The sequence below is a fragment of the Telmatherina bonti genome (genome assembly GCF_933228915.1).
Source record: "Telmatherina bonti genome assembly, chromosome: 5".
NCBI classification, from domain to species: Eukaryota; Metazoa; Chordata; class Actinopteri; order Atheriniformes; family Telmatherinidae; genus Telmatherina; species Telmatherina bonti.
Genome location: NC_136623.1, coordinates 10,934,235 through 11,053,819, shown reverse-complemented (window position 1 = coordinate 11,053,819; position 119,585 = coordinate 10,934,235). Strand labels below are relative to the sequence as shown.

General features: G+C 39.6%; 2 protein-coding genes and 2 long non-coding RNA genes across 4 annotated transcripts; 2 read left to right on the top strand and 2 right to left on the bottom strand.

Annotated features, from left to right (window-relative positions):
- Positions 1-18,876: 18,876 nt before the first annotated feature.
- LOC306756244 lies at positions 18,877-28,818 on the bottom strand. Its single transcript, XR_013771320.1, has 3 exons — positions 28,781-28,818; positions 20,469-20,622; positions 18,877-19,663 (listed from the first exon to the last, which is right to left on the bottom strand). It is a non-coding gene; the product is annotated as an uncharacterized lncRNA (long non-coding RNA).
- A 2,936-nt stretch (positions 28,819-31,754) lies between these two features.
- On the top strand, positions 31,755-40,556 carry meox2a (mesenchyme homeobox 2a). Its single transcript, XM_079240503.1, has 3 exons — positions 31,755-32,653; positions 36,356-36,528; positions 39,631-40,556. The coding sequence occupies exons 1-3, from the start codon at positions 32,107-32,109 to the stop codon at positions 39,847-39,849; spliced, it is 939 nt and encodes a 312-aa protein (XP_079096629.1). The 5' UTR covers positions 31,755-32,106; the 3' UTR covers positions 39,850-40,556.
- A 4,129-nt stretch (positions 40,557-44,685) lies between these two features.
- agmo (alkylglycerol monooxygenase) lies at positions 44,686-116,265 on the top strand. Its single transcript, XM_079240054.1, has 13 exons — positions 44,686-45,086; positions 54,862-54,992; positions 57,073-57,224; positions 73,965-74,068; positions 75,822-75,917; positions 79,847-79,913; positions 80,099-80,164; positions 83,504-83,583; positions 83,983-84,117; positions 88,086-88,202; positions 92,265-92,347; positions 92,886-92,991; positions 115,053-116,265. The coding sequence occupies exons 1-13, from the start codon at positions 44,967-44,969 to the stop codon at positions 115,131-115,133; spliced, it is 1,338 nt and encodes a 445-aa protein (XP_079096180.1). The 5' UTR covers positions 44,686-44,966; the 3' UTR covers positions 115,134-116,265.
- Positions 59,971-61,373, bottom strand: LOC306755613. The gene is made up of 3 exons (XR_013771298.1): positions 61,196-61,373; positions 60,630-60,781; positions 59,971-60,311 (listed from the first exon to the last, which is right to left on the bottom strand). It is a non-coding gene; the product is annotated as an uncharacterized lncRNA (long non-coding RNA).
- Positions 116,266-119,585: the final 3,320 nt, after the last annotated feature.

Below are 119,585 nucleotides of genomic sequence, written 5' to 3'. Positions count from 1 at the left end.
AGGCTGATCTGAGAGGATCAATACAAAATGAATGAAGGGGTTTGTGGAAAATGCTTGATTATTTCTTGCCCTTCTGGACTTGCATATTAAAATAAATTAGACTGAAATGTGCACGATAGAGACACTTTAAAAAAGAAAAAAAGAAAACTGTAAACATGAATGATTAAAAGACTCGTTAAAGCTGCCATCTCTAATGAACCATTCTAACAAGGAAAAATAAAGCAAAATTTGTTTCCAATAACACCAAGCTGCTTAAATGTGAAGTCACAAACACACACTGCAGATATAATTTATATTCACATTCCACCTGTGGAACATTTCTCAGTATCGCAGCTTACATTACAGCACAAGGTATATGCTGAATTCTCACATGAGCTGGAAGGAAAGTCTATCCTGGTGTGTACAGAACTATAAATTGATCTGGCTCATATTAATATCGCCAAAATGATTTGATATACAGTATATGTGGTATGTAATATAATATAATGCAACGTGCAAGCCAACTGGAGCAGAGCCCTGAGATGACTCCTAAACAGCAGCTGACTGTTGGCAACAAAATTCCCTGTGTGGGCTAATTTTATCTTTGACGGCTGTGTTTTCTGGTGATGTTGCTGTCAGTTCTTGTCCACTGTGTGTAGGTTATAACCTCATTTTTAGCTGACTTCATTAGAGACAACTGCAGTTATATGAGGATATTTAAGTGTATGTAGGTTTCAGCCACTGTTTAAGCTGACCGGTGGCTGAATGTGTGTCAACTCTGACGTTCTATGATAAACATGTAGTTCTGAAGAAAACTGTAAGTCAACGTATTGCTCTTTTTAAAACAGCTTTTTATGTAAAAGAGGCTTGTGTTGCTTTACATCGGGGGTGTCCAGGTCCAGTCCTCCAGAGTTGGGTTATCTCTGCTCCAACACACCAGACTCAGATGAATCAGTCACTGTGCAAAACTTCATTAGGTATTGGATCCAACTAATGTGAGCCAGGTGTGTCTGAAAAGGGATACATCGAAAACCTGCAGGACGTCGACCTTCAAGGACAGACTTTGGACTTCCCTGCTTTAGATGGTGAAAATCCAATTTTATGCTGTCTTCATTTTGAGCAGGTAGCTTGTTTCTGCTATTACGTCTTCTCACCTCAGAGTGGGGGGGTCTGTTGAGATGTAAATGATCCCAAACAGTGCTCTTGCATCTATCCCACAAAGTCTGACCTAAGAACAACTGGAGAAAAGTAAAAAAAAAAAAAAAAAAAAGTAACTGAAATCTTCATTTGGTCCTTTAACAAAATCTAAAAGGTAATTTTATGTAATAACTCAAATTTATTGAAGTCTAGACTTCTGGTTTTTGGTATCCATAAGGTTCCAGGAGACCAGTATAATATGGTGTTCAGCATGGTTTTGAGTGAAGTTTCTACCATAAAGTGATGCAAAGTGTCTCAGAAACTGTATTTATTAAATATGTTTATATGGCTTTATAGGGTTAAAGTTAAGACGGTATTCACCTCACACAAAGTTGTTTGTCCTTTCAGAGATACCGTAGCACAAACAAGTGCGCCATGTATGTGGAAAGAGATACGAATATCTCATTCTAAGAGAACTTTTAGTAGAGTATAAGATACCAATAGATCTTTTAAAAGATATTTAAAAAAAAAAAAAAAAAAAAAGTATATTTAAATACACTTTCCTTGTTCTTGGTTTTGTTACATTCTGCACCTTTAACAACTGACATATTTTAGGATGCAGGTATTGCTGTTTAGGATTCCCAAGCAGAAAAAAAACGAAGACGCTTAAACAGAGGAGCATCTTTGAAAGGCATTAGGGCTAAAAATGGAAAATGGATGTTCGGTATGAATGGATATCACTACAAGAATGATGTTTAAACCTTATCTGGATTACAGTGAAAACACTCCAACTCAGCTGCACTGCTTGTCTCACACAAACACGTTTACAGACTAAGTACACCATAGAGACAAATTCCCTGTTGATCTTTCCCATGAACATGTCTCTCTGACTCAGGACCCCCGCCCCTTACCCAGCCCTGAGTTTTGAGCCTTAGCTCCCTCTGGACCCCACGGTAAAGGATTGTAACTATTTTCTCCACAAAACCTCAAACACAACAACAGCAAATTAGTCATCGAGACCTGCCATAACATCTTGATTTGTGTCATAGCGTGGGAGCTTGGGATGCTCACGCTGCTCGCAGCAGCGCCCTTCCAGGGATCAACTCATCAGCAGCGAATGAAAAAGCCTGCGGGTTTTGGAAGCTCCCTGCATCGCTTCCCCGAAAAATGATTTACGAGGCCAAATCATTCACAGCACTCACTTCCTGTCAGTGAAATCTCCAGACGTTCTCCTCTGTTTTATACTGTCACGTCCCATCTAGATGGCTGGCTGTGGAATTTAGTGCACGGCTGCATTAGTCTTGTCTACACATGTGTTTCGTTGCAGGAAGCTCTGTAGCGTTTGACTGTCCTCATTCAGTTTCATCTGCTTATTTACATTAATATGCACAGACCTACTTTGTGTTTTCTTTGTGTATCTTAATCATCCTTTTGGCAACGACTTTAACATTCATACTGACAGATATATCGGCCCATTTTTGACTCTCAAATTGCTCATATGCTTGGCTTTGAATTTGGCGTCATCACTTGGCTTGATGACTTCCTTTCCAACGCTGCTGTGGTGTTTTACTGCCCTCCGCTCAGACAATTGAAGATGCGGAAACACTTGCACAAGAGCAGACATAAAAAAAAAAAAAGAGAGACAAAAGAAAGCATCTGGTATATTTCACCGAGCATTCATCCTGACTGAAAGATCCACTTTGCTTTTCATTGCAAATGAACTGTAAGCCTCCAAGTAGCGACATGCTCCGATGATATTTATTGATACGCAACAGCCCCTGAGCGCCTAATTGGCTGTTTTGGAACTGACCCGATCCGTGATGGTTCCCTCAGCTGCCAGCTCTCCTCCCAAAATGGCTGTCCTGACCACAGGCCTTTAGTTGGCCCAGCACTTTTCATAGAACTCGGCAGTAAATCCTTTTTCTTTTCCCTTCTCTCTCTTCACTCTCTAACGTCTTCATTACCCAAGCTGTTTTGTCAGCACACCATTGGGTGTAACAGAATACCATACTGACCGACATTTAGGTCATTTCCTCCTCTTAAGACCAGATATTGCTCTGCCGCAAAGGTAGCCATATTGCCAGATTGGAGCCCTTGGTTGCCAGATTGGGGACCCGGCTAATCTAATTAGAGAGTGAGGGAAAGAGGCCCGAGGGGCCCGCAGGACTGGGACTGTGGTGGAGCCAGGACTGGTTCCCCCTTTTGAAAAACTGTGCACCGCAAAATACAATGTGGTAATGTCTGCGGGTCTAATTCTTCCGGAGGAGAGAGAGCTGGACTCTGCGCTGCAGACAGCCACATCCCTCGCTTCAGAGAGAAAGAAAAGAAAGAGGGGGGCAGAGAAGAAAGAAGGAGCAGAAGAAAGAGTCCGAGGATGATTTATGTCCCGCTGTGCAGACGCAGAAATAAATCCAGCAACCTAGAGCTGAGAGGGAAGAAGGCCATAAAGCAAAGGATCAACTCAGAGCTGGTTCCCTTTTTTTTTCAAAAACCCCAAATGAGCTAAAATGTCTCCCACGTCAAAGCCAATTGCTTTGTTTTATGTCATCAAGGCCTTTTACGATGGTATTCTCTATTCTTAAGAAGAGGCGTGGCCGCCTGTGCGTTGATGACATATGAGGTTCAGTCTCTGGAGTGAACTTCAAGCTGATAATTGGAGTCTTCGGGGTGAACGTGGTCATAAGCTGCCTGGGCGGGCTCTTTAAAAATGCACCCCTAATTTGAGCCGGTGAAACGACTTGGGGTTATTGCTCCTCGCTTCACCTCCAAGTGGTGTGTGGAGCCCGAATGGTGTCATGTTTTCATGCACAAACACACACGCACGCATGCACCTCCAGGTGGCCGAGAGCTGTGCATATATTTCACACCCACTCTGCTACGATCAATTTCACTTCTTTGCATGCGTCTAGTTAAGTGTGCAACTTTTACAAGGTAGAGGGGGATTGGTTTCAGACTCCCCCAGACATCCCAGCTTCTTTCCATCTCCATTAAATGGCCCTGATGCTGACCAGTAAAATGATCGCTATGCTCATGTGTGACCCTTACATTCTGCTGGAGAGGAAATACAGCAGCGAAGCACAGCCTGAAGAAACAAGGGGACAATGCAAACAAATGATTTAAAGAAGGGATAGAGATGAGAAATTAAGCTAAACTAGTTTATTATGGTGGAAACTACGTGTAAAAAGCAATTAAATAATCATTTTGCATGTCTAAAAATGCACAAACAGAAACAAATGTGCAAAAGTAAAATTTTGGTGATCTTTTCCTTTTATCAGCTTGTGACTTTGCATGTTCAAGATTCAGCAGAACACTGGTTTTCTGATCATCTGTCAGTCAGTGCTGTGGGTGTTTTATGAGCCTGTGGTTGCTGTGGCTGTTCGGCAGACTCAGGGTCGTGGATGTTAAAAGATTCAACAATCTGAGTCAAGACTAGCAGCATTGTGCAGTTGGATTTGGGTGAGACAATAGGGTCAGAGAGAAGGAAGTTGTCCAAGTTAGGGTCCAAACTGGACAGCTATTTACATCGCTCTGCGACATGCTGGTCAGACATGCTGTACTTTGCAGCACAATGCACAACGCATCACCACAACCAAGTCAATCCGACTTGTAGACATCAATCTGGCAGCCTACGTCATCTGATGTCCATTCACTCTGGGCTGAAAAAAGCAACCGCACATGCAAACGCTGTGCAGTTGTACACACAGAGAAATACAGAGTTGTTAAGTACTCCACCTCCCCCCAAAAGCCATATATCACATGTTTAATTTACAACTATTCTTTCCATTTCCATTACTGCATGTATTTCCTACTATCTTTTTGTTTACATTTCCATTTTAAAGATTTCCATATTTAAAACCTGAGAACAAATATTGAGAACATGCCTGCCTGCAGTGTGCACAAAAGTCATATATATACACACACACACACACTTTGATTCTTTCCTTGGTCATTAAGTGAGTGTGCATATGCAAAGTTATTGTCACAACGCTCATGAACTATAACTTCTTCTTAATAAAACAAAAGATTAACAAAAACATTTCCATGTTCTCAAAAGAATGACATTACTATGAGAAGTAATGAAAAATAGATTATTTTTAAGCTTGCACAAAATTAGTCACAATAAACAAATAAATAGCTTCTTTGTCTTCTCAGTTTAGTAGCACAACTGATCCCATAAATATTCAGCTGCTTACGTTTCCAAGGAATAAACATAATTAATAACCAAGAACTTAAACTATCACTTATTATTCCGTTGAAGATAAATCCTCTATGTTTTCTCACATGTGGTCCAGGCAACTGGTTTGTGTTTTCTATGATAGTATTTCATTTTGTTTCCTCCATTTGCAGCCCAACAACACCACCTGTTGACAGTCCTTCCTGCTGTACTTATTCGCTCCAACTCAGGTAGCTGAAGCCGTTTATTACAGTATTTTAAAGGTTTTATTTCAGATTCACTTTGCAGTTGGAATAAAATGCATCTCGAGTGTTATCCATTGATCAGAAGATCCATAAAGAAACAATCAGCAAGGTTGAGAAAGTAAATCATGAGCGCTAACCTTCCTTTGATGCTACGGTTAGCTCATGGTAAAAGGATAGTCTGTTGTTCCAGAAAATCAGCTTAATGTACAGATAAAACCTTTAAAACCTTCAGAAATGTTGTTTGTGCCCACAAATAGGCAGCTGGCTGTTCCCAAGCTTTGCAAGATGACCAAACTTCTTAGTTCAACTAGTTAAGCTAGTTTAGCTAAGCTAGCTAAGTAGCTGAAAATTACTGATTACTTCCAGCTTCTAAGCATGGTTGACTAAAAAATGACTAAAAAATGAGAAACAATAACGACTAAAAACCTCTGTATTTTTCTCTAATATGTCTACTGGTTTCCTACTTCTTTATCAAAGTTTTGTGTGTTGTTAGCGGCTGCTCAGCTGCAGCCATGTGTGTCGTCTTCGCTGCCGTTGATGCTACTTTACCACGAACATTTGCTCAAACAAATGTTTAAAGTAGTGTTTTGTTTCTGGCAACATGTCAGTTGCACAGTGATGTGGAAACACACTACTGAATTACGCAGATACGACTAAAAACAAAAAAAAATAAACTAAGATTGTTATGTGTTTGTCATGGACACTAAATCGTTTACAATAGTTTTGTTGTTTTGTCTTTTATCACCCAGTTTAAGCTCCTTTATTAGAAGTACTGTCAGGCAGTTGAACATTTTGTTTTCTGCTTCTTTTTGTTTTTAAAAAAGGTTTAAAAAGTAATTTTTTCTCTAATACCCGTATTGTCTTGAAAACTGAAATTATTAATTCTACATTGTCAGCAGTTTTGCCCCTTCTTTTTTTTTATTTCTTTGGAGCTTTTCCACCATGGAAAAAGCAACATACTCCTTTTCAAACTATAACAAATATTTTTTGAAGCATTTCACAAACTGTGATTAAACTGATGAATGGATTCTTGACAATAAGTGACAAACATGTTTCTTTCGGGTCTGACGATTATAAACCACACATGTCCATTATTACTATAAGTAAACCTTCAGTCTACAGTGCAGTGGATAGTATTTGTTATTAACAGAGCTATTTTTCCACAGAGACATAAAAAGAAAACCACGGAGAAAGTCATTGTAGTGTGACACACTTTCTGCTACAACACCCACTCTTCCTTTCACCGTCTTTGTCACACGTTGTAAATCCTACACAAATTCCCGTCTCGCCTCCTCTCCATCTTCCTGACGTTGACTAATTGAGTTTTGTTGAGATTAAAGACACCAGATGCCCTCGAAAAAACTGGCCAAACCCCCGTAAACTCACAGCGTTTTTTCTATCGCCGCTCTTTCTTGTGGAGAGCAGCAGGAATGTCTGCCATCTTCCCATCAGCACGGGACGCCGCAACATGCTCGCTCTTAAGAGGGTGTTTACAGTGAAACGTTCCGCTGATGTGGGATAGATTTATTACTTATTTACCCTCCGGCTTGGCCCGGCTTTTTGTTGGTCCCGTTTCTGATCACTTTCGATGCCTCACGCCAGACCACGAAGTGATGGCGGCATGTAAACACATCCAATGAGAGCTGCAATCCTGAAATGTGTGTGTTAGTGTTTGTGTGGACGTGAGAGTGGGTCAGGAAATCTGTGCAAATATACCCACCTGGAAATGTGTTTGTGTATTTGTTCATGTACATTTAAATGTGTCTTTCCGTGTGCTTGTGTTTTGCTCAGTTATAATGTTCATCAGTGTGTTTCCATGCAGTTCATTTTAGTTCATTCATAACTTTGTGTGTGTTCTTAAAAGTTTCTTTGTGTGTGTTTTGCCTCCCACTCAGCAATGTGTAATGAGTTGCTTGTAATCAGCGCCTTATAAAGGCTCAATCAGGTGGAAGATAAACACGGCCTGCTTGTGTGACACACTTCATTAAGAGGGAAAATGGTGCTGTGTGATCACAGAACAATGTTACAGTATTTACACAATATGCTGCCCTCGGTTATTCTTCTTCTGCACTCTAGTGTGTGTATGTTGGGGTAGTTATAAGCAGTTTTCTTAATAGGCATTTTAGAGGATAAGTTCTGTTTATTATAAATTCTGTTCTGTTGGAAAAGACGCGATGAGTTGCTGGACAGTCAGGTCCGTTGAAGACGATGGTCTCGCCAGGATATCTGAACATTTGGACAAAACACAAAGGTGACAACACCAAACAACACCATCGTCCCTTTTTCTGTAAAAGTTCTGGAGGACAAAACGACCATTTTAATGTGGCTGGTGCATATTTCCATTAAAACGGCCAGTTTTTAGTCAGAAAGGTTTCCCATGATTTTCGTAATGTATTACTGACACTGGACATGTTTGAAATATGTCCTTTTCACATGTTTGATGTGTTCAAGTCTGTTTTTAGTTACAACTTTTAGTATGTTAGACACTGATGGTGCATAGCTTTGCATGTGTTTGGGGATTGGCTGAAACTTCACACTACAGGAGCTACAATGCTGAAAAACAGCTTGTAAACACCTGAGCTGGGACAATTATGTAATGAAAACAAAAGATATTCGATCATTTTTAAATGATTAAGTCAGAGGCTTTATTGTATTTAAAAAGCCTCAAATTTTTATGTTATTTGCCGTTAGTACTAGAGATGTTCGATATTGGCTTTTTTTTTCTTTTAACAATATCCAATTTACCAATTTAGTTCAACTTTTAATTTCCAATTATCCAATATCAATTGATAGTGATATTTTTGGAGCGTGTTGTGTCAAACAAGCAAAGATATGTGGAGAACTATACATGACATATCTTACGTTATGTCGTTTTGAGTTAGAGGAGACTCAGCTGAAGAGTTTGATTTATATGTGCACGTTGTGTAAAAGTTATGTCATTAAAAAAGTAAAATCTGATAATAATAATTTCTGATATTGCATTTTAATGTTAATGTCGGCCGATAATATTCGCTTGTCGATAATGTCGGACATCTGCAGTTAGTACATGAATGCTGCAAACTTAAGCTAAATTGGGTTTGTCTTCCACTTGTTAAAATCTTTTAACAGAGCTGCAAGATTTTTCTTTAACATGTCAAAAATCTTCTGTTTAATACCAAGATTGTCAAAGAAAAACCGCAATTTTACATTTCTAGAGGCAAGATTTCACATTTCCTGAACTTTTCTTCTCACGTTGCATAAATTTCTGTTTCTTAGAAGTACTTGAACCACCACAAAGGTGTATTTTTTTTAATAATAATAAATGGAGTTTAACTCTATTATGAAATTCTTGCCATGTCACTTCAGCCATGCTTATGGAAAAGTCAGTTTACATATCAGTGCAGATATTAAACTTACTAATAACATCCATTTATCTGACATACCAATGTATCCACTAAAGATTTATATATGGTTTAAAGTACAGGATTTTACAACTTTGGAATGTATGATACTGTCTTAATGTTTAAATTAGATTAAATTTGTGTAATTCTGTAAATGGTTCTGAAAAATGCACCAGCTAAGTGTTTCTGTATATATGTGGTAAGTGTATAATTTTGTTGGATCACATTGCATTACCAGCTAGCAGAAGTTGAGCCACATTTTTTTTTTCTTTTCTTTTTGCCGGAGCCTTTAATTTTGGCACTCCTGCTACACTGTATCTGTCTCCATTCAGATGTTTGAGGCCTTTTTATCCATTTCTTTCTTTTTTTCCTCCCCTTCTCTGTTAAAGTCTGGACTCACAGGTACCAGTTGATGTAATAGAAAGTTTCTGTTTTTCTTTATTAGTTACGCAGTTTGAAGAACAGTTGATGTAAATATATTTTTATATCAGAAATAGAAATTTATTATAAAAATTCTAAATGGTAAAGCCACCATGTGGAGCATCGCTGATCAAAATCAGATTTCTGTGAGAGTTAGAACTCCTCCCCCCCATATTCAGACTGATGAAGTGGATTTATGCTTATGTCAAACACTGTAGGTGTTTGTTCAGTTCTATAAATATTTTCTTAGAAGAAATCTCCATTTGTCAGCATATATCTTACGAAACATACTAGAATTAGCCCTTCTGCTCTTAACCCATCACTAGTTAAGAAGTGGTTGTGTTGCGTTTAAATGTGTAAAGCACTTTGCACTATGTTTTTAATATGTGGAAAGTGCTCATCAATAAAGATGAAATTGAACTAGCATGTCTGGGGATCAGTTGGCGGTTAAGGGCCTTTCTCAGTGGCCCACAGTGGTTCATCTACCAGTGGTTAGTTGCAAATTAATATAATATCAATTGTAAGAAATTGGAAAAAGTAGCACAAAAGAATCACAATAGATAATATAAAAAATATAATAAAATGTATGCTTATCCTCCACTGACTTAAGCTCTTCCCTGTTGTTCATGTTGCTTACTGGACACGCCAACATCAAGCGAAGAACATCCTGGACCAATTTCCAGCCAATCACAGAGCTGGTGCGCTGACCCTGCACACTCAGCTTGTGGCAAAGTGTAGCTGTGCAAAATTTAAAAGACAAATAAATGAAGGTGAAGATGGTTTAATGTAGAGATCTGGTGCTACAGCATGCTGAAGTTCATCACTGGTGCTCCTTCAAATGAAAATTTAGTTTAAACCTTCAGGGATAAATTGTACAATAAATGCTGCAAATAAACAGATGCAACCAGTGTAGAAACAAAAAAGAACATTTATCAAACAGCTACCATGTGCAGAATATACTAGATTACTAATCATTCTGAGTCTTAAGAGCTTTTATTACTAGTAGTTCACATGAATCCAACTAGTTGATTTTAGTTAAGAATGCATGTAAATGTGTTTAGGTGCCCGAATTCATTGTTTTAGAGGATTTTTTATGGCATTAAATTATTTAAAGTGAAATTATTAAAACAAGTTCAAAGGGATCTTCATCATTTAGTACTAAAAAAAACCCCACATTTTAAATAATCATCATAGAAACTGTAAAGAGATCCAGTCGTTATTTAGTCAGTTAGAAATAAACAGGATTAATTTTACTAATCTGATCTGTTTAACCACATTAAATAGGCCAAGATTAAACGTAACTTATCTGTTCTGTTAAAAATATTGTCAACACACACACACTCTTCGCATGTAGTATGACGCAATCCTTCATTTAAATGGAAAACCAAACAAAGTGGAAAGAAACCCACCCTCCTTGATAGCCCATCAGGTCCCTCCACTGCCGTATAAAATGGGAGAAAATGCATATTATGGTTTCTTTCCCTATAGGCGTTCTTTGTCTCAGTCCTGTCTTGTTTCCTGCTTTATTTTGTACTTTTTCTCTCATGTATTCTCTTTTGTTTTCTGCTTCTGGTTCATTGGCACAGTGCGATATGCTCATTTGCTTCACCTGTTCTGTGTTCACACACCCCTCGGTTTTCACTGAGCCACTTCATCATCATCATCATCATCGAGCTGAAAACCTTCTTTTTCCATGATTCTTATAGTTAGGATATGAGCATCTCCTGAGTTGGAGTCCGCATGTACGGGACCCAACTGCCCTGTTATAGGTAGTCTAGCCAACCATTACTTATGTAGCAATGGGGATGTTACCTGATGCACTGAGAAGTACCTCACTCTATTTCTCTAATATATTAATGTATAAATATATGCCAATATTGCCGTCTCTAACTTATTTCTCCTTTTTTCCGGAGATCTTCACGGAAAAGTGCAATTGTACATGTTGATCTGTCTTTCCTGTCCTCTCCACCCCAACCAGTCGAGGCAGATGGCTGCCCTCCCTGAGCCGGGTTCTGTCGGAGGTTTTCTTACTGTTAAAGGGGAGTTTTTTCCTTCCCACTGTCGCCGTGTGCTGCTCAGGATGGGGGATTGGATCGAAGTCATGACTCGATGCCATCAGTTGGTTTCTGTTATAGGCTATGTATGAATTGGCTCGAAATGATGTGTATGTTGATTCGTGTATGTAAAGTGCCCTGTGACAACATTGCTGTGAAGTGGCGCTATACTAATAAAGTTGAATTGAATTGAATCATCTTACTGTCTTGTTTCTGTCCTGTTTCCTCTGGGTTGTTTGTGTTAGTTGTTATTAAAGCCATGATTCCTTCATCGGTCTGCTGCGTGTCTCATCAGCCTGCATGCAGGTCCACAAACTCCACAGACTGTCGCGTTACCATGGAAATATGTTTATTTTTCATGTGGTTGTTAATTCCGATTGTTTTTAGCACAAACAAAGTAGCTGTTAGTTCTTCATTTTAATGATAATAAAATGATCTAGGAGGTCATGTTCTACATTACACTTCCCAAGATATATTGGAATAGCAATTGGAGCTTCATTGGTTGTTGGATCCATTTCCTTCGGGTCAGGTGTGTTGAAGCAGGGATACATTGAAAACCTGTAGTCAAAAAGCCCTGAACAACAGGAAAGACCGGCACTGCTAAAGCTTTGACACTTCAGAACTGGACATTAAAGCTCAGTGCAAAACAAAATGTTTGTTGGAACATTTGAGGTTGAAAATGATTATTTTTATGATTTAATGCAGCTTTTGTATTATATTCTCTGCATCTACATGTATCAGCGAATAGCTACATATAGAACCTCCTCTGGTCAGAAGTTTTACTGTAACTCCACCATTTGTCACACACCCACATGTATTCTGTAACTCATCTTTGTTTAATGTCGTGGAGTTTCGGACAAACTGCTCAGAGATTTTTTTTCTCATTTGATGGGCAATAAAAATAAACATGCGTCAAAGGGAATTGATCATATCCAGATGTTGTTTGTACACTTGGCAGATCTCTGTAAAACATGTGGCAAAAACACAAAAATGAAATTTAACTGAGCACATTCACTTAGTTTATTTATTAATATCACAAAAAGTCACAGAGTTGTGAAATGTTTCATCCGACTCGTTGCATTTTCTCAAAGCAGGACAGACTTAAAGCTCCAAAAATGGACGTATAATAAATCGGTGACCCAGGCGGCGGTCTTCCCACAGTGCTTCCCAAGTGGGTCTGTTGCTTCACACTGACAACCTCCCTATTGTTTCCTGTTGGATGATAAATTGCAGTAATGTAACTGTCAAACTCCAGGTGTTGCTCCCTTCCTTCATCTTTCTCTCTACCCCCCCTTCCATTATTTCCATCTAAAGATAAACCAGTTTATCTCCGGTTCTCCTACATTCGGCTCTGCTTTCGTGTGAGCACATTTTGCACAGCCGACAACATTTTCCGTCAAAAGATTACTACAGACAATTTGCAGGGAGCCGTTGTGTTAATCATCAGCAGTGACTCATGGATTACTTTTCCGTGTTGATGTTTCTGGCTTTCACTCGCTCGCTCGCTCTCTTCATCAGAGCAAAGCAGAACCAAGATGCTTTCCAGTCCTTCAATTTTCTTTTTATCCAGGAGCGGGACTTAGTGGTGAAAGACATGAAAACATGGACACCCTTCAAATGCATCTGGCTTCTCAAAGTGGATTTAAAATGTTTAAGCAACAACAGCAGCTGAAATTTTAATTTCTATTAAAAGTGTGGATACAAAAACTGTCCCAAATCTTTCCTTTATCTTTTTTCTTTTTTTTTTTTTTTTTTTATTAGCAAAGGGTTTATGTGCATTTATGTGGGGATGACTTCAAGCCTGCAGACATGCAGCTTGACTGCGGGTTGTGCAAACCTACCTGTAAAGTAAAGTAGTGAGTTTGGGCTCAAAGCAGAAGGAAGCAAATGCAACAGATGCAGATACAGATGCTGAAGCATGAAGTCGAGATCCTTGTGCTCAGCCCCGAAAGCTCATTCGTCTTATTTCTGTAAAACCACATGCTGCACCACCAGTTACATGAAATTATTCAGGCGTGGCGGGAAGAACTTGGTGGCAGTGTTGAAGCAGACTTCCAGTTCTGCCAGAACAGTAAAATAAAAATGATGATCTGTGCCATTTTCCTCGCACTTCTCCCTGATCTTGATGGAAAGAGTCAGAGGGTCAAGGGAAAAATTTATGGAGAAAAAACAACAGAGGTACTACGATGATACTGTTTATGTTGGTTTGGACTCCTGAAACCACACATTAGATCAGATTATACAAACACGGACAGCTCAGTGAAAAATATGACCTCATAACTGAAGCTAGAATCCAAATGAAGGCGAGTATAAGATGCCACTTGTTGCAAAAGTGAGAATGAAAGATTCTATCAACTCGTATTTATCATCATGACTGAGTTAGTAAGACTGGATGAAATAAGACAGATGTAGAGAAGGCCGGCACATTAAACGGTTATTTTCCTTTAGTTTTTTTTCTTGAAAAGAAGCATAAAATGGGACTATGTCTTAACTTGGAGAATTTTACCAACTCTTATGTCAAGCACTAGCATAATAACTGTTCATTTGAGTTGGTAAAAAAATGCCTCAGTTAAAGAAAAACAATCAATTTCAATCCAAAAACAACTGCAACTTTGGCTGCGGTGCAACCTAATCAGACATTTAATGTCTCCTTGTTGGATGTATTTGCAAAAGCAATGTCTCACATGAACAGTAATGAATGTTTTCTTAAGATGGTCGCTGTCATAAAAGGCAGTTCGTATCAGCTGCATTTCATGGAAATACAGCTGCTCTGGAAAGTTTGTGTGCTTCTGCAAGGGACTGCAAGAATGTCTGACCGAAAAGATAAAATGCCGTTCCAAAATAAAAGTTTTTGTAGTTCAGCAGATAAAAGATAAATGTTTTTGTAGTTCAGCAGACTGGAGATCCTTTGGATTTGTAACACCAGATCGTCCCAGTTTGTGAACAATCAAGTACTGTTTTCAAGCTGCAGCTATCGCCAGAGATGTCAAGGATTCTTACCTTAATTAAAGCATGAAATGACATTTACTTTAAATATCCTAGAAGCAAACTGGGTAGCCTGGAATAGAAAGCGAAGTACAGATTAAACTTGTAGGTCCACCTCCCTCTCTGCTGTGCTTCAGCTCTCACGTGAAAACCCTTTCCTGCAGAACAACACGAAATTGCAAATAATTTGGAGGTGAATTATCAACGTTTCTGTTACTGCAAACCAAGTAAAATGCGAAAGTGTGAATAAATTATAAAAGTTCTCAACTTGCAAGGTGGATTCCACATCAAGCTACGACAACAGTGCTGATGCTGCAAAATAAAAGACACAAAGATGCACTTTGTTCATCCTGTTCAAGAAAAGAGAGGAGAAATTTGAGTTTCGTTGTTAAATCCAGGAGCTGAAGCTGGACCACAACCGCTTCAGGACGGACTTCAGGACGTCAATGGGACAGTTGGAGGATCTGCTTTAGCAGCTAGCTGCTTGCATCTGAGAAGCAGAGAAGAAATAATAAAAATACTCGGCCATGATGATGCAAAGTTTGAATGAACTAGCAGCGACAAAGTGAGACATGCATCGCTTGCAACCGCTGATCTATAAGGTAACACGCTGATTGGTTCGTATCTTTCGGATGCAAAAATAAAAATAAAAGAATCCACCCCAGTTTGAAAAAATAAAACTTGCAAAATGCGCTGGACAGAAATTTGTTCCCATCCAGAATTCCAACTGACTTTACTGATCCGATACAAAATATTGCTGTGCGAATCATTCGGACGAAATATGCGGAGTAGGTGTGTAAAGGCCTTTAGACTGGTAGTCATGACAACCGTAAAAGAAGCTATGACAGCTTATCCTGGCTCTTGATTGGTTCATGTGAAGATGATGTAGGATTCTTGTGAGATCTAACAAGGGATTGCAAACAATTCAAATTTGGAAAAAGATGACCTGTTGAGTCCTCCCGATGTGGTGGGAGAGTTTGTCTCTCCTGTCCGCATCTGTCAAAGATATGTTGCAAATCTGTAGATAAAAGAGTTGTAATATAAATGTAAATGTAGTTAATTACTGTTGTAGTTCCTAGATTTCATTGATAATGATCAAAGTCTGCTGTAATAACTGAGCAGAACTATGTAATGTGGTGCATGTGTGTGTGTGTGTGTGGACCTTCTGTCCACATTAAAAAGCTTCAGTTCTTATGTGATCATGGTATGTCGGCCTCGCTGCTGCAGGAAGTCCCTCCTCCTCCGCCTCCTCCTCCTTTTGTTTTAATGAAGCCCCTGGGAGGCTCTGGAAAGCCCTGGAACTGAATGCAGTCCATCCCGTCCAAACCGCCGCCTCCTCTTCAGTCCCAGCGAGCTTGGACCAAACCCTGCTCTGCCTCCTGCACACTGCCCGTCGCTACGGCAACTGGAAACAGGACAGGACAGGGTCCCGCTGAAAAACAGGGCTATGACTTCAACAGATGTCACGACTCTCAAGCAGCAGAAAGACTCGACTTTGGTCAGTTTGTAGCGTGCCTCTCCATGGAAATGATCCACAGGCAGCATATTTTATAGATTATCAGGGCTTCTTTTTTTTTGCAGCGGGGGTCATCGTATTTAATAAAAGAAAATACTTAGATGACATCAGAGGTGCCACAATATAAAACACAGGAAATTGACACTTCACTGTATAACCACCTATCCAACCCTGGCTGCTTTTGCACCCTTACAGCATGCCTCTGTATCCTCCTATTGTCCCGGCCATGCGTCATGTCCACACGGCAGAGTCCTGTTGCTCCATCCTTCTGATTGGACGCCGACATGGGATTGTTCCAGACCACAGTCAGGGGAAATGCTTGGGAACTCCACTCCCCAGCGTGAGAGGAGACGGAGAGCAGAACAGCTCCCTGGAGGCTCAGCCCCATGACCCCTCTGAGTGCAAAATATGCAGAGGTCACCAAGTTTTTGTTGGGCAGGAGCTAAATCTGACTGACACTGAGCAGCAATAACCCTTGACTTCATAACTGCTGGTGAGACACAATATTTATTTACAGACAGATAAATGTCAAGCACATAGTTCTGAGTTTTCAAACATGCCTTCTGTAAAAATGATCTGTGATGTAAACATATGGAAGTGAAGAATTTGTGCTCCTTTAAAGCATAAAAAGAAGTTTTCCCCAGAGAAAGCCCCCCCCCCCCCCCCCCCCCCCCCCCCCCCACACACACACACACACACACACACACACACACCCACCCACCTTCCCACAACCACACACCTTACAAAGTAACATGAATTAAGTAACAACTCTTTTTCTCATCTCTTGATTGGTCTGGTATATATATAACTAGTTTAAGATTAATTAGTGCTATAAATACTGCAGTAGTATTAATGAACTGCTTGCAAGCAGAGGTATTTTAAATGCAGTATTTATACTTTGTGTTTAAGTGTAAAATCAGCACACTTTCTTTTTCTTTTTACCATAATGGGGTAGAAATACGAGGACATACAAAGTTCACATGATTAGAAACTATTTTCTATTGACGTTGCATTTAATGTTGCAGATGATACATGTTGCAGTTCATTTTCACATTTTAATTATTTTATTTGCAGGTTTGAGTTTATTCATGCAGAACAGCCATTGACAACGCCACAGTGGTTGTTCAGAGGCAATATTTCATGAATCTTTGTAAGATCTCTGAAGTATTTGTTTTTCCGTGTAAGTTTAAGTTTCATTAATAGTGTGTAAAGCAAATAGTTTAATAAACAGCTTCTGTTTCATGTAATTGCTATCAAATCATTCATGTTTCTTTTCTCTTGGTTATTTTTGCATAATGTAGAGGAACCAGGTGATAGAGAAGGTTTTTATTGGGTTGAACCAGTCAGCAAAATCCATATTACTTAGAGAACACTGGTCAAAGATGAAGTGAGAGATGCTCAAACTAAAACTGTCTAAACTTCCACCACAAATAGATTACTGGAGATGTGGTAATACAATGATCAGAAGAAGCAAAGGGTGCACAGATGTAGATGTGAAGACTTTGGTTAGTTTTTGGTACCATGTGAGGTTAAAGGAGATGAATAAAGTGTTTCCACTCAAACCCACAGATCAGCACTCTCTTTATGTACCAGAAACTTCGGATTTTCCAGTCAAATACAGAGTAAGAAAGTCAGTGATAACATGAGTGCTATATTTGATGCAGCATAAAGCAGGACAGCACAAAAGAGACCAAACTGATCACATTTGGTAATTTAAAAAAAAAACTTACAATCCATGAAGCATGGAAATACACAGGAAGATTGTATTAATATTTGAGTAGGCCACTGGAAATTGATCACTTATTTAAATATATAAGTTCTCTTTCATCAGAATATGTAACTGATTTGCAGGTCAAGCCATAAAGTATTACCATAAATCTGTGTATGACAAACAGTGTCTGTAGAAGAGGATGCTGGAAAGATGATTACAGTGGTGATGATTGGATAAGTTATTCCACAGTCCTCCATTAAACCATAAATCTTACGTCATTTTTACAAGATTAAGACCACTAAGCAGTGGCTCAATGAAACCTAATCGTTGAAAAGACATATCTTAAACAATAAATTATTAAACAATACATTAATATTTAACTTACTGAACTTTTGACTGTGATTTGTTAAACCCTCACTCTCTGTATTTCTTTTGCTTTATTTTTTAAACTTTGTATTTTATTTTTCTTTATTATTTCTTTATTCATTAATTAATTTAACTTTTATTACATGTCTTTTCAAAATCCAACAGTTATTTGCTAATTCTGAGCAAATAGCTGAATATTAGGGCACTATTTAACCTTGATGGTCTAACTCAGATGCTCGTTAGATGTAGGTTTCTTATGTTTTAAAGAATTTTCGTATCAGTACACGAATCTCCCATACTCCATGAAGGCAGCACAGCTAGCATTACTAAGATATTATCCCTGAACTGCGAAAACGAAAAGCAAAGCGACAAAAATATAAAAAGACAAACAGGGTAACACAAATGGGAATTTATATTTTGTCTTAGAAAGAAATGGGAGATATTTTGTTTACTTTGCCACATTTCCCTGGTTCACTTCAGAGCCTCGAACATCATCTCACTTCAGTCCATCCTTACAAGGAGATTCCCAAAGGCCCAGCTGTTCTTTAAAACAAGGTAAAATGCTCGAAAATGAAACTTTTCTGACTATTTACAAAGTGCTTTGTTGCTACGCTTAAGTGTGATGATGTTGACGACCAGCATGTGTCTTGGTTGGACATTAGCATTGGACACAGCTTCCATGTTAGCCTTCCCATGCTAATGCCTGGGATTGGAGCACGTGTCCGTCATTAGCACAGAAACGCACGTGCTCTGCTGATTAAACAAGTATCTGCAGCCTCTAATCACAATTTTTTTTTATTTATCTATTTTATTTTATTTAACTGTGCCTTAAAGCCAGGACTTGCATCTAGCAGTTTTTTCCTTCACCGTCACTTTTACAGGCATGAAAATAGCATGTTTTGGGTTGGACGTACACTTTATGGTTCCACTTTTTATTTTATTTTATTTTATTTTATTTATCTCAAACATGCATACAATACAAAACAAGGATGCACATTTGTGTAACATTATATCTTGTTTGAGAGGGAGCAGAAGGAAGCCCAAGGCTTATTTCAATACTACTCCTTATTTACAGTCTTTAATTTACAGTTATATGGCTAAATACACAGTTTACATACTGAAAGTCATCAGTCAGAGGGCAAAATACAAAGCAGCAAAATAAATAATGTATTTTCTTCTTTTTTATATTTATCCATGAAAAAATTCTTGTGCATTTTTTCTAAAAACGGAATAATGTTATTACATCATTTTAAATCATCACTTAGTCCATTCCATAAAGTTACTCCATAAATGGAAACACCACTGCTTTTTAGGGCGGTGCATGCGTATGGTTTACCTCTCAGATTGTACACACACACATTTACATGTACATTTTAATGTGAAGAGGCAAGCTTATTGTTTAAACAGAAAGGGAATAAAATTTATATACACTACCAGTCAAAAGTTTGAACAAGCTTTTTCCATTAAAGCCAATGGAAAAGCGTGTCCAAACTTTTGACTGGCGCACCTGATAAACATGTAATTTTTTGTTCTCCATGGTAACAGATGCAGAAGAGCAGGGATCTTTCCACGTTTCCTTGGTTGCAACACACCTGATCAAATGAGCTTCTTAGAGATCCACTTCAGGTGTGTTGCTCCAGGGAAAACATCCAACACCTGCAGGATAGTGGACCTTGAGGACCGGGGTTGGGGCTTACTGCAGCAGTGAAAATGGTTAATATGCATTGATATTTGCCTGTTTTTTAAGACGTCAAACAACCTGCCAGCCACATTTGTAACCTATTTGTGTTTTTTAAACTAATCTAAAACACATTCTTTGATATTAATTAAGGTCATCTTATTTTTTATTTTTTTATAAGTACTCAGTTTATATTCAGTGCAAAAATCAAAAGTTAACTTGATAAAAAAAAAAAACCAAAAAACTATTCCAGAGGTTTTATGATTAAATATTCAGATTGACATCATAACTTAAAATATACACTGTAAATAAAGTGCCACAACACATTTAGCTGATGATTACAATAATTTAAAACAACTAAAAAGTACATTAAGCCATTATAATAAGACACAATCCTATGTCAAGGAACTTAAGTTCTGCATTTTTTAGCTTTAGTTTGAAGGAAAATTAAAACTTTTGCTTTCAGTGTAGTGAAATGTTGAGTACATGGTGCTAATGAAAACACTCCTGTTGAAAATCATCTGAATGTATTTTGCATAATTCAAACATGTTTAATCAAATTTTCTCTTTTTTTTATTTAAGGATCACAACAAAACTAAAATAGTAAACTGACTAAGGCTTAGTGTAGATTATTCAGTATTAGAGTATTTTTCCATGGATTTTGTCTTGAACATGTAGGTCTGTTTTGGAAAGAACTGTACTTGTTAATGCCATATTGATAGATAAACACGCTTATACATTTATACACATTTAATAACGTGAACCACAGAGTATACACTAACAGGTTGGTATGTATGTTATACACACACACACAAACACAGACCTCTTTCATGGACTGCCAGTGGGGGTCACTGTTCTCCTGCATCACTCAGCCTGACCTCAGAGTGGCAAAGGTGGCAGCACCTTCAGGTCCTCGGGTCACATTGTGGAGACATTTAGCAGGAACCGGGATGGATCTTTGACATTAAAACCTGCAACTATTACAGAATCACACAACACAAGGTGGACAGCTGATTATTCTGTTTAAAAAAAAATGCACAAATCACAGGTGACTGAAAGACGGGAACAGAGAGATTCATTTTTATTTAAAGATCAGTGCTAGTATTTCTACTTATATATTCTCCAGTCTTAATAAAAACATGATCTTTGTCCCATTGGGAATGTTAATATTTCTGAACAGAGACCATTGAACTGGGTTGTTTTTACATTTGGCATTTTACTGTTGGCGTCCAGGGAGCTGGATAAACTATCAAGTTTTTTTAAAAAAATTTTTTTTATCCTGTTTCAAAGACATTTAGCACTGCATTCAGAACAAATAAATGGCTGTAACAACATTTAATCCCACAGACAAATCACACAAAACATTCATGGCTTTCAACTCACGGAAATCTAATTAACTGTCTATAAATAAGTGCAAAGTAATGTTTGAGAGAAAGCAATAATATAAAATGCAGACATGACAGGAAAATAAATTCAAGCAACAACTTTTAATCTGCTAATGCGTGTCAACTAAATCTTCACTGCGATCATGATCAAAGTCCCATCAATAATCTACCGTCTCACGATCCTGCAGTGGACTTGTTCTTTCCTGTTTGTTGTCCACATTGGAAAGATTTTATCAGTTTTATCCCCTCATATATATTTAAATTTGACCACAATAATTCATTCATTAATTCTCTGTGACGCTTATTCTAGTTAAGGGCTGCAGGGAAGATGGAGCCTTTCCAGCAATTAGCAGGCGAGAGGCATGTGCGCCCAGGACATGTCACCCATCATTCTACCATAATGATAAATAGGAATAAAACCTCATCGTCAACATGGCTTGATGTAATTATGTACCTTTGTTAGCAGAATTTCAACTTTGTATTTAATTTTCTTTATTAATTAAATAAAGATGTTGTACTTGCGCTTGGTCTGCACCCAGAGTATTCGCCACAATATCAGTCTCTTCTAGTCAGTATCAAGCGGCAACCTCTGGCGGTTAAAGTAAAGCCAATACAGAAGTGACAAAAACTGCATTTCCCCTCTTATCCACTAGGGGCTCCAGAACAGAGCAAATCACCATACACTCCCATGTTAAAAAGACCAACTTTACAGCAGAAATACACGTTTACAGCCTGGTACAAAAAACATTTTAGGTTTAATATGTGAGGTTTACCTTCATGACAACTGTGGAGGAGTGAATTATTTTTATAACTCATCTGTGTGGAATTAATCTCATTTTAAAATTTGGCATAATTAGGGGCGTGTCTTTTTTGATTGAGTTGCAGTCGATATCCCACTGCAAGAAGGCAGATTGTAGCACAACAGCAGGTTTTAGTCGGTTAACAGTGTCATTTAGCTTTAGCCCGCTTACCTCCGTTAGCTGGTTAGCTTCTGTTAGCTCTGAGTTAGCTCAGATGGCTATTAGCTACAGATAGTTTGGAGTTTGCTAAATGTCAATCATCCATCCCTACGCTCACAGCCCCCTTCTCAGATCTACCATTTTTGTATTTTCTAAGAGAAGTGGCATGCATGATGCTGCCAAGATGGCGACAGTAGGAACCGTCTAATGGGCTTTAATTGGCTCTTTAGAAAACTGTGAAGCAACATTAACTTTTCTGTGGACTCAAACTGGTGTTCTCAGTTATTTCCATTGATGTGAACAGGCTAGATTTGTCAAGTATTATTGTTATTGTTAAGATTGAAGATGCTTCCATCTTTACAGGAGGAGATGTTAGCCAGTCACACCCAGTCCAACAGTCCCAACGTCATTTTGTCATACATTTCCAGTTTCTCATAGACGCAAACTATTTTATAAATCCAGTTTATGTGCCGCCTTGAAAGTCAAATCTATTTCAGTTGAAAGTTTCAATTTGTTTCTCTTATTTTCTAACTTTATCTGGAAATAAAACAAACAAACAGAAAAAAAATGATTTTTTTTTTAATGCTTTATAGTTTTAATAAAGGGCTGCACAGTGGCGTAGTGGTTAGCACTGTGGCCTCACAGCAAGAAGGTCACTGGTTCAATCCTTGGCTGGTTTGGTCAGTGGCCTTTCTGTGTGGAGTTTGCATGTTCTCCCCGTGTATGCGTGGGTTCTCTCCGGGTACTCCAGCTTCCTCCCACCACCCAAACACATGCATGTTAGGTTAATTGGTCACTCTAAATTGCCCCTAGGAGTGAGTGTGAGCATGAGTGTGGTTGTTCGTCTCTCTGTGTGTGGCCCTGCGATGGACTGGCGAGCTGTCCAGGGTGTACCCTGCCTGTCGCCCAAAGCTGGCTGGGATAGGCTCCAGCTTCCCCGCGACCCTGAATTGGAATAAGCGGTTCAGAAAATGAATGAATGAATGAATGAGTTTTAATAAAAATCTTCCAAACCCCAACTTTCATCCAGTGGTTTTAACTGACTGTACTCCCCATAAAACCATTAAAACAGGTCATCTTTTTAATGATGGCAGTCAGACTTGTTTACATTCAGAAAATGGGACTTCTTATGGTTGTGTGCCAGCTTGAAACATGGCTCCCAAAAGCAGCAGTGGTTTAGCACAAGATATATTTTAGTCTAAATACATTTTTCATGTGTATCTCTGCCCATGTAATTATGATTTTTAAGTCTAACCAATAGGGCTGTGATGATTTGCTTTAGTCCCAATTAAATTCGGAATTTTTGGGTGCCAATTCAATTTAAATTGCGATTCTCACAATTCTACAGTATTGCTACAGTAGATTAAAAACCCAAAAATTGGATAAGACTGTTGTTTTTACTAGTAATTTTTTTTATTTCAATTAGGAAAAAAAAAAGACAGTAGCCAGACCACCATGCTGCTGCTAAAATGCCCAAGAAAACAAGTAAAAAGATTAATAAAAACAAAAACAAAAAAAAAAACAAATTTTATAATGGATTATTTTCATTTATTTGAAAAAAAAAATCTTTTTTTTTTTTTTTTCGATTTTAAAATTGTGAAGCAAAAAAATTCTGATTTGATTCGATTTTCTTATTGTTCATAAACCTAATAAGGAAGTGACAAAGTTTCATCTTAACATGATGTTTTTACTTCTAACAAAAGGTTTCAGCAAATTGTGTTCATAAAATACTACAAAAAGAATGGACTTTAACTTAATTCATGATAATTTTCTAATAATTACCAAATGGTCTTTATTTTAAATCCTGTGTGATTTTATCAGAAGAATGTAACACAGAAGTGAAAAATAGTTGTCACTTTTTTGAACGTTTAAAGATGCACATAACTGCTGAGCTCTGCTTCTTTGTACTTGTGAGGACTTTGTTGCTCTCTTAAGGAAAAACTTGAGTCTGTTAACATGTTAAATATGTCCTATGTACACATTATAACGCTTCAAAACTTTGAGCTGTATGTCAGGTAGTTATTTGTGGCAGGTAGTGTCATACTATGCGATGTCAGCCACCAAGCAAAGAAAAACTTTGCAGCCCGCAACAACGTAGTATTTTCATACCCTAACCGTGCATTAGGCGAGACGTTTTAAACAGCCAAATCCAACCATGTCACTCTAAATTTGTAGACCTTAACCAGAATGAGAATATAAGCTAGAATGTAAAAGCTTTTCAGAGCAGAAATCTGTGATTCTCTATAAAACCCCAACTAAAACTCACACCAGCTAATTGTGATTATATTCCTCGTGTGACACTTATCCGTGCAGATATTTTGCACGTGTGCATCTCACAACATTGAAAAAGCATCTGAAAACACAACTCAATAGATGAAGTAGTGTGGCAATGGACTAAGCTGGATGCAAAGCTCATCAGACTTCATAAATGTGCAGGGTTGTGATAAAAATGACCAATAAAGTTCTTCAGCAGTGTTGGTGCACATCCCTGCTAGCTAAACCGGATGGCAGCAACTTGCAACTTAAGTTCAAGCAAAACAAATCAAAACTCCATCAACTAAAAATGATTTCACTTTATTATAAGTTTATTTTTACAATCATGTTATGGAAAATGCAGGATTTCCTTCTGAGACTATGTTTCCACTATGTTTGGAGTGAAGGATTCGAGACAGAGTCTCGGCTGTTAGCATTAGCATTAGCTTCCCAGCTGTGGTCACAGTTTGGCAATAAAAACACTTTAATTAAAGCTGGGAAATATGTTTTTTTTTTTTCTGGTTAAATGTGAATAAACAAATCAGATCTCAAGTGATTGTAGATTTTTCTCTGTTTTCAACCAAACTGCAGCTTCTCAGATCTAAACCGGAGTGCTGCTTGTGTTTTAAAGCTGAAGTATGACTCAAATGTGGACCGAACTGCAAGATGTTTGTCGGTGAATGTTTACTGGTGTGTTTCATTAGGGGTGGGAAAATCGAATCAAAAAAATCGAAAATCAGGAATTTTTTTGCTTCTCAATTTTAAAATACATTTTTTTGTGAAAAAAAATCTTTTTTTTTTTTTTTTTTTTAAATAAAATTAATTCACTATAAAATTTTTGTCATTTTTATTGTTTTTATTGATCTTTTTACTTGTCTTCTTGGGCATTATTGCAGCAGAATGATGGTCTGGCCACTGTGTTGTTTTCTCCTAACTGAAATCAAGAAAAGTTACTAGCAAAAAAGAAGTTTTATCATTTTTTAAAAAATTTTTAAACTACAAAAAATCTGCAATATTGAAGAATTTTGAGAATTGCAATTTAAATGGAATCGGCACCCAAAAAATTGGAATCAAATCGAATTGCACAAAAACACATTGTCACAGCCCTAGTTTCCATTAGAGACGTTACACATTAGTCACATGTAAACCTTATTGCTAAGAGACAAGGTAACAAATGGTGGCGAGCTGTCCAGGGTGAACCCTGCCTTTCGTCTAAAGACTGCTGGGATAGGCTCCAGCTCCCGCGCGACCCTTCATCGGATTAAGCGGTTAGGATAATGAATGAATGAATAAATTAAGGTAACAAATGATCCAACATAAAGATGTAAAAATGACATCAAACTAATGGCACTATGTCAGAATTAAGTGTTAATGAGCTTCAGCAGCCTCTCCACACTGACTTATCATTAGTCAGAAAACAGGCCTGTCACCCTGATACTAACTCAGTGGAACAAATTCTTTGGGAACCATCCAGAAATCTCTAGGAACCAAAAGAGAGAAGGAAGCCGTTAAATCATAAAAGGTTGACTTCACTCTTCTAAATGATTTGCCTTATTGGAACAGCATGTTGAAGCTGGACCTTCACAGGGATGCCGGATTGATGCAATATGGCAGAAGTCTTCGGCAGCAATTGGACGGAGCCTGCAGCATTACTGCACGCGCTGCAGAGTGGAGCAGGAGTTTTACAGCGCAGGCTGGCTTTGGTTGGGCGGTGGGTGAGCGGGCAGGCCAATCAAACAATAAAAATCACTAATGACCCTGATTATTGAGAAGTCTGGAACCGGTCCCCGCCTGGCACCTATTTCCATTCGCTTGAAGTCGCTGAGGAGTGTGAAGGAGGGCGTTTACAAATTTAGTCTGGGAGGAAACGAGCTTAGCGTTGCGACAGACTGAAGCCGGAGCTACTTTTGGGTTTTTTGGCGGTTGTACCGAGTCCAGATCTAAATGGGGGTTTTAGTGCGGTGACCCCGGGCTGTTTGAGGTGTGGTCTGACTCGGTGCAGGGCCCTGCACAGCATCACACATGTCTGCCCAGGCTCCAGTGCTTTCAAGCCGGAGACGGCGGGGAACCATCCCACCAGGCAACTCCAACCATCCCTCATTATAGATGATGATCTCACCCCGGCTGTCCGTGGCCATTACAGGCTTAGAAAATGGCCACCTATAAGAGCAGCAAGTGTTTCAGATGACACCGTTAAAGCAGCAAAAACCGTCTAAAGACACATGGTTTTTATAGTCAGCTCTACATCTCAGCTGATGGGGCAACTTTTAAAGGAAATTATCTGATTATTAATGGCTTAGTTTTTAGTTTCACACAGCTTTTTTTTCTGAAGCAAAATAAAAATAACATATTGATAAACGTCTTTATAAAACCGTCATCCTAAGATGTTTTTTTTCTTTCTAATCCTGATGCAAATTGCTTCACTCCTTTGCTTCATTAGAAGCGAATTAAGAGGCAGATTTCTCCTTGTAGCTCCTCGCTGTCACTCCCCGAGAAGGCTGCTGTTCTCTTCATGTAATCGAGCTGTAAACGCAGACAACATTTACTGTCTGTCGTTGCCGTATATCACTGACATCTCGCGCTCCTCCGTACCCTACAACCGCTGTAAATCTGCGGCTGAAGCTTGAAAGGAAATGAGCAGCGACAACAGTTTCCACGCCACCCGCAGATGTTCATCTCCAACACCACCGCTGTCACGGAGATGTGCAGTTTATCTCTGACGCTGACAGATGTGCTTTTGCATTTTTGCATTATTAACAGTCTCGCATTTAAAACTTTTGCTTTGATTAAAGACTGAATGTATAAATGTGAGAACTTGTGAGGTGGAAAACATAAGCAGACTCTGTCATTATATCCAGAAAATATTCTTTTTAATTATTAGAAAACCTTATTACATAAGAATTATTTCGCTTTCCTTCAGATGTATCATTTTTACAGCTAGTTTTAGTCTTACTGTGCTTTATATATCAGGAGAGGGTCGCTGGGTGGTACAAGCAATGTTTCCATCTTACCCGGAGAGTAAAACAAGAGGAAAACGTCTAATGATGACTGCATGCACACGCCAGTCTTTTTAAATGCTCATTTTACACTCCGAATTGGAGAGCTGCATCAAAGCCTTTTTGCTCTGAAGCGTATTAAAACGTCTTTAGGAAAGTGAGTGGCCTCAGAAACGGGGTTCAGTTTTTATTAAAGCTCTTTTCAAGGCTTAAAACTGTAAAGAAATATTTTTATTATTATTGTCAGTAATACTGTTTTTTTTATAATCATACTGTATTTTACATTTAGTCACATTTTAAAACCTCATGAATATATAAATGTAAATGTTTTGAAGTACTTGTAGCACAAAAAAAAATAAAAATCTGCAATTATTTTTGCTCAAATAACATTATTTTATAATAGTTATGTATTTATTAATTACATCTAAATTCATTCATGTGATTTTAAACATTTATTAGATGCTTATAAATAGAATTTAAAGGCGATCTGGAATCTTAAATGAGCATCTCGTTTATAAATCAGTCTGCACAGATTTTCTTCTATCATGTTTTGGGCGAAGTACCGACGTGTCGCTGCTGCTGGGGGTTGCATTTCTGCAGGAAGAACTTTATTAACTTTCAGAGGGGGTGTGTTGCTCATGCAGCACACGATCATGTTGGCTTTGAAAGGACGTGGGAAAGGCAGAAGGTGCTGGCTGCTTGTTTGCTTTTCATGACAGCAGCACTGAGCTGCGTTTGCTGTAACCCTTCCTGCTCGTCGTGTGACTGACAGCCACAGGTTTACCTTCAGTTTCTGTCTACTCTGGTGAAAGCGGGCCACCCCCGTCCTGCATCAAGCTCATCACACACACACACACACACACACACACACACACACACACACACACACACAAGCTCTTGGCAACGTCACCTCTTCTACTTTACAATTATTCACCATACCACCCCTTTCACCTCCTCTTTATTCCCTCTTTTATTTCAGATGTCATGATAGAAAAAGAATTATGTCACCGGTTATTTGAGACAATATATTGACCATGTATTCCCTCAGGACCAGTTTTTTTTCCAAATGGGACAAGAGAAGCGTCTGAAACGATACGCTAAACCCTTCACTGAATCTGAAACTGATGACATGAATGTTGTTGTTAAAGGCTCATTAAAACACTGCAGGATTTCACCATAAACAACTGAATAAACATAAATGTGCAAAGATTAAATTCCATTGATATAGAAGTGGCCAAAAACGATATTTTAAAAAAAGTACAGGCCAGATCCGTGACTGGGCATTCCCATCTCACACACAAACATTCATGCCTAATCACACACCCAGAGGCTTTGAGTCATGGAGCCCACAAGGGGCTAAGACTAGGACTGACTGAAAACACCCACGCTACAGGCCATCCGCGCTGCGAGACGAGCGACAGGATTGGAAACATGTGTGCATTAATACCTGCTCAAGGCCCTGAGCAAATATATAGCCTGGACTAACCTGCTAATAGCCTTAATTTGTAAGATAAACAGTAGAAGAGTTTGACACTCACTCACCTAAGGTGCTTTTCCTCTGCTGCACTGCCTCTGCTGCCTTCAGTGGCTTCGGAGGGACTGGGGGGCGGGGGGGGGGGGGGGGGGCACGACAGCGGCAAACTTACTGCCTGCCTCCGCCATACTATCTGTTGAAGTCATTTTCTCTCAAAGAGGAATTAATTTCCTTTCTCAGGCGGCCCACGGAGTCTTTGGCACAGCCTGTGTCGTCCCACTGGATCCCCAGAGTGTGGAGTTATTGTGGCTGTTTCCCCGTAAGACCTGGCAGAGCCACGGCATCTCTGCAACAGCCATACATTTTCATTTTGTTTTATCTTTTATTTTAGTTGCATTTCTACTCCTTAGATTTAGACTAAATGCCAACGGCAAGTTTGCAATCACTGCTTTTTTAGTTTCAGCAAATCATATTTAAGACAGAAGATTTAGAATGATATTATTCTTAAATATTTGTGTGAAATGTCTTGTAATGTTTATATATTTATCTTAAAAACAGTTAAATTTGTTCATTGTGTAACTCAGTAGGTTTAAAGTCACAAGAATTATTAATAAATTATTTCATATTTAATCACATTTACTCTGCAGTTTAAACCTTAAATCCCCATCATGCTTTTCTCATTATCATCTATCAACATTTACAGCTATTTTTACAAGCAATGTTTTTTTTCTATCATCTTTTAGTGTCTATATTCCTCATACTGTATGTAGGTACTGACATTAAGAGACACCAGTGAGACATTCTCAGCTGTTTTCCAGCTTTTTAGAAAGTTATTCTAAAATACATTTTTGTTTTTATGACAAGGCCGATTTACTGAAACACGGATGTGAGGATCAACAATGTGTAATATGACTGTGTAATGTATTATTCTGTAGTCGGCAGATGAAATATTTCATCTTATATAAATTGAAGGGATCTCCAGAACTTTCTTTTCAGTCATTCGTGACTCTACAGGCTTTAATAAATGTGCAAATAATTTCAAATCATGCCATAAATTCAGATTTATTCATAAGGCATCCTTAAACACAAGTAATTTTCACCAGTATGTTGCACCATAAGAAATATGATAAATCATAAACAAAGAAATTAAAAATGTAATATTTAATAAAAGTTAAGTATTATAATAATGAAAAAAAAAATCACACAAAAAACTAACTGGACCTAATTTCAACCTCCAGTTTAGACACCTTAAGTGAGGAAGACCACCAGGTCTATCAGGAAAATATAAATTTGGGTCCATACGGGAATATTAATATCAGAATCTGTAGATCTAATAGATTATTTAGGGTTAATTCATATGGTAGATAATCAGCAAGTTTTTTATTATCCTCTATATATAATATGGGTAACCATGGAAATGATGCTGTGATGACATTAATCACCAGTCAGGAGTCTGTTTGTTGCATTTTGAAGATTTGTTCCAGATTAAATCAAAATGAGAAAAACAAAAGTAACCTAAAAGAAAGCCTGGGCATGACTTTTCCTTTTATTTAACTTGATAAAATACACACAAGCCTAAAGAAAGAGGAGAAATCTTGTTGCTTTACATGTGATTGCCAACAGGAAACAATAGAGCCAGAAGAAAATGCATAAAATCAACATATAAGGGGGATTTATTAACATTTATTTTCTACTGAGGCTGAGAGAAATTCACAAACATCTGCCAAACATATTTCTGAGGCGTCAGCAGAAATAAGCGCGTCATCTGCATAAAAGAGATTTGATCTTTTTTCAAAAGCAACCCAAGAAGCAACATTTAGACTGAACAGTGAGCTGAAGCTCATATGGACCTGTGACGTACACCACAGGCCAACAGAACCAAGGTGAAAGACTGATCTGCAAAGTTCAGACAAACAGATCAGTCACTGAGATAAAACCTAAACCGCTGTAGAGCAACACCTCCAACACCGACGCTCCACTCAGGACGGGGATAAATGTCACGACCCAGGTTATCAGAAGCAGCTGTGAGATTAAACAATGGAGTCAAAGGTGATTAAATACTTATAAAGGGGCTGTGATTTGATCCAAGACCAGACTGAAACATGTTGGAAAAACACTTTCTCCATTAATTTAGATGGAAAAAAAAGCAGAATAAAACAGAGATGGGTCTGTAAATATTCCTGGCTTGAGTACAATAAAAACATCGTGTCGACATCTGTAATTGTTCATCTTTAGATTGCGTTGGTAATAATTTGTCAGTAGCCAATCATTTAAGGCAGCTTTCTGACATAAACACAGTCCTTTGACTTCAAATCAAAAAGTAAAAATTGAATCTGTATTTATGTGTTGACAGATTCAATGATGTGTTTCATTTCAAAGCGAGATAAAACACCAATTGGCTCTTTTTTTTCCCCCCTTTTGGCTCGTCCATTTTCAGCTTAGGTAGCAGGTAGAACACTTATGTGACTAAATGTTAAATCTCTTTTTAAATCCCTATTAAATAATCAAAATATCAGAGTTACGGATGAAGTTGGAGCTTGTCAGACAAACAGACACAACAGCAGGAAAAGGAAGCCATTAATGGCAGCAACACACATCTTTGCCTGCTTCCAGAAGCGTAGCAGCATTTAAGGGGGTCAAGATGGACAAAGACAGGGTTACATGCTGAGTTAACCCCCGACACCTCTCCCCCTCTATGTCTCCACAGCTCCCACTTCCCCTCACATGACCTGCCTTCCCTTCAACCCCACCCATGAAGCATTAAGGCTGTTTTCTTGAAGAAATAACAAAGAGAGAGGGGGGGGGGGGAGAAAAAGAGAAAAAAGATGGCCATCAGAGGTCAGATCCAAGTCCAAAATAAATTGCCTTCTTTCCTGAGGCTCAGCCATTTTAATAGTACAGATTTATTGTGCTGTGCTTTTTGGAGGGTGATCATATGTATGTGGTCAGTAACGCGTATGCAGTGTATGACCCAGCCTCCCTCTCACGTTACACCCTATTTATAACATCCCCTCCGCCGGCTCCCCTCGTTCTGCAGTTCCTAGGAACCTCCTTGTGCTTCCAGCTTGGAGCTCCAGTTCTTCCTGACATCTGAGAGGGCGGCTCTGCTGCGGCTCGACCTGGGCAGCAGCCTGGCAACTGGCGCCGCACGCTCCGGATTACCACATTTTAACGCTCGTCTTCCGTTCTGCTCTGACTTTTTGATTTTTCTGACTGCGGAGGAAAAGTTCTGGAAAAAGCCAAAGGAAGAAAAAAAAAGAGAGAGAGAAGCATCTGGATATGTGCTTGTGATCTCTTTTCTTTTTGGTTTATTCACTAACTTTGCTTCCTTCTTTTGCCCGTCTCACCTTGGCTGGAGGTGTGTGTGTGTGTGTGTGTGTGTGTGTGTTTGCACATGATGGATCACACGCTGTTCGGCTGCCTGCGGAGCCCCCACGCCCCGGCTCAGGCCCTGCATCCCGCCTTCACCCAGTCTCCCCTGACTCTCCACGGACGCTCGGATCACGTCTCCTACCCAGAGTTGGCCTCCTCTTCGTCTTCATCCTCCACCTCCTCGCCTTCGCCCTGCGTCATCTCCAGCTACCCGGGCGACGACAGCCTGTTTCCCGGACAGCACCACCACCACCCCCACCGTGGTCACTTGCCTCCCCAGCAGCATCACCACCCTCCTCAGCACCATGCGTCCTGGCACATCCCACAGATGCCGTCGCCTGGCGGCGGCACGCGCCACGCTCTTTGCCACCCGCACTCCCACGACAACGGCCCCACTCCTCCCGACCTGGGCCACCCTGGTGCCCCCAGTATGTGCGCCAGCACCCCCAGTATGGGCAGCGGCAGCACCCCCACGGGGGCCTCCTGTGTGCCTGCAGACTTTGGCAGACAGACTCTCTCACCTGCCGAGGCTGAGAAGAGAAACGGCAAAAGGAAAAGTGACAGTTCAGGTAAGAAGAGACGAGAAAGGAGCGACATTTTATTTCTCTCTGCTTCTGACACATTGCACAACCAAAGACCGTGTGTGAAATGCTTTGGAAGGCTTTTTTTTTTTTGTAAGATAAACACTGTCATATAAACAAAAACATTTTAGGAAATTCCAAGCAGGGCTTAAGAATAACACGGACATCTGTACGTGTCACTCTGAATCTTTCAGCAGCACGACTGCCAGGAATCCTGCAGCTCTGATAGGAAAACAAAAAAATGTGTCTGAAAAGCAGTTTGTAGGTGTCGGCTGACACGCAGAGCGCGGCGTGGAGCAGCCGCATCGTGACTGCGTGGGCACATCTGCGTGTTTAGTTTAGAAATCACATCTGGTTCGCCGCGACGCTCCTCACAGGGCAGAGAACGAGGCGCACGGTAAAGAATTAATATCACGGATTGTAAAAAGCAACACCGGCGCCTTGTGCCGCGTAAACGCCCCAGCAGACTCAGACTTCTCAGGCTTTTTTTTTTGTTTATTTCTTTTTCTGCTCTGAATCGTCAGATTAAAATAAATCAGTCAGGAGGGCAGAGAGAGAAGGACATGGAGAGAGTCACCGTGTTGCATTTCATACAAGTGTCACTTCAGATAGACTGAAAAATTCACTTCATAACTTGTGGTGTCCTTATTTTAACATTTGTTTCACATTGATGATAAAGTATTTAAATATCCCAAACAAGCATGAAAATGTGTCTAAATGTGTCTAAAAATCAGCACACTAAAGCCTTTAAAAGAAATAATTTGCAACTTTAAAAAAAAAAGGTGTTTTCCACCTTAATGTGCCAATTAAAGTTTACTGAAATGGAAAAAATATATATATATATATTTGTATGTGTAATGTTTACTGTAATAAAACAGGGACACGTTCCACACAGACATGCGGATCAACAAACTCCTGTTTCTAATCCTGAATGAATTCTTCATGTTGAACCGGACTCAGCTCAGAGAAAACCTCCCTGATGATCTACAGAACGTTTCAGACGTGTGGTCAGAGCATCACGGCGTGACAAACCGCTGGGTTGGGTCGCCAGAGATCTCGGTAGGAACGTGATATTAGCGAGAGTTTCATGGAAACCTGCGCTTGACGTGAACTCTGTCCTTCTGAGGATTGCAGACCCTCAGCGCCGACCCTGCAGCCTTTTAAAGGCCTCTTTGTATTCACATCCTTCACACTTGACCGCCGGTATTCCTCGTGTGTTTAGTTGTCGCCTGGGATGCTGGTTGAAACGTTCTTTTCTCACCGCTTACCTACTTTATGAAGTGAAACAGGAATAACTCCTGACTGCTTTCAATCAACAAACGAACACAACTGGGAATAATTTGCTTTAGAAATTCACATAATGATGAAATTAAACAGAAACTCATCAAGTGAGCAGAAAGACTGCAAAGTTATGTAACATGAAAAAGCTCAATTTACAGTCTTCATGTTTATTTTGTGCTTCAAGTCGAGTGTTTCGTGTGCAAAATGTTGCACCTGCACGCTCACTTTTCTTTTTTAAATCGCTTGAAAACTGAGTCTCGGCCTCCAAATCCCACTTCCTCTGCAACAATGCGTGTTCGTCACTCGAGTTCACAGCATTCTCACCACGCTGACACCAATCAGGCTGATTATCGGGCCGAAGCAGGCTGCTGACTCAGTCAGCTGTCTAAATATCAGGCCGCTGCCTTTTGCATGAGATAGAGCTCTGATTAGGCTGCACCATCTGGAGCAGAAACTTGAGCGAAACCTGAATTTAGATACAGAAATAATAACAAAACCTGAGAACTCATTTCCATGTTAAGCTTTTTTTTTTTAATTTTATTTTTTTTTACCCCCCTTTTCTCAAATATGAAGCATCTCAGTTTTCTGCTTTTAAAACCAAGTTGTGATTGTTTCCTCCAGAAAGGCCACGGGGTGAGCTAATGGGATGAGTCGGGGTGTCTGGTTTCAGGCTAACCTGCTCGCTGTTTGATGGCGTGCTGCAGAGTTTTCAGCCTCGTGAGGGCAGGGTGTCTTAGCTGGGTTTACAGCGCTGTCAGGGGAGCGGTCGTCCTTTTAAAAGTTACCAGATTTTCTGCGTGGAACAATAAAAAGGTGCTTGAGGTCTTAGTTAAGTCGACTTAAGCCGGGGCGTTGTTGTAAAATGAAGTAGTGGAGTGGCGGATGCTCCTCGCTGCCATTTAAAGCTGCTTTGAAGTGTTTTAGTTTCTTCTTTTGAGTACAAGAAAAAAAAAAACCTAAGTATTCGTACTCTTGCATCATTTTCAAGAAGCTTCGTGAACTTTTCTAAGTTCATTTGGGAACCCTGAGCGGCGTCTGGGTCGTATATTTTTCTCATATTATTCCTGCTTTTTTGTGGAGAGATGAAAGTTACAGCAGGGACCTAATTGCTGTGGTGTAGTGGCTCCGTCATAAAAGCCCCGCCGCTCGTTTTAACTCCAGGCCTGCTGGTCTGGAGCAGCTGGCAGCGTTACACTTTTATTTCTCTTTACACAATGTCTGTGTAAACCAGAGGGAGCGGGTGAATATGTCTGAAAATGTCGCACTTCAATCATCCACTCGCAGTTTTGGAGCTTTTGGTTTGAAATTACAGAGAGGCAGCGGCCGGGTCAGAGGAGAGCCGGACACGAGCTGCGAGTCAGGCAGCGATATGGTGGAAACTCTCCTCGTTTGTGTGTGTTTGTTTGTCCTTGGCATGCAAATAGAACTTGTAGAACAGTTTCAGTCTACCCCTCTTCGTCTCTGCAGACTCTTGAGGGAGTTATTTTACCCTGAAAAACATGCTTCACTAGAAGGAAACAGAAAAACACAACCAACGGGAGAAACCTTAGATGAGGAGATACTTTCTCCTCTTACGTGGCTTCACACTTTGCATCGTTCGTGAGTCCGGCTGCAGGATTATTTCCAGTTTGGCTCGACGTGGAGCTGCTGGATTAACACGCGCTACAGAACCGGAGCGCAGCTGAATTAGCATGCGATTGTTGCTGCCTTCGAGTGCAACGTGCATCTGAAGCGTGTCCAGCAGAGAAACCTCAAGAGCTGCTGACAATAGGAAAGTTTTGGAAAGGGGCAAATGAACCATATCTGTTTTCTTTGGAAAGTCTGAGGAAATACCAAGAAGAAAGGACTCTGCAGAACTGATGATGACACACGCCTGGCATTTTTTATTCTCCATAAGCAAGTGCATGATCCCTTTCTGCACTGCATTTAGGCCTTGTCTCTCTACTGCTACGTATGCATGACATGTTTGCAGAGTTTTGACTTTTCATTTGTAATAAATGCTCATTTTAAAGTAAAAAAAAAACAAAAAACAAAGTGGCTACAAATCCCAACAATTTAACTTTGCACATTTTTTTCTTCCAGGTTCAGTAATAAAGTTGTGGTTTGCAGATTCTCTCTAAAAGGAAGACAAATTAAATCCACGCTGGCAGTGTAAAAGCCAGCCTATTGTAAGAGCACAGCTGCAGGAGCGTGCAGCCGTCCCGAGTCCTTCCAGACACTTAAAGGATTCATAAACAATGGCTGAACAATAAAGTGTGACTGACAGCTCTCCTTGTTTCCCCATTACCTTTCCTCTTCCTTTCCCTGCTGACTTGCACCTGCCTCATAACGTTTGCCTTACTTTTTTATTTTTGTTGCATATAAATCCGTCCTGAGCGCAACAGAAACCTGTGTGGCGTTTGGTTTCAGAGTCCCAGGACGGGAATTACAAGACAGACGTGAGCAGCAAGCCCAGGAAGGAGAGGACGGCGTTCACCAAGGAGCAAATCCGAGAGCTGGAGGCCGAGTTTGCACACCACAACTACCTAACCAGGCTAAGGCGCTACGAGATCGCCGTCAACCTCGACCTTACTGAAAGACAAGTATGTTCCTTCCCACCGCTGCCTGTTTCCCAGACGTCCCTGAACCCTCCATTAACACGTTAATGCCATGTTGTGAAAACAAAGCGGACTGCGACGAAGCTCTCTAGCCGGCTACTGTGTTGTAGTCACTTCGTTGTGAGGACTGTGGTGCTCCAGATGTGAGCGTGGGACGGGACTATCGTATTCCAGATGTTCCTGTCTATTCTTTCAGGCGGGCCACAGTCAAGACAGGGAGATGGGTTAAAGGAAGTGCTGTCTAGCAAGTCACTTCCTCTTTCCCACCATCCCTGCCAGTATGAACTGGTCTCTTACTGTAAAACACAGGCACATGGAATAAATAACAGGAGACAACTGGCCGGGGGAGGAGGTGCCGTGCAGCCTGTCTGTCTGTCTGTCTGTGACACCCTGCTGGAAGCAGTCAGGCCCACCGAAGGGACACTTCGTCAGGGATTTTTATCGCGCGACTCAATGTAGGATAAGATCCGGCTAGAGTTAAAACCAGTTCAGGTGATGTCTCAGCGGCAAATCACACAATTACATGCAAAATAAATCCATGTTTTATAGAGTATAAAGTTTTATATTCCTCATAAAGTACAGAAATCTTTGGTGATATTATGGACAGGAATTGTGTCTGTAGATGTCTGTACCACATTATGTTGTTTTAAAAATAGTGAGGAACTTAAATAAAGTCAAGAAAAGACTAAAAAGTGAGGCGTAATGTTTCCCCAGCCTCATAAATTCACTTTTAACAAACTGCAAGTGAAAACAAAAGGAAAGTTTTAGATCAGAAGTCGGGCAGGGCTCAAGCTCAGGTCTGCTGGCTGACAGTCCCATTTAACGCGGAGAGAGGAGCTTGTGCTGCTGGGTGTCGTACAGAGTATGAGCTGGTGATACTGGAAATCAGATACTATGAGACATTACCATTACTACCAGCAAAGTGGACCTGGCAGATGTGGAAAGTAAACAACTACATTTACTCACTTATTACTGTGTTTGACTAGTTTTTCTGAGTAATTTCTCTTTTTTTTAAGTAGATTTTAATTTGTGTAATTTTACTTTTACTCAAGTACATTTTGGCCAAAAGTATTTCACTTCACCACACGGGACATCTCCCCGTTACTGGGTAAGAAGCAAACAACACCAGTTCGTGCCGAACGTCACGGATTGTCCGTCTCTACTTCGCTCATGTTCAACGCCCACTGAAAGGAAAATGCACAGACGTGCGCGGGTTGAATTCCCACTGATGAACGGTTGTAATGTTTATTGAAAACAGTCCTGGTCTGGATTTATAACTCGTACTTTGTTTATATCAGGTAACTGAAAGTAACTCAGTAACTTTTAACTCAAAGTTCATTTTAAACTTTTTATAGTTTTACTCAAGTATATTTTTAGATGTGTACTTTTACTTGAGTTGAGTTCAGGCAAAGTGAAGATAGTTTTACTTCATTTTTTCCACATTTTTTCAACAAAAACCTATTCATTCATCCATCATCCTAACCGCTTAATCCAATGAAGGGTTGCAGGGAAGCTGGAGCCTATTTTTATCTCTTAATCTAATTTATTTTTAGTTAAAACTTATTCATTTAAGTCCAGAGAGTATTGGCTGTTTTGCAGACCTGAAGAAGCCTCTCTCTGAACACACTCCGTCTCTTCTTCAGTCAAAACTTGGATAGTTTTCAGACAGTTACAAACTTGCCGTCTTAGCGGGAAAAAACCTGACTGGAGGTTAATTCCTCAAGGAATCGTGGATGCTAAAAATGTGCAACACTCGCAGCTTAACGAAACTCAGATGCCTACAAAGAGAAATCTGCCCGTCAGCAAATAAAAAAACTCCTGCAGGTGTGTTTTAAGAGAGTTTCAAAGACAAGTGAATTCTCAATCCTCAATCTGAAAGCGCCTCAAAACTAAGGCTTAAAAAAAAAAAAAAACAACGCTCTGCTTTTGGTTTAAATTAAACTCTGAGTCCACACGGCCACCAAGCACCAGTTTGCCACCTTAAATCCACCGCAGCAGCCCAGACCGCTGCAATTAATCTTTCTGTGGCCTCAAAGTGTGCTTAAACGTGCAGCTCATGTTGTGTGTGACTTCAGGGGAAAAAACAGAGCGGGAGATAGTGAGGTAAATATTGGCAATCCAATCAGTTGGCCACGCCGGTGATTTACGCTGCGTGAGCTGTTTGAAGAAAACTGATGGACGTTTAAATGTCTTCGTAGGCCGAGAAAAATGGAGCTTTTTTTTTTTTTTTTTTAAAAGATGGCAGCAGGGGAGCGTCATGCCTGGAGTTGAGACGGGTTTTAAATCCAGGCTGAAGTAAAAAAGATCTGTGTCGTTAAACACAGCCGTTAAAAAGCCGTGAAGCTACGACTTAAAACCACTTTTCATCCCTTTTAAAACGGGATGTTTGGTTTGTAACTACAGCGTGTTGGTTTTGGGTTTTCTTCTTCTTTTAATGCAATAAAAGCAGTTTGCTGCTTAGTGGCAAGATTTCTAACCAAAGGTGCAAATCCCAGCTGAGAGTCTAAGTAGTTCGCGGGTGTGTGTGTGTGTGTGTGTGTGTGCCTACATGTCTTGAGAATGACACGTCTGGGTTGATATAGATCCATAAATAAGTGACCCCTCGCCGCAGCCCTCACCCCCCTCGCCCCTTTCAGAAAAGGCTTGTAAAGAATCTGCGGCGATACTCGGCCCTGACGTTTAACACAAACGTTTGTGCTGTCAACTAACTTTCTGACCATGTGACCAGCTCAGTCCCCTCGCAGTGACACTCCCCAAAAATAAACCCACCCCACCCTGTGTGACAAGGGTGGGCTCGGCCTCTCACCCCCTCCCCCCCACCCTCTCACTCCTCCTTTCCTTTCGGGCGCATGTGTCGACACTCAGGCAGCCTCTGCTGATACTTGACGTGTAAACCGTTTTAAGCAACAGCTTAATCATCAATCTGAGAGACGTAAATACGTCGGAGGCTGCCGAGTCAGGGGAAAGCAGGTCGACAGCGAGTGGCAGATGGAGCAGCACATCCACACGCGTCGCCGCCTCGCTGCGCTTGTTGGCTTCCTCTCTGTAAGGACTCTGACTTTGACATGTGTTGTCTGAACCCCGCAGGTGAAGGTGTGGTTCCAGAACAGGAGGATGAAGTGGAAACGAGTGAAAGGCGGCCAGCAGGGGGCGGCAGCTCGAGAGAAAGAACTGGTGAATGTGAAAAAGGGGACGCTGCTGCCGTCGGAGTTCTCTGGCATCGCGGCGCTGCACCACTCGACGGACTCCTTAGCCAACGAGGACAGTCACGACAGCGACCAGAGCTCCGAGCACGCTCATTTATGATGCATTCACACGCATCCCGCACACAGCCGCCACACACCAGAACGTGGGCCCTGCCGCTGCCTCAGGACCTTCCTTACCAGGACTGCTGTTTGCTGATTCGCCATCGTCATACAACGATGCTAAATAAGTGTAAACATCCAGAAAAATTGCATTTGTTAGGAAATCATGCAGGCAAAATGTACATTTGAACTGAGCACGAGTACCAGCGGTTCAACAATCTTTTAGAAAAATGCCCCCAAAAAAAGCAGATTATAACGAGCAAAATGTGATATAAGAAGCGACTTAACACTGCAGCGTGTTTTGTGGCTCACATGAAGTCGATCTGATAACATTCCACGTTGTGAGAGAAGCAGGCGGATGCTTTTGATTTGCACTGTTGAACTTAACAGTCTGCACCTCAACTGGTTTCTACTGTATAAAATGTAAATGTCGATGTAATTAAGTCATTGATCCGACGAGCTGCCAGGAAATCTAATTTGCTTTGCTAATATAAGTGATCTGTAAATAATTCTCAGTAATGTGTTACCTTATCAATAATTCTATACTCTGACTGTTCAGCTCATGCAGTAAGAAACACTGACAGCTCTTTAGCTGGTACTTTTCTGCCTGAAGATGACATTTTGCAAATAGTTCTGACACCTGAAACAAGGATTTTATGAAGTCTTTTCAGGGACTGTTGCAAAATGAATAAAAACTTAACCGGTGCTTCAAGGAATTTCTTATAAATAACTTTGTTTTTTTTCTCCCCCTTGTGAGTCCAGGGTGATGAATGTGTGTCCCACGATGTGGGCGCATGTTAAATTCACCTTCTGCCTGGGGGCAGGGTCGGGACCCCTGCCAACATTCAGGAGAACCCACAAAGGATCAGATTCGGTTACAGAATCCAGTTGAAAATAATTTCGTGACTTCACCACGTTGTGATTGTGCATTCGAATTTGTTTAAGGGGCACCTCACACGCCATTTGAGGTTTTTAATTTTTTTCCTCCCCCCCCCCCAAGGTGTAAGCCACAGAATTTTCCCTGCGCTGCCGCTGAGTGCAGAGCTTTCACACAAGCAGAGGGACGCTCATGTTTTCCACTCGGCTTTAAATTTAAAGATCAGAAACATACTCATTTTATTGTCACGTCACAACTACCTCTCGTTATGTTCCTGTCGCTTCACTTGCAGCAACAGACTTCTGTTCAAAACATTTTACCCAAACAGTCAACATTTGCATTTAAAGAAAAACTTTCCTTTTCTTATCAGCGTCACACATCATCCACAGCGGAGCCAGATGTGTTTTATAATGACACGTCATTATATGTGTTACATATATGTTAATGTGTTTTTTTTTTAAACACATCTTGACCCCTGTGCCTGTTTTTTAGGTCTCTCCTTGAAAATTGCATCATAAAAAGAGTCTAACTCTGCGACCACAAGGTCTGTTTCAATACTTTTGAAGTCAAAGTAAAGGAGATATTCTTGAGATGTGTTATGATGTGTAAATAGTGAAAATGAATGAGGATGGTACACAGCACAGACAAAAAAAAAAAAAGCTATTCCAGGATGAGGAATAAGAGTTTTAAATGATGCGGCTGCAGGTCAAAAAAGTGCAACATACCACATGTCCAGCAGCAGGTCCAGGTCTGTAGGGGACAGGTCGGTTTGCTTTGGTAAACCCTGGTCTTTGTTTCGTTTCCAGGGCAACCGCATCCTCAACCAGTAGGGGTGTTATTGACCGGATAGCGATATTATGTGGACATTGTCTACATAATAATGTGATGTCATAGTGGCACAGTGGTTTCCTTTAAATTACAAAGAAGAAGAATCCAACACATGAAGCTATTTGTATTCTTACTTCTTCGTAAAACAACAACAACAAAAAAACCCAACTATATTTAAACATGGTGCTGTTACAGTTTTATTCTTTCAACCAATCAGTAGATTGCAACACGTCAAGCTCCTCCCTTGTGGGTAGGATGTGTAAGTTTGGGACCCCTGTGGGATGGACTGGGTAGAATATTCTGGTACGCTTCATGGTTTTTGGTTGTGGAAACACAAAATATGCTGCAAAAATACCCCCCCCCAAAAAAACAAGTTATTGAGTAGATTCAATCAGGAGTTTCTAAAATTTATGCATCACAAAGTTTTTGCCATGAAAAATGGCTTTGGTGTTAAAGTACCTGTTTGAACACTGATGCATGATTATTTTAATCTGGATCCACCCATCAGAAGCAGCCAGAACACGCTAACTTGGCAGCAAACTGGACCAGGTTTCAGCTGTTAACCATCTAGCCTGTCATTTCATCTGTTCTCCACAACACATGCAAAAGTATCAGGATCCAGCAACTAGTCGGGGTCGGTTAATCTAATGCTTCTTGGTGTTCTTTCTGTGTGGCTATCTGATTCCTGCTTTCTGAGACTGGAGGTAGCGATCCTAGAGGCCGTGTTACTGATGGCTGAGTTTGATCATGACACACACACACACACACACGCACAATTGAAATATGATTAAGCTTCCTGACAGACTTAAGATACTTAACAGACAGCAGATGGATGCATTGCAGTGTAAAGAAATTAAATTAAGCTTTAAAAGAAGAAAAATTAATCTGAAAATTCTCAAATTCTTTCAGTATTTAATTTTTTTTTAAAACTCGTCCTGCTCAGTATCAAAGCCAGCGGATGGATGGTCTGGCTGCTGTGCTGAACAAATTTGTTTTGCCAAGAGCAGCTTTGGGATGGGAATGGGAACGTTGGACTCACGTTGGCAAGTTCTTTAAGCCTTTACCTGGAGGCCAAGAAAACAGCCAGTTTGTGCAAACAGGAAGATTTTAACTGGATTGTGCTGAAATTACTGCAGTAGATTTAATTGAGAAATGTGAGGAAGTTTGAAAGTTTAAACAAACAATTGTCAACAAGTAAATTAACAACTTGAGTCATTTTGAATTCATAAGATGATTTCATAAAGGGAACAATGGGTATTTAATGTGTTGTATGTAGACATGACAGATCTGATGCACAGGCATTAAAAAGTGAAGTGCTGATTGGATAGAGTGTCTGTTGCATCATACTAATAGAAAATAAGCATCTGGGGACATCTTGAACATTTGCATGATAGATTATCATCGTCTGTTCATATCTTCTTGGTTGCATCTTTGTTGAATTGATGACAATGTCTTCTAACAGCCACTGTCTTTACCTGAACTCTCACATCCACACAGCCCACTGAACGCAGCCACAATACTCCCTGCATTCAGCTGGTCATGACTGAGGTCAAATGTTCAGTATCACACAAAAATAGGAAACTTTTGGGTACAACCTCATAATTCCAGCATTTTAGCTTAGTGAGAATGTGGGGTGATTTAGCTGGAAAGCCTTTCGCAATGTAATCTGAGTGTTAGTGTTGAAATAAATAAATGTTTATTATTTTCCAATATTTCTCCAAACTAGATAAAAAGCTACATTTTGGTAGCTTGCTGTGTGCTGGAGTTAATAAGAAAACTGGAACATCTCTCATCTTTATTATTAACAGACAGTCACCTTTTGACTAGAAGCAGGAGGGGAAAGCTGGTTGTACATTGGAATGGTTACTTAACAGACACAGGGGCCTGAGGGGTCAGGAGCTCCACACTTTGGGCAATGCTTCTGTTTTATGTAACCATACTCTGTCAAGTGGATGAATGAAAGACAGAAAACAACCAAAAGAACTTATAGCAGACTATAAACATGTGCAAAATAATCACAGGCACATTGTGAACCAGAAAACTGCTAAAACACAAACAAAAAACATGCTAAACAACCTAGAAACGCAGGTCACCGCTGACCAGAACGATTATTTTCAGATTATGTGCCTAAATTTCTTTTCAATTTGTTATTTGCCAGATGAAATGTAGAACAGCTGCAAGGAAACACAAAAGCACAACAAAAACAGTCTTTTTTTTAGTTCTCTTGAGCCATTTAGCTCCAAAGAGATGAGGTTCCCTTTAAAGTCTGTTTCCAGGGACCTGTCATTGCAAACCCATCCATGTTACTGGATTTCTACAGTACACTGACCTTATATTCTTTATTTTATTTGAAATGCACAAAAGCAAGAAGTGGTTTCTGGTTTCAGCCAAAAAGGTACTTAAAATCCACTAATTAAAAAAAATAAGCAAAAAAGGTGGCTAATATTGATATAAATAACGTGTGTGGTGGCATTTAAAACTTCCATGAGTTTTACAGTCTCTGATTAAAAAATGAGAAAAGAGAAAGAAAAGGAGAAAAAAGTCACTGTGTAAACTGAAAGTAACTTCACTCTTTCTTTTTGTCGGCATTTTTTTTAAATTTATGACTTTATTTATAACTTTTATAACTTTTATTTAGAACTTCAATAACTTCAAGAAAAAAAGAGAGACAGCCAAAGACAATTGTACAAAAAGCAAAAAGGGACATAGGACACTCATGAGAAGAGAGAGTTGCTATTAAAAAATAATTAAAGAAACTAAAAAAAAATGAATAAATAAAAGGGTAAATGCGAGTTACAGAATTAAATTACATTTGTTACAAATATCCTTTGTAACTTCTGTGAAAGTGGAACTTTGTGAGAACCAGGATCAGGTTGATAAGAAGTGTGGCAGGGGAATCTTCATTCTTAAAATCTGTGATACCAAACAAGACATTTTCAAAATTCAGAAGGACATCTGGTTTGATGTTATTGGAGATCAGTGCAACAATCTCCTTCCAGAAGTTTTGTGAACATAAACATTTCCTAAACAGAAAAAAAACCCCCAAAAAACTCTTCTTGACTATCTGGAAGCTCGAGACAGCGTGAACCACAAAGTCTCGCGAGATAAAGTGATGCGAGGTGTGACATTCAGGGTCCAAAGCGGCCAAAGGTAAACTTGTGTCCTATAAACTGGTTTTGGATTAATAATTGGAGAACCACAGATACCGCATCGTGTCAACAGACACGGACTCACTTCTCCTGCTTTTCAGTGAGCACGCGCTCTGACTCGCAGCTGACCTACTTTTCCTGCAAGTACAAAAACGAGGGTTTTAATGAGTGAATAGAGGACTTGTTACATGTTGGACCGACCTTTTCCAGGACGCTTGTGACACCTGCGCAGGTAACCGGACTACAGTGAAGGAGGCGCGTGCAATGGCTGAAGGCGTGCAGTTCGGTTCGGGGTCCAGGGGAGCCCGGGCCATGTTTTATATGCTCACACCGAATGAATCTTCTTTTGAAAAAATGGAAGAAGTCCCTCAGTATGTGCAACAGGTGGGTAAAACTGCTGAGACTTTCTTATCATGACGAGCTAAAATAAGCCTCTGTTATAATTCTACGCCTGATAACAGAAACATGTTTCAGGAGTTTCACCTTCAGGTCATTTATCAGTTTACAGTCAAAATTAACTTTTTTTTAAATCATAGGCTTTATTACAACCATGTTTATTGAACTTAATCAGAGTTTATCAGTTGAATATGAAGGTTTATTGCTCTTCTTTGACAATAAATAAGTGTTTTCTTGTCATCAGCTGGTAATAAGTACCCTGTTGTCTTTATTATCTGTCACCAAAGCAAACGTTTATCTAAAAAAAGGTGTTGACAGAGCAAGATTTGTTTTTAAGTATTATGAAGTAAATAAAAAACAGTTTAAATATAAAATTAAATGTAACAAACTGTCATGGTTGTCATGGTTACAGGATAATTCTGAATCTGATTTTACAAATCAGATTAAAAAGTTGCAGATTGTCAAACCTGGTAACGCAGAAATCACTAAATTTGATTGTTTTACCTGAAAAAAGCATTGAATATGACGTGGTTGTTTAAAAAGATGATAATTTCCAGCTTTACTTTCAGGTTTGTGCTAGGGCTGCTCGACTTATGACTTATGAAAATTATAATCATGATTATTTTGACTGAAATTGATATCTCGATTATTTAACACAATTATCCAGTATTTTTAAACAACGCTGCACGTCGTGGTGTTCTTGATTCCTTGTCGTGCATTATAACTGTCTAATGCACGGTTCCGAGTTATTTAATCTGCTTTTACCACTTATATAGGAACTATTTGGCCTCCATGTATGTTTTAACATTAACCTGTTAAAAGACAGCTGATTAACACGTTGCTATGGTAATGCCTGTAACGGAGGGATATTACAGTGATTAACTCGCCGAAATATGTATAGGAAAATAATGCAGCCAGTTGTCAGTGACAATGGCATAAACTATGTTTAGGTGAACTTCCACAACCTACTGCAGTTATTCTACATTGACCTGCAGCCGGAGCCGACTGAGACTGGCCGCCTGGGAGTGCTTTAGGACGGGAGAGGCTCCCGCTGCTCCTTCCTTACAGTAACTGCAGAACAATATGTGCCTTCAAGTCAGTCGCCAAAACACCAGAAAAGTCTCTAATAACTCCAGTAAAAGTTGCTAGATTTGTCGCTTTTAACAAAAAAGGTGCCAAATTGGAAAGTCGGCAAGTTGGCAACAGTGTCTGAATGAAAGCAAAGCGGCTGTGGGAGGAGTTTACAGAACAGCGCTGCAACGCCAGAGACGCTCGATTAGCAGCTGAAGACAGCAGGAGAGGAAACTGCAAAGAGAAAAATAATCGCACCCTTTTATTTCTATGATCGTTGAAAACCCAGATCGTAATTGAGATTAAAATCCGATTAATCGCCCAGTCCTAGTTTATGCTAACTTGTCATTTGGGTATATACTGCCAAACAGATGAGACATAAATGCAATGATTTATTGAAGTGTGTAAATGTAAACAGAAATGCAATATATGTTTTTAAAAAGAGTTTTAATTAGCTTGAAAGACAATATTTGATATGAACCCCTTTATTCTTCTCTTAGAAAAGCTTTTTGCTTCAGAAATAGTTCATCTGTGAGATTCTTCTTGGAATTCCAAAGGTTTTTGGATGTTGGCTGATCTCATACTGTTTAAGTAATAATGATGTCCGGCCTCTTGAAGGATTCATCTCTCCATAAGACATTTTACCACTGACTTTCACTCCAGTTCTTGTGTCATTTGGCATTTTTCCCTTCCTTTAGAATGGCTTATTGACAGACATTATCCATGGAGTTGTGTGTTATGTGCAGTTTCAACACTGGTTCATCCCTTAGGTTAGATGCCTTTTTATGTTTAAATGCTTCAGAGGCAAGAAGTTTAACAAAAAACAAAAACATTTCCTGGATTGTTAATTAGTGAAAAGCAGGCAAAGAAACTGTTGAACTACCTCCAGAAATCCTGGAGTACTATTGCAAGTAAACATGATGAGTTAAGGGGTGGCTCAAAACCTTTGCACACGACTTTACATTTGTTCTTATTTATTAGTTGACAGCTTAAATGCTTTTGGAAATTATACACAAAGTCTTCTGAAATCCCCCCCAGGTTTATTTTTCAAAATCAAAATCTCAAAGTGAAGCAACCAGGATGTGTCTTGATCAGATGTCCATGTCGACAAACCCACAGAACAATCTGCATCCCTCATAACGGGGTGTGTACATGGACAATACCCTTTCATGTGGGTTATATTTGGAACAACGTACAGCCAGAGGATTTATTTTTTGAAGAGACTTTTGGATCCAGGAGTAAAATCCTTTAGTTTTCTTCAGCTCCACCCTATTAAGCATCCTTTAATGCTTTGAGGTCAGTTCGGCTATCTGAAGTCCAGGGCACAGAAATGACTGAACATCTGCTCCAAGGTAATGGAGGGATGTTGGTCTACACCAGGGGTCATCAACTTCTTCCTTGAGAGCTACCATCCTGCAGGTTTTAGTGTTTTTCTGGTACAGCACACTTGATATAAAGGAAAAGATTCTCCAACAACTTGTTGTCATCCTCTGCAAATGGCTGCTAATGAGCAATTGATTTGGGGTGAGTGTGTTGCAGCACGAAACACTAAAATATGCTGGTTGGTAGCTCTAGAGGACCTGAGTTGGTGACCCCTGTATACACACCCTTAGACTGGCAAGTAAGATAGCTGCTAATTCCTTTCATACTCTCCATGATGAACTTTAGCTCCTCCTAACAGGGGAGATGGTTTAGAGTGACCTTCTGCAGGAGGAATAAAGATAAATATTCATTTATTCCACACTCCATCACACTGCTTGATGAGAGGCATTGTACTGCTTTTCTATCTGTAAACTCTAAGGAATTTTAATTTGTCTAAAGGTGTTTTATTAATGGACTTTATGTATTTGCAGATGTTTTTAATGGATATTTATAGACTTGTTGTTTTATATGAATGCAGTTGTTCTTAATGAATAGTGACAGCAGCTCAACTCCTTGTTCAGGCTCCTCATCTGTATACTTGAGTCCAATGTTTTATATCCGTTATCTTGTATTTTAGTCATAGCCAAATCTCACAACCACATGTAAGGGTTGGAACTAAGTTGGACCAGTAAATATAAAGCTCTGTTCCCTCTTTATAACAAAGGGGAGGTGCAAAACCCTCATTATTGCTGATTCAGCGCCGATCCATCAGCCTGTGTCCTGTTTCAGTTCTCTTTCATAATATTTTGCTCAATGTCTCACTATGGGATGCACAACTCATTATGCCAGTCCTGATTGGATGGTGAATGTGTCCATCCACATCCACTACCTTAAATAGCTCATGCGGAATATAGACATCATATATACATTGTATCACGCTGCCTATATGAGCCGACGTCTCATCGTGCCACCATCTTGGATGGGTCTCCCATGCGCCTCCAATGCATTTATTTGTAAGGTGTAGACTCAGGCACAACAATAACGAATTCACAAATTTTTACCTGATTTTTCTCACAGTTTGGATTGTTACAAAGGGCAGAGATTTGATACAGATCACTGTAAAACATTAAAACAAAGTGCTTTTATACTAAAATGGTTTTTATAATGCTATTTAACAAGACATAAGGTAGCTACAATATAAATAAATGTATTTATGAATGTGATACTAACGTGTTTGATTGTTTTTGGATGCATTTTGATGTAACTATTTTTATCTGGTCAAATAGATTATTATTCAGCCTTGTGAAATGTAATTTCACAAGATCTGGTCTCAATATTTCGCCGGTTATTGCAACTGTATGCTGAACAAAATACGGGAATAGTTGCTGGCTTTCCTTTTGACTATGGTTGAATCTTTATTTTATATACATTTATACATTGCTCAATATAGAGATACAGTTGTACAAAGTCTGAAAATAAAGTATTGTATCAAAATTGCAATTCAGAAGTTACCCAGAAAAACACTCGGAGAAGGTAAACCTCCGCTAAGGCCTTTAAAAAGTTTCTGGATCCAAACGGTGATCTGGATCACCACCAAAATTAAGTTCTTTCTCCCTTTTCATGTTTCCAACAAGTCCTGAAAACTTAATGAAAATCCTTCCATAACTTAAGTTATCTTGAACACAAACAGATAAAGCCGGTAAAAACATGACACCCTTGGTGGAGGTAATTATGCTACCATGTAAAACTCTCTTTATAAAGCATTGATATATTTTTCCATAAACACCTCGTAGGAGTAAAATTTATTATTTGCATTTCGTAGATTATTCACTGTGTTACCATTATATATAAACCAATTATGTAAAGAAGTGTTTTGTTTGTGTGTAATATATACGCTTTGTTCCACAGTAAACAGTTATTTAGGGAAACTACGTTGACTCTGCAGCAAGACTCGAAATGGGAGACCCATCCAATATGGCGGCGCCGCTGTTTCACTCTCCAGCGCTCAATGAGGCGTCTACGTATATATAATGTCTATGATGCGGACGCACCGCCTCATTCACACACCTCTTCTCGCTTGAAACATGTCTGACATGCTTGGGCTAGCTAGCGAACTTCTTAAACTGACCTTATTTAGCTTTGGTTGCCGAGCACAACACAACATGTCTTGGTCAGCACTAACCTTTAAGCCTCACTACAGCAGTTTAAACAACGAGCGTTAACACACCAGCTAATCTCTCACCTTTCCATGTTTAGCACACAGGTAACTTCTTTGATTTGTCCTAATCTTCCCGTCTTGCTCCTGTTCATCATTTCTAGTGAACAAATGTCAAATGCATAATGTTGGAAAGTCATTGTAGAGATAATTTAAAGCAACCCTATCTTACAAGTTGAATGATTTGTACTTCATCTTTAGATTAAGATAAAGCACTATTTATACAGATTATTCAAATGTAAAAAAAAAAAGAAGTAAAACTAAGTTCTTGGTGGACTTTATTCCACACCTGCTACAACCAACCAACTTAATTAATTTAAAACAAAGAAACAAACCCTTTTTCTCCTTCTTGCTGTCATTTTCCAGCGTCTCAATTACCTTTTTATTGGAGCAAATGTCTGAAGCAGGTTTAGCAACACGTGTTTGTTATGTGGTTTTTATAGGCACAACGGGAGAAGAGAACAATTACCCCCACAGCAGGAGGCCTTATAATCCACTACCAAGCACGATTAAGTAAATTTGTTATGGCTGCAGGGCTTTATGGCGATAAAAAGTTTGCATGGGTGTGTCTGAGCTGTTTGGTGATTCTGCGCTGTTTTAAAGTTTGCGATGTGTCATTAATTATTCTCCACTGTTGTTCTGTGATCCCAACAGACCAAATTAGTTATAGAAAAGAAAAAAAAACAAAACAATGCAGTCTACTAATTTATTTTGACTTGTTGGGAATTATGGCTCCATGGGTCGTTGCCAGGTCTCTCAGTTATTCAGTGATTTGAAAGCTAACGCAGTATTTCTCAGACAGCAGTGATAAAAGTGTATTGTCAGCCTACGTGTTTTCGGCCAACATCAGTCATCTGTGACCTTGTAAAAGGGATTTTTTTTTTTTGCGGGGGGAAAATGCAAACATCTGGTCCACAAATGTCACGGTTCCATGTAAGGTTGAATTCAGAAGAAAATAAAATGAAGTTATTAGATGCCACAACAAACAGTCACACCAAAGCGTGCTGCAGTATTAAACAGTGTTTACTGTGATATTTAGTTTATGTGTGAAAAGGACGAAAACACAGTAAAGTACATTTTGATTGTACCAAAGAGCCGAAAGAAGGGAACCTAAATTGCTTCAGTAGAGAAAAATAACATTTATATGAAAGGGAGAGAAAGAAGGAGGCAGTGATGGAAAAGGCCTTCCATGCATTTGTTAAAAAGGAAAGAAAGAAATAAAGCTTTTGCGCAGCATGAGAGTCGGCTTGCTCTGCTGAATAATTCTGTCCCAAGCTGTCAAGAGCTCAGGGTTGCAGAGGTAAAACTATCTGCTTGACAGGAGAGAAAAAAAAAAAAAGAAGGGAAGGTTTTCGGCCGGTGTCCAGAATGATAATCTCTCTCTCAGCGGGTTTGGAGGAGGTCTGCCTGCGCTGCGAGCCCATTTGTTAGCTGCAGCTCTGCAGTCTGCTGCCAGATGTTGGAGCATTGCGTGTGATCGCAGGTCCCTGGTGGTGCTCACGCCTCTGCTTGTGCACACACATTCACACACACACCTGCATGTTAGAGTTGAATCATTCACAAGGGGATATGCACGCACATGCATGCACACACACTTCCTCCCGCCCCACCTGCACATGTGCTCCTCTGTGGTCTCGTCACGCCTCCGCTCCTCGCTCTTGCGGGGGCCATATGTCCCCACTTTAGACTCCAGTCACTTGGTCAATGCGTGCCTTCAAGCTAAGGCTAACCAGGAGGGCTGGCTTGCTGCTGTAGTTGCAGTGGTGACCTGTTTGTTAACCTTGTCCCTCACTAATTTGTTCCATGTTTGACAGACCCATTAAGAGGTTATTACATGTTTCCAGAACTGTTAGAAATGAAGGCCCGTCACTGACTGTTTGCTTTGTGTTCACCATTTGTTTTGTCATGAGTAGTTACTGCAGGAAATCTGTCCTTTGCAGTTATTGTTTGCTGTTATAACTTCATCATTATCTCAATTCCTGCTAGTTGGAGTTCGTAATACAAGTTTTTTTTCTTTAATGGATTTGAATTTTGTATTTTATCAAGTGACTTCTTGTTGCATCAAATCAGTGTGACTGCAGCATAGTTTAGGTCACCTTCCCACCCATCTGCCATGTGGTGTTGACATGCTGTTGCAGTAGCTCAGAAGTAGCTCAGGCCAAGTACTGACTCAATAGTAGGCTTTTGGCAGTTTTGAGAGCGTCGTATGCTTGGGGTAGGAAGGGATTGGGATACTATGAGATGGATTTCAGTATTTCAGCTGCTAGATGTTTCTGTGACCTATAGCAGTCCGAAAGAGTCAGTTAGGGCCCATTTATTCTCCCTTACGTACCTGAAGGGGACATTGTCACACCTTATGTCAGGGTCCATATGTCTTTTACATTGCCTTTAGATAAGGTAGTTTATCCACTGGTGGAAAGTGCTGAGTTCCATTCAACTTTCTGGCACTGGTTGGTTGCAGAATTGTACCACTTTAAAGTTGTTTACAACTGTCCAAAAACACCAGAAAAAGTGGATTATAAAACCACAAAGTTTTTGCTCTTCTCCCCAACTTCTTCTGCGTCTTCTTCAGGTGCTTTTTATTTGAAAGTTTCAGCATCGTTTCTCCGTTCCTCTTCTTCTTCTCTGGTTTGTTCCTTTCCTTGGTTGCGTGTTAGCTATACAACTCAACACTGCCCCGAGAGATTTCCTGTGGTATTGCTTCGTCTCTGTGTCAAGGGACAAACAGCTAAGCACCTTGAAAACAGACCAAATGACTGTGGTGGAATTATGCGTGTAGTGTAGTTTTAATATGTTACTCATTTATTAAGTTTCTTTTAGGTAGTACAAGATATATATTCTGCATAGTTAGAGTAGTTCAGTAAGCTTGCTTTAGTAGATTCATACATTAAACTAAGTGTTCTGTTCAAGGCCTGTTTCAGCTTTGATTGTTGTTATCTTCAAGCTAGCAATTATTTTGACCAGTGCTGCCAGGCAAAGGTTGTTTGTGTATGCCTAAAGATCGCTGTAGCACTCTGAGCAGGGGCAGAGCTCTCGAGACCTCTCGCCCACAACATCTGTACATGGTCAATAAATTGAACAGAAAACAGTTGATTTATAGATTTATTTCTCATCGGATAAATTCCGCGACAATGACACACATTACTGATGCAGGAGATGGGTAAAAATGTCTGGTTTTCTGCATTTTCGGTGGGGCTGAGACAATATGCTTTTCATTTTTCGATTTGATTAAAATTGCAATTCCTAAGTATTACCAATGTTTAGTTTGCTTTTTAAACACCAGGCTAATATCTAAAAAGTTGCTGTGTGGAGGGTTAAACAGGGGTGTCTGCAGAGTTTGCATGTTCACCGTTTATGTGAAGGTTCTCTCTGGGTACTCCAACTTCCTACCACTGTCCAAAGACATGCATGTTAAGTTAATTAATCAATCTAAATTCTCCCTAGGAGTGAGTATGAATGGTTGTTTGGTCCTCTGTGATGAAAATGAATGAATGCTGATGAATGTTTCATGTTTTAGTCAGATGTTGCTCAAAACATGTAAAGTAGTAGGGGTGTAGCATAGATGCATACAGGATAGGAACAGAAACTAAAGTGTCAGTTGCTACGTTTACATGGGAGTTTTAATTCCTGTTTAATTCCAACTAAAAGTAAATTCTGCTTTAAACTGATGAAAAACGACCATGTAAACACTTGATTCCTAATGCAAATTTCTATTCAGAATTAAACTTAATTCCAGCGTAAGTGTCTAGTTTATTTGCATTTTAATTCCTAACTATTTAATTCCTCTGTCATGCAAACCTTAATTCTGCTCAAAGTTAATTCTAGTCGTTCTGCACATGCTCGTTACCTTGTCCTGTCCCGATGACGCGTGTTGTTTTGCCTCCCGCGTTCGGTGGTCTATTTTTCTTCTCCTTCTCAGTTGCTGCAAAAAGTAAAGTAGTATGCTGGTGTTGAGCTGTTACTTCACATTTATAATAAAAATAGCGGCAAAACTGGTAATTATTATGTAGTTTTTACAAGTTAGGACTGAAAAGACGAGAAGCAAGGAGCCAACTTTGTTTATTTCTGGTATACGTCATACGTCACGTGCACCCTCTGTCCAATCAGAACCCTTCCCAACCCGTCGCTCTAAAGAGGAGTTAAGTCAGGACGTGTTTAATGTTTCATTATTTTCATGTTAACTCGTAGGAGAATACGTTTATTCCGAAATATTAATTATTCAAATTGATTAATTATTAATTATTAAAGCTAAAAAGCTGGTGCATGTGTACAAAGATGGTCTGTAGTGACAGACATTGCACTTGAATACAAGACCAACATTAGTCTGGTTTTGTCCCAGTAACTTCTTCACCAACGACCGTTGTTTCTTTAGCGGTAATGTTGGATCCTGGTTGTCTTCAGGTGAACGTCTTGTTCCATTCGCTGCCATTTTGCATCGAAAACACACAGTGCCATTGCTCGCTTGCTGAATTCTTTTATAGGGATAAAGGTCCAACGGCTGAGAGAGGAGGTTGTGATTCACATGGACATGAACTCGTGGCAGGACCAGGTGGTAAAAGACAGGGCTGGAGATCGTCACAGAGCCATAGTGTGTGACATCATGCTATAATCCAGAAGAATTTGCACCACTAGCTTTTTACATATTTTTTTTTCATCTCTTCAATCCAGAATTGATGCATTTCTGCTTATTTCCACTTTAACATTGAGCATCAGTCCATTTGAATTTCCTGACTTAATGTCTCTTACTCCTTGTTTTAGTTTGCTTGGCTTCCATCTGACATTACTAAAAAGAAAATGTGCTGTTTGTCAGCACTGATGTGTAATTTATCCACTGAGATCATTCCTACCTCCACTGCTGCTTTGTTTGAATAAATGTTTGTTCTTTCCAACCTGCCAAATCACTGCAGCTTTAGACCCGCTGCCTCAGACTCGTACAGTGAAACAAACAGCAAAGACCACAAGACGTAAAAGTCCTGCAAGGTTTTAGCTCATCTGCCAAAACAAATACTCACGCTCATCACAAGTGGTAAAAGCAACAGTGGAACTTGAAACAATCTTGTTTTCACAGAGTTTTCTGGTGATCATTGATGTATATAATTCTCTTTGAGTGTGCAGGCTTCTCCATTTTTTATTGGACTGATGGTTCTGGAGCTGGTGGTGGGCATGCTGAAGACGGGACGTCCCGTGGTCACTATCAGTGATGGACTCACCTCCATATCTGCTGGAATGATCTCCAGACTGCCAATGTGAGTGTTTCAGCAGGCCAGAGGGGTCATGCTGTATGATGGATAGGAGTTTGTAATGCACTACTGAATTTCACAGCTTTTTGTCATATTTGTTGATTTGTAGTGCGATTAATAGAAAAGTGTCAACCATGTGATTTGTGCACATCAGTGGGGCTGTGAAAAAGCTGTTTCCACAGTGATTGCTTCCAGGTCTACTTGCAGATCAGTGTGAAGCAGTTCAACAGCCGAGACAGCTGCAAACTTATGTGTGTCATGCATCCATCCATTTTCTTAACCTTGTTCCAATTAGGGGTTGCAGGGAAACTGGAGCCTATCCCAGCAATCACTGGTCGAAAGGCAGGGTACACACTGGTCAGGTCGCCAGTGTGTGTGTTCATACAGTTCAGAAATTTAAACTCAAACAATGAGCTTTTCCTCTACTTTGTGCTTGATATCTGGCCCATGAGGCCGACTACCCTGCAGGTTTTAGATGTTTCCCTCCTTTGATGGTTGACAAATTATTGGATTATTAAGAGGCTTGTGTGGAACTGAACAAAAAGCTTTTACAGAGATCCATCTAATTTAAATCAGGTGTGATCGAGCAGGGAAACATCTAAAACCTGCAGGACAGTAGCCTTCCAAAACTGAAATTGGACATGCATGGTCTTGATCTGGGATGTCCAGTTCTGGTTTCCCAAGGGCCACTGTCTTGTAGGTTTTAGATATTTCCATGCATGCAGGAGATGATAAACTGTCAGAGATCCATTTAATTTTTGGGTGAACTTAATGAATCTTTAGTGGATTCAACTGGATTTCGAGATGCTACTGAACCTTCATCTGGAACAGGATTCATTTCTGATCCTTTTTGCACCTGGATACTGACATTTTCACCTTGGGTCTTAGATGTCACATGTGAAATATGCTTGTGATATAATACTAAAATGGCCTGACTACTTTCATGCTGTCCAAAACAAACCCTCAATACTGTAAACGTAGGATTTCTTGGGGTGCCGTTGGTGTCGCTTAGTCTTGACACTGATGCTGCAGATGGTAAGTCAAATTAGGATAATGGGGTGTGGAGGTCAGGTCAGCGCTCTGAGCTCTGTGACCCATTCCTTAAGCTTTTCCTGTGCAGTTTTAGCAGTTTGGGCATGCTCCATCAATGTTGGTGTCTGTCAAAGAAACATTAAATGTTGCTCTCTAGTTCATTGGGTTGTAAACGTTGATGTAGCCACAGTGAAACTCATTTTTTTATGCTTTATGGAGCTTCTGAATGACAACTCAAGGACAAGTACATCCACTGTGTAGCAGCTACAGTATTTGGTCAGCAGCACATTACTCAGAGTTGTAAACATGTTATTTCTGCTGCATAATTGACCATTGTGACTTGGAAGTCAATGAGAATTGACACACTTTCAAACACAGCCTCCAGTGGCCATTTGAGGAACTGCAGTTCTTGATATTTCTGCTTAAGCTAATTTTCTTTAGTCCTAAAAGTTTCAGTTTTAATTAAATAAATCACGAGTCAGTGGTTTAATAAATGTTCTCTTTATTTACCACCATAAGACAGAAGCAAGTAATTTGAGTTATTATAATAAAGGTTATAATTAAATATGTCCGATATTATCTGCATTCTGATATTTTCGGCTGATATCAAATTAAAAGGCAATATTGGGAATTATCAGTATTGGCGTTCACTTTTTTAATGACATAACTTGTACACAACATGCACATATTATATATCAAACTGTTCAGGTAAGTCCCCTCTAACTCAAAATGACAACATATAAGAGATGTCGTGTAAAGTTTTCCAGACATTTTTGTTTGTTTGACACAACTTGCTCCAAAATATTGGTCTTGGTTCATACTGGTTCATATCAGAAATGAATGTTGGTCAAAATCAGTATGTCAGATATCAGTAAAAAAGCCTATTTCTAAGATCTCTAGTTAAAATTGATATAATATTAAGTTCACTTAATATAATCACTGATGTATTTGTTACCAAGCTGCTCTATGTGAACATTCTCATGAAAAATTGTCTTCTATCTCAATTTATTTTGTAAAGAGATTCATACAGATACGTGACACTGTCCATCTCCAGGTTGCTGATAAGAGGCTGTGAGCTGACGGCTTACATATATGTGTGGGAGCACTTCCGGATGGTGGAGCTGCCCTGGAACTCTGCCTGGACCTGGTGGCTCACCCTGTTAGGAGTGGACTTCTGCTACTACTGGGTCCATCGCTTTGCTCATGGTACTGATGACACACTCAGATTCCTGAAATTCAGCAGAAAACTTTTGAGTTTTATGCATTGTTTGACTAAATCCTGCTAATAAAGCACATATTATGCAGGAAATTCCCATAAACTTTCACAGTATCTAAAAGTCTTAGCTTAAACAGGGAAGACTATTTAGAGATGTTGCAAAAAGAACTAACTCCAGTCCTGCACAATTAGATTTTCTGGTTCTCACTTCTGTACACAAGACTACATGCTCCTAAAGCTGTTTGCATCACTACATTAACATGTGCATGAACAAAGTGACTGATATGAACTTGAAAGCATCATTAGGCCTGAACATCCAGATCCAGGAACCCAAAGCAAGTTTGTATGTGCAACATTCTTCTCCCTGGCACCACAGACTGGCATGACTGCACCGAGATGCAGGATTCTTGTGCTCTGCTACTGAGTGTCAGAGATTGCAAAGACATGATTGTTGTTGGCTTTGAGTGGTAGGTTGACGGTGAAGGTTTAAATTAAACTAATTTAAACAATGAGCAGTGAGGTCTGGATTTATCTAGAAGTCCTGGTAGTGATGGGTCATTAAGTGTTTTGTTGCACTGGAAGACTTAGAATTGTAAATAAAACCGTATTAAACCGACACTACAGTTGATCATTATGTAATTGCTACAAAAGTATGGGGAAAATGAGTTTTCTTTACCTCTGCCTACTCCTTTTTTAGATAAAAGAAAGAGAACAACCATTTCCCTTTTTTGATCAAGGTACACCTTTCAAATTCTGACATTGTCTTCATGGTGCCTTCAAGCACATCTTATCAACTAAATCTATATGTAGATGGCCAAGGCTGTAATTTAAAGTTTTAACCTGATTAGATTTCTGTGAATAATAATATATATTATTTAAATGTTGGAAATTTGTAAGTATTTAATAAGAAAAAGGCTAAAAAAAAAGAAAAAAAAAGGAAAATAGATGGTGAGAAGATAAGTCACGGAGCAACAGAGATGAGCTGAGGATTGCTTAAAGTTCCATGTTTAGTTTCTGAAGTGACTGAAGTACAAATGATGTTCCACAGTATACTGGACAGGAAGTCCAGCACATGCTTTCCACATGGGCCACAAGTCTAGTGGGATTTTAGTCAGATTGACATGTTTAAAATGCATCTTTTGAATTTTGGTCAGAGTTTGACTGCAGTTGTCGTTGTCAGCTTTGGACAATATCCACGTATTCTGTTAGATGAATGTCCTAAAACATTCTTCTAGCCTAATCCTCTTCCCCACTGTCCGTACAAGTGCTCTGTGTGTTTCATTACAATAAAGCAAAATAAGCAACGTTCATCCCATGCTTCAAAGATCCTTGTGGAGTTTCCAGGGTTGTGTTTGTGTTCTCAGTGTATTACTTTGCCAATATAAGTCTGATACCTACTGGCATCAAACTATCTTTGACTTTCATGTTGCTCTCACATAGTAAAAACAAAGACTACAAAGTTAGCTGATGATAAATGGCTGTAAAATGTTGATTTAGTTGCTTTCCCTGTGGGGAGGAGTCCAGAACATGGCAGTCACATCATGTTTTCCTGGACACTGCAGAGGAAGCAATTATTTTTGAGTTACATCCAGCTGCTTCAGAGCTGTGCAGATGTGAGAGGCCTCGGTCTCCAGAGGCTTGTGGTCTCAACTCAGGTCTGCCACAGCAACAGGCTGTATATAGCCATGTCTCTGAAGCAGCGACGTCCTGCAGCAAATACAGATAGGAAATATTACCAGATACAGTCTCTGTTGTAGTGGCTCCATGTTGTTGCTTTATTAAGGGCTGTCTGCATGTGTGTTGGCCCAGCAGCGCATGTGCTACATGGTCAGCTGCCACTCAACGCACCGTATGAGAGGTATTTATTTGTGGCCTGCAGCGATGTTTATTTGTGTCAGTGGCACATTAAGTTGCCCGCCGTCTGGCCCACATAGTTTTGGATTAAAGTCCATGCTGCTGCGTTGACATTAGCATCTGGCTACATGGAAGCTGTGTGTTTTAAAGGGATGCCACAGCTCGTCAAAAACTTGCCAACACACTTTTGAGGTGAGCCAGAACAGCCCTTTTGGATCCTGGTGGTCTTTTTTTTTTTTCTTTTTGACACCTACATTATTATGAACATGCACATGAAGATGTTTCGAGCATCCAGCTTTATTGTCACACATTGAGATACATAAATTATCTGCATCAGCTTTGGCTTTTATATGTTATCTAGCTCCATTTGATGAAACATTTTGTTTTAAACATTTTCCTGCTGCCTTTATGAACCATTGTACTGATGCTCCATAGATGTTTGGACTCATCGCTATCCACACACTTCTACTTCTTTGTAAAGAATGTCTACAATTGATTGAGCTAGCTTTGATTAGCTTAGCATTAGACTTTGTTTTACTTGTTTTTCTGGGAAAAACCCCAGATGTGTTTGTCTGTTATCACAGTGAATACACGGTGAAGTGTGTTATTATATATATTCTTTTTGATATAAATAAGAAGAAATTGATTCCTCAGTTTGAAAAGTTAGACCACCGAGGAAATACCTCGCCAGACAGTTGTGTAAACGAAGCTCTGGACTTTTGTCAAAAATCCTGGAAAGTTAATTTAAACAACAGGTTGTGATAGTCCAGAGGTTGGTGATATGTGTAATGAAAAACCTGGAAGATGATGATTTGTTTCTGGAGTAATGTCCCACCTCACTGACAAAAAGTCGCAGACAGTTTTCATCAACATACTGTGTACATGAGTTTATTTGAGGAACTACATCATTTTTTCAAACTGCAAAATCAGTTTCAAGTCTAAAAAAAATGCTTTCCACTTATTCTCGTTTCCTCTTCTCCTAGCCTGTTGGGTTTGTTATTGTGGAACATTGTGGGGTCATGTGGCGCTCGCTTAGCATATGTAAGCTTTTCCTTTTGTTACCAGAGGGAAGCTGCTGTTCCTGACCGCATGACCAGGCCGGCACGAACCTCACTCCTTACGTTGGTCAGCTGAAATTGTCTCAGTCAACCAAATTCTTGCCTCTTGATCCTTCCATAGGAATTTTCAGCCAGAATATTCCAATGTGGAAGACACAGCGATGCCTTTAGGATTGAAATAAATGAATGTAACAAGTCCTACTCAAAAAGGGTCAAAGTTTAGCAGTTGTGCCTTGTTTTATTGCCTTCATTTTAAAGGCATTTTTCAGTCTCGTTCATAATAACAATTACACTGTATCAGCTTTCCTTTTTTCTATCAACATATAAAGCTTGATATTATATTATTTAAAAAGAAAGATCATAATAGAAAAGTTCATGAAAAGCCTAAATGACATCCCCGGTTGGGAAAATTACCTCAGCTCTAAATACTACTTTAGTTTGACCATTTTTATGAACATTTAAAGTTTCCCTCTCATGACCTACCAAAACGGATGCCTCAAAGATCATTAAGTGGAAAGTACTTGGCACGCAATGTTCACTCTGCAGGCCTTGCTTCGTTTCGGCCTCCACAGGAGCAGCAGCAAAGCCTGGGACTGGCTTGTGTTTGTGGCTTTCTCTTTGCATTTGGGTTGGATCTGTGTAGATAAGAAGTTGTAGTGTAATGTTGAGGCAAATTAAAAGCAAACATTTGAATGACCTTTGTGCACACAAATTCTAATGATGTGTGCTCCTGATACCATTATTTGCATGAATTCTTATCACGAGTACACGTCCCAGAATCCGCTCTGCAGCTTTAGAGAGTACAGCTTTTATAAAGAAGTGTTGGTCTTTCTCATAATCAGGTTTTACTTTCAAGAAAACAAAGATGTATGTTTTCAGAGCCAAGAGATTTCAAAACAGTTTAGCCCCCCTGCCGTCTAGGATAACATGAGCTTTGCTTTACATTTACCCACTGGTTTATGTATTAACAGCCATCGAAGCCACCTTACATAAACACATCAGTTCAATAACCTGATGACTGACAAGAATAGAAAACAAATTCAACTCACCCCAGTTTGTTTTCTCCTCCTTTTTAGCCTATAGGCTTCTTTCAGCAGCAGACAGACTATATATGTTCCAAACTTTTCTATTCTGAACCATCCTGGAACCAGATGGTTTTGGGTGAGCAGGAGGCGGACTTGTATCGGATGCGGCCGGCTTGTTGACAGGCCGGTTGATTCTGTTTATTCTAACCTCATATCGCAAGAGCCACTAATAGCAGCTGAGCGCTTGGGCAGCATCTATATCCAGGCATGCCAGCCAGGGTGAAGCCATTAATCAGCCAGTCAGCTGTCTGTGCTCTGATTATACGTGAGGTAATGGAGTTACGTTGCAGTTGTCTCACCACACTAACTGCTACTGTTACGCTTATAGCTCAGAAAGATCAGAGCATCGCTTAAAAGTCTCCTGAAATGGTATTATTACCTCTTCAAATTTGTGTATTTTGAGACAAAAAGCTGAAACTGGTTAAAAAAATTTCATCGGGAGTTTACTTTGCATCGCTAGCTGAAAGCCAGTGCTCATGAAACTCCAAGAATGGAGGTGCTTAAGTGACCAAAACTACATCAAAATACCCACAATCAGGTGGTTTGATACAAATTGTTGCCTGTTATGCCCTTTATTACAGCAAAAGACAATCCTACTTGTAATTTTAGTTTTAAATTTCTTTAAAAAAAAAAAAAAAAAAAAAGGTCCAGTAAAGGATTCAGGAGGTAGAAGGTATGTCATGCAAGCAAAATGAAAAGATAAAGGCTGGAGGTTGTTACAATGTAATAAGGTTTAACCAACAATAAGTTTAGTTTTTCAAAGGAAAGATAAAGGCTTTACCACCTATGGAAAAACTGGAGACTTTAAAAAAAAATGCAGTGACATTATGTCTCAGTATGTAGCGTAAGTGCAAAACATGTGAAGATACAATAATCTCTTTTGTGTGTAATATATATATTTACATTTAATTATTTTATATAGCTTTGATATTATAGAATATATAAGTTTTGATGTAGGACTGAAAGGTTTAGGAGGTCCTTTATTCTAGCGGGATTTGAACTGTTTAATATTTGTCTTTAATTTATTCTATTTATCGTTTTCTTTAATTTATTCATTTATTCATTCATTTACTGTTGGAACACGGGACATGGACAAAGTGAATAAAGTGTCTGTCTATCTATCTATCTATCTATCTATCTATCTATCTGTCTGTCTGTCTGTCTGTCTGTCTGTCTGTCTGTCTGTCTGTCTGTCTGTCTGTCTGTCTGTCTGTCTGTCTGTCTGTCTGTCTGTCTGTCTATCTGTCTATCTATCTATCTATCTATCTATCTATCTATCTATCTATCTATCTATCTATCTATCTATCTATCTATCTATCTATCTGGCTGGCTGGCTATCTAGATAGCTAGATAGCTATTTATCTAGCTGTCTATCTCACTATCTATCTAGCTATCTTTCTAGCTAGCTGTCTAGCTATCTTTCTAGCTGTCTATCTAGCTATCTTTCTAGCTGTCTATCTAGCTGTCTATCTAGCTATCTATCTAGCTGTCTATCTAGCTATCTATCTATATATATCTCTATCTATCTAGCTAGCTAGCTACCTAGCTTTAATGCAATACACAATTCTGCATAATGACCTGGGCTCAAGTGTTTTTTTTTAACCTGAACACATTTAAGATGGACTGAAGAAAGGGTGACTTAACTTGGCTGTAACGTCTATGTATTCTGCATGCTGATGGACCCTTTGTTCCACAGAATGAGACACTACTTTTGCATTGCTAACACCTTACTGCATCCTCTGTATCCCTTTGGCGACATGTCCACACCCTTGTCTCTCATTCAGCCCTCCAGACAGCAGCAGCTGTTAAGACAAACAGATGTGCTCAGCACTCCTCCGCTGTCCTCCATCCCCAAGGAGACGCTGCCGATGTGGATGTTATTGTTTGGGAAGTAGCTCCTCCTGACTGTAGGATGGAGCCTTCAAAATGCCCCCCGGTGGCCAGGTCTCCATAAATCTTCCATCTGACGGCAAGTTCCGGGCTCAGTGCAAGTTGCAGGGCTGACAAAGGAATCCGGGCCCCTGGCTGGCCTGCTGGTTCTGTTGGTACGGTTTGGCCAGGATGTGGGAGTCTCACTCACAGCAGTAGAAAAGAGCAAGTGAAAGGCCTCACGGGAGGTAAAGATAACATCAACAGTGATAGATAGGTCTCTGTGCTCATAGTCTCTGTCTGCTGTTTGTGTTGAAAGAGTGAAAAGGAATGTTAGCTTGGGGAGAATGAAACCATTCTGATTGTACCGAGACAGTACAAAAGATAATATCCACAGGGCCCGTAGGCACACGATTTAAACAAAGTGTGGAAAAGAAGGGTTGTTATGATCACTGAGAGGGTTGCTGAGCTCAGCAGAGGCCACAGTCCAGCCGTCTGCTGCCCTCGTGTGCTCCGCTCGCTGCACACTCTGTCTGCAGCGTTGATGGAAGAGCTGCCAACGTCTTTATAAAACTTTATTAATATAGCGCTTTTCATAGACACAAGGTCACAAAGTTTTTCACAACAATAAAAACACAGAAAACCTGTAACGTGTGGAAAATAAATACATAAATGAATAAAAACAGTACAAATACACAGTAGTGTCACCGAGTCTTTTTGCAGCTACAATGCTCGCCTGAACAAATATGTTTTTAAGAGGTTTTTAAAAGCATCTACTGAATCCAGAGAGCACAGATCCTGGGGAAGGTCAATCCAGAGATGGGGAGCGACAGCTTTAAAAGAACGGTCTCCCAGGGTTTTAAAACGGGTTTGTGGGACCATCAATAGGTGTTTCCCGGTCGACCATAGACTTTGAGCCGGACGGAAGAGCTTAACTAAGTCCTCAATGTAACTAGGGCCCTGTAGATGTAGGGCTCGGAAAGTGAGTAGCAGGATTTTAAAACGAATACGATATTCAACAGGAAGCCAGCGAAGAGACTTTAAAACGGGTGTGATGTGGGCTCTTCTGCTTGTTCTCAGAAGCCTCTGTGCTGAGTTTTGCACTGTCTGAAGACGAGCCAGTGCTTTTGTGTTAAAGCATGTAAATAATCTGTTGTAATAGTCTAATCGTGAGGTCACAAATGCCTGTATAATCATTTCAGGCTCTTGCTTAGACATCATTGGTCTCAGCTTAGCAATATTACGTAGTTGAAAACAGCTATTTTTAAACAACTGTCTTGAATGATGGTCTAATGACATAGATTCATCGAATATTACCCCTAGTTTTCTAAGCTTAGGCTTGGCTGAAAAGCTCAGGTTGCCTAGATGTTGCTTTATGTTTGAGATTTCACTGTCTAGAGCAATAATAAGTGTCTCGGTCTTATCAGAGTTAAGTTGGAGACTGTTACAGTCTCCAACTTAACAAAATGTTACAGTACAGTTGGAGGTCATCAGCAAATAAGTGATAGGAAACATTCTTACACTGCTGGATAATCTGACCAAGAAGAAGGATGTATAATAAGAACAGAAGCGATCCCAACACAGAGCCCTGAGGTACCCCACATAACAATCTACCGGGCTTAGAAAGTATGTGGTTGGCAGAAGCACAAAAGTTTCGACCCACTAGGAATGAGATAAACCTCTGTAAAACTGTGCCAGACATCCCAATCAGATTCTGCAGCCTTTCTGTTAAGATGTGGTGGTGGACCGTGTCAAAGGCCGAAGACAGATCCAGCAGACCCAACACTGTACATCTTCCTGAATCAGCAGACATCATGATGTCACTAGACACTTTCAGTAATGAGGTTTCTGTAGAGTGATATTTACGAAACCCTGACTGAAAGATGTTATACATGTTGTGTGACTCTAAAAATGAAGTCAGTTGCTTTGCTGCCACCTTTTCCAACATTTTAGCAAGGGAGGGCAGTTTGGAAATCGGCCTGAAGTTCTTAAGATCGGATTTGTCCAAGTTAGCTTTCTTGAGTGTTGGTTCCACAATGGTGGGCTTAAATAAATTTACGCCAGAGGAAATCGACAAGTTAAACATTTTGGTCACCCAAGGCCCAATTGTGTCAAAGGCAATGAGAAAAAGCTTAAAAGGAAGTACATCCACAGAACTGGAGGGTCTCATTGTAGCCACCAGCGCTGAGTTATCTTCAAATGACACATGATTAAAAGAGAAACAACTCTGAGATGGAGGTTGAACATGGGCTGGATTACACAAGGAAGGTGGAGGGATTTGAGCTTTTATGCCCTTGATCTTATTCATAAAAAAGTCCAAAAATTCATGCCTGTTGGGATCCCACCTTTGGGTTACAGTGTGATAGTAGAATTTCAGCTGCACATTTCTTTTATCATTGTTGTCAATCATATCTTTCCATTAGGCAAAGTTATTTATTGGAATAGAGGCTTTTACAATGTAATATATAGAATCAAGCGTTATTATACCCCTGCAAAGCCCACAGCCCCGACTAGAGATGCCATGCCTGTATGTTGTAAGTATCATCATGAAAACAAAGTATAAACTCATAAATTATAAGGTTTTATGTATTAACTAATTAAAAATAATCCTCTGGTCCTTATCATGTCTTAATATGAGGTAATAAAATCTCAAATAAATTATATTACAATTCAATTACCATAGGCAATTATGAAGTTAATAAAAGCTGAGCCAAAATGCAGAAACTAGTGTGTGATCTGTATCCAAAACAATGGTTTAATTTAACAGTTAAACCACCTTCAGCCACAATAACTTGTAAAAATCCATTTCTGTATTGTTTTCAGTGTTTCTTTGGTTTATAATCACAGTCCTTTAACTGAACCACAACAACCATAAACCTTGATTCTCTGATTTTCTTGTAAATCTGCTGTTTGACTTCATTTTTTTGTTTGATGACCTCATTTCAGACTAACTTTAACTGTTAGGCAGACACTTTGGTATATTGGAAGTTTCTGGTTGACTCAATGGCTACACACTGTCCATGTCCCGTGTTTACAAAACAGGCAGAAAAACTCCAACCCTGAGATTTAGCGCGGAAGCTTTTTGCTGTTTCTCTCAGCATTGCTGGGTCTGGGTTGGGTTGAACCTGCTGGAACAACCAGTCGTGGAAAGGTTTTCTCAAATCTTTTTGCATTTGTGAATAATCTTTCTCACGAAATAATGATGGGCTCCAAGTAATCTTTGAAGCATTTTTATCCTTCCCAGACTGATGGAAGCAGCAATGGTTCCTCTAAGATAATTGCTGATGTTAAAATACACCTGAATGAAGCAGATTAGTAAACTGCCAAAACATCTGCTTTCCTATAGGGTCTCAATGATAATCAGTTTATATGCTGACCTCAGTTTACGAACAAGGTTCATTCCTACACTGTGGCATAACCCAAAATTTCGCATAAGTTGGATTTTTATCCTTAAATAGCTCCTAAATTCCCCCTTAATCTCTAAATAACTATCTAAATACTTGTATTGTATACAAATGTAACAATGGCACAGGCTATTAAAATAGACGTTTCAATTAAGTACTTAATACACACATTGAGGCGTTGTTTCAGCCTCTACGTTACACATCGTAAGAGTTTATTCGGTACCTCATAACTTCAAAAACTTAGATTATTTTTTGTTTACATTTATTTAATAAGTGTCATGAAGTCAAAATGATGTAACCTGAGGACCACCTGTATCTAGTTTGATTAGCAGAACCTGCTTGATATTTATTTCCCTTCTTTGCTTTTTGTCGCCACAGCGAATCATCTGGTTCCCTCTGACCCTCTGCATCCACTGCCTGATACTTATCCCCATCATTCCTATAAAATCAGTAAAGATGTAACTGGATTTTAAAATATTGCTTCCACATTTTGTCCTAGTTTCAGTAAAATAATCAGTTTCACAGTGTAAAATGTCATCTGATGTTACCCATCTGAGGTTGCTCTTACACAAAAGTCCAGGTCAGACCATGTGATGTTTTTTTTTCTTATTTTTTTCCATGGCCTTTTAGATAAAAAACATGCTTTCTCAGAAATGTATTGAAGGAATCTTTCAGCTTTTGCTCTTTTCTCTCACACTGGATAAACTCATTCAGTTCAACAATTCATGAAATCCCTGTAATGTCAACAACAATTCAGCTTTTCCTAAAATCTGTAGCCTGATATGTTTGGAGTTATCTGTTTAAAAGTCCTTATAAAGTCAGACATTGTCAGATAGAACTTCAGAGACGATTGGATGAGTTGCTGTCTTTAACCTTCATAAGAAAATTTCAGTAAAAAAAAACAAAAAAAAACACAACAAGCTGAGTTAACTCGAATTAATGTGATAAAAACACTTTATTAACCCCACTGGGAAATTGCAGTCTTTTAGTAAGTTGGGTTTTCTTTTAAAAGTGAACACATACACGAAATTAAGCCATTTTTGTTGTTTGTCACTGTAATCTTATAAAATCAATAGTTATAATCGAGTGCAGAGAAAATCTTATTTACATTTGCATTATGTAAGAAATTACAATTTCCACCAAGAGGATTTACAAACAGCACAGCAGACAAACTCCAGCTTCTGACTCCGGATCAACTCCTGTTAATGGAAAAATACATGTGCAAACAAATAATCTGCAATAAACTTAAGTGAGATAACACTTAAAAGAAGAATTGGGTTCTTCTATAAAAACCCATCATAGTACCATCTGCATGGAAACCATTTTGCAACTGAGCAGAGAAACGGTGTTTCCACATCCAGCGCATTTAATTCACACAACTGACATCCACTAAAATTGGAAGGTTAACGTTAATAAAACACAACAACAAAGCTGTTCTTACCTCTTCTGTCACTGTATATATTTAGTTTTTATGCCCTGTTTGTCGGAGCTGCAAGTGGGCCTGACCAGGGTTAGTGTGTTTAGTTTAGAGTGTGTGACTGAGTTGTGTGTACAGAATGAAATATGGCAGGGATTGAAGAGAGTTGGTCGACCATCCCACTGAGTCCTGGACCGGCTGTTTGGGTTGGCACCTTATCCAAGAGCCCTCCAATCCAAACATTGAAGGGCTGTTCACAGCCCATTACTCCTGTGATTGACAGGGTAGCCCACCACTCAGGGGGCTGCACACGATGAGTGTTACTTGTGAGCGCCAGGAGTTTGTCGCTTCGGGTGATGATTCATGGAGTTGATTGATGTAACTGTAAAAGCATTTTATAAGGTTTGAGTGCTTCAAGGGTGTCGTTTTGGATCTCTTCTAATGTTGATTATTTTTCTTTTGTCTAGTCATACTTTCTTTTTATAGCAGCATTATTCAAGGTCCAGATTGGCAGTTATTGCCGCTTAATGCAGGACTTTACTGGAGCTGAATTTATGGAGCCCAACAGGACTTTGGATCTTACAGTATATGACTCTGGTTATGTAAGCATTGCTCCAGCAGCATTAAGCAGGACGTAAACAGTCTATGTTAAAGTCAAATTCACAGCGGTTATGTAATTATGACTCTTTACTATGGGTCGTATTATAATTTAACTGTGTAACTAATGAAAAGGGAACTACTGTCAAAGGCTTAGACAGGAACATGTCATTGCAGAGTTTTTTTTTAGCATAGCAGAACATGTTTAAGCTAATAGATAATGTTAATATTTAGGTAATTAAATAAGAAAAATGTTTTTGCTTTAATATCAGATGCTAATTAAGGATATCATTCACTAAATTTATTGTCTAACACAGAATTCATGTTTCAATCAATAGTCCAGCACCTGACGCTTATCATTTTACATTAAATGAAAAGAAGCATTTTAGTCACATCAAGCTGAAACTTCAAGCAGCAACATGCTAGGTAAATTCAGGTTAGATATAAGAGATAGCAACTTTTTTTTCTTTGAGATTTATTATATGCTGCCTATTGTGCACCACTTGGTTAAGATTGCTAGTTGGGAATCTAAAATTATTGTTTTTTATATTGTTTCACATAACAGCAAACTGAGCATAAGATGAAGAGAATTATATGCACTGGTCATTATATTTCATTATATTTCAGATTTTGTCAATAAACCCAGAACACTTACCCTAAAAGCCAGTTTTACAGCATGCACATGTTGCACCTCTTATCAGTTTTACTCTGTTTTAACATCTTTCAACCACATTTTATGATCTGTGGCTAAAAGAGCCATGAGTTATGGTCCAGTTCTTGCGAAGTACTCATCAAGAATATTTCTGATAGATTTTTGGCAGACATGTTTTTTGATCGTACAAGCTCACTGAACTCAGATGATGATCATGAGAAATAAAGCTGCCTTGATAAAGCCAGTGTATCATTGACCTGTTAGCAGCATGGACCATGGTAACAAATGTAGCCTCAAAGTGGTGCTAGCGTACATGTTTTTTCTTAGATTGCAGATTATATTACTATTCTTCATATCATTGGTATCTGATAAATACTTGGAAATGTAAGATGTACTATGGAATGTCTGGAACCAAAACTGTTTACGCTTACTGATCATTTGGAATTATAAGCCATGAAAACTTAGCTGTAATGTTAGCTAGTGTCTACTATTGCCACCGATGCCTGCAGTTAGACCTGGGATGTGTCTGAAATATCCTGAGTTTTGTGAAGACTTTTTATGTAATGACAAACAGATACTCTGCATAGCTATGGCATAAAGTGTCATAAATGTCTTTCACCTGATTAGCGTGTACTCATCCTTGTTATTCTGGAGAAATCGTGAGTTAGAGCTCGCTTGAGGCCAGATGGAAGTACCGTCAGCATTTCTCTGCTCTTGCTGGGAACGTGGTTTCTGTGGCACTGGTTCTCACCGTTAATGGGGCTTCCCTTCTGAATAGATCCTGCCAAACTATGCAGTGTCCTGCCGAGTTCAGAGATGAGGACATAGGCTTGCAGTGAAGCCTAGCAGTTCCAACTTCCTATCAATGACAACAAGCATCAATCTTAGCCGCCCTTAGTCCTAGACCCTGCCAAGCATGACTCCAGTGAGAGGAAAAAAAGAAAAAGCCTCAAGCTGCTGGAATTAAACAAAGGCTGGATTATCCTCTCAATGTGTCTCATAGCGGGACAATTCATCTTTGAATCCCCCATGGTCCCGAGTGGAGGAAATGTCATAATTTTTGTGCTTGGCTGATGTTGATGCAGTCAGACTCCTCCCCTCGTCCCTTCTAAATCCCAAGCCTTGTCTGCAGAAACCTGTCAGTTTCCATGAGAGGTCCAATAAAGTTTGAAATAAAATCCAGCTTTGTTGCTTCCATTTTGACTCTATCCAAAAAAAACAATTTAACACTGTAACACTTCTAAAAACATAATCAGTGACTTTTACTCTCTCACACCTGCTGAAATCTTGCAATAACCCAGTTAAATAAGGAAGGTGTGGAGTATTGCTTGGGAGCAGTAGCTTTCACTCGGGATGTTCGAAATACTTGAGGAATTCCACCTCAGTTTCACTGTTAAGAGCAGTGAATAGTCAGATGGTGGCAGTCCTCAGCTCTTTCACCCCTTACTGTATGTTTGTTCAGGTGCAGCAAACCTGTCCCGTTGAGTTTTATGACTACCGGCCACAATACAATTACAAATTTATAAAAGAGAAACAAAGGAGGGGTTTAAGGAGAGGCTTTCGAATGATCATGTTAGTATAGAGGGGAGTAGCTCACAGTGGGGAAAGCTGTTACGATGTATGTGGTGTTTAAAATGATTATACATTCTTTTGCCACATGAGAGTACCAAGACTGCTAATTTGTCAGCAAACGCAGAAATTGTTATGTCAGATGGGATTATTATCTCCATTCTGCTTGTATGTCTCTTGTCCTGTTGTAATACTGACTGATGGTTTTGCTACTGGCTGTGCAAATATCCTGTATAGTGTTTGTTAAAGGTAGGAAAATCAAATTGAAAAATTGAAAATTGGGATTTTTGCTTCACAATTTTAAAATGACTTTTTTTGTTAAAAAATTTTTTGTCAAATAACTAAAAATAATTCATTATAAAATTTTTGTCATTTTTTTTTGTTTTTATTGATTTTTTTACTTGTCTTCTTGGGCATTATAGCAGCAGAATGATGGTCCGGATACAATGTTCCTCTTTCCTAATTAAAATCAAGGAAAATTACGAGCAAAAAAAATTTTTGTACATTTTTCTTTGTTTTTGATCTACATCAACAACATCTACAAAAATCAGCAACATTGAAGGATTGTGAGAATCGCAATTTAAATCGAGTCGGCACCCAAAAAAATCAGAATTGAATCAGGACAAAAGTATATTGTCATAGCCCTAGTGTTTGTACAAAGTTAAAAGCGAAATTAGAATATTGAGTTGAAAGTACTTTCTCAAACCTCAAACGGAGATGCGCTTTTCCAGTGTAGGTAACTGATGCAACTAATTGATCAGTAAAATAAAAATCTGCAATAGCTGACTGCTTGAAAGTTGGATATGTAGCAGAACCAGGAGGGGTTGATATCTCCAGGGATTGTAATTAAAGTAATAAACTTACATTATGCTCAATATACGTATGTAAATAGGGACGTTCGTGTCAAATACCACTGTTCACAAACTCTCAGGCATGCGCTATGTCGGCATGGTTGTTAAGCAATCCATCCACTAGAGGGCAGGGCACAGTTCGGAATTTATTTCCGAGTTCTGACAGCAGCTTCAGTCGGAATATAGCCATATATATAACATGGCGACAGTGGAGGAGATCATGATAATGGACTGTCTCAGGGAGAGAGAGGCAGCGCGGTAGACAGTTGTGAACTATTTCTCTTTCTTTTGATTGGAATCCTGGTCCTTTTCTTGGAAAGTCTACTTTCTTTGGGGTACTGTGAATGTACAAACAAATTCTTGATTCAGATGAAAAATTTGGGCTTGGTCCACCTAGAAATGCAGGTCTTGATTTGCATTAAGTCAACTAAATACAGGAAGTGGACTTCAAAACAAAGTGTATTGTACATTCAGCACACTGCATTGTGGGTAAACACAACCAAAACAAATGTTTGTGGGGCAATCGGACAGGAGAAATAGTTCACAGTCAAACCTGGAAGAGTTTGGTAAAGTTCTGATAGAAATGTGATCAACCAGACCACTATGATCTGATGTAGCTCCATATTTTCTTCCGTCTGGTGGAGAGTGAAACACGTCATATTTAATAGGTCCGATTTGTTGGAAAAGTGCAGTTTGAATGCAACCTCAGTCCAGAATGATGTTGCCCCCCTAACTCAACCAAGTGCCCAGTCGGACCAAGTCTAGCTAACTATCCTGACTGAAGACATTATTATTGTAGCTACAGCTCCTTTCATCAAGCTTAAACCTGCAACAATAAAAACAGGTCAAATTCCTTTATCATCAACATTGATGCAAACTTGCAGCCTCTTTAATGACTTGTGAAGAAACCTCCTCAGAATGTCCTGAATTACGACATCCTTTGTTAACAACCACCATAATCTTTAGTTTTGCCGCTCTTTCTGTATTTGCTGCCTTTCTGTGTAGCCTGAAAGTCTGATACAGATACATTAGCATCTGGATTATATTCCTGTAGTCATTCTTACTGAAAGACATGAGGCATTTTCTTATTTTGACTCTTATCTTCATTACTGTTGCAGACTCCATTTAACTAATTGGAGGTTTTACTTTCACCATGAAAAACTAGAGGTGTTTTAAATGTCCTTTTCCTCTCTTAGTTTAGCTCCTCTTTGAATTTGTTGTCTTATTTCTGACATTGTTTGGGCTTTTGAAAATTACAACAAACTTTTTTTAACATCACAGCACCCAAAACAGCATGCATAAATCTAATTCTTTTAAAAATCCACCTTTAAATGGAATAAAAAGCTCAAACTGAAGACGATGCAAAAAGAGCAATATTAAAAGGCTGCAACTACAGCACCATCTGAGAACTCGGGAATAAATTGCTTCAGATAAAACTGATAGTCATCAGTAATCGAGCTAAAAATAAGTTTTTTATCCTTGTGGAAAAACACATGCAATCACATTTGTCATGTTTGATTATAAGCTTGAAATTTTATGACCACAATCCCACATAACCACATTTAACCATCATTAATATGGTATTTAACTCAACTATAACGATCTAATGATCAATCCTTTAATCACAAGTTACTCTTAACTGGAGGCTGCCATATAAAATTTAAAACTTTTTTAATGTCATAGGATGCCTTTAATTATCATGAATACATCAGTGAAAATCGGGCCTTGTGGTTCTGCTGTAGGTTACTGTTCTCTCTTGTACAGCAGCAGAAGCCAAAATGGCTGAAGGTGCCAAAAAGCATAGACCAGACGGGGTGGTCCGGAAACAGCCCGGAGATCCAGTGAAACTTAACAAGCATGTTCCCCTTGGATGTTAAAATGAAGTGTAACACAGATATTAATGTAGCAAGTATCACAACACAGCAGAGGAATGTAAACTGGAGCACTGGGACATCAGGCTGGACGCTAACCAGCTGCAGCCGAATACCCCCAAAGTCATAATAGCCTACACCCCTTCAATGGCACCACAGTGACCAACAGGACTTGGCTTTTTCATCACAGCTGGCTGGAAATCACTCCTTTTAGGGCCGAAGGTGTCCAGTAACTCATCCAGGGAAAGAGCAGAGTTTACTGGTGGGATAAATCACTTGTTGTGGTGCGAGGGTTTAAGGCCTGTCCATCAATCTTGTGTAGAAAGTTATGCAGCTCCTGTCAGCTCTTTAACATTCATTAGTTTGTGAATAAACTGATGACAAAAATTTATGTTGGACCATTTTGTGTGTGTGTGTGTGTGTGTGTGTGTGTGTGTGTGTGTGTGTGTGTGTGTGTGTGTGTGTGTGTGTGTGTGTGTGTGTGTGTGTGTCATTTTCCCCAGAGGTGGCCATCCTTTGGGCTGCTCACCAGGTTCACCACAGTTCTGAGTATTACAACCTCACCACGGCTCTCAGGCAGTCTGTCACTCAGCAGCTGGCCTCATGGGTAAGATATTTATTCTCATAAACTACAACTCAGCAAATCCCATTAATTGAAAATAAAGATTGATGAAAGAAACTCATGAATAAGTCGTATCTGCATAGCTAAGTCTTATTTTAATTTTAATTTTTTCGTGCCAAGGAACTTCCTTGTTGTCAAAACACCATTAAAAACACATTAATGAGTCATACTGGATGACATGTTGCTTTATTACAGAGATCAAACAGACTCATTTGAACCAGTGGCTAATGCATCCATTTGTGGCTGGACATTTTCCCAAAGCTCCAGATCTGTTGGCAATAAAAATCTCCAGCCGAGGCTTCTGTTTGAGTTATGTTCAATAAAAGCCACAATGACCAACTTCTTTCAGATTTTTTTAAATTGAAAATAAACAATAAATTTGTAGTTGTATGTATATGTTTTTAGATGTTTTCAAAGATTAACACGATTAATAAAAGCAACTTGTCTTAGACCGGAGAGAAAACGAGTTATCCCGGGGTTTCTTACAGAGCCAGGCTGTATGGCCTCATCTGTGATGTGGCAGGTTTGTCTTTTGCAAAGTTTCACACAACACTGGGGGTGTTGCAGAAGCATGGGACTCTGTCTGCTTGTCTCTTCACAATAAGGCCAGTGGAAAAAAAATCTTTAAAAACTTTGTTTCTAATCAGAGACTGTATGTAAGAGGAACAGAGCCCCTGTGACGTCACTCGTAGGTTTCTGAAATGAAGCTCATTGGGCGGTTCCTACCGTCGCCATCTTGGCAGCATCACACATCATCACTCCCCTAACATAAAAAAATGGGCAAAGAGGTAGAGTTGAGAAGGGGGGCTGTGAACGTGGGGGTGAATGATTGACATTTATCAAACTTCAACCTGCCTGTAGCTAAGAGCTAACTGAGCTAACCCGGCACTAACAAGAACTAACCAGCTGATGGAGGAAGGCTGGGCGAAAGCTAAGTCTCACTGTTAGCTGGCTAAAAACGGCAGTATTGCTACTTTCTTCCTTCTTCCATCAGGATATTGGGTACATTTCAATCCCAATATCAAAAATCAATCAAAAAATTCACTCCCCCCACTGTTGTTGTGAAGGTAAGCTTGGCCTATTAAACCTAAAAGGTTTTTTGTACCAGACTTTAACTGTAAAGTTGGTCTTTTTAACATGGGACTCTATGAGGATTTGCTCTGGAGCCCCTAGTAGATGAAGGGGGGACTGCAAATTTTGGCACTTCTGTATGGGCTTCATTTTTAATTGCTGGATGTTGCCGCTTGGTTCCTACTGATATTTCATCAGTTTATGAAAATAACTGTTATATTTTGACTCTTACAATGAGCTATTTATATGTACATACCAGGCATCTGACATTTGTGCCACCATTTGTACTTCATTGTGTCTCTGAATGGACAAACATCTCTGTGTGTGATGTGACCACCCTCTGAGCAGGATCTTGTGGGTAAAACATGTTTATGTGTGGAAAACTTTCGACATCTTTCAAAGCACTGCTTTGCATTTGAAGTTCTATACCCATCTTTACCACTAGATGTCAGTAATTCTTACACACTGCACCTTTAAATCGGAGGAAATTGCGTTAGAAAAACGAACTCTTGCCATTCAATTTTTTTACCTTTTTTTCTTTCTGGTTTTGTCTTAATAAAAAGGATTTGTGGTAGGATATCACTTTTTGTACTTAAATAGACACTGAGCTGTGTTCTTTGCCCGTCCCTGGTGGTACAACCTGATACTTTTCTACTTTTCTCTTCAGGTTTTTTACCTCCCCATGGCTCTGGCTGTGCCTCCATCCATCTTTGCTGTTCACATACAGTTAAATCTGCTCTACCAGTTCTGGATCCACACTGAGGTAAATGTTACAACACAGTCATTTCACCATTTGGTTTATTATTACTAAGTTCCTGGATGTCTAATGGGATCATGGCTGTGTAGTTTAATTGCATGCAGACTTTGCAAGTTGCCTAAGATAACACATTATTGTTTGATATATACTTACTACATTCAATACATGTATGGTTTTAACAGTGCTATTAGTTAGCAGCTAAATAACGATCATAACTCATGTATCTAAGAAAACCAACTACATCACAAACACTTTTTGAGCTGTTCTTTTTATAGCAAACTTTCCTTTCAATGTCAGGAGTCCCTCTGAGGAAGCTTGCCTCAAACATAAATAAAAACCTATAGATAAATGTTTCTTATCAATCTGTATTTTTAAAATGCCCTCAAAAAGTATCCTAGTGTTGTTCCGTTGAAATCTACTTCAGTCTTTACTTTAAATATTTCAGCCTTATTAGCCCTGTGTTGCCTATTACTCATGTGTACGTATGAGGTCAAACTAATAAACTTAGGTGTTTAACAGTATTTAAGAGTTTGTAGTTTCTTGAAAAAACATTGAATAAAGTTGGAAACCCGTTCCACACTTTGAGGCGTACACTTATTTTGTTTGCAATAAAGTCCTGTTCGAATAACCGTAGACTTCAACAAAAACCCAGCAGAACAGATGCTGAACGATTGGCAGGCATTTTCCCATGTTAGTAAAGCTGATCAGCAACAGCAGAACAGGCTTCTACTTGTGATGGAAATGGAAGAAACTAACTTTTCTGTTTGCTGTCTCTTTCATGGGAGCTTAAGTTATAATGCCATCCATATCTTTTTAAAAGAAGACAGTGAAAAAAATCAGGCTTGCTTGAAATATATCAAACCCCTTTCAGGATGAGTATGAAGATCCCTTTGGACTGATGCAGCTGTAGATCTAAATCTGTCAAACCACCTCACAAGATGTGAACATTATCTCAACAAAGACCAACTCTGTTAAAGAAAAACAAAACAAAAATAAAGACGTTTTTATGTAGAAAATTCAAGGGTCTCAAAAATGGCCATATTTGCACAGTTTGGTGCCATTTGTTGCCAAAGGTTTGCAAGGTTAAATCATGCAGTAAGCCCTTGAAAGCTTGTGTGCACAAATTATCTAAAATGTGCAAACAAGTTATATAAAACTAGGTAATTGCAATACCCTTTTGTGAGCACATCTAAATAAATCTTAGCTGCTAGTTTTTCAACAGCAGCTCCCAGGCTCTAAAGATGAATGTTTAATTGATAAATAATAATCTCTTTAATGGCCCTTTAACAGTTCTTATTGTTGAAAGAAGTCACGTTTAATGTGACGTAACCCCTTTTCTTTTCTTTAACAGTAAAAATCGCCATGGTCGATTTTAGTACGTTCATTTTAGAAGAACAACTTACGATACTGCTGCTTGTAAAACTGTGATGTTTAATGACACCTTAAAGAGAAGTCCCAGTTGAATTAATTGGCTTCAACCAGCATGTTAAAATAATTTTCCAGTTTTAAAGGTAAGAGATGAATAGCAAAATTTATATGGCTTTGCCTGAACACAATAATCAGACATCAAGCAGGACCAAGTCTGGATGAATTCACACATCTACGATACTTTGCAGAGTTGGTGTATTTTAAAAAAAAAAAAAGTCTTTTAAAGATACGTCTCATGGTGCCAATACTAATCTGTCTGTTAAGTCAGGCCCTTTAGATTCTGTGTTTCAGTGGAACCTGTATTCAATAAAAAATAATGAGATTTTATGAAAGATTCCAAACAGAAGCATAACCACTCTGTCTGCCTTTAAAGTGACTGAGAAATTCACTTTTACAATCCCCACCATCGTTAGAGGGAATGAATAGATTTGGAGCGCCTTCCATCTTTTAGTGCACTATTAGTGAAAATAGTCGTAATAGTCACAATTTTCTTAGGGGGTGTAATTTATGCCTCCTTTATAGGCTTTTTTCTTTTTTTTTGATGTCATGTAATTTACTGGCACGCTATTGGCTGCAGCTTCAGAGCTACAGTCAAGTGGTGGAGACCCCTTTCATTCAAGATAAAACTCTCACGCTCGGTTGCCAGACGCAGTCATTACATGGAAAGTAATGAATCGCTGAGAAATTCTGTCCAGCCGAGCACATGTCTCCAGACAGAGAGATCTGACATCAGAATTTCTGACTTCCAACCAAAAGAGAAACATGACCTGGACGAATATGCTCTGGGTGACTTCTGTAAACTGGAATGACTGACTGGAGCATCTGTTAGATATCGTGAAACTTGGCATCTTCCCGAGGCTTTCAGCTGCACTTTGTTTGGAACAAACCTTGTGTGGTTGAGTTCTGTATGTATGTGTTAATTAATATAATGTTTCTGATTGAAGGATTATACAACAAAATAATGAAAAATATAAATCATAGTAATATTTATGGAAATGAAGATGTGAAGGTGATATTGACACTACATAATTTTTGTGAATCAAATACAGCTCTAACGTACAAATACCAGAATGATTAATTCCAGCAGCTTTTAGGGGAATGATTTTCTTTAGTTTGAAGAAACACTTTCCTAACATACCATTCTGCCAAGTGATTTGTTGATTTGAATTAAAATTAGCTTTGCAAGACACACTACAGAACTTTTGCCATTTTCCCGTGACGCGCCCCCTATTGGTGGCTAATTCAGCATCCATCTTGCATCTTACCTGACCTGTTAGCAAGCGAAGACGATCTTACGATGACTCTTATTTCGTCTCTTTCACTCTTCTTGCATTTCTTTGCTGAATCAGAGTAGTTGCATGTTCAAAAAGGCCAGTTCCTTGTCATACCACGAAATAAAACGTGTTGCGGATGTAGAAGTTGTACAGGCGGCTGAAATGAGTTTCCTCCGCAGGGTGGCCGGGCTCTCCCTTAGAGATAGGGTGAGGAGCTCGGTCATCCGGGAGGGGCTCAGAGTAGAGCCGCTGCTCCTCCGCATCGAGAGGAACCAGTTGAGGTGGCTCGGGCATCTGGTCAGGATGCCTCCTGGACCTCCCTGGTGAGGTGTTCCAGGCACGTCCCTCTGGGAGGAGACCCTGGGGACACGCCGGAGGGATTATATCTCTTGGCTGGTCTGGGAACACTTTGGGATCCCCCCGCAGAGTTGGAAAATGTGGCTGGGGAGAGGGAAGTCTGGGCTTCCCTGCTTAGGCTGCTGCCCCCGGATAAGCAGTAGAAGATGGATGGATGGATGGATATATGTATAACGGTTTATATATAGTTTTATTTCATAGTTTGACTTCTTGTGTATTTTGTTTTGTTTGCTTCTGGTTCTTGTGCCTGATGTTTGCTTGACTAATTCCCATAACAACACATTAACATAGTTTATTCTTATCTTTCCCAGTAGAAATCCTGCAGGTTTTTCCTTGTTTAGAGCCACATCCTCATCATTGTATTTGTTGTAGCTCTTTTTTTCATCACAGTTCTGTCTGTTTGTTTTTAGACTAGTTTGTTGTCTTTTCTGCTTTGGCAGCATTATTTGTTAGTTTTAGATAAAGTTGTTGTTTTTGACACTTTACCCCACCTGTTAGTTTGGGTCCTCCTCCTCTTGCTATGAACTGTGACGATGTCAGACTGGTGTATCTAAATGTTTGTAAAGCACATTGATGCTTTCAGGGGGGTAGACCACAAAGTCTTCTAAGGCACATGTTCACACAAACAGGCAACTGTACTCATGGCTTTGGGTTTGGCTCAATGACCTAAATAAACAATCACTAAATAAATAAATAAGTGTGGGTTTTTTTTTTGGAGATTTGATAGCAAAGTAGAAGTAAACAGCCTACGAAGAATCTGCAGATCATTGAGTAGCAAAAGAAACAAAGTTAAAAAAAAAAAAAGTAATTAAACTTTTAAGTATTTGTTTCATATTAATAATAAGATTCACAGACTTTTCATTATTTATTTTCCAGCTGATCAGAGACCTTGGACCTCTGGAGTGGGTCTTTAACACCCCCAAACATCACCGAGTTCATCATGGTGAGAAAATAAAACAGTCCACTTCTGTTAGACATCTACTCATATTTATGTTTAATTAGGTCTGATCCAGTTATTTTTATTCAAGCTAATTATCACCAGATGCCACTGGGGGAGACCTGGGATCACAGATTTCCATTACTGTACTGTAATATCTGCAGTAACCTCACACAGTGTCACCTCAACAGGGAGGAACCTTTACTGTATTGACAAGAACTATGGTGGGATGCTGATCATCTGGGATCGATTATTTGGTAAGCAGAAGTGTTTGGTTCAACTCCATTCCTGATTGTCTTAGACAAGCAGTTTACCGTGAACACGGTAGGGCTGATATATCATGGTAAAAATAATAATCCTGATAATTTTGATTGAAATTGAGATCTCGGTTATTTAACATGATTATCTTTATTTTTTGATCTTTAACAACATGAATTTATTTAACATTAAACAGCGGCTTTTAGACAATGTTTTTAGGATTCCACAAGTTTTAGAAAACACACAAATAACATGAAGCTTTGTCTTGACAAAGTTCAAATACTGATGTAAACTAAATATGTAAATATAAACCATGTTGTAGTGAACTTCCACAACCAACTGCAATTATTCAACATTGCACCTGCAGTCGAAGCAGCCGCTTTAGGACGTGGAGAGGTCCCTGCTGTTTGTTCGTTACAGTAACTGCAGAACAATATGCTCCTTCAAGTCAGTCGCCAAAACAGCCGAAAAATTTCCAATAACTCCAGTAAAAGTTGCTAGATTTGTCGCTCATCACTTTTAACAAATAAATTTGCCAAGGGGTTTTGAAAGTTGCCAGATTTAGAGAGAATGAAGAGCTGAATGAAGCCAAAGCGGCTGTGAGAGGAGTTGACAGCACAGCGCTGCAATGCCACTGACGCTCGATTGGCAACTGAAGACTGCACTAGAATAAACCGCAAAGAGAAAAAAAAATCGCTCCTTTTTATTTTTATGATTTATTTTAAGAACCAAGTTTGTATTTGAGATTAAAATCCGATTAATCGCTCAGGCCTAGAACACGGTGGGAGATTGAGTCTGTAATAATGTGCTCATTATGTTGCTATCAATCTATCTATCTATCTATCTATCTATCTATCTATCTATCTATCTATCTATCTATCTATCTATCTATCTATCTATCTATCTATCTATCTATCTATCTATCTATCTATCTGCTTGCCTGCCTGCCTGCCTTCCTTCCTTCCTTCCTTTGATGATTATCTGTGCACCATTGAATATTCAGACATCTGTAACAGCTGCAGTCTCTGCATTTTGTTAACTTTATAGCATGGTTAATATAAAACGTGATGATAAGCTTTAGGTTTGCTTGTATCTATTGAAGGTTCAGCAATAAATTGCGATAAATAGCTTAACATTAAAGTTTGAAGTCAACATAATTCTGACTCTTCAGCTATTCAACACTGAATTGTTTAAATTGCAGGTTTTAAATTTTGCTCTGCACGTTGTTTTTTTTTTTTTTTTTTGTTTATTTTTAGTTTTTGGGTCAGATTTTTCCAAAAAGTGCATCTTTAATAAGTGAGGTCATCTGGCTTATGAAAAAAAAACCTTACTGTATTCTCCTTATTGCAGTATTGTTATTTTAAATGACTTAAAGGGAATTTTAATGTCTTTTGTGTAATTTTCTTTGGCATCTATCCTAATTTTACTGCTTTGGTTCACTCCTGCTGTGTTGGTGAAAACCAAAAAACAGAACGTAAAGAATAAATATGAGACATAATGAGGCCAACAGCTTGTATTTATTATTGTTCTTATGATGCAAACTTTAGACAGCAGGTGCTGTATTGTACAGTCATGCAGGCTAGAAAGCACACCCTCTTCCATTACTAATGTTTTACATATCTGTACAGAATTATCATCCGGTCATTAGTAGGTCTTAATTGATGTTCTGCTGATCAAATTGGCTTGATAAATTGATCATTATCAGCGTAAGCACCTCCATAAAAGCAGACATTTTTGCTAGTTTGCTGGTCTGGAGCATTCAGCATGTGTTTACACAGTGCCATGGAGGAAAGACATCAGCAGTGATCCTGTAGATGCAACTGTTGCTGCCCATCAGTATGTCATGCCATTTCTGAATAATATGGAGTCCATTATTAAATGATAATCATGGAAAACTTTCAGAACAAATGCTAATCCTCCAAGCGATGGACATTACCGCAAGTTCAGCCTAAGTTTAGACCATGCAATGCTCAGAAAGAAAACAAAACAAACTACATGTCAGACTCTGCAGGACCCTTGGTTCACATGTTAACTGTTAAACAACATGAGAGGATAATTAGAAAAAGACGGAAATGTCACGGGCGGATACAAGCATCAAAACCTCTGGAAAAATATTCCAGCGACAAATGAGGCCAAAGTGTAGATGCATTGTCACACACACACACACACACACACACACACACACACACACTGCACACGGTTGAACTAAGGATATTGGTACAAATACCTCTGACAGCTACAGCTTGGCTGAAAGATTCCAAACAAAGCAACAAATATATAACAGAATGGCTGAAGAAGAAAAGAAACTGTTGTCGGCCTCATCCCATTTCCCAGTGGATGCTGCTAAGTCTCAATGAGCAGATGCAACATTTGCTACATTTACATGGGAGTTTTAATTCCTGTTTAATTCCGAATAAAAGTTAATTCCGCTTTAAACGGATGAAAAACGACCATGTAAACACTTCATTCCTAATGCAAATTTCTATTTGGAATTAAACTTAATTCCGATGTAAGTGGCTGATTTATTTGCATTTTAATCCAGAACTATTTAATTCCTCTGTCATGTAAACCTTAATTCTGCTCTAAGTTAATTCTGGTCGTTCTGAGCATGCTCGTTAGCTTGTCCTGTCCCGATGAGGCGCGTTGTTTTGCCTCCCGTGTTCGGTGGTCTATCAGTTGCTGCAATAAGTGAAGTAGTATGCTGGTGTTGAGCTGCTACTTCACATTTATAATAAAAATAGCGGCAAAACTTGTGCTTATTATGTAGTTTTTACAAGGTAGGACTGAAAAGACGAGAAGCAAGGAGCCAACTTTGTTTATTTCCGGTATACGTCATACGTCACGTGCACCCTCTGTCCAATCAGAACCCTTCCCAACCCGCCGCTCTGAAGAGGAATTAAGTCAGGACGTGTTTCATGTAAACCTTCATTTGGAACCATTATTTTCACGTAAACCCGTAGGAGAAAATGTTAATTCCGAGTTATATAATTCAGAATGAATAATTCCAAATGAAAAAACATCATGTAACCGTAACCACTGTAGAGACGGAAGGGGCAAAGTCTTCCACACTGCCAGGGGAGACCGACAACAACAATATCAAGTTATATCTGCTAACAGAGGTTTTCTTAGTTCCTCACACCCTGCTTCTACAGTTCATCGTAACATTTTGCTAAATAAATTATCACAATATGATGTATGTTCATCTGGGGTTTAAGTTGCAAATTAGGTAAGAACCAGGTGATCTTCTGTTGTTTGTTGGCATCAAGTGAAAGTATATTTTCCTTTTCATTTGACTCTATAACATATAGTGGAGTTATTGTAACCTTGCTGCTCCTCAGGTACCTTCGCTCCAGAGACGGATAAGGTGATTTATGGCCTGGTGTTCCCTATCAAGTCATTCGAGAACCTCGGTGTTCAGGTTAGTTCTCCATCCCTGATGTGACTTCCATGAGTCGGCCGTCACTCGAGCAGCTCACCTCATCTCATTTAAGTATGAGATGAGGTGTGAGCTCATGTTTCCTTTGCTGGCTGAGTGGCCATTTTGTAACCATAACATTATTACTCTATTCCAAACAAACTGCCCAGCTGAGGTGAAAGAAGCCAATAAAATGAAATACCAGCTGTATGTTATAATTATTTTTGCTTCCCTCACCATTGGCAGCGTAACAGCATGATTAACATTCTGCCCAATGGAGACAGAAAGTTCACCCAGGATTAATTATAACAGCTACAGCTTAGCTACCATTCATCAGTTCAATGTACTGTTAAATTATTTGTCGATATCTAACCTGTGTGTGTATTATTTACTCTCTTTTAGGTGCATTATTACAAATATTTGTGGAAAAAGTCCAAAACTTACAAGAAAATCAGCGACAAGTTGTTAACCTTCCTCAACGGTCCAAGTTGGAAACCTGGTAAACCTCGGCTGGGTGACCACCTCGGCAATCCCAAGGTTGGCATCATTCCTGAACAACTACAGAAAAATGCAAAAACACCCAAAAAAAACTAGCGTTCAGACATGCGGAAAACAAAGGCCTAAATGTTTCAGAGCATTCCCTCTTCAAGAATTCATATATTGTGCAAGTTTTACAAGAAACTACCACATGAAACAAAAGCAGCAAAGCCTTTTCGAGGCATTACAACAAATTCTGCTTCACTGTCTTTTAACACAGTTTGCTGGAATAAAACCACATGCAGTTAACTGTGATAGTGTGTGTGTGTGTGTGTGTGTGTGGGCGCGCAGATAGAAATAAAGGTTTGAGTTGAATGCCGCAGTGGTTTGCTTTGAAACAGTGGTGTCACATGTTTAGCTACACATGTTGAAAAGAAAAGGGAGAAAAAAAAAACTTTTATTTGCTTAAATTGTTCCTTTAAAGCCAGTGGGGTTACTCCACACAGGAAAAAAATGGATTTGAAGTGAAATATTTTGGCTTTATGTAGGCGGCTGCTTGCTGATATCTGCTGATGAAGGCAAGAAAGGAAAGCGAACAGAGTGAAGGAGGACAGAGTGTTGACTGCTTTTCAGCTCTTTGAGAAGAAGCAGAGCAGCAGCCTGTAATACCTACAGGATTGGGGGATGTGGGGGGGGGGGGGGGGGGGGGGGGGGGAGACCCACATGTGGTGGTTTTTGGATCTTCAGGATGCTGGAAACCCCCCAAATGAGAGTCAAGGCATTTTTTTTTCAATATCTATTTTGATTCTTTTCCCCAGAGAGGTCAGAGTTTCATCAGAACACCCTCAGGTCTCATCAGTTATCGCTTCAGACGCAAAAGCAGACAAAAACAGCTAAAATGAGTCAGGGAATTCTTACAGAAGGACTCATTTATTCCACAGTGTTTGGGAAACCGCTACACCCAATAAATCCTGGATGTCTTTGGAGATGGAGCAAAACAAGCTCATTTTCACAAGTTGCTAAATTCAGCCTGTTGGAGACTAAAAGCCATAAGTCAAGGTTTAAATCCGTTTTGGCAACAAAGTTTTTCCCCTTGCTTTTTAATTCATTAAATTTAATGCTGTTTCTTGTTGCTTTGGTCATATCATTAATCCACTGCCGCTTATAGTCTTTTCAGGATTTGTTAAATTTGTAATCCTGGACTTTTTCAGCATGTCATAAACCTTTTTTCTGTAACTTTGATGCTTGGCATATTTTCAGCAATACTCACTAAATGTGTGTGTATTGTGTAATTTCCTCTTTATGTAGTCATTTTATTGTTCCTGGCAGAGCATTCAGTCATGCACAAGTGGCACAAATGATTACTGGTAAATGATACATCCCTTTATTGAACATGTAAAAACAAAATGTAGATGTCATTTGGAAAAGGATGAAATGTTCCTGACTTTCATTTAGTCATTTTTAAAATAATGTTTATTTTAAAAGGCTGCAACTTGAACAGATGCGCCTTTTTAAGTTGTGATCTAATAGAAATCAACCGAAATATCTGCATTGTGCAGTTGGGTCATTTTGGACCTCATGACCTGCTTTGTTAAAGCCACACTAATAAACTTTGGCACCCCCTAACTTTTGTCTAATTCACCATCCATCATGCATCCTGTCTCCTCTCAGAACTCTCTAAAGCCACTAAAAGTCAGTCTGATGTGTGCTCTTGTCTTGTGTTTCTTTGAATCACCCATGGTTTGATTCAAAAACACCTAGTGGTACTACCAGGGATGGCCAAGTCCGGTCCTCAAGATCTACCTTCCTGCAACATTTAGATGCAACCCTTCTCCAACACACCTGAATCAAATTAAAAGGCTCATTGTGAGGCCTCTGCAGAGGTAATTGACATGCACATGAGGGAATTTAGCCTTTGATTCAGGTGTTTTGGAGAAAGCATGCATATAAACGTTGCAGGGCAGTAGCTCTCAAGGACTGGACTTGAGAGCTACTGCTAGTGTGTTAATATCCAGTTACTGCCGTGTGACGTGGCACCGTAAAGCAAAGTGCAGCTGTAACATGATGCCCCGGGCTGAAAAACTAAAAGGTGTCAAGAGCAATTTTGCAACCTTGGGACGCTGGAGTAACAATGGCTACTTTTACATGAACAAATATTTCTTCTATCCAGCTGGAAAAAAGTCCGATCACAGAGTCCAGCTGATATGTTGACAGTTGTCCTCATATGTATTCATACCCTCCCATTAAAGAAGAAAAAAACCCCAGCTGCCTGTGAAATAAGCTAAAATTGACAAAAGTGATGATAAATAAAAATGTATTAAAATCATTACATTATTTTCTAATTCTGGTTCAATAGAAATCATTTTTTAAAAAAGCAAAGAAATATGATAAAATAATATATGTTACATCACTCATACATCAATCCTTTAATGTTTCCGCTCCAGTCAGGTGTTTTCTGTTCCTCTCAGTCAGACTTCTGCACCTGTTGACAGGTATTTTGTCCCACTGTTTATCAGAAAACTGCTTTAATTTGTCCAGGACTGATTTGTTTGTTTGTTTTGTTTTGTTTTGTTTTTTTTTCTTTTTCTTTAACTCAATTAAATGAAAAAACAGTATCTTATATCAGAAAATTATAATTTAGCAAATTTTTAGTTATTCCTTTTTTCAGTCTCCAGTTATTTGAGTGACTGTTGTGAATTCAGCCGTTTCTTTAATGAAACGTATGAATAAATTTGAGGACGACTGTACATAGACTCGACATAAAGCAATCGGATCAGCTGTGTTTACATAATAGAAAGATGATAAAATAATGTGTGCACTAATTCAGAAACAAAAGATATATATTTAAAAAGAATGTTTGTCTTTTAGAAACTCAAAATCTGCTTTCATCTTGGCATCCAATAATCCCAGATGCTCTAGTTCAGGTGATAGATAATCATTATCTGTAAAATGCTTCAAGCAAATCCCCCCAACCTGCCCCAAAAAGAGAGGACTGGGCCGAAACGTTACATACCATTTGAGCTGTTTGGAGTATTTTAGAAAATGTAGATTCCCTGAAATTTTCATGCTCCGCCATCTCAATAGTTTTTAGGAAATGGTTTGAGAAAAGAAAACATCCAGTGTGCAGCGCTTCGATGTTAGAGGTCTAAAAGTAAGGCCAAACTGGTTTGAGCTGCATCCAAGGTATGCAGAAACGATCTGAGCTCACATTTTATCCAACAGTGAAGCAGATGGGTCACAGAAGATCACACTACAACCATCTTCCCTTGGCTAAGAAGAGATTATGGAGGCCACAGTGGGCATGAGCTCACAGTTAATGGACAAAGGAAGACAGAAATGTTTCCCCTTCTATCGAGTCTTTATTTCTGCAGTGGGGTTAGTCGTTAGAGTGAAACCTTCAGCCAACTGAGCTTCATTTAAACCCAGAAATCTTTCCAGTTTACTCATCCTTATGTGTGAATATTTATTCAGATGCATTCTTTTGAAGCTTTAAGGGTAGAAATGAAAGATGTCTGATATAATCGGCATATCGATATCATTGGCCGATATCGTCATTAAAATGCAATCTCAGAAATAATCTGTGTTGGTTTTTACTTTTTGAATGACATTTTACACAACATGCACATATCATATATCAAACTCTTCAGCTAAGTCTCATCTAACTCAAAATGACAAAATATAAGAGATTTCATGTATAGTTTTCCATATATTTTTTGTATTTTTGGCACAACTTGCTCCAAAAAAATTGGTATCAGCTGAAATCGGTTTCAGAAACGAAGATTTAGATTAAATCAGTTTATCGGATATGCGTGTAAAAAAGCCAATATTGAACATTCCCTCGTACAAAATACACAGAAAGTTCTTCAAAAGGAGGTTATCCCTGACTTGAGATGCACAGCAGCAGTTTTTAGTTGTGCAAGTGGAGGTATTCTGGTCGGTATGAGTATTTGTCCAGAAAATTACTCACAAAAACAAAGAAAGAAAAATTGGGGTTTGGGAAATTAAACATGTTTATTTTCTATGTGCAGGTTACTGGAAAGGAAGTGCCTCATAATCCCAGCTGGTCTCTGCCATTGCAAGCGTATGTGGTCACACATTTCCTGCTGGTGTTGTGGACCTACCATGAGCTCTTTGAAAACAAAATGGTACGTATTTTCTGCTTTTGTAAAAGCCCATTTTTCTGCCCTGCTCGGCGTTTTCAGTCATGCTTATCAGTTTTATTAAACCAAAGCTGGTGAACTATTAGTCTGACAGATGTGTTTAAGCTACCGTTTATATCATAACGTATAGCAAGGTGGTCCAGATCCCTTAAGCTGAGGTCGCCTGAATTCTGCCTGTTTGTTTGCCAACATTATTTCACCCAATTATGCAGTTTGTTGTGGCTGCTTCATGGTGGACTGGAGTCCTGTACTTATCCAGCAGTAAAAGACTAGCTCTGTCTAAATCCTGACAGAATGACGGATCGGCATTCCCCTTTAAAACAACCTTTGTCTATTATTTTCCACTCGACAAGCCAAGAGACCCCCTTCCTTCTTCTTCAGAAGAAAAAAAAGAGAAGCAGGTCTCCTCAGCAGTTATCTTTGGAAGGTTTTTTTCCCTACAGGCATAGTTTTGGTTAGCCAAAAAGTGCCGTCACGCCCATCCTTTTCAAACTCCCAAATAAAATGTCCTGTCTTTTTCTTGTCTGATCGTTACCTCCATGGGGCTCTTTCAGTTGTGGTCCCTCTCTCTCTCTCCCTCTCTCTCTTCCTCACACACATGTCCTGTGCAGAGTTGAGAGTTCCCCTCCCTCTTGGCGAATGAAATGCCAGCTGGTGGTCCAGCAGTGAACACAAACGCCTTAATTGTCGAGTCAACCATTTCCCAACCCAAATAGCCTTCAGGATGCAGCAATCAGGACTTGGAGGGAAAATAACAAAGTGAGCACTCTGGCCCGACAATAAATCATGTCACTGTTATGTATTTATACCCACATGTCCGCAAGCCGCTTATTTAGCTTGACAATTGAAGATACACTGCAGGACAATTTATGGGCTTTACGTTAATTCGAGGCCATGAAAACATGACTATTTCAAACAAGTGAAGCCAGTCTTCAATTACGTTATCGTCAGGTCAACGTGCATATTGTATTAGGCTAAACAGATACTATTAGAGGCAGAAAGGGAAACCAAGCATGACTTTTTATCTCTAAGTCCCGGCGAGTGTTTCTGTGTTTGCAGCATACGGACTTTATTTATAAGTTAGCATGTAAAGCGTTAAGCAAACTGGGATGAATCTGAACATTTTTATTTTATAAATCACTTCAAAGGGCTTCATTTCATCAGAAATTAACTAGTAATACTGCATTTATTTACATTGTACTGCTTCTGGGCAGTTCCTAGATAGCCACTTATTTTTTATTTAACCCTTTCATGCATAGTGGCCATATTGTGGACACCTGTTTACAAGCTTTTTTCTTGCATATTCATGAATAATGATGGTATTTTTGTAAATAAACCACTTCAGGGGATGTTAGTGAGTCATCCAATACGTTTCCACTCACTGGAGGAAAAATAAATATGTGATATAATTGAACGTAATGTAATTACGCATGTTTGCCTTTGTGATAAATAGGAAAAGAAAATGATGCAGCTATATTTTATACAATATTTACATAATATAAATATGATGATATATTATTTTATTAATATTTCATAGAATACATTTAAATAAATCATAAATGATGAATTATAAATACCTCTAATAAACAAAAAAAGCATCATTGCATATGTCTGTAGAGGTAAAATACTGTATTTAAAAAATGTTGCATTGTTTCTCATTATTTCATGGATGAAAGGGTTAATTTACAGTTGTACATTTAAGCTATGTATGAATATGTTAATGCTTATTTTCCCAATGAGGAGGTGGGATCAAATGTTTGGGTACACCTTTTCTAAACTTTTGTTTAGGATGTTGCTTTTATAAAACTTATAACCAACACTGCTCTGTAGCTGATTGATGTTTATTTAGCTGTTTTATTTCGTGATGTTGTACTTTTAGTTTTTTTCATCTGGATGCTTTGAAAGGAAACATGCAACCTTCCCATTTTAGACAAAGTTACTGGGAATGGTCAACATCTTTTGAATTCCTCTAAGTTTAACTACTGTCTTTTATAGCTCTCAATTTGGGGCCATGTTTCGATCGTCAGTCATATGCAGAAGCTTGTGAAGCTGCAGACTTATTTGCAGAACATCCCAGTTTTTCCATCTTTTTATTTTACTGAAACTCAAGCAGTTTTACTCTGAAATGACAGCATAGAACAAATAAATGATTAAAGTTGACAAGAGGTCATGCGATCCATTTATAAACCAAAATGTATTGGAAACCTCTGACTCATCAAAGTAGCCATCTTTGGCAGCGACATCCTGGTTTCTGAACATACTGGTGGCGTTCTTTCTAAAATGGAAACAAAAATACTCCTGTCAGCTGCTTTTTTTGGGGAAACTTTCGATTCTCAGAACTCTTCTTTTGATCAGAAATGAGCTGGAATTACAAATAGCACGGTTATTCTGCAACAATTTCCTCACCATGAGCTGATTGCGTAACTTTGTCCTCAATTATTTGTCTTAAATATTTTCACACATCTGCATTTTTATGCATAAAACTGCACAATGTGAATCCTTAAAGAGTGATTGGTCCATTTTTTTGCCTCTTTATAAAAGCAAGGGAATGTCAAAATGTCAGACACACTTCTCAGCATAATGCCGTACAGCTTAACATAAACACAACTGACTTCAGCTACTTGTATCAGATTAACTGAGGGCATATTTTCTGTGTAACCAACTGGAAAAACCTTTCATAGCCGACATACCGTTGTTTCTCCAACTGTCCAACCTGCCTCCTTGAACCCTGTGAGAATAACAGCCAGAGCGCCTGAATAATGAGTTAATCTCCTACGTCTCGGGGGACAACAAAACAACACAATCAGTCCTCTGCTCGCGGCGCGGTGCTGCCACCAGATGTTAACTTTCATTTCTGGCCACCGCTGCCGATTCTGTCGGATGATTTTGGATCATATTTAAAATGAACAGGATGAAAAAAGCTTTAAACATTATGTGCACTAAATTAAAAATAAAAGAAAAATGCTGCAAAATAAGAGGTGAGTCCTGCTGAGAGTGAATGATTTCAGCGGACAGAAACGTGAGCAAACGCGTCTGTTCTGCCGAGCCCTGTGGGTTATTAGACACAGATAAGTTCACATAACCTCTGATTCCTAAATAATTCTCCACTCATTACACTTCCAACCAAAAATAACTGTCTCTATAGCCCTTGAACTCCTGAGTGGTGATTATTCTCCTTCAATTAACTTTGACAGTTCAGAGTGACTTTTGTTCGTTCAGCCCGACAGAAGCGCAAAAATCCCTCCAACTAAATCACTGAAGCCATAATTGCATCATCTCGCGTGTTCCCATATGAGGGCTCAGATAATATCCTCCTTATGGCTCGTCACTCCTGGAAAACATAAAGAAATACTGTTTTATTGCAACCTGTTGATGGGTTGATTTTATGCCGACTATATACAGTATCTCCTCCTGGGTATGGGAGCAGTGAGATTTGGCTGTTAGTCTCTGTATTGAGTGTCAGAGAAATATAAGCCCAAGCTGACAGCCCACAGCATCCTCAGGAGACACTTGGCTTCCAGCTGCTGCCCTCAGCCAAGGCCCTGTGTTAGAAAACACAAATTAGTTCTGTACTTTATGTGTTTGTGTGAATCCATTGTGTGTGTGTGTGTGTGTGTGTGTGTGTGTGTGTGTGTGTGCGTCCCAAATAGCTTGGAAAAGGTCAGAGAAAATCTGCATGGGATTTCTGCTTGGGTTGTTTTGGCTCCTTTTTAGGGGATTCAAAATGCTGTTTCTGTGGTCAAGTCTTCTGTCAAGAGCCATCCAGGATGATTAGAAGGCCCGCGTAAACTGGGCATGTCAGTGTAAAGTAAGAGGTCCAGTCCATCTGCTGCAGCGTTGTGTGTGTGCCAGTGCACTTCTTGGGAAGGTCAGACATGTTTTGGTTGGCAGTCGTAAACAGTCGAAGAGCCGTGCGGTTTTTATGACTGCTCTCCCTGGAAGGTCTCCTGAGATCACCTGACCAGTTATGGTATTGATTTAAGGTTTAGATTTTAATGTATTTTATTCTGACCACATCTCTCATGGTATGGAAATGCTCAATCCTAGATGCTGTCTCAGCTAACGACTCTGGGCATGACCAGCTACGTCCTGCTTACTCTCACCTCGCTGGGCTTCATCATGGATCAAAGGTACAGTTTGTTTGTTGGCTTGATTTTTAAATGAACAAACAGAGCATGTGCACACTTGACAAGATGATGGAAATACACAGCGGGAGATGAAGTTCAGACAGGAGACATCTGGTTTTGCTGTTAGTGTTTATCGGTTTTTGCCCAGTTTTGGGTTTTTTATGGCATTTTTACACAAAAAATAACAGATTAAACAAGCTTCCAGTGTTGCTTTAATGAGCTCATTTGATATTATGAGTGAGTACCGAGTAAAATGATAAAGATTATGAAGTAATTAAAGACATTTTTTTCTAAAAGCAGAGGAATTCCTGGAAAACTTTTTATTTTTAATTCCCAAATGATATTTAATGTTGATGTTAATAAATGCAAACTGCATAATTTTTTGTTAATATGCAAATAGTTTCCCTGGTGTCAACTTTACTGAAATTAGGGTTCAAATCAGTTTAAATGAAATCACAATAAATCATCAAGCTTTAAATATTTGGAAGCTCTCTTATTGTACCTCAGCATTATGTTGTCGTATTTATTTTGTCATGTTCAGGCCAACAGCAGCTTTCTTGGAGATGTTTCGTTGTGTTGTCATGGTGATGATGCTGAGGTGCAACTGCCTAACGATGCCCGTGCCTTCCCTTGTTGGCCCTACAAAGGTAAGATGAGCTCTACCGCAACATAATAGTCATCTCCACAGATTTGTTTCCACATGAGAGCTTGGTAGCTCCGTTGTCTGCTGTACATCTGAAGTACAGAGAGTTTGGTCAAAACTTGAAATGAGTTGAGATCAGAGCTGAGCTGCAGAAGTCTCACAAGCTCAATTTGCTTTTTGTCTCCAAACTCATATTTTTCCGAACCAGCCAGTATTTGCTTGGTTTTATTCAACTTCGAGCTTCTCCCCTGGAGACACAGAATATTTTATCCCACTTTTTATGCTTCCAACAATCCTTAAGATGTTTTTCTTTAGGTGTTGACAGCTGCATAGTTTAGCAGCTTGAGCTAACGTTAGCTTCCCAGACAACCGGTTCATGGTTTCTGCATGTGTGCACGGACAGCTGCAGGTTCAAGCTCCAAACCTGTGCCTCTGTGCATATTACACAACGTCTATATCCTAGTAAACACAATGGTTGCCTCTCTGATCTGTTTTCTTTATTAGGTTTGGCAGGATGACATAAAAAAAAGAAATAAGAAATTTGTCTCCAACTGCTTAACATGAATGTTGCCAAGGATATGGAATAAATTGTGACATATGGTGCAGAAATAAGGAATCCATTTCTCCCTTCTGGCACGTTCTCTGTTCGGACAATCAGTGTAGTTTTAAATCATCAGCTGGATTCCTTCTCAGGACTTCTTTAGCTCTTGATTCAGAACTTCTAAGGTAAAAATCTTACCTCATGCATTTTGAAGTGTTCCTTATCCTGTTGTGTGGTTTAATCCAGCGCTTACTTAGCTTCTGATTTCCTATGTGTAAATAGTGTGATTAAAATCATTTCGATTATTTGTATAGTCCTGTAAATTACACCTCAGCACTGGCCTGCAGACAGTGCCTTTACGAGATGACAGCCAAGAGTTTTAATTTTCGACTTTGGCCACACCGTGGAAGTAATGCTAATTAGCTTTGGTGCAGATGTGGATATTGGCAGTTGCCAGTGAAAACACAAGGGACGGTTGCATATGTGATGGCCTTTTTCCTACAACTGGAGCTACCGCAACATGATCATAAAAATGAACACGCAGTAACAGTGTGGTCAAAGCGAGACAGGATTTAGGAATTGGCAGAAAAGTCGAACCTCAATCTCTGTTTAGTATCGCAGCAAGCTTTGGATCCCATCACATAATCGTCATCTACACACTGTAAATGTAGATGTGTGATTTTTCTTCTTCTTTAATTCCTTCAGCTAAACATCTGAAGTTAACATAGAAACAAAAGCTGACTTAAACAATCAAATTTCTGAGTTCATTTACGGCTGCCAGGTGATTCCAGTCACGGTATAGTTTGCGTTTTAATTGCTGAAACTTCTCAGCAATCATCGCAATATTACCGTGAAAGTAATTTGACTTTAAACAAGCTTACAAGCGACAAAAAGAGTTAAACTTTCAGTTTTTACTCAGACAATAATCAAAACATTTGCGCTGAATACTTCAAAGAACCATGGTTAAATATAATGGGAAAGTGAGTTCATGCAGTTTTTGCCGTTTCCAAACTGCTTAATTTCTGTAATTTTTCAGCATAAACATTATAATGTAGTTGTTGTCATGGTAATATTGCAGCAAAAAAAAAAACAAAAAAACAGATTTTAATTTAAGAGAAGAAGCTCCCTTCCCTTTAGACCTAAATCCCTGGACCCCCCTCCTTCCCCGCTCTACATCCCACACAGGCAGGGTGTTTGGAGGTGGCCACGTGCTGCTGTGTGGAGCCGTCAAGGTGGTCTTGATCGCTGCACCCAGTATCACCTCCCAGTTTTAATTACACTTAGTCATCATGACATAAAACACTGACAACTCATGGACAAGGTTGTGTATGTGGGGGGCATGTTTGTAGGTAGGGGGCCGTGACGGGTTGGGTGTGTCAATGATGGAGTGTGCTTGTGAATAAAGAGGACTGTGAATATATATGGGGGGTGTAGGAGTGTGTGTGTTTGTTTAGAGTGGAGTGTGTGAATGCGAGTTGAGGGGGATGTGGGATGGGGCGTGTGTGGGTATATAGAAGTTGAGAGATGGGGTGGGAGGTGTGAGATGTAAATGGGGCAGTGTATGAGTGGAGATAGAAGGGTGGGTTGGGGTATGTGTGTGTGGGGAGGAGTGGGTGATTTTGAGGCGGGTTGGGAATGTGTGTGGATAAAGAAAGGAGTGTGTGAATGGGGGGGTGAACGTGTTGAGGTGTGTAGACGGGGAGCTTGTGAGGGCAGTTGTGTTATGGGGTGTGTATGGGGAAGTATGTGAGAGGGGGATAGGGGGGTAGGGGAGTGTGAGATGAAGCATAGGAGGAAGTATGGGTGTGTGAATGTGTGTGTATGTGTGTGTTTGGGGGGTATGGGGGGCGCGACTGGTGCACTGTGGCCTGGCTGCCGTTTGGTGGTGATCTGGGAGTCCTGGCCTGCGGGGGTGGGGGGGTTGCTTTCGGGCTCATGGGCCCTGGGGCCCATGCACTGTCTACCCGGGGCGGGTGGCTGCCGGTTGCCCAGTCTAGGGGTTCTCCTGGAATTCCTCTTTCCCTTGTGTGGGCGGGAACACATTGGCATGATCACTCTTCTCTGAACACTTAAAACTTGGCAAAGTAAATTTGCTCAGCAGAACACACCCTGCACTGGAATAAGCGAGTATGGAAACTGGATGGATGGGATGTTTGAAAAGTAAACTTAAAACTCAAATTTTTAGAGATATTGCTTCACTTAACATGAATTGTTTCAGCTCAGACAAACGCAGACCGAAAGAAGTCGTCCTAATTTTAATTTTTCAGTTAAATTAACGTCACAAACTACATTTGAGTAATTTTAAAAACATTTTGCAGCTGGTTGCCTCACTTTTTAAAGTGCACACAACTTTGCAGCGGTGAACCATTTTATCTTTCCTTTTTATGAAGATTTTAACAGCTTTCACGCCTTACATTTACAGGATGTCCTGTTTGCCACTCAGTTGCCACATCTGATATTCTGGTCCACTGACCTTACCAGTGAACTATAAATGGGATTTATTAGTACTTCTCACTTTTCAGTATAGGCAAGCACTCAAATGTAACTGCTCGTACTTGTACTTGGTTTGAAAAAGTGTGGTATTTGTTAGAGTTGCACAATTAATCGTGAAAAAAAATTGCAATCTTGATTCATACTTGTATACCATCTCATTTTCAAATGACAACGACGAAGAAAAAAAAAAAAAAAAAAAAAGAAGACCACGAATATACCGCATTTTGAACCGGGACATCACCTGCATAAAAACAAGCACTCCCTCAACATATGACGACGACGACTCCTTATACTACGTGACACAGATGCCGGCTGGTCGGAAAAAACTTGGCGACTTTCTCGCTAAATCTGGCGACTTTCCAAACCCTCTTGGTGGCTTTTTTTTTGTTTAAAGCGACAAATCTAGCGACTTTTATTGGAGTTATTGGAAATGTTTCTGGTGTTTTGGCGACTGACTTGAAAGCACATATTGATTAGCAGTTACTGTATCGAACAAGTAGCAGGAGCCTCTCCCCGTAATAAAGCACTCCCAGCCGGTCAGAGGAGCAGAGAGGACACTTGCACAAGTCCGCGTGAACAGTCAAAATGAATAGTGCATGTGCAAATCCACCGCTGATCCCTCCCTGGCTTACAGAGTGGGATGTAAACTAACATAATTTCTATTGTCTCTGTTTTGGTCCATTTAGATTGTTAATGTCCAGTTTAAACTATCTATCCAATAAGTAGTTTAAAAAGTTATGTTTTTGCCAACTTATGTTCGTGTTTTACTTTGACTAAAAACAAACCAAAAGTTAAAAAAAAAACTACAAAAAACAAATAACAAAACGAAGTAACTCTGCCAAAGTGTCTCTTTTGGGTCACTTTGCTGGTCCAAAGTAAAGAAAGTAGCTATTGGCTGTTCTAAAAGTCGCCACAAGTCGCTGAATGTCATCGCCTAATTTGCATAATGGCCATATGCGTGTAATGTAAAGACGTTGTAGGAGAGAGGAATAATGTTGGGAAACAAAAAATGAGTCAAATCCACCTGAAATATGTTTAGTACTATGAATAAACTCTTTTCTGTTGTTTTTTTTTTTTTTTTAAGTTTTTTTTAAATTATTTTTATTTTGCCATTGAAATAGGCACTTTAAAAAAAAGTAGATTTTGAATACCTTTACACCCACATTGCATAATCCAACCCTCCTGTTGTTTATATCTTAAGAAACATACCTACCTCTCATCACCTTATCCACAGAAAAATATTGTTAAAAAATGTTGCTATTAAAATTATTCAAAGGTTGTGTGTGTGAGAGAAGACAAGAGAGTCATTCATTGTTTTTATGTTCAGTGTCAGCTGTTGCAAAGTTGATGTGCTGGTAATACGTGCAATAAATATTTATATTGGTAAAAAATCGTGAGAGAATCGTGATCTCAATTCTAAGTAAAAAAAAAATCATGATTCTCATTTTATCCAGAATCGTGCAACCCTAGTATTTGTGCATCCCTATTGTTAAGAAACATCAGGAACCTTGTTGAAAATGTAAGCTTAACCTGAAAGTTGGCTATTTTTAGGCTCCCCCCTCTTTTAGAGTTCCAGCTGAATGTCTTTAGGAGAACTCTGCTGCTTTAAAGAGACCCGAGCTCCCCTGTAATTGGAACCATAGTTGCAGTTGTCTGAGATTTAACTCCTATAAGTTCAGACTCCACTTTAAGGTAAATTGTCATATGTTACAAATAAATACAGACACATAGACCATGTTGTACTCCATATATTACCAACAAATAGACAGAGGATGCTGCGTTTACATTACATTTTTTTCACAAAATAAAAGCAATATTTTTTACAAACAGTTGCAATTTGCAGGTGTTTCCATCGAACACTGTTTAGCGCATTAGCCTTAGTTCATGTAAAATCTTGTCCGTCTGATGAGATTTTATAAGAATTGCATCTTATGCAAAGTAGCCACGTAGCTAAGACACAATTCCCTTCTTGCTGGGGAGAATTTACTGCGACTTTTTAAAGCCTTTTCCCACATTTGCTTTTGTAAAACTCTGGAATTTGCTGTTATTTGTTCCATACTTTGGAATCTTTACTAGAAATGAATAGTCATGACCCTCCACGTCACGTCCAAGGACATGAAAATGCAAAAAAAATGTATATACTTTTCTGCTACATTTCTATATTGAAACATCTGAAAAAAAAACACCTCAGGAGAGCGTAAAAACTTTTTAGTAATATTTCAGTCTGTTCAGAATGTAGATGTTTCCATTAGCGTTTTTATATTGCGATTTTTAGTTTTTGCTAGGTGTAATGGAAACGCACCTATTGATTTGTAAGGTCATGGCCATTTTTCCTGTGGTAGATTGTCTTTTATGAAATAAATGTGGTTTTAAATTCAAATTAAAAGTACATGTTACTGCAGAATAAAAAGAGCCCGACTGTTTAGCTTGTAAAATGGTGTCCCACTGACTGGGCAAGCCGTCACAAGGGCAGTCATCGTATTTGACCGTCTACAGCTCTTTGCTGAAATGGGATATGATGATGTTATGAAAACAGAATTGGTAGCCAAGACTTACTTCTTTCATTTGGTGTCATATTCACACCGCCGCAGTGTATTTTGCTCAGTCAGTGTAAGAGAGACTGAAAAGTGTGACAACATGCCCCAGTTTCTCTTATATCACACAGAAATTACCAAATTATTGTCTGTTTTGAGATTAAAACTGTACATGAAACTCTTTCACAGTATCATGCGCCCATGGTGTGTGTAACCTGGTTTTCTGTGATTGTGTGTGCTGTGTGGTCTGTTTTGTGTGTGTGAAATGTGTTTGAGTTGGGTGCTAAGTCCTGCCCTGCAGGCCTGTGATCTATGAGTCCAGATGCGTGGCGCAATTGACCATAAAATTGGCGAGCCTTTCTGGCTCTGGCAGCTCAACTGTAGATGGAGGTTGACCTCTCATTACTTGCCCTTTTTTCTTTTCCTTTTTCTTTGTCTTTTTCTCTCTTTCTGCCTACCCCCTCTGCTTGCCATCTCAGCCTGTGTGAATGAAAGCAACACTTCTGGAACCAATTAGCGTCGTCTGCCGCTAACTAGCACAGCCTGATGAGATTTGCAATCGCTGCTTTTATGTCCTCTGACTCCACATCTGTGCCGCTCAGGTGTTCAGATGACAACTCGAGGCTTTCCGTCTTTGGCTTTTTTTTCTCACCATGAAATTAAATAAAAGCCGAATTAATTACATTTAACCAAAAGCCGTGCCTGAAAACGAGTCAGCCAGCTCGAGAGCAAAGAAGGATTTTGATTTATGCTGCACGTGCTGCACGGCTGTGTCACTTTGACAGCATCGTAAGTTTCATGCCGATATTTCCTTAAGAAAATCATTAAGCCTCATTTCAAGTCGCCGTACATCAGGTTTAGCTGAATAACTGTCACGCCTGCAGGTGGGGCTCATTGGAAATCCTCACTGTTAATATGAAATGGTTCTTGACATATTTGTGGCCCTTTGTTCAGAAGTAGAGCAAAGGAAAAACAGTGCAACCACCCCCAAACCTTTAAGCCACCATCATGATGTATGGGCCTGACGTGTGAGGGGAACGGCCAGCTCTTTGTTGCTGAGTGGCAGGAGGAGGGGTGTTTTGAAGTTGGGCCAATCAATTAACAGCCACTAGAAATAGAGACAGAGAGGAGGGGGGGCGGGGATTCACATTTAATTGTATTCAGGCTCACTGTACTTTTGAGGAGAAGGGAGGGAGGCAGAAAGGGAACAAAAAAAAAAACTACAAAAACTAGGTCGGTTTGTGGTCCTTCAAAACCAGTGGTGTGATATACTGCACCCTTAAAGCTCCCAGCGGTATTTATAGTGGCTCTGGAGATTTCCCTTGTAAAGCTGCAGGCTTGACCTGTAAACCAGGGCTGCCTCTCGCTCCCAGCCGCCCACTCGCCGCCCTAACCCACGTCTGCGCGGCCCACATGAAGGCCTCGCAGCTTCAGACAGACGACACTGCTCACAGAGTGTGTGAACCAGGGAGACTAGTGGTGCACGGGGTGTTAATATAAGCTGCATGGGCTTTGTGTTAACCGTTTGCTTTTGAAAACTCGATGAATTGGATTGAGCCAAGACGTGCAGCGCAGCGTTCAGGACAGCTGAACTGTAAACAACTAGTCAGAGGCTTTAATGACACATTATGTACAGTGAACTGGTAAATAGACGTAGAACTTTTCTAATCATGTGTTGACCACTCAAAGCACTTTTACACAACGTCACACACACTCTTACACTCTTACTTCTATGTGCATACTAAGTACTCACACCCTGATAGACACATTTGGAGGCAACGTGGGGTCCAGAGTCTTGCCCAGTGACACTTTGGTATGTAGTCTGCAGTAAACCAGGAGTCACTTGATCTTTGTTTTGGTATGTAACAGCTGCACTAAAAAGGACAGTTTCTACTGCAGCAGTGGCTTATCGTTGATTCAGACAAAACTTTTCAGTTTCCCAGCTAGCAAGGAAGGCAGCATTCAGGTTTGCTTTCACTGCACTTTCTCTAGTAAAGCACAGCTTTTATTTAACGTATTCCCGTCCTCCCATGTGGCAGGAGGTGTGACAGCCTTTAAATTGTCAGCATGAGTTTTTTTTTTTTTTTAATAATGACGTAAACAGCGACTACACGTACCCTGTTAAAGTGAGCCGCCCCGAGTGGAAATGGTTCTGGTTGTGTTTTACATTTCTCTGTGGAAAGAGATTTTGTTGTAAATGATGTGATGCAGACATGTTTTTTTAATAGCATCATTCATATGTACTCAGTCTGTTATTTTTTTATATTTATGATCTGTTTCTTTCAGCCAGATCAGATGCGAAGCTTTAAAACGTTGTTAATAAACTGAAAAAAATAAAAAACTGCTCTATGGTGCACACTGATGGTCAGGTTCCAGGAAGGCTGGTCTACGGAGACTCCAGGTAGCTTATAATGATGCCATCCGCTTATTGTTGAGGAAGCTGGGATGATGTCAGCAGGATGTTTGTGGCTCCAGGAGTCAGAACTTTTAAGACTCTTTATTTAAATTAAAGGCTTACATGTATTTGTCACCTTTATATAAGAAAATCAAAGTATTATGAGGCTAACAAAAGTACAATTTAGTACAATATGATACCAAAGGTATTGTAATATCGCGGCATCGGTGTGGTTGTCCAGACTGACTGATACATATGTAAAAATGTCTTTATTTTATGTTTTTTTTTTTTTTATCTGTTTTTTTAAAGCACGTTTTCTCTGTCATGAATATTAATCTGAAATGAAACCTAAAAGTTTGATCCATACTGACCAAGTTAAATAGATTGCTTTCTAGATTAGATTATAATGTCTGAAGATACCTACTCTCTGTCTGTGTGTGACCTCACACGGTGGATATGTGTGTGGCTCCGGTGGAGTTTGGGTTGCACTAATGTAACACAGGGTTGTATTCTCTATGGGCCCCTGTTTTTGCCTGAAGGCATAAGGAAACAAGCTGCGGAGCGGAGCACTGACACTGTATATCCCAGAGTAATTATGCAGCTATTCTCTTAAACGGGGACTAGCTGTGAGTGAAGTCACAGTAATTTAGAAGGAGAGTTCATAAAAACACACCTTTCTATGCCTGAAAATAAGAGTGTCTCAGAGATTCCTGTTCACAACTAATCTACTGGTTTTTAATTAACTTCATAAAAATTCAATAGTAAAAGCTGTTTTAATTGGCATCTTTTTGCTTTTCTAGTTTTCCCCAAAACAAAATCACGAAAAGAAGCCAGTGAGGTTTTTTAACAGGGCTTGCTGTGTTTTTCTGTAACAATACGACTGAAATGTTTCCTTGTAATAAAAGAGTTTAAGAAGTGGTGTCTGAGGTCATGCAAATTTGACATCGGAGAAGGAAATTTAAATCTATGTCATCTATGTTATTCCAAAGTGTTTAAAAAAAAAAAAAAGTAAATTGTTTTCAAACCACACTGGATTTTCCACCTTTTTATCTCTGCGCTGAAGTCGTTTCCCAGTTGCACAAGAGCTTTTTTTCTGTCAGACTTTGAAGGGGAAAGATAAATGCTCCATGGCCAAAAGAAGAGGTCAGAACAATATTATTAAGTTCATGTCAAATACAAAGGCAGTGCCTCTGCACAATATACCGTTATCTCCAACACATCACCTGACCTGTCTGTAAAAATGGCAAAACCCGCCCCGTCTTTCCCCACAGCGCAGCCATGACAACGTAGATAAGGCGGCAAACGGTGAGAGGTCGTCGTTATCCGAGCATGTCGTTTCCACTCGCTCAAACTCAGGTGTGAGAGGTTAGCCCCCCCCCCCCTTTTTTTTTTTTTTTTTTTTTTTTTACTCTGAAGCAGGAATGTGTGGTAGCAAGAGGCAGCGCTGAGGTTAACAGGCCGGCTCGGAGCTGTGGAAACTCGCTGAGTATGACATCATCTCAAAGCTCGCAGGAATGGAAAGGAAAGGAAATCTCCTCCCAGGGAGAAGATGGAGGGATTTAAAAGAGAAACGCTGGTTAGGACTGTTCCGTTGGTGTAAACAGCGGGGTGGTCGTGCATACACACTGTGAAATACTATCACTCAATGTGCAGGGGATCGTGCCCGTCAAATACTAACCGCTTGGTTTATATTGTCGCAGCATTTGCCAGGTGAAGCGATGGAAATGTAACAGGAAGTGGCCCTTAGGGAGGTTTCTAACAGTATTTACTTTGGCTTTTGTGGGTTTTTTTGTTTGTTTTCTTTTTTTTGTGGCCAGCACTGACTTTCTTTTGCGTTTGTCTTCTCATTTTGTGCGTTAATCCATGGGTGAAACACATCATTTGACCAGTTTGTGATGCCTCCTCAGAAGTAGCGCGTGAGCCTGATTGGACCAGACAGTTTGCACATAAAGCTCATTTCACAGAAATGTAAAGCTGCTTTACAAAGACGTCTGCTCACAAATCAAAGCAAATGATAAAAGACTTCAAATCATAAAGTTCTATTAGGAATGAGTCAAAGACTTTGTCGTGTAAATCTATCAAAATGCTGCAGAATGAAGGTTTAGAATATTAGTGTAGCTATCTTTATTGCACTGCAGGCTTTCATCACTCCCCGCTCAGTTTATTAATCGCTTTTTCTCAGCTGTGCTCATTGGATTACTGGCTAACAATCAGACATGTAATACTGTAGTAAAACGGAATTCTTCACGGTCACTTTTTCTTAATAGTTTAAGCTTCAGCATCTTGCATGAAGGGAGCTGGAAAATGTCTCCTGCTGCCAGCATCTGCAAGCAATGGGGGCTTCGGTGTTGGAAAAACTTCATGTCTCTTGTTTTGAGGCATGAATGCTGCACACAAAGGAATTAAGGACATGCTCTCTTAGAGAGTGAAGACACCGAATGCAATAAAGCTTAACCAATCAATAGTTTTCTTGCTGGCCAGAGGTTAGAAGATGGCAGGGATCAATGCTTGATTTGTGGGAATTGCTGTCTAGAATTGTCCGCCTCCAGTCTACATAGTCAGGTGTCTCATCTTTAGATCTGGCATCATGCTGTAGCGCAGAGATCCTCAATCCTGGTGCCCTGCAGGGATTCCAAGTGTCCATGCTGGAACACACCTGACTCAGACTCAGACAAGCTCTACACATGTCTGCTAAATACATGTATGGGTGACTGTAGCTCAGAGGGAAGAGCAGTCGGCCTGCAACTGGAAAGTTGGGATTCCAGGTTTCCCCTGACTATGTGCTGAAGTGTCCTTGGGCAAGACACTGAACCCTAAGTTGCCCCTGATGTGTGCCTATCGGGCTATGAGTGTGTAAAGCGTCTGCTAAATGACTATAGAAGAGAATAGAATAAATACACATTGATTTGAATCAGGTGTGTGTCAGCGGGGACACTTGGACAGCCCGCAGGACACCGGCCCTCGAGGACCAAAACTGAGGAACCCTGCTGTAGGGTTTGTTTGCAATAGAAGGAAACCTGTAAACGCCCAACTTTATTGGTACAGTATCCAAGACACACCAAATAATAGAAGTATTGAACATAACATTTTAAAATTACATTTAGTAAATCAATGCACACAAAGAAAGTGCATGTGCAGCTGCTGATCAGATTTATTTACTGCTTTATTCCAGACTTTAATCTGATGCACAGTCCAGAAATTCTTCTTCTCTGGAGTTTGACACTGAGCAACCTTTAAAGGTCCACTTTCCTGAAATTCAAGAGTGCGCCTGCACTTAGAGTCGTGTAATTTTGGTTGAACTTGGCTTGTACCTTCTTGCAATCTGCACAAATCTGGTGATTTTCTTTGTCTGCAACGGCCCCAAACTAGCCATTTCCTCCTCCTTCTCAATTAAATGTGCATGCAAAGAAAGAGCAAACATATAGTCATATAGTCTCAGCGCTTGTTGTAGAGTCCATTCTAAACTTTATGTTAGAGAGCATTGCTCCTGTATGTTTCAGAGTGTCAGCTGATGAGATTCTGTATGAAACCAGGTTGTTTACAAAGGAAAATCTTGCACTGACTCCTGTTGCAGAAAGGAGGTTCAACTCTCTCTAAAAAGACTCTGAATCTCAGTTGGTTCCATCAACTCTGAGTATACTCAGAATAAAAAGCCATCATCAATGGAGCCCCGTTACTTGGATTCACCATGGCAACAGCTGACAAAAAGCTATTTTGTTTTATTCTATTCTACAGTCATTTAGCAGACGCTTTTGTCCAAAGTGACTTACATATGAGAGTGAGAACAACACAAGCAGGAAATCAAACAGTAGAGGACATCATAGGAAGGTGCTAGTGGACTGTCCAGTTGGACAGTCCACTAGTCCTTACATGAAATGCTACATGCTTTTTTTTTTCTTTTTTTTTTTTCCTCCCTTCCCACCCTACGATATGAGCTATGTTAAAACACAAAGAAGCCAAAATGTTTGTTGCAAAGAACTGGGCTAAGTTCTCCAGCTCCTCTGACAAATACATCTAAACTAAGTGGAAGTGCTGCTTGAAGAGCTGAGTCTTCAGCCTGCTTTTAAAAGTAGACAAGGACTCTGCAGAGCGGACAGCTAGTTTCTTTACTCAGCTGGAGTAAGAAGTTCTTATTCAAGCTTACAGGTAGTTTTGAGGTATTTTGTGAAAAATTCAAGTACTACGGCATCAGAGAAGCATCGTGGAAAGAAACTACTAGAAAGTTGTTTCCTTTCATCTTGTCCCTCTGAAGGGGTCGCCACGGCGAATGATCACAAAGGTGAATTGGTATGTTTTATGCCAGATGCCCTTCCAGACACAACCCTATGCAATTATCCGGGCTTGGGATCGGCCCTCAGAGAACAATCGTGCTCTGATTCAGGTCAAAGAAGCAAACTCGGTCTGCGTACAAGCGCAGGTCTCGGTTTGTTTCAAGCGGACCAAATACTGGAAGCGGACCACAGAAAAATTCACTTCCTGCATTTGGCGTAGCATAGCATTGTGAGTAAATCCATAGTTGTGGCATTAAGAGTCTTCTGCTTCGTCTGTTGTTCATTGTTGTCCACTGCTCCCATTGTTGCACTGTATTTCTGTAGTCTCCTTGCATAAGACACAGTAAAAACCCAAAACAGCGATAGTTTCGTCTCCATGTTTAACTCGTCGGTGGATGAAACCGTTTTCTTCTTCACGCAGGTCTTGTCCTCTCTTTTGCTAAATACTAGTGCAGCGCCCCCTTTGGTGGGAATGGGGATATACTATTCTAATGGTTGGCTCATTTGACCAATATGCAGCGTGAACTCTATCACGTTCCGCGTGGACACACCACCTTACAGCAGAGCCGAGTCCCCAATCGGACCGAGTCTTTCAGACTATCCTGATGTGAATGCACCTTTAAGACTTTCTGCTCATATTCTTACCCAAATAAACAAAACTTTGGGCAAAAGATCTTTGTTTGCCAGTTTTGCAGCTGCAAGCTGGCACAGATGGACATTTACCCTGATCGTTGAGCTGGTTGTTGTTGAAGGAGCCTCTCTGGACTGACTAAAAATCCACACGTGGCTGAAAAGCAGGATGGCTTCAGTAAGAGTTGGACCAAAACTCCACTATAGGAATGAACAACAAAGGCCTCTGTCATTTTTATCAGTGGGTGGATTGAAGGAGTTGGGGAAAGATACACCTCTAAGAGGCCCTCAGAGACACATTGATCAGAACTAATTCAGAGTCGACCCAGACGTCTCCTCTGTGCTCCATTAAAATACAAACCCAGGCTTCATTTTGCGAGAGCGTTTTAACCTCCTGTCCGTTCCATGTTGTGCTTTGCTGTTATCCCCCGTTGTGAACTTTTGCAGAATACCTTGCCTCGTTTATTTCCGCCAGCTAGCGTGTTCTTCTCGGCCACCCAGGGAACTGCGGTTAATGATGAGGTGATGACTTCTCTTATTTAGGCTGATGTGGTGCCAAGTTGCTGAGACGTGAGCTGAATCGAAGACACATGAAAATGAGCGTCCTCTGGGCTTTATTGTATGTTTTTAATACGGCGTAGTGGTCTGGATGAGTTGTTGACCTTACGCACAATCTTCTAAGAGGCATGGCAGCGAAGACCAGATGTAGGATGGAAGAAAAGCCTAAACAACTATAACATTTTAAACTGGCTTATCATCAGACCACTTTGTGTTTAGCTACACTTTCACATGCAGCAACTGCTGCTTTACATGTGTTTTGTCTGGCTGTGCCGTGTCTGTCCATCATTTTGTGTGCGTGGGAGTGTAACTGCGATATTTCTCATGGCAGCGTTACAGATAGCGCTACACCGAACCTCAAGTGGGACATTAACCTGCTCAGCATTTCCTTCCTGAGTCTGCACAGCACAGAGACTGTATATCTGCTCATAATGAACAGACAGGAAGTACTCAGCATGTGCGTGTGAACAGTGCTGACAGAACTTTTTCCACATTTTGCTTTAGAGTAGATCTTAAAATGGACCTAAAGTATTAAGTTTTTTAAAACCTTTGATTTAGCCTTTGGTTGAAGCTTTTTTTTTTTTTGCAGAAATATCATCTTAAAGTCTGCATGAAAATTATCCTAAAAGCCAATCGAGTTGAAGACTTCTTTAATCTGCAAGATTTATTCATCCATTCTCCATTAAACACGCCTGTATGGTGGAGTTGAACACAGAGAGTTCTCATTAGTGGATGGTTTCTCCTCTTTCCACAAAGGATCTCCAGATCATATCCTTATTAGTTACCGTGTTGATTGGTTATGTATTCATCTGTTTAGTGGTTCCAGCTGAGCTGTGCTGGGTTATGCATTACCAGTCAGAAGTTTGGACACACTTTCCAATAGGATTTAATGGGAAAGCATGTCCAAACTGTTGACTGATAGTGTAAATGTTGCAGAAGTGTTTGTACATCCAGACACATTTTTGTATAGTTTCCACTATGATACACATTCTGAAACTGTGAGGCTTTAACACAACCAACAGTGTTGACCCAGCAACCACTGCACTCCAGTCAGGTTGAAGCAGCAACAACAGAAGTAAGATGCAAATACACGTTTGTCCTGGAGAATGATTTATAGCCTTAAAATCAAAAACAAGAGTTGGATTTAAGCGTTCAGAACATAGACTGTATATAAAGAGATGGACGGAGCGTCTGTGACGTCTCCCGTAGGTTTCTGAAGAGCTAAATTGAAGCTCGGTGGGCGGTTCCTACTGTCGCCATGTTGGCAGCGTCATGCGCATCGCCTCGCCTGGAAAATACAAATATGGGCAAAGAGGTGGAGCTGAGAGGGCAGCCGTGAGCGTCATGGCGGATGATTGACATCGAGCGAACTTCGAGCTTTCTGTAGCTAAGAGCTAACCGGGCTAACCCTGAGATAACGGGAGCTAACCAGCTAACAGAGGTAAGCGGGCTAAAGCTAAGTCACGTTTTGTTAACTGGCTAAAAACCACGGTTGTTCTACGTTCTTCTTACTTGAAGCCAGAGATTGGTACCTGTCAATCAAAAGGACCCGCCCCTAAATTTGCCGAACTTCGAGATTAAATTACTTTAAAAAGGGCGAGTTAGAAAAAAATTAACTCCCCCCACAGTTGTCATGAAGGTAAACCTGACCTATTAAACCGAAAATGGATTTTTGTACCAGGCTGTAAACATGTTTATTTCTGCCGTGAAGTTGGTCTTTTTAACATGGGAGTCTATGGGGATTTGCTCTGTTTTGGAGCCCCTAGTGGATGAAGGGGGAACTGCAGTTTTATGCACTTCCGCATAGGCTTCACTTTTAACTGCTGGAGGCTGCCGCCTGGTTCAGAAACATCTTTGAAGGATGTGAAAACTTTCACTTCTGCAGTGTGTATGTTTTTTATACTATGTCTGTTTTAGGGATTGGCTTCTTTAAGGAGTTTTGAAGTTGACTAGTCGGGTTAATTAGAAATTATTTTGCATGACATCATCATGCTGAATCAGATGTACTTTATTGAGCCCAGACTGGGAAATTAAAGTTTAACAGCAGTATTATAGAATAAGAAAGATAATGAGAGTCAAAAGAAACTATATGATGTAAAAACTGTCTAATATCCAGGTCAAATATGTAGAAATAAAAGAAAAGAACCTAAACCTGGGTTGGCTCTTGCCTCTGACTGCAGGGCTGATGCTCTGCTGTGTGAACTTATGCATCAGTCAGAAGATTTATTTATGCTCACTACTGCATTTAGACCTTCACATCTGTGCACGATATCTAACCTGCATCCATCTTTCTCCTCTGACTGATGTTAGACACATATCTCAATGTATTTTTTAGAGAAAAACAGGGTTTTTGTGAGAAATAAATGAGCTTAAACTGATTGTTATCCACATTTCAGCTGTTATCAAGAGCATGGAAAATCTCCTCAGTCCCCTTCAGTGACATAAAAAGTATTTACACCTTTTCCTTAAGAAAAGAAGTTCCTCTCTGCAGTGGGTAAATAGGGATTTGTGGGAGGTTCTGTGGTTTCAGAGACCACAGTGGATAGGCATGGCTGTGTCAGCAGCACTGAAAGGCACATAAAGGAAAATAACCCTCCTCTCTGAATGTGGAAATATGAAACACCTCCTGTAAGTGTGCTGCATCAGGATCATATACAGGACTGGTTGTGTGGGAGAGAATACCATCATCAGTGTATGAAGTCCAACACAAAGTCATGTCAGTTCTGCTGTGTAGGAAATGATGGCTGCATTGCTACAATTCCCCAAACTGCAGTAAGTGTTTAGATTGTGTAGCTGGTCAAGCTGCTGAGCACATGTGCTACTACTGACTGTCCTGTTAGGCAGTTTACTTAGCAGTGATGTATGATATTTACAGCACTTTGATCCACCCACATCTGTCTTCAGTTACTGTAAATTGCTCTATTAGTGTGTTGCCTCATGTTCGTCTCCCTCAACCTCCCTGCTTTGGGAAAGTAACCTGTTTAGTTATCGTTCTTAGCTAACAAACATACGGCCACAGGTCTAATTAACCACTTGTGCAGCTTTAAAACTAAAGTCACTATACCTGTGATGAGGTGAGAGTTGTTGTTTTTTTTTCTTATTCATGTGACGTGAAGACACATTAGGTGTTCTGTTCAGGTCCGATACTCTAAAGTTGTCCTAAAATGTTTGTGTCAATCCACATGAGAAAGGGTCAGGGACAATTTACAGAATGTTTTTAATGAGTTGTTTCCCCAAGTTCCACATTGTCCCGATGCAGCACACTCCATCTGTGCAGCTACTTTAAAACAAAAAGCTCTGAATTATTTTCCGATCCAGTTCAGGCCAGGTCTGGTGGACTGTAGGCAGCCATATGGAGAGGGAGCTCTGGAAACATCCCGCTGCAGGTCATATATCACACGGCTGACAGCAGCCATTCTGCCTTGTTTTCATTTCAATCACGAGTGCAGCTGCGTTGCGTTGGAGAGCAGCAAGAGTCTGCGATGTTAACCCGCTGAAGGCTGGAAGATTGTTGCCAGGGACACCGACGGGCTGCCTGGGACGCGTCTCCTTTACGCCTCATGTCCGTCAACAGCAGCGACATTCACTCGCTTTAACGCAGCGCAGATCGCTTCGTGTTGAAACAGCAGTTACTTCGTTGTGAATCATCAATCATATTTGACCAAAATCTGAACAAATATCATTTTCATTAAGATATTATTCTTGCAAGGTCCGAAGACTTCACAGTGTTTTTGACTGACAATAAACCATAAGTTTTATGTGATAACTTTTCAGCAGACAGAAGATTTTTTTTAGAGGCAGAAGGATTTTCTTGTAGCATTAAAAAAATACAGTTTTAGCTCCAATGCAGCACACAGTGGTCACCGTTTAACCATTACTTAGACCACAACCAACAGAGGATCAAATGTTCTCCATCTAAACTGTTCAGACTTCACCACAGTGGCTTTTTAGATCGGATCGCTTTTGCAATTTTTTGCCTTTACTATAAATTTTTTTAATTTTGCAACACTGTTTCACTGTTCATGTGGCGCAGATTGTGTTGCTGCTCGCATCAGTAGGGAGTGATGTAATCCATGTAAACAATCTGATGCAATTGTCATCCAGAAATCACCCATTTTGATTGCATTTTTTAAGGTTAAAGTCATTTTAAATGTTAAATTTAAATTTATGCTCAGTCTTGAGGTTTGAAACTAACATAAAAGTGTTTCTCACTGATGTGAGTGCGACTTGTTTTCAGTCTGATTTGTGGAGCATTGGCATGACTGTGTTTAAAATGTGGATTTAATTCATTGTTTGTGTGTATTGTCTGTAAACGGACCATGAGTCTAGAATAAAGATTAATTGAATGGAACTGAGGATGTTTCAGGCCAGTGTTAGACCTAACCCTGAACCAAAGGAAATGTCCCTTTAACTTTATGACCTCTGAATTAACAAAAATTACAGAATGTTTATTGAAACATAAGTTAAAACCAAGTCATGTTTTTGTGTCTATATTTTACAGTTTGTTACACAAAGGGAGTCATTGACTTTAGATCAATGTCAATCAAAAGTTCAGGCTGATTAGAAACATAGTTTTGCAGTGTAAACACATCCCAGCTGTTGGTGACAGTTAAGTAAACATATAAGCAACAAGCAAGAGCTAATAATAAAATACAATTTTATTTAGGAAAATGAGTTAAAAAGTCTATTTTTAGCTGTCAGGGAGGAATTTTTAGCGCACAATAGTGTTTCATTCACACTGTCAAAGCGTTTCTCTCCAAAACAGAGTAAGTTGAGGAAAACTTTATGTCTTCCTGGCTTCATTAAGGTCACCGAAGAAGCAGAGAAAGTCTCCACAAACCACACGATGGCGGCTTTTTGTGGATTACTGCTCTTTACGAAGAGCCCTCTGCAGAACCGAGTGAGTGTGAGTGGATCTGCTGAGTTCTCTACTTTGGGAGGCAGCGCTGTCTGACCGTAGTGCTTATTTGTAGATGATCAAACCTGCTTCCTTCAACTATGTAATCTGTCCCACATGGATTTCCACAGAGTCTATTAAAATGTAGCATAGCGGGAGGATGAATGAGGAGAGACGAACAGAAGAAAAATAGGTGCCCTCCACATGCGGCTTTGATCGAAACCCTTGTCATGTTTTGGTTTGGAGTTTGAGTGAAACTTGATTTGTGGGGTTCCTCCAAGCCCGAGCTCCGTTTTCAGACACAAACGCAGCTTCTCCTGTTTGCCATCGTCCATCTGTTTCGACTTGAGGGAATTTGGACTTAAAGCCATCATGTTTAAATTGTATTAAGACGACTCGGCAGACCGAGCAGGTTGTGGAACAACTTCATCTCCTCGTTCTCAATGGAAGCCATGTGACCTGTAACGTTTTCCTGCTTTCCCTCTGAACTACTACACTACCCACAAGTTCCAGTAAACCTGCTGGAAACATCACCACTGAAGCACCCAGACGTTTCAGCTACTGCTGCTTTATTTATGTCATATGAATCATATTTTTGTTGGAGTATTTCTCTTTTTACAAGTTTGTTGAGCAAAGTTTGTTCTCTGTAAATAGTTTCTGACACATTAAAGAACCTAAATATTTAAGTTTTTATTTATTTTTGTGGTTACTGATGCTGACTGTCATTACAGACTCGTCGTTTAGTCCATTTATGTATGAGGAGTGATGGACTTCCTTTTATTAGCCAGATACAGAGATCAAATCCTGAAGGTTTTATTTTGGCATAAAGGGTCAGGAGAAGGGTTGGGTTGCATGTTTGGGCTGCGTGTGCGGTTGTGTTCGTGTGTGTAAATGTGAAACTGTTTTTATGCACATTGATATGCATCTGTATGAAAAGTTTGATATATACAGTATATATAAAAGCTTGGATTTGATTTTATTTCAAACCAGAAAGGGATTTTAAGAAAAATGTGGATTAAACTTAAATAAAGAAAACAACAAAAAAAAAATCTGTTTTTAAAAAATTGAATTAAAACATGAGACTGATGGGAATCAGGTCTGGGATCGTCATGGTAACGGCTTCTTATCTAACTTCTTTACACGTTGCTTGTATTATTTTTCCAGATTCCAGGTTCGTGTGTCGAGGCGGCTTCTAATGCTGCTTTTCTTCTGTTGCCATCCTTCCTGTTAGGAGGAGAATCTCTCAATATGGTCAAAGTCATTATAATAAAAATATTGCTTATATTTACCAATAACACACACAAGGATGTTTACGTGCTTCCATTTACACATTAATGTCTGAGTTTATTTCCAATTTATTTTTAACAAAAAATGTTTAAGTAAACAATTGTTATTTTCAGTGGGGTTGTTTTTGTTGTAATTTTCTAATCGATCACCTTTTTATTTATTTTATTTATTTATTTTATTTAGCAATAATATAAATATGCAAAATGTAATTAAGAGTGCAATATGGAAAAAATGACATTTTTGAAAAATGTTTTAATGTTTCAGAAATATAAAATCACACAAAACCTTCTTGTTTTCTTTTTTCTCTTTATGTAACTCAGAGAAAGAAAATGACAATTTAAAGTTTTATTATTCAGGTAAAAACATTCATTAAACATTACAGAAATCTGCTGCAAAAAAAACATTAAAACTCTTAAGTTCTGAGAAGCTTTTTCATGATCTTGCCTTGAAACCAACTTTAATAAGGAAATTTGCTGAGGTTTTACTTCATTACAATGTCTAATTTCAATCTTGAGCTAAATTTATTTTATGTTTGTTGAAGCTTTATTTTAGCAGGTAAAATCAGTTGAGAACAACTTGTCATTTACAACGATGCGCTGACGCGAGGTCACAGCAAACAGAACCAAATCAGACAAAACAAGACGAGATGAAAGAAAGGCGAAGAAAATAAAACAATACAGACGAGTCACGACTCACAACCAAAGATAAATGACATGTAAAGTTAAAACTATTTAAATAACCACTAAAATAAATGGAGGGGGGAGTGAACGGTTACAACACATGACTAAGGAGTGTTTAGATTTCAGTTCAAACATAGCAAATGATGGGAGAACTGGAAGTTTAAAGGGATTTTGGGTAGTTAGGGTCATGTCATCAGTTCCAAACCTGAGCTGCAGCAAAGCGAAAGGACTTCTGACTGGAAACGGGCTTCGAGAACAAACAGGGTGATGATGTCACTTGACCTCAGGTCATAGTTACTTTAGGAATGATGCAAACGGCTGGAGGGGAATCGGGGCGTTTTCCTTCAGAGTCCTGTGGATGAAAACGAAGCAGGGATGAAGATGCCTGGTGTGGAGGAAGGGCCATGATGAGTGGGATACGGTGCACCAGTGGCGAAGCGAATGGATGACTGGTAGAGAGCATCCAGGTGGTTAGATGGCGTCGCGTCGCCATAACCTAACATAAGGAGTGTAACTGAGGCAGACTGATGAATAAAGATTTCCTCTTGGCTTCTAGATGAAGAGATATTTCCAAGCAAGCAGACTCCACAACGGATCTAGACTTTCAGGATCTAGTTTCAAGCTTGGGCCAGTTAACCTTCGTAACTGGTAGGAAGCAGTGGAAGGAATTCTGCCATGTTTTGGATCTTTTAAGACCTTCAGTAAGTCTCATCCATCGTTTCGCATTGGGAAGGCTGCTCAGAGCAGGCGGCGAGGGGTCCAAAGCGGGGAGGAGGTCTGTGTCGGACTCGCCGTCTCTCTGAGGAAAACAGCTGCCGTGCCCAGGAGGAGGAAATGGAGCTTTTTTTTTCCCATCAGGCTACGTTGCCTGTGATGGACAACGTTGTGCTTTTGGCCTGAGTTGCTATGTAGGATGCAGGTTATGGGCCAGAACGCAGCGAGGGGTGGAGGGGAGGGCTGTTTCTGGCAAAAGCACCCCCTCTCCCCAAATATCAGGCGTCCCCTGTGGTTGCGACCCTTTTGACCCAGTTGTGAGAGCGCCGGGAGAGGCCGCCGCCGACATCATCCTCAGACCTGCGGCCTCTCACTGTTCCACTTTCACACTTCATGTTGGGACACCAGTAGTGCTCCTTTCCTCACGTCTTGCCTTTTGGCTTTTCTTTTGTCGTCACTATGATTTTACCACAAAAATATGTTCAACATATCGATGCTTCTGTTTTCTGCACTGCAGAAACGAACTGATCATGCTCTCAACTTGTAGCAGGATTTTTAATCCAAGTGAATCACAGGTTCTGATCCATATCAGCATCTTAGATGTAAAAATACCAAAGTTTTCCCCGTCAGAGACCTGAGACACGATGAGCAGCTTTCACGGCTGTTAAACTCTGTGGAAGTGGGAATCTGTCGTCCATCCATCAAGGCTCATGACAGGTAGAAGAAAGAAAAGTAAGATTTGATGCTGCTGATGTGAAGCTGCGATGATGCATGGAAATGTTAGAGGAAGACTTCGTCTTCATCACTGAGAGGAAAAAAAAAATTTAGTTCATTCAGGCACCAATAATGTGAAAATGGGGTGAAATTCTTTAATAATAAGCATGTTTAATGTGTTTTTCCTGAATGTTTATGAAGCAGTTATCAAATAAAAATCACATAATCTGCAAACAAACTATTTAAGACGATACGTTATGGTAGTTTTATCATGTATAAACGTTCTGAAATTGAATTAAATGCACAAATATGACGCTCCTAATGCTTGTGGTGTGTGTTGGTTTTGTCCAGGCCTTTGTCTCCCTCTCTCTGCTGTTCTGGGCTCTGCAGAGCTTCTCTCAGCTGCTCAGCATCAAGAGGAAAACCGACTGAGTCCGCGCAGGAAAACGCAGAGCAACGCATGTCCACTCTGAGGGGGGAAGAAAAGGATTCAGTTTCTGTTTGAACTATCTGCTCATGTGCAACTTTTTCAGACTTTACAATGTAAACAAGCCATTCACACTCACATTGTAAGTTAATTATATCACTAAATAAGGAATTAATACGGTAATTTTCTGCCTTTCTGTAAATATCTTTTATTGCTTTTGTTCAAAATGTCCCAGCTGTCGATGGTGCTGCTGCAAAAGCAGACACAGTCATTTCTCATTAAGCCTTTTGTTTCATGTTAGCCATGAACATACCTCCTCTAGTACAAGTGCTGGTCATAATCATGCTTATTGATTTTGCTTTTGATTTGTAGTATTGAACAACACTGTACAGTTTTATTTTCCTGTCATCATTGCAGGAAAATGTTCCTATCTTCCCTCCATCTGTAGGATAGGAGGACCTGTTGCTTATCTCTGAACAGTGAGTTTGTAAAGCTGCCAAACGCATAAAAAGCCTGATGCACACGAAGCCTGCTGGGCTGTGCGGCTTGTCAGCTTTCATTAGGTTTTGGAAAAGCAGATGAATTCTTCCTCCCAGCCTCCAGATCTTGTGTGGGAGTGACAAATGGTCCACAGCAGATGGTGCTGTTATCACCCGGCATTTTTCTCCTTTAATTCGGCTCGTTTTTAGCAGCCATCAGCAGTATAAAGGCATTTATTCAGGTTCTGAAGTCCACTGCAAGGAAACAAGTCTTGCATCAAATGAACGAGAAGAATTAAAGGACAGCTCAAAATATTATAAAGTCATACAAAGAATCATTCAAATAATCATTTAAATGTATTTGGATGCAACATATTTGTGGTTTAATGTGCTTTTCCCACATTTTTGGCCTCTTTAATTACAAAAAAGTCCATATTTAGTGAGAGGGAAACAAATATTTTCACCAGTTTAGGCTCTCTAATCTGCTAAAAGTTGATTTTAACTTAAATTCAGTGTTTTTATTGAGTCTTGTAATGATTTAAATTTCAATCCACTTTAAAAGCTTGATGAACTCCACGGAGTGATGTGATTACCTTCACACTGTCAGAAAGACACGTTGTGACTGATGATTAAAGGTAGCTCTTAATTTTTACCATGATCCACTAGTTTGTTGTTTGTTTGTTTTGCGCTTTGCTCCCTCCTTGCAGTTTGGCTACGGAACGCCACAGATGGAAAATCCCATCAGTCCCTGCATGGAAACACGAACAGAAGACGGCAAAATCCCCAACAGCAACCATGATGTGTGGACAGGTGAGGTCTGGAGATGCTAACCGGGACAAGACTGCAAATTGTGTTTATTTATCACAGATATGATGTCTATGATACACGCACACACACACACACACACACACACACACACACACAAAACAACCAAAAGGTTTTGTTTTATCATACAGATTTTTTTTTAAACATAAAAAATGAACAAACATGTTGAATTTGTCTGAGATGAAAAACTGAAGTTTCATCTGTGAAACAGAAAACATCAAAGTCTGTATTTTATTTATCGGTCTGAGATGAATCCCATAACACGGTAAACACACGGCTGTTGCCACGTTGAGCTGCTTCTGGCCATGAAGTAAATTTCTGCATGTAAACATGTTTGGGAATCTGATTTACCCGAAGCAAAAGGAGGAACCAGGTTGAGGTTTTTTGTTTTTCCCATGCTTATAAATCCACAGCCAAACCCGTCAGTCTTTCCTTTTTCTCTGAGATCTTCTCAACAATAACATGAAATCTGAAGGTTTTTCTTGTCTGCTGTCACACATTCTCTTCTTCCTCACAGATCTAGCTCATACTGGTCAGGTTTGCTGGTTTTGGTGGAACTTGTAAGCTGTTTGCTTGCAGATCCCAACGACCCCTATCAACCAAAGGTGCTCTAATAGTATTAATTAACGATGCATCGATCCCCTTTCTGTTCTGATACGATACCGACATCTTAGAAGAGAATATCTGCCGATACCAGATGTGTTTATGTGAACATTATTGTGACTATGGTTATTACTGTTGTTATAACTGTGTAATGTTTCATGAGGTTGTAATAAATGACCCATCCTTTCTGAAGTTACCTCACCAATACAAATATAATAACAGTACAGATCCAACAATTTCAACAAGTTTTATTTTGATTTGGTACATTTTACCTAAATACAACTATAAATATGTGGTTTTGAAACAAAGATCTTGGTTTTAGTGTAACAAAAAAATGTCACATTTTAACATTCAAGGCATTTATTTCTTTTAAAAATGTCCGAAGCATGTCATCAAACACATCTGCGCTGGCTTGACTAGTGTGGTATCGGTACGCTTTTATTAATACCAAGTACTAGTACACACGCTTGGTATTAAGCCATCCCTAATATTAATAATGCATTTTATTTGCATATCGCTTTTCTGGAGCTCAAAGACGCTTTCAAAATAAAAGACAAGGTAAGAACAGGGCAATAAATACAAGCACAAAAAAGAACATGGAGAGGTAAAACAATCTAAAAACATAATTAATTCATCTATATTTAAAAGGCTAAGCGTTAAAAGCAGGTGAGTTTTTAGCTCGGATCTGAAGGTTGCAGGATCTGTGGTGTCTCGGAGGGACTTCTGGTGGGTCGAGGCCCATCCCTCCAGGTTTGATGTTTGGTCCTGGGGATGATCAGAATGTTGTGGCACGAAGTGTTCATGAGGGGATGTAGGAGAGGAGGACATCTTTTAGGTAGAAAGGAGCCTGGTTGTGGGGTGCTTTGTGGGTGAAAGGGGGATTATGAATTTGACGCGGTATGGGAGCCAGAGGAGGTTTTGCAGGAACGATGTGGTTTGGAGAACAGGTGTGTGTGAGGAGGCAAACTGCACATATGTTGTCTCTGTCACCTGATCACAGGTGGGAAAGTAGAGCATGCTCCTGGAAATCCAGGAACTGGTAAGCTGCAGAGAGCTGAAAACATGCGAGTAAAGAAAAGTTGGCGGGTTTTCCCCACTTTGAACCAACTCCAACATGAGCTGGAGCTGAAGAGGAAGCATCTGTTTGAAGCACAGGCTCAAAATCCAACTTACTGTTGCAAAACAGGAGCTGGGAGAGCTCCATAAAACAACTCCTCACAGAGAAAAAGCTACATATCCACACTTAAGCCCTAAAACTGGAGGTTGTGGGGACTGAGGGCTTACCGAAGGTCTCACCGGAGCGTCCAGCTGTGTGAGGACGGTATTTCATCTTAACATCCAGCAGCTGCAGCAAAGGCTCCAGAAAGGAAGGGATTTAAGGGGCAAAGCTGAAACCAAGCTCCAGAAAGAGAAACAGGAAGATAAAAACATTAGTTTTAGCACTTTTCCAGAGACTGGCGGAAGCCTGAACACACGCTGAAAGTCTGGAAGCTCAGAGCCAGATGCTTGATGACAAGTTCGAGAAAAACCGGGACACTTCGGTGGAAGAGGTCGCAGAGGTCGGTTCTTTCCTCAATGAGGAGACAGTCTTATTGTTATATTCTCGATCTGGCGGTCTGCATACACGTAATTTAACACACCAGGCTGACACCGTCCTTTTCCCATGCTACCACACTGATTGCTGTGCGCCATCTAGTGGTTCACATAAACCACGATACATAACACAAATGGCTCCAGGTAGAAAACTGGGAAGATGGTGGAAGCTTCTTACGACGCAAAAACACTAAAATGTAAATAAAAGCATAAAGCAATGATTTGTAAATCTCATGAACTCATTCATTCCTCCCAAACGAACATTACTTTTCATATCAAACACTGAAACTGAGACATTTTAACCTTTCATGGGAAATTTTAGCTAACTTTTAATGTGATGGCATCAACTCAGGGTGATGTTTACCGTTATGTAGCATCTTATCGGCTTTTTTAACATGTGTAAACATGTGGGAGGTGAGGAGATCAGTTGCTGGAGTTTCCATTGGCAGGTTTTTGTCTCATGTTTCCTATCGCTAGTTCAGCATCCGCACTCTTCTCCTGCCAAGCCGTGCTGTTGTCATGGAAGCAGGATATGGTTTAACATTCATTCATTCATTTTCTTTACTCAGTCCAATTAAAGGTAGCAGGGAAACTGGAGCCTATCCCAGCAATCACTGGGCAAAAGGTGTTGTTTTGACCTGGCTTTGTCCATTCTGCCCAGAAGTTTCATACAGATTCTCTGACTCTTGGTGAACTGGTGGAAAATGTTCAGTTATCGATTTTACAACAAGAGTGTTTTTTTTTTTTTCTGAAATCTTTGAGACATATTTAGCTGCAGATTGATGAAACTTTCCATCTGAGAGCCTCCTCCTGTCTGAAATGCAGATTTTACCTGTTCCCAGTTTAACTAGTTGTTAAAAATTTGCCCAAAATGTCTTTTCCAGGCTGTTTTTGTCCATGTTTTTGACTCTTTTGAGCTGCCATCAGATTCAAAACAAATGGTAAAACATCTGTGTT

What these genes read in the sequence shown, in the direction of transcription:
- agmo (XM_079240054.1), top strand. Translation starts at nt 44,967, where the DNA reads ATGGCTGAAGGCGTGCAGTTCGGTTCGGGGTCCAGGGGAGCCCGGGCC. An exon ending in ACATCACCGAGTTCATCATG is followed by an intron (nt 79,914 to 80,098) that starts GTGAGAAAATAA and finishes TCACCTCAACAG; the next exon opens with GGAGGAACCTTTACTGTATT. An exon ending in CCCTTGTTGGCCCTACAAAG is followed by an intron (nt 92,992 to 115,052) that starts GTAAGATGAGCT and finishes GGTTTTGTCCAG; the next exon opens with GCCTTTGTCTCCCTCTCTCT.
- meox2a (XM_079240503.1), top strand. Translation starts at nt 32,107, where the DNA reads ATGATGGATCACACGCTGTTCGGCTGCCTGCGGAGCCCCCACGCCCCG. An exon ending in AAGGAAAAGTGACAGTTCAG is followed by an intron (nt 32,654 to 36,355) that starts GTAAGAAGAGAC and finishes GTTTGGTTTCAG; the next exon opens with AGTCCCAGGACGGGAATTAC. An exon ending in TCGACCTTACTGAAAGACAA is followed by an intron (nt 36,529 to 39,630) that starts GTATGTTCCTTC and finishes TGAACCCCGCAG; the next exon opens with GTGAAGGTGTGGTTCCAGAA.